The 144,179-nt window shown below is 42.0% G+C and overlaps 3 protein-coding genes across 5 annotated transcripts; 1 reads left to right on the top strand and 2 right to left on the bottom strand.

Moving 5' to 3' along the window:
* The first annotated feature begins 25,772 nt into the window (after nucleotides 1-25,772).
* Nucleotides 25,773-51,722, top strand: LHCGR (luteinizing hormone/choriogonadotropin receptor). Its single transcript, XM_033055439.1, has 11 exons — nucleotides 25,773-25,912; nucleotides 33,401-33,472; nucleotides 36,014-36,088; nucleotides 38,416-38,490; nucleotides 39,021-39,095; nucleotides 39,187-39,264; nucleotides 41,797-41,865; nucleotides 42,494-42,568; nucleotides 43,773-43,958; nucleotides 46,337-46,417; nucleotides 48,623-51,722. Exons 1-11 carry the CDS (start codon nucleotides 25,773-25,775, stop codon nucleotides 49,863-49,865), a joined length of 2,169 nt encoding a protein of 722 aa, XP_032911330.1. The 3' UTR covers nucleotides 49,866-51,722.
* A 1,605-nt stretch (nucleotides 51,723-53,327) lies between these two features.
* Nucleotides 53,328-96,395, bottom strand: STON1 (stonin 1). Of its 3 annotated transcripts, XM_033055939.1 has the most exons (11): nucleotides 96,327-96,395; nucleotides 83,765-85,744; nucleotides 76,964-77,166; nucleotides 63,391-63,492; nucleotides 62,995-63,118; nucleotides 61,566-61,621; nucleotides 60,484-60,577; nucleotides 58,743-59,338; nucleotides 56,963-57,235; nucleotides 56,066-56,155; nucleotides 53,328-54,297 (listed from the first exon to the last, which is right to left on the bottom strand). In XM_033055939.1, exons 2-11 carry the CDS (start codon nucleotides 85,728-85,730, stop codon nucleotides 54,190-54,192), a joined length of 3,612 nt encoding a protein of 1,203 aa, XP_032911830.1. In that variant the 5' UTR covers nucleotides 85,731-85,744; nucleotides 96,327-96,395; the 3' UTR covers nucleotides 53,328-54,189. The 3 variants fall into 3 exon arrangements, with proteins under 3 accessions (XP_032911830.1, XP_032911828.1, XP_032911829.1); XM_033055937.2 differs by lacking the exons at nucleotides 53,328-54,297; nucleotides 56,066-56,155; nucleotides 56,963-57,235; ... (3 more) ...; nucleotides 62,995-63,118; nucleotides 63,391-63,492 and adding an exon at nucleotides 72,458-76,595; XM_033055938.2 differs by lacking the exons at nucleotides 53,328-54,297; nucleotides 56,066-56,155; nucleotides 56,963-57,235; ... (4 more) ...; nucleotides 63,391-63,492; nucleotides 96,327-96,395 and adding exons at nucleotides 72,458-76,595; nucleotides 96,156-96,312.
* A 6,049-nt stretch (nucleotides 96,396-102,444) lies between these two features.
* PPP1R21 (protein phosphatase 1 regulatory subunit 21) lies at nucleotides 102,445-133,957 on the bottom strand. The gene is made up of 22 exons (XM_033055128.2): nucleotides 133,825-133,957; nucleotides 131,081-131,149; nucleotides 130,544-130,690; nucleotides 129,244-129,345; nucleotides 128,404-128,568; nucleotides 128,245-128,303; nucleotides 125,807-125,901; nucleotides 123,518-123,570; nucleotides 121,366-121,515; nucleotides 117,542-117,643; nucleotides 117,368-117,456; nucleotides 116,368-116,504; nucleotides 115,616-115,708; nucleotides 114,639-114,766; nucleotides 114,127-114,279; nucleotides 112,459-112,551; nucleotides 111,437-111,670; nucleotides 109,971-110,006; nucleotides 108,697-108,813; nucleotides 107,692-107,790; nucleotides 105,500-105,628; nucleotides 102,445-103,722 (listed from the first exon to the last, which is right to left on the bottom strand). Exons 1-22 carry the CDS (start codon nucleotides 133,882-133,884, stop codon nucleotides 103,693-103,695), a joined length of 2,340 nt encoding a protein of 779 aa, XP_032911019.1. The 5' UTR covers nucleotides 133,885-133,957; the 3' UTR covers nucleotides 102,445-103,692.
* Between the last annotated feature and the right edge of the window lie 10,222 nt (nucleotides 133,958-144,179).

Genomic DNA, 144,179 nt, shown 5'->3' on the forward strand with positions numbered 1-144,179 from the left:
CAAAATTTGCCACAGTGAATATGGGCAGTAAGATACTGAAACCTTCTCTGGAGACTCTGCTCTGGGCACAAAGGGAGCTGCACACCAGGCACAGCCACAGCTGCTGGTGCAAATCAGAGTTATCACTGAAGAAACCACTGCCACAGAATTAATGCAAATCACCAGAGGCCTGTCATTTAAATGGCAACATGGGAGCAAATAAAGGCTGTGACAAGTGACTAGTTAGAATTAGATCTGGGAGGATTAAAGGAGAAGCCCTGCTGAAGAAGACAATTTCTGAGTTTCTCTTTGTTCAGCCTTTACCCATCTAATCTGAAATACTCAAGCCTATTTCAAAGCATTCAATTTTGGTTTTATTAAAAAAAAAAAAAAAACATAAATGAATCACTCTTTTGGTTGTGACAGTCAGCTCTCCAGCTAGTACGAAAATTTCAGAAGTTTTTGTAGTAAATAGCTTCCAGCAGAGAATGATTAGCATGAAGATTGATTGTGTGATTTGCTGTAGTATATGGTAAATGTTTTCTGCAACTAAATAAGAAGAGCATGATCCTACACTGTGGGAGGGCTGGCTTTAACTGCTCAGAACATCCCAAGAAAAAATAGGTACTCTTAAAAAACGATAAAAGAAGTACTAAATCGTGTTTTCTCTTTCCACCGCGGAAGGTCAGGATGACCTAGCACAGTTGCGGTAACATTTTTAACTTAGAGGATGATAATTACAGGTACATTTCCACCTCCAGCGCTGAGAGAAAATGTCACACTTGGTATGAATCACACCTTCAGTACCAAGCAGTTGTGTGTATGGCCCCCAGTGTCTTTCACTGGGACCAGCAGACCTGTGGCAGTGGCGAAGGCAACCCAAGCCTGAGCGCTCAGGGTTGTGCTTCCACCTTCACCAGAGCTACAAGAGGGCTAGATTGATAAAAAAGCAGATATCCTCAAATGCACAATGAACTCTTAACAATGCCCTAGATCATATTCTTCACCTCTTTTCACCAAAATGATAAAAAGCCTGCTTTCTACCTACCAAATACACAATTAGACACCCCCATCATGTGTCTGCTCAGCCTATTTTCTTTAATGAAGATATATTGTAGAGAAAAGGCTCCCACATTGTCACTCAGAACAAATATGCAAAATTAATAGTGTATTTCAAGATCTTTGCAGACACAATCCCATTTTCTTTGATGGAAAGAGCCTATTTTGGAGGAAAGTAAGCAGTGCACTTGCCTGGGGCGCCAGGAAAATGTGCAAACCCTCCAGAGTATCCTTGAGAGGAGAAAAGGACCCATCTGTCTCAGGTCCCCATTTCACACAGTGCACAAATAACACTTCTAGAAGCAGCCTTGAATCATCAGAGCTGCTTTACTGCATCACTCATACTGCAACACTGCTGAGGAGAGAAGTGAGGCAAGGCAGAATCTCCATAACTGAGCATCTTCTGAGCAGGGGAAAAAAGTTGCAACACAAGAGTACAGTAATTTCACTATTATAAGCCGCACCATTTTGACTGAAATTTTGGTCCAAACCCAAAGTGTGGCTTATAATCAGGTGCGGCTTATATATGGACAAAGAACAAAAAGTTGCTGTTTTAGTTTGGAGGACAGGTGTCTGCTGAGAAAGGCAGGAACTCCTCTTTGAAATGGAGAATGTAAACCCCCTCCCTCCAAATTATTATAATTTTGAAATCAAGGGGCTTTCAGGCAAAGATATGGGCATTAGGAATAACAGTTCTTTACAGGGAAATTAAAATAGAAATACAGTACTACAAAGAAACAAACTCCAAACCCTGACAAAGTCAGAGTACAACCTGACACCCCGTCAGGCAGGGTGTTGGCAGCAGTCCCATTAAATGGTGGCTGCATCCTCCTGCAGTGACAGATGTGGCTCAGTTGAAGCAGTGCTCCTGTACAAGGTGCAGTTTCCCTCTAAAGGTCCAGTGGTGATGTGGAGAAATCCGGTTTTCCTCTGGAGTCCAGTGGAGAAAGGGGTTCCCTTAGTGTCCCAAAACCTCTGTTTTTATTTTGGTAAGAAATGTTGGGCTCTTCCCCCTGGCTGGAGCAACTCCCAATGGGATGCAGTAATTTTATCAGTCCCACAGTGGGACTCAATGGCCATTAGCAGAAAATGACTGGCTGGAGGAAGGACGGGTTGTGAAAAGATAAAGAACAATGCCCTGCCTGGTTTCAATGGATGGCCCATTAGCAGATTATCTGCCATTGAGATAAGGATCACTGTCCCCACCCTCAACAGATGGTGATAGAATAGATACCTTTTATCACACTCTGTACTGTAACGTGCGGCTTATAATCAGGTGTGGCTTATGTATGGACAAAGAACGAAAAGTTGCCGACAACTGGAAGTGCGGCTTATTATCAGGTGTGGCTTATAATTGTGAAATTACTGTACTTTAATTTCTCCTCCATCTCTCTCACGTTCAAAAGAGAAGGGAAGGGGGAGTGCTCAGATTTGGGAGAGGAGATAGGATGTGGGCAGATGCTGGAATTTACAACAGTTGTTTGCCAGCAGGTAGCTTTTTTAAAATGCTCTATGACTCAGTCTCATCTGAGGTTTTGAAAGCAGAGAAGAGACTCAAGAATACTTCAGTGATTACTTCGGATTCCCTGACTTTCAGACAGATTCACGTGCTCAAAAATGCAACAAAAACATTGTAATCTGTGCTGCAGAGACACTATGGCAGATACTAAGGATGATTTCCCTGTCTGGTTTTCATTTCACTTACCCTTCTATAGCTGGTAATGTCTGTACATTAACATTATTCTCCTTTCTGCTTTAATTTGGGCTTGAAGTTGCCTTAAACTGATTTTATGCTTACTTAAGAAGCTGTGTTACTTCCAGCAAGAGATGGTTTTTACTGAGAGCATTTTCCCCAATGACTTTTTAATCTTGCTACCCTTGACCTTTTTGTTCAAAATATTAAATAAATCATAAGCTATATTACTTGTATTTATTAGGCCATTAAAAGCCAAACCTCTTCTGTGCACTGTGCCCACTATAAGGCATCACACAGAGAAATGCAACAGGTCAAAGATCTAGAAAGAATTTTTTGTGAAACATATTTTCAGAAAAGAAGTAAACAAACAAACAAGTAAAAGCCACCAAAAAAAACCTACACAAGGTTCCAGGAGCAAGAGGTTTAAGAACAGCTGAGGACAGTTTACAGCAATAGATATCACAGTGGTTTCCTTCTCTTTCTTCCAGTGACCACATTTCAGACAAGATTCTATTAATTTACTCTGCCATCATATTTTTTTAAGTTCAAGTGGTCTGTGGAAAATGTGAAAGGACATCGTATATCAGTGTACTATGACGAATACTCCATGTCCGACACTGCCAAATAGCAGCATTTATTCACCTGCTTCTGCTCAACCCAACACTTACATGAGAAGCTGCAGCACATTAACTTGAAATGCTGAATTTTGAGCTACTGTCCAAAAGGGCAAGAAACTCAGATCAGTGAGGGAGATGCTCAGGTGCAAGCCAATATATGTTCAAGAGCATGACTTCCAAGTGCAGAATCTAAGAAGGTGGGAATAGAAAGCATATTTGAGGGAAGTCTTTTCTAGCATTTTAATTTGCAATGGAGGAACCACAGACTTTCTCAGAGCTACTGCAACTGCCCAAGGTGACCAGGAGCAGGTGCCTGGGTGTTTCACTCTTCCCTTGCAGAGGAAGGTCAGCTTGTGTCCTGCTAAGGCTTCTATTACATCAAGACAGTGGAAGGCATAGTTCTCAGCCCAGAGAAAGATTTATGAGGTTTGGTGTTCAAAGGCATTAACAGACAAGGAAAGGGCTGGAATGCTCACAGGCAGGGAGACTCCAAGTGGCACTTGAGTGTCTGTAACCCTTCTTAGCAGACCTATTCACACTTAGAGGTTACCAAGTTTTACAGCCAGCCCCCAGTAACAAGATGAGGGTGATGAACATTCTGCTTCTAAAGCAGCAAACTCGATGTGGTACTTTCACACCACTCAGCTGAGCACACATTACAGTGCGGTTTTGGTCTCTGTTAACAATCATAAAGAGATATCAGACATTTCCTAAGAATCAGGTTACAAAAATGTAGCTGAGAGACATGCAAGGACATAAAAATTCCAATGAGATAAAAGCATCCCTGTTTACATAGCAATTCTGCTTCATTAGACTCAATGTTGCTTCATTATATTCAATGCCATTTAGTTTTTATGTTCATTTCAAGGCTGCTTGTTTATACTGAGGCAGAGATGGGGAAACACACTAAAAACTCTGGGCTGAATGCAAAGTTGAAATGGATTTTAAGATGCAATAAAATGTATATTACATGTTCTAGTTAAGACAGTATCACTATTTGCTTACATATGTTACTGTACAAATTATAGTCTAAAAATTAAGTTTCCTTCACCAAATCCCATAAGCAGAGAAACTCTTGATTGAAGCAGCTTGGAAACTATTCAGAACGCAGATATCTTTTTCACCTATTTATGCATACTTTCTGCTAGATGACATCGACTCCTATTCAGGGCTTCAAAGAAACATTTTTTTCTCAGGGATTAATTTCACTTGTTAGTATTGGTGCATAAGTCCATCTGGAGTCTTTTGCCAGTGGCAAAAATTCAAGGGACGTGGGCTGGTACCTTTGAGGCAGAACAGACTACTTGCCACCCTGTAAAATTGCCTTCTTTCTTAAAATGCTTTTTATCAAATTTCTAATATGCAGCAGCTCAAACCCACTAAGGGCTTAATTTTTCATTTTATTGTATGCTATTTTGCACATCTTGCTATAGGGTTTCCCTGAAAGTGCATAAACTCATTTTAATTGTTCCCAGTGCTGACTCCCATTTAATTAAATGGTAGTACTCCAGCAAGATTTATTATACAGAAGCTAAGACTTTTTTAAAGCTGTAACAGAACATATAATAGATGTGTCACATTTTAAAAGCCTAATTAAATCTATTGTTTCTCTATGTCCTCAGCATGTCTCTCTCAAGTGCAAGATATAATTTTAAATGGCTGAGATGTTTATTTCCACGATCATATGATATGGATCCACTTCTTGGGTGGTTGCTCCTGGCCAAGTGACTGGAGCAGTCAGTAAGAGTGTGTGTGGTGTGGGGCACTGAATATAACCTAGATAAGTGAAAGGAGTGAGGACCAGAGGACACGTTTTGCCCTTTGTGGGTTTTATCTGATGTCCCTGGATGGGAAAGGGTGCTGAGGGAGGCTTAGGGGGGCAGGTGGAAACCCAGTCCCATTCCCTCCCAGGCATGGAGTGCTTTCCTTCAGTGATGCCTCCCAGGACAGGCTGTTCTGAACTGCCCCATCCTCAGGGATGTGCCTCATAAAAGGCATTTGTCTGGCTGGGATGGCAGCTTTGCATGAGCTTCCCCCTCCCACCTCGGGGGGTTCTGAAATTTGGTTTCCTTAACCACTATATGTGCCAGCTCTTGGATGCTAAAAGGAAAAAAATTACAGTGATTATTAGGACAGAGCCAGGCAGGATTTTTTCCAAAGCGCCCAGCATTAAGCGGACTCTGGTCCCAAAATGGAAGCTGCCAGCACTTACGGGGGTAATTAGGCTACAGCCAGTCTTTCTAAGAGAAATTCCCCCTTATCAGTAATCTCGGAACAGAAGGGATGTGCAGCATTTCAGAGACAAGCTGAGCTCCAGCCGAGGGGGGATGTGAGCCCGTGAGCCAAGCTCAGCTGCCCCAGCGGTGTTTGAGCAGCACAGCAGAACCCAGGGCTCTCCTCAGAGCGTGGTCAGAACCACTGCACCCCATGCCTTCTGCACAGTTAATACAATCTCAGCTCATTTTAAAGGCCATCAAACAGCCAGTCCCTAAAAATGAGAATAATAACAGGCACCAAGGGAGGCAAATTCCCTTAGAGATCATTGGAGATTATTTTAAGAGAAGAAAATTCAGTACAAGCTTGACATAAGATGTAATAACTCCTGAGAAACACCCTTTTATGGAGAATCAGAAGCACAGTGGTTATTTAGTCTTTGGCATCTATAACCTCTTATAGTGAAGAATACATTGTAATTATTTAGTCTTAAATAAGTAATCACTTTTTTCCTGCTTTAATATTCTGAAAATAATTATATTACTTGAGGTTCATTAACTGTTTCCAGCAGAATAACCAGCTTTATTTAATTAGCTGGATGAAGCTTTTTAGTTACTTATTTTCTTTCCATCACTGATTAAACATTAGTTTCAGAAGATTAGCAGCCATTTTCTTCCAGTCAGTATGCTCTCTAGTTTATAATCTTTCCATGAGAGAAAAAAAATTGCAGTAAATCAAACTGAAATGCTGTGCTTACTTAGAAGAGACATCAGTGAGAAATAAGGTTTCCTGGACTCTTTCATCTGCTATCCCTTCCTTTGCAGTGGAAATGGTGAAATGTTCAAAAGCAAAATGCATACTACTTGTAAGGGACCAGATTCTCTTGCTACACCTTTTTTATTGAGCAAGAACTGTGCTCTGGTTATCCTCAAAGGGACACCGGCATGACATTATGCAAAACCTGATTTAATACCCGAGCCGTGAATTCTACTCACCTAGATTTGGTACCAAAGCACATCACTTCCCACACTGAAATATGAACTGCTGCTCTCCCAATCCAATTCCAGCACATTATGGGCATCAAACATTCAGGATTTATTCTGCTCCTTAAATCTGACTTTAGGCAATTCCTACAACAGTCAGTTCTATTTGTTTTCTGTAGAAGTGGTGAGTCAAACATGCCCCTGCATGCTTCAGCTGACCGAAAAACACAAAATAAATAAGTGTGCACTTTTTGGCAAAGTACAGCTCCCTGTAAGCTACCCTGGAACAAAAGGGGTGTGGATGGGAGGGGAATGGTGAAAGTAAGGAAGAGAATGTCTTGGAAACAGGCACTGTCTGTGTCTTTACCAAAAGCACCATCCAGGCAGCAAACAGCCCTGCCATCCTCCAGCCTGCCATGGGCAGGGAGAGGAGGGTGGCAGGCTGTGGTTCTTGGGCAGGACCCTGGGCCATTGGGAATCCAGCACAGGCTCAGCAGGTAAAGAATATATCTACAATTTACATTCCTATGCAAAGGAGCAGTCACTGCAGAAATCATCACCTTCTCTGGTTGAACACCATCTAAACTCCACAGTGACAAAGATCTGGACCACCAAAAACCAATGATCATGAGATGGTTGCGTAACTTCTACTGCTTTAAGAGAATCAACAGCTTTGTAGAAATGAGATCCAACCACATCAGCTGTCTGCTACTGTCTTATCTTTTGTAAACTTTAGCAAACAGAACCTCCACATCTACAAAGCCTACAAATACAAGCATGAAATTTTACATCTCTCCCTTCAGTAGGCAAAGAAATACTGTCTCAGCTTGCTTAGCCAGTTAATTTTTGTGCCCTGCACAAAGTCTGCAGAAGCAAAGCCAGAGCTTTCCCACTGTCCCTGCAGCACATTCCCTTGGAAGTAAGCACAGCCAAGCAAATGAATGACTGCAGACTTCCAAAAGATGCACTGCTTTGATGTGCCATGGGTTTCAAGTAGTGGGTGTTAGCAGGGGCATCAGGATTGGTGTATGGGTCCTTAGTGAGGGCATAAATCTATTTCATCATCAATAACAGACATTTGAAATGAAAATGCAATTTAACAGAAAATTGCAAAGTTCTACAGATTTTAATATTTAAGTCACTGTTACCTTTCCTGTGCTCAAGGCCTTTTTTTGCAAGTATCACACAAGCACAGACCTAAACTCACAGATCTCTTTACAAAGATCTCTCTACATTTGCCATCCTAAAACAACTGTACTGAAAATTGTGGCTTCAGGAGGAATTCAGTCTAAATATTCCTGCATGGCATGTGCAAAGGATATCCAGGTAAGGACTCCTGCAGCAGAGGCAATGGTGCACTATAAATGACTGACAGGAATATTTGGGGAAGAGCCTTCTGTTTATTTACACTGAGTCAACACCCAGGCAGCCAACAGTCAGAATTCAGACACCATTTAACACCTATTGCCAGTATAGTTGTTTACATGATCTTTTTGAGCATTATATGCATTTTCACAGTGGGTAAAATCTGCCCAGAACTCAACAAAACATGCCCATCTATTGTCTGGGTGTTGCAGAAGAAAGATGAAAGTTCGCTAGAGAAATGGTTTGCTTTCTTTTCAGGAAAGTGATGGGGTCACAAAGCAAAAAAATATTTCAGCTCCTCATTTCCTCCCTGCATAAGCAGTTACTAAATTAGAGGAAGTCTCTTTACAAAAGGATTTGATACCTGCTTCTATAAAGCATGAGGGAAAACTGATAGTAGGTGGCACTTTGGTTCCCATATTCCCAGAGCAAGATTGATGTAGGAGGATCATAAATTAAGCAAAGCGAAGTTTCTCCTTTAAACATAGTACAACTTGGCAGGCTATTAAAATTCTCTTAAATTAAAAGAGCAAATGCATTGGGGTAATTTAATTCTTTATTAGTAAAATTCTTCAGTGCCAGATAGCAAAACCAGAAATTCTTCAGGATTAAAGGACAAAACTATTTTCTTTTTTTTCCCCCTAAACCTTATTATGTTAAGCATGTTATTCCATTTCCCTGTCCTTCAAAATCTGGCTTGCAACAAAACTGGAGGATGAAGCCAACATCTCTGAATCTGACACAGCACTGATTTCAGACACCAACTTCATTGACTCCAACAAGTCACTCTGGGCCACTACAACAAATTTGCACCAAGAGCAAGTTCACTGCTGCAGTTTAGTCTGTGAGGAGAGCTCCTTATTAAGCAAAGGGACTCCTATTTAAGGAGGACAACAAAGATCCAGCATTAACTGGCAAAGCTTTACTAATTGTAGCTCTACAGATTTCAAAAAATTTCAGACTTGTGGCTTTGACAGCCATTTCACAGATGCTCCTTCCCTCCAGCTCTGAGCCTCTCTGCTGGCTCTGTCTCACTTTTCTGTACTTTGCTGGCACCTCACAGCTCTGAAAGCTATCACTTGCTCTAAATTCTCTTGTCCATGCTTATAGCCAGCAACTGTGGTTGTTGTTGCTCCTTTTCAACTTAGTGTTGTCACCTTGATTGACTAAATGGCAAATCTTTCAATAGCTGATAGGTTTTTCAACTCACCATCTACAAAATAAACATCTGACGCTCAAGGTCACAGAGAGAAGTTGGGAGAGCAGGAAAAAAGCAACCCCTATAAGCCAAACAATAGGAAACAAACTTTAAAATCCTGAAATTTACTCTCTTACATGGTGGACTGGTTTGCATGAAAGCTACATTTGAGTTTTAACTGCTGGGGACTACTCAGTCTGTAGATGGGTGGAAGGTTTTGGCAGCACAAAAAGTCATTACAATAAGTTCGCCTTCACTGTCCACCCAACATAACCCCCCACTGGGGACAGGTCATCTGGAAATTTATAAAATAGCTTGCCACCAAGATCCGCTTTCGTCTTCTCTTTTAAATAATCAATAAAAATTGTTTTCCAACAATTTGCTCCCTGCGAGAGGATTTCATTGCATCTTGATAATTTAGGATTTTCTTTCCCTGCTGTCTGCAGTTAAGGACTTTTTTTTATCTGTTCCATCTGTGAAGTGCAATGAATTTCTGATAGACTTTATAGTGACTGTCCTTACAGTTTAAATCTTCCCAGGGAACTTGTTTACCTGTGCTTACTAACCAGGCTGTGGTGTACTAAATCACTTAAATGGACTTACAATTTGGTTGTAAAACATCAAGGGATGCTGACCAAGAACACTATTACATTATAAGTAGAAAACTTGTGTTATAAACATTGTTCTCATGCATTATACACCGTGCAAGTTAGATCTTTCATGCAGTAACAGAGGCAATAGAGGTGTTTTTTTCCAATAACATTGTCATATTCAGGACAGTTCTGTACAGTGATAATGTCTTGAACCTCACAATGGGTCTGATTCTGCCCTCAATTAATTGGTTTTCACCATGATTCCTTTCAATTTTTGCTGTAACAAGAAAATCTGGGCACCCCTGGGGAGCTATATACATGTGTGTACACGTGGGTTATATTTTAGCAGGATTTGGACATTACAAACCTGATACCTTTCCATGGAGCAAGGTTACCACACATGGTACCCCTCCAGGGCTCCCTGGACATAGAGAAGCTGGTGGGACTTGTAGATGATTTGTGAAAGTCATATCCTTTTATTGAAGCAGGACCTAGAACATCCAGCCTGAGGCCAGGGCGTCATCGTGGCAGCTATTTTAAAATCATAACATAAAACCCCTGAAGTCGATGGCACAGAGGAAATGGTATTACCATCTGATCTGATGGAGAGGAAGAATCCAGCTGACAGACTCAAAGATGACCTTGCAGAAGCATATGGCACAGCCACACAATGTGCCTGCACAATCTGGGTCATCTACCCTCACACCAGGATGCGTCTCCCTGTCCTTATTCAGCTCAAAGTCACTCTTCACTTACACCAAATGCCACAGCAAACACAAATATCAGTTCCTGAAATATCCCATGAATGCACTCACATTACCCAGGAGGATAGAGCTGTCACCTCCAAAGGGTGATTTAGGGAGCAAGAAGTGGATCTGTATGATGTGAATGCGACCAGACCCCTGCCAAGCCACAGAGATGACAGAGTTGCACAACATTACTGCTCAGCCTAGAAAACTCATGTTTATGCTGTTCAACTACTGACAGCCTGAGATCCTAGAGAATTTTGTGGAATTAGGGATGATAGGGAAGGTCCCCTGAGACACCAGAATGAGTGGCAGCACGCTGTGATACTGTGCAGGAAGGGTTTCTCAGCTTAGTTAAATTTAGCCTTTTTCTTGTGGCTATCAAGACTTCACCAGCCATAACAGAGATAGGATTATAAGCCACAGGCATTGCAAAACTTCGTCTTAAGGAGTCAAAGGAGAGAATTAGGTCAAAATGATCTGAACCAAAATCTAGCGGTATGAAGGAAGGAGAGCAAAATAGAAAGGAAAACAAAAAATTCATACCACACACTTCTTCAGACATTGAGAAGGAGACAGTCATGGAGGGATGGAGCCTCTGAATTGTGTAGGAGACATGATGAGGAGATACAATGTGAACAGGTAGTTTTGCACTTTCTATTTGTTTCTCTGCAGCTGACAGCCACCATGTGTGCATCACCACATGCTTGCTGTTACTCTTCTGCTGCAAGTTTCCACAGTATCTTCTGAAACAAAAATGGTCATACAACCATTAGTTTTACTTTGGACATGTAAATAAAGCTTACTACAGACTTCACAGTGAAGTGGATGAGGAAAGTTCACATAATCTTTTACACTGACCCCAGCACCGTGGCCTCAACAATCAGCTGGCTCAAACTGGCATGTTCATCAGACCCAGAAGAGGATATTTGCCATCCCCCAACATTGTCTTTGTTCTTTATAAGCTCTGTGGACACTCCAGCCTGAGAAAGAATCTGAGAGAACTCAAACAGAATAGCAGCTCTTCTTCTGGATGAGCAAAAGTTGATTTGATTTATAGTTCTTCCACCTAATTTATAGACAAAATTGTAAAAGTGTGCTAATGTGGGGTCAAAGGATGATTCTCTGGGTCAAATTCTGCTCACAGCTGTATGAAAACAAATTTGTACATCCATTTAATTGGTATTTACATCAGCGTAACCAAGTGAAGAAATTGTCTAGTCAACTCTGTTCTGACTTTTACACCATGAAAATTCAAAGCACAGAAAAAAAACTCCTATTTAAATAGCCAATTTTATGCAAAGGGACTGGCAACTTCTGCATCCTTACAAGTCAGCAGTACCACCTATTAGACACCCACCACTTCATTTTTAAGCATGTAATTCCATTCTTTGTCCAACACACACCTTCTCTTAAAGGAGGATTTTCCTGTAAATCTCTGAAAGCCTCTACATTGTCCTCCTTACAACCCCATCCCAAAACTTTCCTACAAAGCTGGCAAAACTAAGGAAAATAAAATCACAGCTGCAATGAAGCTTCTGGCAAACCAAGGTCCCTGCTGTCCATGCACACAAACCATCTCCTCCACCCTTTGGTTCCTGCCCACACTTCCCTGAGTTCACCGAGATCTGTTTGTACAGCACTCGGGTACGTCAGGTCCATGGCCCATACTGAGTGTTCCCGGGCACAAGTGTAACACAGACCACAAAGAAATCATTATCAACTCACAGAGAAGCAAAAAAAAGCAGCTTTTCACCCACTTCCAGCAAACAAGGGGGAACTGAGGCTTTCTGAACTTCTGCTTGTACAATTAACACTGCTTCGTTTCACTTCATCATCATGGGGCATTTTCCTATTTCAAATTGTTTATTAACCTGAACCAAATTTTTTACTATGTATTTACATTTAATCATCCAGCAAGCCTGATTATCTTGAGTACTAATAATAATCAACACATTACTAACATCACTTTAGTTTTAAGCCTTATGACTAAATATTGCAAATTAATTCCAAGTTAATCAGTTTCATTAGCTATGCAAATATGTCTTTGGCTTAAAGCATTAAATCAGATTTAATTTGCTAAGACAATATTCACTGGGAGTTTATGCAATCCATTCTTGCTTTCCATTAATTAAGGCACATTACACTGTGGGGTCTCTATGCAAAAAAACAATCTGAAAAGACAAAACTGTAAAACTTGTGCTTTCATTTGCAACTTTTGTATTATAACAAGATCTGGGAAAAAAAGGAAAAAAATCAAGTCAAGGAGACAAAAAAAAATTACAATTTCCTTGTAGCAGAAAATATAATGGATTTCGATGCATTTAATCTTATATACATCATAAATGCTTTCTCAAGATCGCTGTATTAGGTTTCTCTTACTGCAAGAGTTGTAACACAACATCACAGCATATAGGAGTGATCTCATTTGTGCTTTAACTCCAAAGCATTTCAGTGGAAGGCATGAAGAAAACTCACTGAGGATTCTGAGGTGCAGAATTAATCCTTACAGAATATTCAGATGTACAGACACAGAGTTTGTGAGCAGCTAGCACTGCAGACAAACAGAGTTGGTTGATCCTTTAATTTATTTGGGTAAGTTTCCTTTGCATCAGTGGACATTTCTCCTGTGCAGAAACACAAATACCAATGTTTTTGGGTAGGGATTTAAGTAGCTGGTCTATTGGGCAGGAAATTATTAGAGATATCTAAACACCAGGTTCTTAATACTAAAAACAGTCTGGGAAATCGAAGATGTGAGAACCAGATGAATCAATGGGCTACTCTGGAGACTTGCATGGGCTGCAACAGATCCAGCTGTGGATCTCCTTGTTGCATCACATGTGAGCCTGCAGGAGCAGAGCTGAGCACCCAAAGTACCAGCTCACACAGAAATCACTATTTACCTCTGTGAAATAAGGAAGGGCCTGGAATTAAAATATTACTTGAACTCCCCATATGCCATTGATGAGTGAGTTGGCATCCAGATGCCTTAGCTCTTAACTTTCAGTAACACTGGCCTGTGAAGAGGGATGCTTGAAGGACTGGAAATTGCTAAATATAAAAGCACTATGTAAAAATTTGATATTGTTTTCCCATCTATTTAGGTATTGATGATGTTGTATTTATCCCAATAGCATTGTGGAAATAGTAGATTCACACTGGGAAGTTCTGTTTTCAGGAGCTTTGGAAATTTTCAAGCTATGGAAATCAAATTCCTACTCAGTCTTGTGAGTGCTGATTTGAATGGCAGCAGGGTGACAGGGAATGGTGCAAGTTATTGGCAGTTATTGGCATTTTACATCACATCTTCACGTTTCTGCCCTGTGCATTTCTCACTCTTTGCAATGTTAGACATATCTAAAGGCTGGCCTCAAGCCACACAGAGTATGTACATTTGTGTACAGCTTTGGTGTTAATGAGCAAAGAAAGAGCAGGGCTAATTAAGGATTGAACTTAGAGCTAATTTTCATTTGGATGGACTAAAACTGTTAGGGGATTTCAAAAGACTTTTCCATTTCAGATACATCTTGGCCTGATACCAAGTGCTTTTGATTTCAGTGACACTGGGCTGTGCCTCTCAACTCTCATCACTCAGCCAGACCATGACTGGATGCCTGAGGAGTTCCACACTGCAGTCACGGATCTGGCCATGCTCTGCAATGACTCTCACCCACACTAACAGTGCCCTTCCATGAAAAGGTCCTTAGGGAAATGGATCAGGTTGGGTCTGCCTAATTTGAGAGGTGACAGAGGCATCTTCCCTTTGCACTTTTGGTATGTGGAACAAGTGAAATAATGGCACATTTGATCCCCTGTGCTGAGGTGCAGCTCTCCCATGACATCCCAAGCCAGAGGCAGAGGCAACAGGAGAGCCTCAGACTTATCTTCATCTCCCAACCAGCTTGTGCTTTTCTTCTAGAACACAATTTCTGAATCAAGACTGAGCCTTTCCAAACCAGTGAAACATTCCTGCTGTTCTTTTCCATTCTGCAAGCCATTTCTCACAAGCCATCTGCCTCAACTTTGTCATGAGGACAGTCTGGTTAGATCTGGGATGGCACCAAGCCAGTTCATTAAATCAGCACTCTCTCAAAAATGTGTCTGCCCAAAAGGCAGACCTGGACCATCATAATTTCCTGGACCATCCATAATTCAGGTTTCTTTTGTGCAGCTAAATTGCAACAGTTACTATATAGAAGTAAAGTCACATCTAAAGACTGATGTATGACTACACCATGGAACAAATTCCACCCTGTCACAACTACGTGAACTTGAATTAACTGAATGTAGACAAATGGACTGGGTTATAAAAGCTGGGTTTCACAGTTTCATCTGGGGAGATGGAGGATGGGATGTACACCTGCCTCCCATGGCAGCTTCAGCAAGGATTCACCTCTTTAGTAGACCTTTTCAGGACAAAAGGATCCACAAGTAGCTGTACCTTCACCATTCATCCCCTTAAACTCCGTGGGATTAATGCATGCAGCAAACTTCAGTCCTATGAATGTGCACGAGATTGCTCACATCATGCAGTTTCAATAACTGAAAGGCATCCCAGACATCAGTGACAAATTTTTAGAAAAGCAAATAACTTCTTGTTGGTACAAGTGCTTCCCTCTTCACACATGCTCACAGATTTAAAATGCATAGAATCAAAAATCGCTCATCTGCTTTTTTTTTTATTTATCACAAATTTAAATGCTTTCTTTTATTTTCATTCTGAGCCACTTACTCCCCTTAGCAGAATACAAATCTGTACAAAGGTTTCATGGACACATAAGGAGCATTGAAGCTCCCTCCATCTTTTCGGATTTGGTAATCAATTAAATATTTCTTTAATAAAGAGCAAAGTAACAAAACTTCTTTTTTTAAAGCGAACATTTGCTTATCTTTTTTAAGTCACTCAGTTGTTCATCTACACAACACGTACGTCGAAAAGTAATGAGGAAAGGTGTGAAAAGGGACTATCTTGACCTCTACATTTTTCACAACTGAGAGGTGTTCTGCACCAATTTCATCCGTGGAGCTGCAGCAATTACATATGAACTCACAAGAAGTGCACCCTGTTCCCATTTATCTGACCCCAAAGCAGCTGAAGTGGAGGCTTAAAGCAGCTGACATCCCACACTGATACAACCTGGCCCCATTCTCACAGCCACACCAAGGAGTGCCCTCATGACAGGATCCTGTGGCCAGCCTGCCCTTGGAAAAGGCACATAGTATACTGAGAAAGAAGAGAAAAAGGAAAGCAGTGGCAGATCCATGAAACATCTTTCTGAAATTTATCCCACCCATATTCTTCTGCTTCATTTTATCTGGAAAACACTCTCCTCTGGCAGCCATGCATACAATCCCACGCTCCCTCTGAGCCAACAGGAATGAGGTGGAGACAGGAGGGTTGAGCCCAAGGGTGCTCGCTGTGTGATCTGTGCTGGTGCCCAAGGCAGAGCTCTTTCCAGTTGCCCTGCACACATGGGCTCCACCCGTGCTCGGGGCAGTCAGCAGGAGAACGGCAGGGCAGCACCAAACCTACAGCTGGCATTGCCTTTGGCTTCTGGGGCTGCTGTGCAGAGTTAGGAGAATGAGAACAGAGCAAACCGCACTGAAAGGAGTGGGGAATGATGTAGTGTGGAAGCTGGAAATAGGAAGTATCTCAGGGTAGCAGTGAAATGCCACAGGGTAACAGTGCCTGAACATACAGGGAGAGCTCCAGGATCTGAGGCACACTAGGGAATACTCAGCTGAGAAGTTGTAGCTCAAGATGGGCAGTGGAATATCCCAAATTTACATATAAAAGTAGACAATTACTCCAAATCCAAACAAGTAAATAATCAGAAGCACTGCCCTGAGATGTCATTTGTGACCCTTCCCCACTTCACTAGGCTTTGGTGATGTGAGAAACCATCTGAGGACTTGATTTTAGTCTCCTTTGGCTGGTATTCAAACAAGACTGGCCCTGGAGAGCCTGACAAAACTCCTCCTTTCATCCACAGTAGGCTGAGTTCAGTGGGAGAACAAGAGGGTATCCTGATGAGAAAACAAGTCAAGAAGTGTTCCAGAGACAGCTGGTAGAGCACACATCTCAGAAGGACATCAGCAATTACTGTACATAACAGAGAAACAAAATAAAGCCACAGCAGCTAAGATCTCTCAGCTGAATCTGAATCAGAAATTGTAGAAAAAAAAGAAAAGCGAGCAAATGTTATAGCAAGCTATAAAACACAAGAAAAACTACCTCTTACCTTCCTTCACTCCAGGCAGCAGCTTGCAGGTGCTCAAGCTCCAGCCAAGAGCAGCACCACTCATCTGGAAGGTGGGAGGCACAAATCCAAGTCCCCTTTGAGCAGGAAAGGCACCAAACCCAGGCTCTCTTTCCTTTACAGGCAGCAGCGTTTCTGCCCTTTGTGGAAGCTCTTTAAAAAGCCAAGGATGAGTTTGCAAGGATTTCCTCCTCCCAAATGATAGGTGTAGTGCTTTGCAGTTCTGCATCCTGAATGGATGCAGCTGTTGGCTTCCAGGAACCCAGCTCCAGGGTGAGCTGGACTTCATATTCATGCCTCTGCCCAGAGCTCCCTGGCTGACTCTGGATGGCTCTTTACACAGTTTGCATGACTTGGGATGGCTTTTTTGGAGGGGTCTTATTCTTTCCAGAAGCTTAAAAAGAAACTTACTGATGAAACCTTGGAGATGGCTGCTGCTGCAGTGGTTGGATAGGTAATAGGTAGGTAGAGAATTTTGTTATCAGCTCCAACTCTTCAGCCTCAGGTGATACTATTGACTTCTGCAAAAACACATCACAGCTAAGCCCTGGTACGAAAAGAAAGAATTGGGGTCAGTCACCTCCTGAGGCTGCTTCCAAGCATTACACTAACTCCTTACCCACACCAGTGAAACATTACTGAAAAGAAAAGAAAGAAAGAAATGAATAGGAAAAAAGAGGCATGTGAGGCTAATCACAAGTAAACCAAAAGTGCCTATCATTTAAATCTTGATTCCAATCTCACTTCATGTTGGTGTAAATCAAAATGTCTTTTTCTTGAATTTTTGCCAATAATCATTAAAAGGTTTTACAAAATATTCTTTCTTTAGAGCTACTGGGCACTCCATATTCAGAGAGATAATCTGGTTGTCAGGATGGTTGAAAGCATTAATCTTTCTGGATTCTGGCCTGACAATGCAACACACACACATCTCCTCCAAAAACATAATATCTACTGTAGCTCATTACCTAAACAGCTGACAGACTCTATTCATTTGACATTGATTTGGGGAAAAAAGAGCTGTATGCTTTGTAAATTATATAAGGGCAAGCAGAAATAATTCCTACATGCTTTATCATTATTAATTCATTTTCTGACTGATGGCAAATAACACAAGGTCCTGCACCCTCGGAGAGGATCACTCTTGGAAATATTGACTTTGAAATAATGTAAATCTCTTGGATGTCAGTGGAAGAGGTAGGAAAGTGAACAAGCTGAAGATGGATAACACAACTACTTTTTGAAATGAACACCAAGACTTGGAATTATTCTGCCTTCTAAGTCTACATATATTTGTCTAACTCAAGAACTTCTACTTTAATGAAATCAGAAGTATTAGCTGCTTTCCCAACCATTTCATATTACCAAAAAAAAAAAATAAGAAAGAAAATTAAATCAATATATCACATTTCTGCATTTCTGATTTTTTATCAACAGTTTCTGAGCTAATATTTTTATCTAATGAACTTGTATTGACTATTAAACCAATATTTAATTATTGAAATCATTGCAGTCTTTTTAGACTGTCCTCTATCCATCTCTGCACTTTCAGAGCCTCACAAGCTGTCCTGCCTTATGTAGCAATTGAAACTCGATGTAATTGCAGCCCTTTTGAACCTGAAAGTCCATGAAATACTTGAACCAAAATCTCAGGATCTAGGCAGCATGCCATTATTTTTTTCACTCGGTATCCAAATATCAGGGGAATGGCAAAGTGTAACTCAGTGGAATTTTACCAATCTGACATCTACTGATAGAATAAAAAATACCCATTCTGACACAGACCATTCAAAAGAGATCAAATGTGCCACACATTTTTGTCCACGGTGGCATCCCACAGGACACAGCATACATATCTAAGATTAACAAGGTTGGGTGCAAAACTCCTTCTTACCTCATGAACTTTGGAAGTTGCATTTTGGTCTCATTTGCAGCAATGTTAATCCAGAGTTCAATCAAATTCAAATTTATGCCATTACAAACATGAGCAGAATTTGGCTCTTAAATTACAGCAGCTAAGCACAACAGATTTTGTTCCCCTTGCAGTGTTTTTAAGCTCCTGATATAGAGACAGCTTTTATGTGTCTAATAACACCTTCCTCCTGAATTCAACAAGGTAAGCATCAACCACAACCCAGAAGAGTAGGGCTCCTTTCATTTCTCACAATGGCTTTAATTTATTTTAAAATACTCCTTAAATCAGTGCATAATATGTGCTAAAAGTGACAGAGGAATCAGGCTCCAACCTCATTGCCTAAATGAAGCAGAATGGCTCAGACCTCTTTGCAAAAGGCTGTACCACCCTCTTTTGACATTTTGAGATAACAGATTAAAAAAATAAATAAAAAGGTGAAAGAAAGTCTTAGGAAGATGGACTGCAAGACCACGTTGTACTTAATTATTGGATTTATCACCCAACTGACACATGGATTACTGGATCAAAGACCAAGGATTTGTCATCTAGTGAATAAAACTTACAACTCATCCTACTTCAAAGCTCACCCAGACTTTAGGTTTTGCTGTGTAGCTGTACCTGTATGAATTCACAGCCTGCCTTTTCTGTTCAGTGCCCCTTTCAGGCACTCAGACGTTGGTGCAGACAAGGAGCTCCTCTGGCCACATTCAGCACCTGTAAGTGTACCTCACACACAGTTACAGATAAGCCAGACTTAACTGATAGGTCTGGCAGAGAACTAGTACCAGGGCTCAAGTAGGAAAAATACCCCTCCCCTGACTCTGTTAGTTTACCTGCACTGCAGAGTTGGTCCCACTGCAGAGAGCCCAGGATTAACTCCCAGGGCACTCACAGCCTTCACATAAGGATGCAGAACACCCACAAAATGGTCACAGTCCTTTAATTCATAAAGACACAAGCACTAATCCTGTCTTCATGTTCATGAAGAACTGACAGCTCTGGCATTACACTGAAAGCACGTACAGTGAAGTCCTGAGGCACAGTAACAATTGTACAGAGACCTGACCGGATTCAGATTATTTTCCAACTGCTTACAGATGAGCCACAAGCTTCTTTCTCAGCATCCTTCCTCTGGCCTTTACTGGAGGTAAATCACTGATTTATATACCCTAGCCAAAGCCCTTCCCAAAAGTTTAATATACTTTTTTGGTCAGAAATTGCCACAAATCATGGCTCAATGCTGCCAGACAAACTAGGAAGAAAGCCAATCATTAAGTAATTGGCTAAATAACAGAGACACACGTTCTGTAAACAAGCTCTCCTATTAATCAGCTCTCAGGAGGATGGATGTGATCCAAAGTTACTTACTACTTGCTTCTGTGTGACTGCAGTGACATAATTTTAACAGCATCTTTACAAACACATTTCTTTTTGTAGTTTCTGTAGCACTGATGGTTTGCCTTAAATTTGAGGCAGTACTTGACTAAGCTGGCTCAATCGTTGTCAGCTCTAATTCAACAGTAATTAACACAGCTCAGCACATTGAGAGGCATATTAGTAGGGCTATATCAACTATTCTGGCCAAGTTAATCTATAGGATAGAAAATAATGAGCCACTTTAGGTTTAGTTCACTAAACAGTACACAGAAAAGCACTTCATCTTTCCAGCATCACAGTGGGAAAAAAAGCCTCTCACAGAAAGCAGTGAGCACAAACTCCTGTGATGTGCCATGCTGCCTGTTACCTCTGTGCTGCTCTTGGTGTGATACCTGCCCTTAGGATGAAGTGTGCACTCAGGAATGATGGGATCTGAACCACCATTGCATCTTTATAAGTCAGTCTGCATGTAGGAGGCTAAAGCCAAACAAAACCCAACATAATTCCTCCTGACAGATGTACTCAGCATCAGAGGTCTCTAACAGAGGCTGGGTAGAAGAAATACTGGAGCATCTGCGGGCTGCTCTGCTTTTCAGGCAGAAAGCACAGTCTATGCTCATGCTACATGCTCACTGTTATCTTCTAGAATCTAGGAAAGCATATGTTACAGCAGATGCTGCACTGTGATTTCCCCCCTTGGACTCTGTTAAGGGCATTCAGCTAATTGTAGCACTGTAATTAGCTGTGTTCTGTGTCTCAAAACCAATTTTTTCTGCACAGGAGTATTCCACTGGCACCACTTCTCTGAAGAACTGCAAAAAGGCATGTTAAGGTTAATAAATGGGGAAAGACAAGGAAAGATAGTAAATTAGAATAACTGGCCTAAACTGGGTCTAAAATAACTGCGAGTTCTGGGTTGCTCCTGAACAAAGTGGGCTGACAGGTTGCAGCCCTGAGTGAAAAACTTTGTACCAGCCCCTCCAAGCCAGATGTGCCAGTCCTTACTCCATCAACCCCACATTTCAGGTCAGTGGCGGAGCCAAAGGAGTAAGGACTGGAGGCTTTTCCTGTTGGCATTTTTTTGCCTGTACAGAGCAAACCTACAGCCTACAGCTGCAGCTCTGGCAGCTGTTATCACTCCTGCAATTCCTCTGTGCAGAAGGGTTCACGTACACTTCTGCACAGTAGCCTTGAGGCAAGGATTCAGGAGAGCACTCCAACATGTGTAAAGCAATCCCTGCCTCTGCCAGCACTTGAGCAGAAGAGTAACACCAGGCATATCTGTAATTCCCTGTAACTCCAGTGAATATTCAACCCTCGAACTCAAGCTCCCACTTAAGTACTGGCAGAATAAAGATGGCTTCTTGAAGCACAAAATATATATATTGTCATTCATTATGATCATGTAGCCATGTAAGGATGTAGGTGTGAAACTCTTTGTAGTAGTTTTGCAGTAGTTACAGAGCTGTAGAAGGTTCCTCCATGTATAAACTGCTGTTACTCCTGCATCTCTCAGTGTAGGTTAAACACCTACACAGGAATATCTCTCTGTACTACAGATAATTACTGTTTCATCTCGAATAGATATTAACTCAGAAACAGATCTGCACACAGCATGATTAAGGATCATGTCTTTCCATCAGAAATGAATTTTTTTTGCTTACAGTTCTAATTTAGGTGTGTTTAAAAAAACTGGCATCAAAACATTTCTATATATATGGTTAGCATTTCTCAGTTTTGGGGGCACTTTCAGGGGGCTAAATGTAAACCAGTGGGCTGAATGCAACTGAGTATGTCTGTTACAGATTATTAAATGGCTTTTGCATTTGATCACAAGATATATACTCTTACACACCTGAGCATAATGACACATATTATAAATATAAGATTTATAATTACGCAGCTAGCTGTGATGCCAAACTTGCTGAATGGGCAGGAGGCGGCTCAGAGATCTGACATGTCTTGATAGCAGCACTAACCCAGCCCTCAGTGAGCCTTAAGTTACAAAAAACCCCACAGCCACTGGTACTTTACTTGGAGGCCAAAATGATGAAGTCAAAAGAGAAGAAAGGTAAGGACAGAGAAATTCCCCTGCAGCCTGTGCTATGTCGGCATTGTTGGCCAAAGACAAGAGTGCAGCTCATACCCAAACCAGCTGGAGCTCTCATACAGCTGCAAACAAAAGCTCATACAAAACAGCCTTTGCCCAAAATGGTTACATCTCAGTGAGGCCAGCCTGTCCCTACAATTCCTCGTCACAACCTGGCAGCAAGCCCTGAAGGTCACAGAAGGCACTCACGGTGCCTTGTCTGCCAGGCATGACACAGGCAGAGCAGTACCACCTCTCCTGGCAGGGACCCTGCTGGGGAAACAAACACCACACACTGTTCTAACATCCTCATTTAAAACATCCTCAAAGGCATCTCAGCATCAGTGAAATTCTGCAAACCATCAAATGTTGTGGATAATGAAAGCAACCCATGAGACCAGTCAGGCAAAGAGTGACAGCAGGTGTCACTCAGCCATGCTGCTGCCCCATGGTCTTCCAGGATGGAAACAAATTTCCTTTTTAATTTTGTTGGGTTTGGGGTGTTTTTTATGATGATACACTACCTTGCCTGACTTGGGGAGTATAGGCACTTTTGTGCGCAGGCAAACTGCCCAGCAGAAGGGAGTTTGCTCCTTCACACCAAGTGCACACGCAGTCAATCAGTAACCAAGCTCCTCCTTGGGACCCAGTGACTTGGCAGAAGAAGGAGTCTGGATATGGGACTTTCTTGCTTGTCCTTTGACTGTCTCCTCCTCAAATCAATCTATGTGGGCACATGTAAATAATGCAAGAGTATAACCAGATTTTTCCTCACTGATTATTCCTCCCGTGGGAAATCAAACTGCAGGAACCCAGAAACCTATTAGCAGCTGAGTGTCAGGAAAAGGTCAGCAGTGGCACACAGACAGATCTCAAGGAAATTGCAGGTCCGCACAAGGGCACAGTGTTATCTTAGATTTGCCAGTTGGCACAGTTCAGCTGATCCCTTGATTTTACAACCCCATCACTTTCCTGGATTTCAAAGATGATAGGGGGTGGGGGGAGGAGGAGGCGAGATCAATACAAAGGCACATGCTAGCTGGAATTAGGCAGACCATCCATCAGAACCACCCAGCTGCAGTGTTGGATAAAAGATAAAAGGGTGTGCCAAGCACACCAGAATAAAGTGACAGAGCACATCCCATAACCACTGCAAGGTCAGGATAAAAACTAACATCACTATCAGCTAGCATGGAGCAGATGACACTGAAGGAAGAAGGCTGAGTGGATGGGAGGGCTCCTGAAGGGACAGCAAAGCAGGGCTTTGCCACCCTACCCTGCTGTGCAAGATTTGGTTCCAGCTGCTGGTCCAGATGGACGCAGGTCATGCTGTTGAGGGCCAGCCCAGGGAGGTTCCTAGCAGTTGCTAACTATTCCCCACGACTCAGTCCCTGCTGAGAACACAGGGATGCCCTGAACCACACATCTCATGCCTCCTTCTTGTCTCACATTTTATTCCCGAAATGTATAAGGCCTTATTATTTGATTCCATGATTTTAAAGTTGGAAGAATTGTTGTCAGGTAAATCCCATGTGGTGCTGGGTCATTCCCTCCTTGACTGACTTTTCCTGGATACACTTGAAGAGAGGGATAGGATGATGTACCCATACCCTTATACAGTAATTTCACGAATACAAGCCGCACCAATTTGACCAAAATTTTGGTGGAAACCCGGAAGTGCGGCTAATATTCCGGGGCGGCTAATCTATTAACAAAATTCTAAAAGCTGCCAACACGGAAGTGAGAGCCCGCGGCAGCCCCAAGCCAAGCTGGAGCCCGGCCGGCCCCGGCAGAGGTGGGAAAGCCTGGCAGAGGCGGGGCCAGCAGTGTCGGGGGCGGGCGGCAGAGCCTGAGCCAGCAGGGCGGGGCAGGGAGGGCGGCAGAGCCTGAGCCAGCATGGCGGGGGAGCCCGGGAGAACTGGGGCTAGCAGTGCAGGGGAGCATGGCAGAAGCAGGAAGGCCGGCGGGTGGGGCTGCCTGGCAGCGGGGGAAGCCCAGCAGAATTGGGGCCAGCAGCGTGGGGGAGCCCGGCGGTGCGGGGGCCTGCAGTGTCGGCCAGGGCGAGGAAACGCGGCGGCGGTGCAGACGGGAGGGGGCGGCCGGCGAGCCTGGTGGCGGCGGCGGCAGCCCTGCCGGCGGGGCGAGCGAAAGCGCCGCTCGCAAGCGCCGCCGCTCGCGGCTCGCCGAAGCGCCGCCGCTCGCCGAAGCGCCGCCGCTCGCGAAAGCGCCGCCGCTCGCGGCTCGCCGAAGCGCCGCCGCTTGCGAAAGCGCCGCCGCTCGCCGAAGCGCCGCCGCTCGCGGCTCGCCGAAGCGCCGCCGCTCGCCGAAGCGCCGCCGCTCGCGGCTCGCCAAAGCGCCGCCGCTCGCGGCACGCGAAAGCGCCGCCGCTCGCGGCTCGCCGAAGCGCCGCCGCTCGCCGAAGCGCCGCCGCTCGCGGCACGCGAAAGCGCCGCCGCTCGCCGAAGCGCCGCCGCTCGCGGCTCGCCGAAGCGCCGCCGCTCGCCGAAGCGCCGCCGCTCGCGGCTCGCCGAAGCGCCGCGGGGCCGGGCGGGCGCGGCGCTCGCGAGGCGCGGCGCAGGGCGAGCGAAAGCGGCAGCGGGGCGAGCGAAAGCGGCAGCGGGGCGGGCGGCGAGCCCGGCGGCGGCAGTCCTGCCAGCCGGGCGAGCGAACGCGGCAGTGGGGCGGTGCTGACGGGAGAGGGGGGCCAGCGAGCCCGGCGGCGGCGGCGGCAGCACCACCCGGCCAGCCCCGCTGAGCCGTGGCGCTGAGCTGGGCCACCCGGCCCCGTCGGCAACCATGAGCGGGCCGAGCCTTCCTGGCCCCGCCCCGAGCCAGTAAAGCCCGCTATGCCGCGATCCTGTTACTAATTGGCCAATTTGTGAAAGCTGCGCACGGATTCTCGCGACGAACGAAAGTGCGGCTAATATTCGGGGTGCGGCTTATCTATTGACAAAGACAGCAACATTGTCGAGGCACCGGGGGTGCGGCTTATAATCCGTGCGGCTTGTATTCGTGAAACTACTGTACTTATTTTACAAAGCCTGCTCTTGTGAACAATTATCTTTTTGGTGGCTTGCTCCATCACTCACCACAAATAAGATCCTGACTTCTAACTAGCTTCTAACTAGCTTCTTTCTAGATTCTTGAAGCTACAGTTGTAGCAATACACAATAACAACAGCAGCAATAATGACAGTTTGACATGGACTTTTGTATCCCAAACACTTCCATCTTGTAACAAGGCTGCTGTATCCACACAATGAGCATTTACCCCGTTAAGAGAAACGCGGTGTATTTTCCCTCAGGCACGAGCTCTCAAAGACGTTCACAGACAGATAAACTGGTGCTTGCACAGCTTTCCCAGTAGGAAGAGGAGGCACTGGGAAGCTTTCCGCTAGGAACGGGCAGCATCGCTCCTAGGTAGAACTGCGGGGACCAGAACTTCTGAAAACCCGTGGAAACCTCCTGCCAGCCACCTGTAGAGGCTTTGCAGCTCCAACTTTCCCAGTCAGAGCAAGGAGGAAGGAGGCTCCCGGGGGCCGGAGCGCAGCATCCCCGCGGCGATCCCGCCCCGGGGCGGGGGGAGGCGGGCGGAGGAGGCGGGGGCGCGGGGCCGGTGCCGCGGGCTGCGGGCGAGCCGGGGCGAGCGAGAGGCGGCGGGAGGCGAGCGGGGCCGGCCATGGTGCCCTGGCCGCTGGTGCTGGCGCTGGCGCTGGCGGGGCCGGCGGGCGCGGGCGGGCGCTGCCCGAGGCGCTGCTCCTGCACGCACGGAGCGCTGCGCTGCCCGCCGCACGGAGCGCTGCCCGCGCCCGCCCGAGCGTGAGTACCGCGGGTATCGGCATGGGATGGGATGGGAGATGGGCCGGGATGGGAGCCGGGATGGGGAGCCGAGCCGGGAGGGACTGCCGTGCCTTGGAGCATCCCCGGCCGCGCGGAGGTGCGGGACGCGGGGCTGAAGTTTTCAAACTTTCAAAGTTCCAGCAAGCCCGGACGCGGAGTTTTCCCCTTGGGAAGGAGACGCGCATCCTTTCGGGACTTTTTCTCAAGGGCAAAGTGTCTCTCTCTGCAGTAGCCTCAGTGACAGAGGAACGGGGTGCAGATGTCGGGACTTTCTTGCTGTGCCTTTTCTGTTCCAAAACCAACGCCTTGTAGTGAGTGGGATGGTTAGATTTAAAAAAAACTTGATTGAAATCTTGAGAAGTCACCTTAAGCCTTCTGTTAGTTCCAGGGTTTGTTTTTTTCTTTCATAACTCTGTTAGACTTTTTGTAACCTCTTCTCCCAAAGTTTGTGCGATTAATTTTCCCTCTATCCTGAAGCATCAAAATCCTCTTCACTGTGCTCATTGCATCTTCTTGAGGTTCAGCTCATTGAAAAGTTATTGACTAATTTCTTTTCCCCCTCTCTTAGTAAAAAAGCTGCTGAGTTTTGACAGCTGTTTAGATCTCTGCAGGATGGTCCATCATAACGTTCTGCTTAATACTTTGCTAGGAATTGGGATTAAGTTAAAATAACAAGGCATCATGGGCATTCCATTTCCCTAATCACACACCATAGTCCAAGCTCATGATCTAGGAGACCAGACCAAATAATTTATACATGTAGGTATTCAAGTTTTGTGTTGTTTATGGGCTCAGTTACAGCCCTGATCTAAACAATAACGGCGTCAAAATATGGGATTAGAGGAGCAGCTGATAGGATGGTTGCCATTTCCAGGATCCCTTGGTTATCTCTGCGTGAATTAAACTGAGGTTTTCATATTATGACCTTTTGGTAACAAAGCCTGTGTTTTCCATTTTCATCTGACCTGTTTGTAAACTTAACTTGCTCTTGAAATTCCCTAGGGGTGATACTAACCCTGATCTCGCCTTCCCTTTCTCCCTAGCTCGAGAATGGATAGGAGCAAGAAAACTTAATTTGTATTAATCTAGAGCCATGTGAAACATTCCTCCAAAGTCAGACATTCTAGCAAAATCTGTGTCCTGGATTTGTTCCCTCATTGTTCCCCTGTGTTACTTCAGTATCAGAGAAAGCAGAGCCTATGGGAGCAGGAGACTCTCCCATCGCATTTCTTCCCCAGTATTCACAGCACACGCAGAGCAGGCAGTGGATTATGCATGTGTATTAGGACAATGCCCATCACATCCCGGAGAGGTTATCAAGAGCCCTAAATGTACGTGATTTTATTCTTTCTCTGTTTTTGTTCCATATTTTATTTCCCAAGAAGAAACCACATCTCAACCTCAGTGATCACATTAGGAGAGATAATGGGTTTATATGACTGCTGCCAGTTCTGCCTCACTGAGAGCAACAGGGCTAGGTAATGGACCTGAAGAGACAATGTGAGAAACAATTTTCCTTTCTACATTCAACATTACATTTAATCCTGATGATTGTACACAAAGTCCCGCTATTAGGCTGGCTGTAGAAACCAAATTTACAGTCAGAAAAGAGTTCAACCAAGATTTACCTCGATACTCCTACAGAGAAAATATTTACACTTCTGCTTCCAACCTGATTTCTATTGAACCTGAACCTATGCTATTAACATTTCCACTTCTTTGTAATTTTTTAATAGAAAGCCTGCATTCATCATACATTTGCAAAAATACATTACAATTACATATGAATGTAGTCGCTAACCCTACAGGTATAAATGTGTTCTCACTCTTTTGTTTAGTTGTTATTCAACTTCTTTTCCTTGTCTTTCATATCTTCCTTTGGTTTTCATAACAGTTTCTTCTTTTCCATTTAGCTGTTGTCTTCCCCTCTCTCTTACTCTTTCCCTTCTCTTTTCTTATTAAGGCAGTTTTTGGAGCTTTGTTAGTGCTTACTGCCTCTCCTCCCATACTCTCCCAGTCCTCCTAGCTCTCTTCTTCCCCTGTATGAGAGAGAAAGCAAGAGAATGTTAATTTTGTCCCGTCATAGCCACATCTGTACCCACGTGCACCAGAGGAATCACAGCGTGGTGCTTGCAGGCGCGTTAATAATTTGGGGGAAAAAATGCTGGTTTAGGTTGTTCTAGCACAGCCTGGTTCCTGGGGTGCCCATGCCCTTCCATCAGTGCCACTGTAACACAGAACCAGACCTCAGAAAAGTCCTTCTAAATTGTATGGTCAGTCGAGAAAATAAGCTCCAATATGTAACTCCAGCTATATCTGAGTAAAATCTGATGCTGTAAGGATCTGTGCTTTCAAATGTATTTTTTATACTTTGTTACATCCATAGTATATATATCCCATAGGGAAATTTCTGCTATTTTTCTTTTCCCAAGTTATTCTTGCCATGTGACATTATTGCTTAAAAACTTTTTCAAAATTACTAGGTTTCTGTCAGGTTGCAGAATTATGGGGTTCATACAGTCCTGAATTGACCATATTTTTCTCCAGTTCCTGTTTTTAGTTTGGACCTTACACAAACACTTTAGAACCTGCATTATTCAGACACCTTTGAATGCCCTTTGGCTACAGCAGCTATATGTCCTCTTAGTCTCAGCAAAAAAATAATCTTTAATACACCATTATATTTTGAAACTAAACATAATTTTCCTTCTTTTGAGATCTCTTATGTACTTTTGGGGCTTTAAGCAAAGTCTAGTTGGATAAGCACCCAAATCCAGCTGTGCAGAAATGGGCATTGGATAACTTAAGGCCTTTTTGCCCTGTCCAAAACTTCATTTCATGGTGAGGTTCACTTTGCTGTACCTGTATGTGTGCCCCTGTGTGCAGAGCTTCTGCAGTTGGGTGAGTGACATGTGATTAGGCACCAAATTGCAAAATATCAAATGCAAAACTTCGTGGCAAAAGCCTGAAGAAATAGACAGTTGTACCATGTCTTCATTTGTCTCTTTGGGATTGTCAAAAGAATTCCATTTCAGGGACAAAGTGTCTTCCATAGGAGATTATATCACCCCTCATCACCTGGTGAAAAAGGCTGTTTGGGTGCTTGCGTGATATCACAGTTCACATTTCAGGTAGGTAATGCCCAGTATGCAAGGCTTTAAAGATCAATGCCAGCTCTTTACTCTGCCCCCCAGAAGCTGATAAAAATCCTAGGAAAACTGGGTTTTCAGCCATAGTTTCAATCAATATTCCCAATCCTCCCAAGTTTAAGGCCGCTACAGATTAAAAAGCATGCCAACAAGAGTCTACCTTATGCATTCACCTTTTGGGCATTAAAAATAACCCTATAAAATAGATATATTCAAATATAACAACCAATTCAGCTTCAGTAACTCATTCATACCTATTGCTATTGGTCCTGTGCTTTCTATTTTGTTATTCAGTTCAACTAAACACTTTTGGCAAAAGGTCAATTCCAGGATACAGCAATTTCCTCCAGAGGTGTGAGTGGGCTTGGACTTTGACTCCTCCTCAGCAGGACTGCAAGTGATCCTGAGCTCTTGGGGCATCCAGAGCTCTCAAAAGCTTTTCTTGGAGCTCGAGTCTGTATGCTGGAGTTCCTGTCTTTCCCAATGCTCCTGGAGAGCCTTAAATGCATTTAGCTTGGCCATTTCAAACCTTATTGCCTAGAATTATGTACCTTGAAAACCAATCTTGATGACATAGAAATGCCAAGGGCTACTGAATGTCAGGAAGTCTGGCTGGCTCTCCATTTCTTTCTGTATTTTTCCAAGGATGAGAATTCCTGCAGTTCTGTAGAACCACAGCATTGTCAGCACCGAATGACAGCAATGAGTACAAGCATAAAAGTTATGATACACTAGATAAGAAAGAAACTTTACAGGTTTTCTTGAAAGTGCAAACATTTATCCTTTAACAATAGTCTTCCAAACAGTGCAGGCAACTTGTTTAAAGATGAGTGCATCCCTCCTTTCATGAGCTACAAAAGTCAGGCCAGCAGTGTGGGCAAGTCAGATGTATAAAAGCTTTGTAGCTTTGTAGAAACATTTTTTTGTCAAAAGCTTCCTCAGCTGCAAGGCCACATCCGAGCTTCACAATCTGAGTGCTGTCAGAAAGAAATCTGAACAGACCACCCCTCTGGGAAGACTGAGCAGATGAGACACCTTACAGACAGAGGGGAACAGCCTCACATCCACAGTTCCTGATCCTCAGGGGGCACTTCAACCGCAGCAGGACATAAGCAATCCAAGAGGTTCCTGGAAGCCTTTGATGATCACTTCTGTCTCCAAGTGACAGAGGACCCAAGGAGGAGAGGTGCAGTGGGTTCTCACCAACAAGCAGGGGCAGGTGGGGAACGTGAAGCCCAAGGGCAGCCTGGGCTGCCAGGACCATAAACAGTGGAGTTTGAGGATCTCAGGACAGCAAGGAGGGCGCACAGCAAGCTCATTACCTCATATTTTCAGGCACCTGCTTGGCAGAGTCCCACGGGATAAAGCCCTAGAGGGAAGAGGGGCCCAAGAAAGCTGGGTGATACTCAAAGATCAGCTCCAGGCTCAGGAGTGGTACATCCCAACAAAGAGGAAGTCAGGCAAATCACCAGGAGACCTGCAGGGATGAACAAGGAGCTCCTGGACAAGCTCAAACACAAAAAGGACTAGAGGGTGGAAGAAGGTACAGGTAGCCTGGGAGGAACACACAAAAATTAAGTAGACTGGATCAGGTTAGGAAACCTAACACCCTTATGGAATTAAGAAAAGGGGAAATATAACCTCAGTTTTTACAGAGGGAAATAAGGGATATCCAAAGAAATGCATGCCATGCAGTCTCATCTTCATGCCAGGCAAGATCCTGGAGCAGATCCTCCTGGAAACCATGCAAAGGCCTATGGAACTAAGGAGATGACTGGGGACAGCCAATGTGGCTTCATTAAGGGCAAATCTTATGCCTGACAAATTGGGTGGCCTTCTAGGACAGGGTTACAGCAGTGGTGGATGATAAAAAGCCAGTGACATCATCTACCTGGACTTGTGCAAAGAATTTGACACTGGCCTGCATGACATCCTTGTGTTAAAATTGGAGAGAGATGGGTTTGATGGGTGGATAAGGAGTTGTCTGGGTGGCTGCACTCAGAGTTGCACACTTCAGTGGCTCAATGTCTGAGTGGAGAGCAGTGACAAGTGACATTCCCCAGGGGTCACACTGCGACCCACTCTGATTTACACCTTTGGGAGCAGCATGGTTGGTGGGACAGAGCGCATTCCAGCAGGTTTGGGGGTGGCACTGAGCTGTGTGGCGGGGTCAGCATGCTGGAGGGAAGGGACCTTGAGAGGTGGGAGAGACTGGAGGCCTTGAGACTGTGCAAACCTCATGGAGTCCAGCCAGACCGAGTGCAAGGTCCTGCATGTGGGCCAGGACAATCCCCAGCACAAACACAGGCTGGGTAGAGAATGGAGTGAGAACAGCTCTGAGAGGGACTTGGGGTGCTGGTGAATGAGAGGTTGGACATGAGCCATCAAAAGCCAGTGGTATTCTGGGCTGCATCCAAAGCAGCATGGGCAGCAGGGCAAGGGAGGGATTCTCCCCTTCTGTTCTGCTCTTGTGAGAACCCACCTGGAGAGCTGCATCCAGCTGCAGGGCTTCCAGCATAAAAAGGATGTAGCCCCACTGGAGCAAGTCCAGAGGAGGGCACAAAAATGCTCAGTGGGCTGGAGCACCTCTGCTAAAGAAACAGGTTGGGAATGCTAGGGTTGTTCAGTAAATATTCACAGAGTCATGGAATGGTTTGGGTTGAAAAGGACCTTGAAGATCATCATCTGTCACTCCAAGCCATCATCATTACAACCAGCACACTGCTCACCCACTAGCATGTCACAGGGCTCATGGTCTGATGCAATTGAAAGCCAAGATCTGGGTTTCTTTTTTGCACCTTCAGTCACATTTCTATTTCCTTTGTTTTCGCAAGCAGTTTCACAAAAGGTATGCTTTGTTTTCCAAGCAGCCTGAGCTGACGGTGCAGTTATAGGATTATAGAGCAGGAATTTCTAGTTTCTACTTTTTGCTTCTTCCTGAAGTTCTTTTCCTTTTGTCTCAGTGTTAAATAGCAGATTACTTCTACTGGTCTCTACCCTTCAAGCTGCATGACTTAGTTTCATTTCTGAATTAACCAAACCTCACACACAGCAAAACATGCCAGCATCAATCTAGAGACAGATATGGCCCAATCACAATGGCATGACAAACATGTACATCCATATATCACCCTCGTTAGGTAGGGAAGCATTGTTATTCCCAGTTTACTGACAAGGAGACGAGGTCCAAGGGAACTAAATGGTTTGCCCCAAATCATACAGACTGTTTGCACATAGCTAAGAAGTGACTTCCAGGCTCCTTGGTACATCCAGATTTGTAACCCCTAGACACAGCATGTATGACAGCCTGCCTTTATAATGGGTAGGTATTGCATATTTTTAAATATGTAAAAATACATACATATATATAAAAACATTATGAACATTTAACATAAGTATTGACAATAATAAACATATTTCTGCATATAAAGGATTATGATAACAGTGAAAAAAAGTAGGTTATGTGAATAGCATGGAAACATTTCAGTCGAGAAGCCTTGAGGGGGTGAGTTTAAGGATGGGAAACAAATGTCTGACTAGATATTTGTCATTCTAAAGCAAAATGGAGCAATTATCTGTTTTCACAGAGATAGCATTTTGAAATATGTTAAATATTTTCCTATGGCCGTTATCGGGGAGAGTGTGGTCGTGGATAGATAAATTGACTGGTGAAAGTACTGTGGTTCAGATGTGGAGAATGGTAAAATGTGGCTCTGGCTCCCACATCATTGTTAATTTATCAATCAGAGAAACTAAAAAATTTAAAATTCCATACTGGCTTTGAATCAACTAACCACACTGATGCAATTTATTAAAAAAAATAATGCAATTATACCAGCCTGATCTGAAATTCTTCTACACTTTGTGCACAGCCACATTCATGATGCTACGCTGCAACATTACAGGGGTATTGCTGGGAAGAGAAAAAGCTGCAGAGAACACAGATACTGTTTTAATATAGAAAGCTTTCTATGAAAGCCACTTCTTCTCAGGATCTAACTTTAAATAGCCCGTAGCTTCCTTTAACTGTGAATGTAGCAGCCTACTTTCATCAGGCTATAAATTTACTTAATAGGTTATGATTATTATTGATTTGATGGTGATTACTCTCATATTTATACTGTTGAGGAACTGACCCAATATCTTTTGAACTCCATTTAACTGAGATCAATGACAAATGGATCAGGCCCCAGAGGTACAGAGAACTGAGGGAAAAATAAGGTGGCATTGTACTTTATTGGTTTTCTCCTTGCCATAATAGTACAATTATAAACAAGGAAACCTTACAACCCTTCCCTCCCTCTCTTCTTTTTTTCAGATCATTTACTCACCTCCCTGTAAAAGTAATCCCATCACATGCATTTGAAGGACTTCAAGATACCTTTATCATGTAAGTTGTCAATATTTTCCATAGGCTTTTGCTTAATTTCTTACAGAAATCATCCTTTTATAATAATATAAAAATGTATGGCTAATACACTCTTGATGAAAAAAAAAACACAGAGGAAGGATAAACATAGCATTCCTTTTCATGTAAACGATATGCAAAAGATCCTTTGAAAATGTGTGATTTTTAACAGCTGTTTAAAGATCAAATGATGAAATATTAATCATGTCAGAGAGAACCGGATACAGCTTAGTAACTGATGAGAGGAGCATTTGATTAGCAGAGGAGATAGATTTCTATCATCAAACATTACCTCTGCAATGACAGCCATGCCACTCTGTGGTTACACATTTATAGAAGACCCAAATAAAACATTTCTTCAGCATTTTGCAGTGAGAAATAAGCTTGGCAGAGGATCAGTAGGATTGAGCCCCTTCTTTGATCTTTCAGCTTGCAAGTGCTGTAATTTTGCACTCTGGGTCTGCACTGCTTCTTTACCCTGAGCATTGTACCTTTTTTCCATCAAGGATTCAGACCATAAGGCTCTTCTCACCCCTCTTGCCCTCATTTCTGCTGTCATTCCAGATGAAATGGCATGCTTGAGTCTCCATTATTTATTATTTTTTACTTTTTATTTTGTCTGCATTGAGTGGCCTCTAAAGGACAAACCTGATGACAGAGCAGTGCAGTGAAGAGCAGGGGAATGACCTCCCCCAGAACCTAAGTAGCAGCACAGAAGATGCTGCTTTCTTTTCAAGGTGCACTTTTTTACTTCTCTGCTGCACATATCCAACTGCAATACAGTATTAAAGCAAAATCCAGTGCTACTGTATTCTTGCATTCATTGGCCCCTGAATGTTTAATGAGAACTTAATAATTTTTACACTGGAGACCAACTTAAATCTACAAAATTTCTCCTACCTCTATGACTTGAGGCTACACTTTCTCACACTGTACACATGTCATATTCTCAATAAAGAATGTTTTTTTCTTGGACATTTTCCCTTCCATAACAAGAATTTAATTGATCTTTTTTTTGTGCTTTTAATGAGTCTCTCCAAATTAACTGTGTGGGAATCAATGTATTTTTCTGAAGTTAGTTTGTAGAACACTTCATCATTTTATGGCAATTTAGTGCTACTTTGAAAAATACATATTTTATAATTACAAATCTCTGAGTCAGCTATTTAGCAACACATCACTCTCTGAAAGATGATAAATTATTCTCATGCCATAAGTCATTCCAACATATGTAAATGGAAAAAATGCGGCTGACATGGAAGAACCATGTTTCAGACCCCAAAAAACTTCTGTGAGCAGGCACTGATGCCTCCCAGCCTGTGAATCTCTGAGGATTAAGCGCCCAGCAGGCCACTTACTGTACATCCATCTTTCATTCATAAGTGCAATTCATCAGTGCAATACTAGAACAACATTCTCATTGAATTATGATGAAAAAAAATCTTTACTAATTGTTTAAGACACACACATTAACTGTGTGATTTCTAGTGTGCATCTCCCTTTGCCACTACAAATGAAATACAGAATTCATTCTGTATTGTCTAAGGGATTTCATATCACCAATACAGTTGTCTTCTCATAATTGTGATTGAATTAAGCTAACACTAAGCACGGTGACAATACTGACTCTGACAGTGTAGACACATTCCAGTTGTTTGGAAAATATTTTTTTCTTGAGACTGTATAATCTTAGGTTTATTTTGTGTGCCATTCTAGTCAATTCTGCTGAGAAATTTTGAAGATATTTCCCTTATATATGCATCAATGCATACTATTTACTTTCAGGACTGAGTTTTGCATAGCCTCTTAGATCTTAATCTAACAAGCATTTAACAAGTATCTAATAAGTCAATTTTGTTTTTCTGTGTAAATATTGATTAATCTTGAGCACACATATAGAATAGGAGCAGCTGTACATCACAATCTGAGAGTGTCATCAAATGCAGTCATGTTGGTCTGTCATGATGAAAATAGCCACTTCCTTTCAGTTTGCATACATGTAATGAAAATGGCATTTAAATCCAAAAATTGTTCATAAAGGATGCTGAATCCATATCTGCATATTTCTATATCTGTGGATTAGATGACCATAGTTCTGACTTGAGAATATCATATGAAGCACCACGAACATTATCCATGTCCTCACCCCACAAATAAATTCACTAAGCAGAACCAGCAATGGAGGGGATAAAAAGGCTCTCAAGGCTTGGATTTGCTCTGTTGCCATTATTTCTGGTCCTTAGTCTCTAGCTTACCTGCAATTTACTGAGGGAATGGAGATTGGCTGTTAAAGCAGTGCTTGTTCCTAAGGGTTGGCTTTCCCTCTTGCCAAGACAGAAAAAGGCTGGTCCTCTCTCAAACGCCACTGGCACAGCCTGCCAGGATGTCTGAGGTGAGGCTCAGACAAGACTGATAGGAGGGGTTGAACAAGTGTGCATAAAAGGAGGAAATACAAAGTGGAAAGCCAATTGCTGGGGTCTTTTCTGCTAATGTATTGCTTTGTGTCTGATGTTTTCATTGTAGTGAAATCTCTCAGAGTGACTCCCTGGAGAGAATAGAAGCGAGTGCCTTTGACAGCCTTCCCACCTTGTCTGAAATGTGAGCACCAGTTTAAAAAAGGCATCCATGTTGTGGTTTTGGATCACTGAGGAGTAAACAGTCTGCAGAGAAGTATTCCTGGACCAAATCTGTCTCTGTTACTTTGATTGGCTTTGATTGAGACCTGTGATGAGAAACATTTCTCTCCAAAGTACTGTATAAAATAGTGAGCACTCTGTAAGGCCTGGGCTTGGAGATCTCACTCATGCAGAGACTTCCCTGCACAGAGTCCCACTGCTTTCAGTGAGCTCGGTGGCAGAAGTGGAGCTCTGGCACTGTCAGGTTTTCTAAGCAGGGAAATAATTCGGGATGACAACAGATGAGAAAAATCTTTCTTTTTGAAGATGCCATTTTCAAAGCCTTACATTATTTAAATACAGCTGCTTAGTATGCATAGCTCTTCTGTGGAGCACTAAAATATTACTCAAACAGAACGCATACTGATTTTAAACTTGACCTCCATAGCACAGCATCTGAGAAAGAGAGTTAAAAGCAATGACTAGGAGAATGCTCTGAAATATTTAGTGGAATTGGGAACTCTAAATCTGATTCGATAGCTCATTACTGCCTATTTTGCACAGCATGAAAAGTGAGTGGTTGAAAATTGTGTAACTGAGTGAGGACAAATTAATCTCTTTTTTTTTTTTTTTAATGTAAACATCGCTGAAGCCAGTTAGTCACAAAAGCAAGGAATACAGATTAGACAACATCTGATTGAGACCAACTTCCACCAGAATCAGTGGTGTGTTTAGGGAAGGAATCAAAGATTTGACCCATGCATTCACCTATAGTTTGTGGATGGCTTGTCTTATGCCTGTCTTCCAAAACCCAAAAGGTAAGCAAGGCCATTAAGAGCTACAGGAAGCTGGCAAGAAAACCTCCTTGAATCTTGAGTGCTGTGCAGGACTCACATTGCAAGGGCTTGATGTATCAAGCTGTGCTCAAGCCCACATTCAATGGATGATCAGGGTAGTGAGTTCGATGGCATCCTTGAATTTCAACTTCTCTTACCATTTCACATGCTAAAACCTTTGTATTTTGTTAAGTCATGCACTAGGAGGGAACTGGGCTACTGTTATTGGCCTTTAGGGCAAACAGAGCTTCACCAGATAGTTCAGCTGCAGAAAAGTGCTCCTTGGTTTAGAGATCTGCCTGTTTTTCAAGTGACCAGTAGGAAACAGGACTTCTCACACATTTCTCTCCCAGTTTCTGCTGATCCTCTCCTACCAACCACTGCTCTAAGGAAGTCCATGGTGCTCCTAAGAGGTTAAACTATCTGAGGAACTGCCTCTCCTGGCTAGGAAGAGCATCAGAAAATTAATGGAGATGAGAGATGATTTGAAGGGATCTGACTGTGGAGCAAGGATGTCTTGGTTTGAGAAACAGGTGTTTGTTAAGAAAGGCAGAAGCCTCTCTTGAAATGGACAACGTAAACCCCTTCCCTCCAAATTATTATAATTTTGAAATTAAGGAGCTCTCAGGCAAAGATACGGGAATAGGAGTAACAGTTCTTTACTAGGAAAAAATAAAAATACAGTAACACAAAAAAAACCAAACCCAAATCACTGGTAGAGTCAGAGCACAACCTGACACCCCATCAGGCAGGGTGTTGGTAGCAGTCCCATTAAATGGTGGTTGCATCCTCCTGCAGTGACAGATGTGGTTCAGCTGAAGCAGTGCTCCTGTACAAGGTGCAGTTTTTCCTCCAAAGGTCCAGTGATGATGAAGAAGGGTCTGGTTTTCCTCTGGAATCCAGTGGAAAAAGGGTGATCTGATGTTCCAAATCTCAGATTTCATCTAGGTAGGAAATGCTTGGCTCCTCCCCCTGGCTGGAGCATCTCCCAATGGGATGGTGTAATTTTATCAGTCATGCAGTGGGACTCAATGGCCATTAACAGGAGATACCTCCCTGGAGGAAGGAAGGGCTGTGGAAAAGATAAAGATCACTGCCCCACCTGGTTTCGACAGATGTTGATAGAATACATACTTTTGGTCACACCCTGCTTTGCAAGCCAAGACAAAGGACCAGACACACACTCATACTCAGGTCCAGGTTTGGCCCCATGTCCAAGTCCAAAATGCTAACTCCCACCGGTGATCAGGATATCCAAACCAGACTAGCTCAGAGAACCATGAGAATTCAGGCAGTGTTATCTTTTGTTGGCTGCCTAAAAATTGCAGGCCATTTTTATTACCAACAGTGTTTCAAAATGCATCCAGCAGCATATTTGCAGGTTGTTTTCTGAGGAAGTAAATCACAAGCAAAATTCAGGGCTCTCCAAAACCTATAATGATTCTAATACTGAAATATTTTTCCCTCATTACAGATTAATCCTGAACACAAAAAATCTGTTACACATTGAGGACGGGGCGTTCAGAAATCTTCCAAGGCTAAAATACTTGTAAGAAAGAGTTCTATTCCATTTCTCTTTGCTTTATTTATTTGTCTCTCCAAAGCAGTAGACAGATCAGATTAAGGAGTATAAGGGAAAAGGTTTTCCATGCATTACTGTATCCTAGGTACATTGTTTACCATAGCTTTAACCTGGAGTTAGCCAATAGTGAGGTCTTTCAGTGTACAAGAGCAAGGCAGTGATGGACAAAACCGAAGTCTGAAAAGTAGTTCTGATAAGTGCTTATTTCCAGAATAAAGCTTTCAGACTAACAGGGTACTAAACAAAAGATGTAACTAAAATCTCTTCCTTGTGCTTAATGTAGTGAGAACATATGCTGCTCTTCCAGGACACTGCTTGAGACTTCTAAAAACTTTATTTTTACAGGCCTTACAAATACCTTTGGAGCCTGCTTAAAAAATTAGATTTGTCAATCGCTTTTTAAAGCACTGTTAAACTTAGACCTACCAAGTCAGCTTCTTGTTGCATCCACTCTGGTAATATTTTCTTCTATAAATGGGAATTATGCTTTTCTCTAGGAGCATTTGTAACACTGGAATAAGACAATTTCCAGACCTGACACAGATCTTCTCACTGGAAGCTCATTTTATTTTGTAAGTAGAAACTCATCCCAACCCAGCTATGATGTTTTCCATCTTGTTCTTGAGTCACTGACAAAAACATCTTTTTTCTTTTCTTCCAAAGGGAGCTCTGTGATAACTTGCGTATGACAATTATACCACAAAATGCTTTCCAAGGGATGAACAATGAATCACTGACACTGTGAGTAAAATAATCTGAGCTCCAGTTCCTTCTGCCAGGATAACACTTCTGCTTGAGGAAAGTGGGTTGACTTCATTAAAATCTTGACATTAAGCCCTATAATATATATGTATGTATTTTGTATTGAATTTTAAATGCCTAAGAAACATGGGGATGTTCTTCAAGATGAAGAGCAGAGTTTTATACAAAACATGACTTCATTTAGGAAAGAAAATAGGACCAGGGATCTAAATCTTCATCTTTCATGCAATGTTGTTTTTAAAAATATCATCAGCAGGATATTAACTACAAAAACTGCACTGGAGGCCAAAGCCTCTGTTCTTACCTCAGGGATGCAGTTTCTTGAAACAGTGCTTTCAGGGACCAAGAAGTCTGAGAGAGCTGAGCTTCAGCTGCACAGGGTCACTCTGAAGAGGAGGGATTGAGACACAGAAGAAATTGGAAGAAATCGGTACAAACTACAGATGCTGCTTTTTACTCTGATTTCATTTGCTTCAGCTTACTTTCTCATAAGATCCCTGTAAGTCTCCACACCCAAGACTTTCCTTTTAGCCAACAGTGGGTTCAAGGCTTCAGCCCCCTGTGAGGTGGGTGGGTTTCATGCTATGAGATGTGGAAAGCAGCAGAAAGCCAAGGTGAGGTGTCCTCTGCCAGCACAGCAAGAACTCTGTATGGATTTCACAGCTCACTTGTCTTTGGAAAAACTTCCACAAAGTAGTGCTGGAAGAGGAGAAATCACGAGCTGAGCATCTTGGCAGGATGTGGCCGAAATTTGGGTAGGAAGGACCCTCTGAGCCACAGAGAGCAGCAGCAGACAGCCTGGGTGTGGTAGCCACAGCCCCAGGGGAGCCCAGTGAGCCCAGCCTTTGGGGGCCAGGCTCCAGTACCCATCCTACAGAAGCCCTGCCCAAAACTCCATGGGTGTTTGCACCAGCCAAGGAGCTGTGCACTTGAGCAAGAACTGCAGCTGATGGGCTCTTCATCAGGCTGGTGTGCCAGCATGACAGTAATTTTAACCCAGATTTTATGTATTGACCAATACCTTCTGGGAATGAGAGAGGAACTGGGTATAAATGTGACTGAATGCTACTCCTACATGACGCTAAAGAGGAGCAATTGCTCGGATTAGTACATCATTTTATCTTATGTGCCTCTTTCCTCCCAACAAGCTCTCAAAATAACTTCAGCAAAATTATGATTCTGCTAATGGTGCAAGAAAATGAACATAAAAGAGATGGAGAAAGGTGCTTAAAGTCTTTACTGTAACCCTAAAGTGTATTAAATGGGAGGGAGTCTAAGTCAGGAAACAGCCAACAGTCATTTTTCTCCCATCCTTTTGTGACTGGGAGCTCACCACAAAAAGAAAAGAATTATCTTACCAGCAGCTTCCTAATTGTAGAGCTATGTGTTAACTCCACCCCATGTGGTTAGCTGTAATTAGGTGGAGTAATTCCTCTTGCTACAGCATGGTCTGGTGAAGCACGAGTAATCTATGGAGGTGTAAAGTCACCCTGCAGTCATACTTTGCACTGCAAATAGCTAATTTAGCCTTTCCAGCAGTTAATGTTTCTTGTGGATATTGTCGTGGTCTTTAAGGCTATCACTAATTTCTGCATTGTACTGAGGTAGACACCAGCCATCAAATGGAGCCAGGTGCTGCCTACAATTGAGCCGGTTTCATAGGCCCAGTTTGTGCTTCCCAAAAGCAAGTGGAAAAGCAACAGAAATGTTGTTTCAGTCATAAACAGTTCCAAGTTTTCTAGTGGGGCTTAATATTAAAGCAAAAATAATATATATAAGTGGCTACATTGAATTTCCATTAGATACATGAACTTAGTATCACAAAAGGGTACTAATAGATGCAGAGGTTACATTTCCTAATGAAGGAAAATGCTGGACCTGAGGTGTAGCTTTAGGTGTGTGGCCCAAGGGTGGGAATCAGGAAGCAGGATGTTATCCAGGCTTCCCCAGCACAGATCAAGCCTGGCAGCAGCACTTAGAAGAAGCTGGTAGCTCCCTGACTGCTGGATGATGCACAACTCACCCCTGCCTCTCTGCAAACCTGTCTCTTGGAAGATTTGTCCATCCCTAGAGGATCTGCAGTCCAGCAGCTCCCTCCAGGCTCCAAAGTTGCTTTCCCCCTGACACATCTCTAGCCTTGCAGTCTTCCATCTGCACCCCCTGACAGCACAAAATCCAGGTCTTCTGCCTCCAGGTTGTTGTCTGTGTGCCAGGAGCTTACCTGGACCCAGGTCTTGTTTGTGATCTCAGCCCCAGGTAGGCACAGGCAAGCCCCTCAGCACAGGGGGGATCAGCACCTCAGCAGAAGTTCTCTTCAGCAGCTGAACAGGAAGGAGCTTAGAGAATTTAAGCTGCACCTTTCTTAATTTAAGATCTATAGTTACCTTCATTCTTTATAACAAGAGCCTCTAATCATTAAAATGAATGCGGCACTGAGGTTTGAAACTTGTAGTACGCAACGTAACCTCACCTTTTCCAAATCTTTTTCCCTTCTGTTTATTCACTCTCCAGCAAATTGTATAAAAATGGATTTGAAGACATCCACAGCCATGCCTTCAACGGGACAAAGCTGAATCAATTGTGAGTATGCTATCCCTCCTCAGTAATTTAAACAGTATATAACAATTTAAATAGAGTCAGAGGCTCTTCCTTCAGTTTAACTGGCTGTGTCTTGTGTTTCTCAATCCCATGAGAAAACTGCATCTTTCAGTGTCACTGTGACTCAGTCATTAATCCTGCAGCTCTTGCTGCTTTTCCTGAAACAACATGCCTTAAAATAGTACAGCTTTTGTGAGAAAAGCTCGTTAATTTTTTTAAAAAATTCATAAATTAGGGTAAAACTTGAAACAGCATCCCAGACTAAGGAATCTATAGTTTATGTTTGGAAACATCAATAGTTTTTTAATCCCTCTCACATGCTGGGGGACTAAGTTTCTTGGTTTGGGTAAAATGTATATTTGCTACCGTAGTGAAAGAACCAGCCTGGTTTTTCCCAGTTTAAGTCAGAAGAATTTGGAATTTATCAGATTTAAGTGTAGATGACAATGATCTGATGGCATCAGAGGAAGTAAAGGTCACATGGGAAATACAAGCACTCCCCAGTCAGGCAACAACCACTGCTGTGGTGGGAGAAAGAATCAAAATAGTTGTGAAGAAGAAACCAAAAAAAGTGATTTTTAAGAGACAGAGTTCATTTTTGGTTCCACAGAATCCTGAAGGACAACAAGAACCTCAGGCGAATTCACAATGATGCGCTGAGAGGGGCCACAGGGCCAGATGTCCTGTAAGTATCCACTGCCACTCCATGACCTGAGTGTCCTGTGGGAGCTGCACTGTGCCACCAGAGCTGTGTCACCACAGCAAACACAACTTTTAAATCTGGAAGGAGATTTGATCTCTTACCCTCTGTGTACAAAGTCAATGAGATGCCATGAAATTGCAGAGTGAAAGGAGTTTGCACCCTGGAAAACACATATCATTTCTGGTGTTGGCACTGATCTCCACCTCTTAGACGTTTTGGTTTTGGCTTTATTTGTGTCAGGTCCTCCTGATTCTGTTCCTGGATCTTATATTCTGATACTGTAAGCTAACTTGTCCTTTGGTAGGATGGATATGTTTTGGCAATATATATTGGTTCCAAATTTGTTTATAAAAGTGAACCAGCTGATTGCACACTGTTAGCTGAATAAAGTTCGTTATTATCATCCTCACAATTTATTAATCAAGGTCTTTCTGGAGGGCTGCCCTGGCTCTAACTCCATGCAATAAAATACAGTGTGGTTCTGTAAACAGCACTCTGTGCTGCACATGTCTTTTCTGTATCTTTTATTGGTGCTTTATGGAACATGGCATTACTGATATCACTTTCAGAATTGTGGGCCTTGTTTTCCTTTGTTTAATCAAACAAAGTTTCAGAGACTGACTCTGAAAATCCTTAGTCACTTAAGGACTTTCTTCACACAAACAGCCCCTCTGAAGTTACTGTAAGCCAAACTGCGTAAGTTTGTGTTGGCAAGAATGGCAGATTCTCTGGGTGTTTAAATTAATAGCCATTTAATTAAAGCACCTAGAACAGCCCTTCAGAGCCAAGCAGAGAGCAAGGAGGGTGTCCTGCCTGTTAGCTGGCTGGAGAGTCGCTTTTCTATGCCCACCTTCTCTCCCTGTCTCTGCTTAAAGAGGCATCCCTCACTCCATGCATGAATTTCAAATGGAAAGGCCAGGACACAGACCCTGGAGTGGTGGGTTTCAGTTTACCCAGGACCAAGGGAGCTCCTTGCCTGGCTGGAGCTGCTGAGCCACAGGGATGCTCTTACCCTGCTCTTCTGTAGTTTCACAGACCATGTCTCTGAGCTGGATATCAGGTGCTGAAGCAGCTTTGTAGATCTGAACCTTTGTGAAAAAAAAACAGTTGCTGTTTCCTACCATCTTTCTTTGGTGGTATTTTTATAGGGATGGAAAGAAAAGTGAATGCTTTCTTTGTTCCGCAGGGATATTTCTTCAACAGCACTGGAGTCCCTGCCCAGTTATGGGCTTGAGGCCATTCAGGTCTTAAATGCAACATCATCTTACTCCTTAAAGAGGCTGCCACCACTGGATAAATTCAGCAGTCTTCTGGAAGCTGTCCTAACATATCCCAGCCACTGCTGTGCTTTTCGAAATCTAAGGACAGAAAAGTAAGTCCAAATAGCACATTATTGTCCTGTGGTGCTTCAGAAGCTCCAAAATGGCAATTCTGCTTTATTCAGCTCATAAGGTTTGATTATTCCAGTGACAGGGAAGCTGTGGTACCTTGCAAGGCCTTGCAGGAAACAGCAAATCTCTGCTAAGGCCAGGAAAATTATGTCAATTTATTTTAGATGGATCCCATCCTGTGCCCAGGATCTGCCAGTAGAAACATTATTCTAAGTCTGCTTAAAGCTTGTATTTTTCTTGGTATCTCAATTAAAAGCCTACTGGCACACAGAAGACAGACCTTTATCAATAGCACATTGCCCTAATTAAAAAAAATAAACCCCCTGTAGCCTTTAGTTTAATTAATACAGGTGATATGATGGCATAGTAGAAAGGGCAAGCTTTCAATTACCCACCAGAATTAGGGCCTGCCTCAAGCCTGCAGAGAGAGGTTACACAGTTTAGTTCCAACTATCTCAAGTAATAGGCAGTATTGCTCTCCCCACAACTGGAAACCGTGGCACAGGGAGAGCTTTGCATCGACAAACTTGGGGCAGTTAATCCAAGACAACTGGAGCTCATTTTTCAGCATTTATGTTTCAAAGAAACCAGCCCCCAGTTGGCTTTAGGCAGCCAAAGCAAACCCAAATTAGTTTAGTTTGAGCCACAAAGGTGCACAGAAATGACGTACTGAGCAGGTAGTTGTGAGAGGCCTGATTGCTGTCACTCCCTTCACTTCAGGGATGTCCTGGAAAGGCAGGAGTAGATTCCAATTCTTTAGGGTAAAATTAGGGGTTCATCTATGCTTTCTCTGCCTACATCATTTTACTAAGGAGTTCTTGATTCTGCAAGAACAGAACAAAGTTTCTGCTGTCAAGTATTTCCATTGCTAATGAACTTAGTCACAGATCACATCTCCGAGTGTATTAAATGCAGGAGCGATTCTGGTAGAGAGAAAAAAAGATAAAGATAACTACATTTCTGATACTGTATTCTTTTTTGGGTGCTTGACTTTGCAGCATCAGCATGGTCTATAAAAACAGGCATGCCTTAGTAAGTAATTTTCTTACATTAAGTACCTGTGTTCTTAGTAAATGGCAGGGGAGAAAATCCCATGCAAATCTGGAAATGACTGCTCCCCTACCAGGGGCATCAGCAATGAGGTGAAAAAAGCCATTTCCATTCATACTGGTAGAGTACCTGGCTGCCACTTTCAAAGCCACAAAACCAGAGATTTTGCCACATCTAACTTGTACTATTCAAACTGCTTTACTTCAAGCATGCAGAGTCTACCTCCGGATACCAGACAGTTTTTAAAATAGGGTCACCTGGGGAAGATTCACCCCATGCACCAGTATGGGCTTGGGCAGTCCCAAGTCCCTGGAGAACAGCTCAGGAGAGGACCTGGGGACCTGTCCCTGAGCCAGCAGTGTGTCCTTGTGGCCAAGAATGGGATCCTGGGGTGCATTGGGAAGAGCACTTCCAGCAGGACAAGGGAGGTGATCCTGCCCCTCTACTCAGCCCTGGTGAGGCACCTCCAGAGTGCTGTATCCAGTTCTGGGCTCCTCAGGACAAGAGAGACAAGGAGCTGCTGGAGCTGGTGCAGTGGAGGGCTGCAGAGATGATCAAGGAGCATCTCCTTCCAAGGAAAGGCTGAGGGAGCTGGGCCTGCCCAGCCTGGAGAGGGAACCTCATCAATGTCTGTATCTGAAGGGATGGTCAGAGTTTGGACCAGGCTCTGCTCAGCAGTGCTGAGCAATGGGACAAGAGGCAACAAGCAGGAACTGATGCACAGGAGTTCCATCTGAATATGAGGAAGAGCTTCCTTCTGTGCAGGTACCCGAGCACTGGAAGAGGTTGCACGGAGAGGGCGTGGAGTCTCCCTCACTGAGGATATTCCAGAACTGTCTGGAATGTTCTCCTGGAGGACACAGGGAGGTTGGACCAGTTGACCCACCATGGTCCCTTCCAACCTGACCCATTCTGTGGTTCTGTATCAGGCCAGTTTCCCAGCAGCTGTTAACAGGCACTTTTCCAAAAGCCAGCCCAACTGCTTCCGTTCATCCTGGTGGAGAATTTGGTCTACTTCAGTACAATATTTCACAACACTAACTTTTTAATTCCAGTTCAAGTTATTCCACTATAAAAAACATCCAAGCTGAAAGACCATCTTTACACACCTTAGACATCCTTACACTGCCTATTTTCACGGGATTTGAAGTCTTGTCCTTCCCACTTCCAGATGTCTGCAGAAAGGTTTGTGCTGCCTTGAGGCCAGTGCTGGCTTACCTTACATGCCTGTAAAGATCACTTGCAGAGAAGACAAGGCTTTGGCCAAAATCCAGCCTGAAACTTAACTTTCTTCTCATCTTTCTTGCAGACAGAATTTGTTGCTTTCCATTTTTGACAACTTCTCCAAAGAGTGTGAAAGTACCATGAGGAAACCGACTCACGAAATGCTGTAAGTACCTCTCTGCACAGAGATGATGGAAGTGGCAAATACAGACCTCCTCCCTTTTCTGCTCTTCACATGTTCTTTCACTAAGCAGGTCTTTGCCTGCCAATTCAGTCACCCCTGCAAGTTGCACAGTGGTAATTTTACTATCATTAAACCAAGATTTGGATGTTCGAAAGGAAAGGGAAATTAAATACCCTCATGATTTCACAAGCTTTTCTCCTTCCAGTTTGTCTTCTGAATTCTGAAAGGATTTCAAAACAATGATTAAATATTTACAGAAGTTAGTGGCCTACATGGAGACTTCCCATTCTCTAAAATAAATGCAGTTGTTGGTGCGATTCAAAGAAGAACTGTGATTGTTAACTTTTTTTTTTTTGTCTATAGAAAGGATAATTAGACCTCTGCATATCAGTAGTTTTCCATGGTAGAATGGAGTCCCTGAGCTAGAAGTGCTATGACCCCGTGCCAGTGTTTTACTCCGTCTAAACATGTCTTTTCATATCATCACATAACAATATTCAGTGTGACAATGAGAAAGGCTCAAATCAAAACTGTTGTGTTGGCTGTGCTGGATGACACAGGCTCTAGCCCAGCTTTTAAGGGAGAAGTTTAAAGATTTACTATTCTTCATCCCTCTGCAGCTATAAATGGGAGACCTTGGGACTTCTTAGCAGCCCTGACATGGCGTCAAAGCATTCTAAAGTCTAGAAGAAACAAGGTTATGGTCACAAAATTCCAATGGCTAAATACAGCTGAAATATGATTGATTCATTGGGATAATTACTTTCTTGGACATTATCTTGTTTGCTGGTTAGTGAGGCCTCCTACACTTGCCATTTGGTTTTATCTGTCTGCTTGTTTTGGATTAGCATCTGTTGCACTCCTGCTGTGCATTAAATAGTCTGCCTAGCCTGCTGGCTCCTGAAGAGTTTTGCTTTGGCAAATGCCAATCCCAGCAATTCTCTGAGCAGTCATAATAAGCAAGTGAAAATAATATTATGATTCATGGGCTGCAGAACCACAGCAGAAATAATCTGAAAGTCCTGAATTCTTATTAGTAAAAAGAAAAAAATCCACAAAAATCCAGCTTTCACATTCACATAGCAGCACATTCACACAGCCTCTCAGAAAAATCACAATCATTTCTAAAAGTAAATAGAGTAAAATGTATTCCCTGCTCTTCCAGTTTGAGCCTGGCAAGTAAATGCAAGACATTGGGCAGTTTTCTATATGTAGAGAGAAGAGCATGGATAATAAGTTTGGGATGTTATTTACCCCACAGGAATAGGTGAAAAGCAGCTCAGTTTCATTTGCCAGTAAAGACCCTGCTCCAGAAATATCATTTAATGGACATGCTTCAGTAGATGTGGAAGTTTAAGCATATATTTAAATTATGCTAAAGCTACCAGTTTTCTCAAGAGTTGCCCTCAATAGAGATGTTTTCACACTGCAGACTGAGTGTTTGCCCACCAAACACTCACAGTTGCAATGATTGGGAAGTTGGGAAATAGGCACCTGTTATGGCAGGGAAGTTCTTCTTTGGTAGACTTATCGCCACAGTCTTCATGACCAAGGGATTTTAGCAGTCTAATTTAAAAACCTACAAGATTTTTATTAGGAACTGGGTGCAGCCTAAATTTAATAAATTCCTAGCTATCAATGTGATTTAGTGAACCCCATGCTTTTCCTCCTTGCCCTATAATACAGCAAATTCCTCAGCATCTCCCAAGCCATACATAGTCTCAGGAATTAGTTTGCTAAGTGCCTTTCCTGAGGGGAGCAATGGTGCACAGCTAAAATCCATAGGTTATTTTAGTGTGGCCTCCACAACTGCCTGTGAAACCTCTGTGCATCAAACCTGTAATCCATCAGCCCAAGTGCTACTGTAGCTTGGACTGCAGCCAGCCAGCAGCAGGAGAACGATGGCTCCTTCACAGACCGCTAAAAGCAAAGTACTTACAAATAAGCAAGTTGTGTAAGAGAGAATTTCTGTGGATGGGACTGTGACCCCTGCTGCTCTCCAAGGCTGCTTCCCAAACACAAAGCATCCTTGCAAGGCTTCGTTGTTTGTAAACACCCTGTAGAAACACATGGAGGAAGTCACTGTTTTAAAACAACGGTTATCTGCTGTCTTTTGCAAAAGAATGCGAGTAGCATGTAACAAATAATTCACTTCTGTTTGGGGGGGTGGTTTTTTCATGGTTACAGAGATGACTCCAACAACACATTGCTGTGGTCAGTGGAGAGGAACACACATCCCTTTGCAACAGACGATGAAAGTTCTCCCTACAGCTACTCAACCATTTTCGATGACAGCGAAATGGCCGGCTTTGACTTTGAGTATGACTTTTGTCAGCCTAAAGTCCTCACGTGCACTCCGGAACCAGATGCCTTCAATCCCTGCGAAGACATCCTGGGATACAGCTTCCTCAGAGTGCTGATCTGGTTTATAAACATCCTCGCCATTGTTGGCAATTTCACCGTGCTCCTCGTTCTCCTGACCAGCCACTACAAGCTCACGGTTCCTCGCTTCCTCATGTGCAACCTCTCCTTTGCCGATTTCTGCATGGGGCTGTACCTCCTGCTCATCGCCTCCGTGGACGCCCAGACCAGCGGTCAGTACTACAACCACGCCATCGACTGGCAGACGGGCAGTGGCTGCAGCACTGCCGGCTTCTTCACGGTGTTTGCCAGCGAGCTGTCGGTGTACACGCTGACGGTGATCACCCTGGAGCGCTGGCACACCATCACCTACGCCATGCAGCTGGACCGCAAGCTGCGGCTGCGGCACGCCGTGCCCATCATGCTCGGGGGCTGGCTCTTCTCCATCGGGATAGCCGTGCTGCCTCTCTTTGGGGTCAGCAGCTACATGAAGGTCAGCATCTGTTTGCCCATGGATATCGAAACGGGCCTGTCCCAAGCCTACATCCTGCTGATCTTGGTGCTGAATGTTGTCGCCTTCTTTGTCATTTGTGCTTGCTACATCAAGATTTACATCGCTGTGCAGAACCCAGAGCTGGTAGCTGCCAATAAAGACACCAAGGTCGCCAAGAGAATGGCAGTACTGATCTTCACGGATTTCACCTGCATGGCCCCCATCTCCTTTTTTGCCATATCTGCTGCCTTCAAAGTTCCTCTCATCACGGTGACCAACTCCAAGATCCTGCTGGTCTTATTTTACCCCGTCAACTCCTGCGCAAACCCCTTTCTCTACGCGATTTTCACCAAAGCGTTTCGGAGGGATTTCTTTCTGCTATTGAGCAAGCTTGGTTGCTGCAAGAGCCGAGCAGAGCTCTACAGGATGAACTATTTCTCTGCTTATAACTCCAACTGCAAGAATGGCGGCACAGCCACAGCCCCCAGCAAAGCCTCCCAAGCATTCCTGCTCTTGTCAGCCTTGGAGAAGCCCTATCCTGCACCACAGGACAAGACATCTCACAAGGAAAATTAACCCGGAGTGCCAAGAGATGCAGCACTTTGCAAGGCCAGTTGTGATTATCTTAGTGACTAGGGATTGTTTTACAATATTTTGAACATTTCATAATAAATAAAAATGCCAGTGAGTAATTCTTATGCAACATAACTGTTCTGATGTTCAAAGTGGTGTTTTCCCTTCTCTTCCTTTGTGGTGATAGATGTGGAAGGTGGCTGTTAGGCAAAACTTTTCTGTTTGGAGAACCAGAAGAGTCCAGGAGTCAAGTTGCTCTTGAAGCTAACAGCTACTGCAGTGACTGCAGCCTGGCTTCTTTTTCTCTAGATCTGCTTCCCTGGAGTATTTAAAGCCTGTTTGCTACCTTTCATGGCTTCTTTTTTCATTCCTATCAGCTGTGCTGGCATTGTTGGTTTAATGAAAGAGGCACTAAATGAGACGCTTCCATTTCATCAACAGAAGCTTCCAATTACACAGCCACCTACACACAGTTAAAGAAAAGCGTTCAAGCAATAGGCTGTAAAGATGTCACCATGGAGGAAAGTTGATCTATTGAGCCTTTTTCACTGGCAATCTTGCAGTTTACACTAGATCTTAGTCTGAGCTGGTGGGTAGTTTACTTAAATTATTAACCCCCACACAGCTATGTGTGACCTGGAAATCACAAGAGATGCAAACCACCCCCCTTGCTGCACACAGGCTCAATTCAGGTATCACATGTGCGCACACACAAATCAGGTAATCAGGCTCCCTCTTGGCAGCAAGAGACCTGCTTCCTGCACAGGCAAGGAAGTGCTGCCTTGTTTTCCCTCCTGGGACAGTCTCAGAAATTATTTCCACCTGTCCGCTCTGACATCACCAGTGCCAGTGGCATTGAGGAATGCACCAGGGCCTCTTCAGCACACACAATCCAACTCCATTCCCAGGCAATGAAGCAGAGTAGCAGAGTAGTTACCTTTTCATGCCAATGTTTTGCCATTAAAATCTCTCTTTTCTTTCACTGTGCATTGCTCCATGCTATGGAGCATGCTAAATGCCTGCTCCAGATTTGTGACTGCACTGCTAATTTAAGTAAGCACAGAGTTTGATACATAAAAGAACAATGCTATTGCAATACTTTAATCCTTTTACATTCTCCTTTTCAGCTGAGTCCTTTGCTTTCATGTCTGTGACAACAACTAAGTTCCAAAGCGTTCCTCTTGTTGCCAAAACACTGTGCTGCAAGCTAAATTTGCTTCATGTTAATGAAAGCAATTCTTTGTACTAGTGATTGGTCTATCATTAGTTCATTATTGTGATAATTAGAAATAACATCTCTGACCCACTCTTACCTTCAGTGTAATGCCATGATTTCAATCAGTACAAAAGCTTTGGATGTAAGCACAGCTGTGCTCATGAGCAGCTCCCACAGGTAGGGAATGAAGCAGGATTGAGAACAGAGGGGACTCTTAAAACTCTGTGGTTTAGCAATCAGTACAAATTCCATCTGATGTACCTCTTTACTCACACCAGCTCCTGAGCTTAGCCAGTGATCAAATAGGACTATGATAGGATATTTAACTATAATACAAACCAAAGAACCAGTACTGGGCCTACAACTTCTCTGTCACCTATCTCAAAACTGATTTTTGAGATTCATTTCTTGTGACATCCCATAGAATAGTCCTGCACATGATTAAGGACATGACAGCACAGTATCTGAAGTGGGCAATAAGTAATTTACCTGCATTATGCTCCAACAGGACAAGGCTTGCCAGCACACCCTCCATGCCACATAACATGGTCAAGAAACTATAGGCAAGGGAGAGGAGTTAGAATTAACAACTGGTAGCACCTGCCCTACAGAGCTGCAGAGGGAACAGCCAAGCAGCAAAATAATCTCTGTGGGCATTTTTCTTTTTGTAACTGCTGAAAGTGGAGTGGAATCCACCATTTACAACATTTCTGTTAAAAAAAAATAAAAACCACTGACAAAACATTAAATGTGACTTATAGACTTAAAATTTGTCTACACACAAAAGTAAGCAAATAAGTACAACTTTAATTAGAGATTTAGATTCATGCCAGAGCTTCTCATGCAAGTTACACTTGTTATTCTATCTCATTATTTTTACTTTACCTTCTTCCTAGTGTAAAGTTTTAGGACAGCCATTTACTGAAATCTCTTTGAAGGGCATAACTGGTATTACGCACCTCCATCCTGTCACATCTTCAGCAATATGTTTGCTAAACTGCAAGTAGCAGCAGTCAAAAACATTAAGTCATAAACTATTCAGATCAAAAGCACTGATTACTGCTCAAGTCACTGGCTAGAGCTTACATTTTAATAAGAAGCATTTCTTTTTCAGTATAAAAAACTCCTGACTTCAGGTGTATTTATTTGTAAATGTCCTGTTCAAAGCTGTAATTCTTTACTAATGCTGTCTTTAAAACTAGCTAAAACTAAGTGCTCTTTAGCCACTTTATTTTATAGTGACCAAGAAAAACAGGTCAAATTCAGAAGTATCATTCAGAGTCTTTTTGGTGCTAAGTGAATGGTGCATATCCAATTGTGTCCCATGGATTCCTGTGCCACACTTCCTCTGCTACCAGTCTTTTCTGACATTAAAAATGGTCCCACAGTTACTAATGTTCACATTTACAGAGCATGAGCACCTCAGAGCCTGTGAGATAATGCTGAAAACTAAAAGTATCTATCATGTGGTACGAGCTGCATTTCTTGTGCATTTATGGGTCTGAAGTGTAGCAGCAGTGCAGTTACAAGTCATCCAAATGGGGGAAAAAGAAATTATACATTGGAATATTTTAATTGCCTCTGAATACACAATTCCTCACATTCCAGCAGCAGCATCGATGAAAGACAAAAGAAATGTAACACCTGGTTCAAGTGCTCTAGTTCAGTGTCCTGTCTTTGATACTGGAGAGTAACAGATGCATCAACAAAGCACACAAGAACCACAGTAGTTGCTAACAAACTGCTTCCTGCCTTATGGCATCAGCACAGGGATTTGCACCGTTATGAACAAGGACTGGGGTGTTTCCCTTCATTTCTTCCCTACATTCATTCTCTCCCACTTTCCCTTTTCCCAGCCTCTGCACCCTTCTCGGGGACTGGAGATAACCAAAATGCCTCACAGTGTCTCGTTCCAGCAGGCAGGGGGAAGCATGCCTTAGTGAGCACTGCCCTTCCAGCAGGATGATCCTGTTCTGAGGCAGCCCAGCTGCAGCTTTACCATGGAGTTGCCCATCTTGCCCCGCAAGGAACAAAAGCCAGCCAGGGAAAAGCTGCAGCTCAGAAAGACAAGGGCTCAAAGTTTCTTTTGGACCTTTATTTCTAGAAGAATTAACAAAAAGTTGATGCAGAGGGCTGGGAGGAATGCAGTTCTCATGGTAGGGTGAGCTACTGCCATGTGCACGGCTTGTACTCATTTCTCTAAGCAGAGTTTATAGTGAGGGAACACAAAACCAACTCTGCCCTAGAAATAGATATGAGATGACACTTTTATTATAATGCACAATTTGTACCATTCACAGCTTACTGGTCTGTAGTCCTAGAACAAAGTGGAAATGTACAGTAGCAAACTTAAATAACTTTGCATTGACAGTGAAAATAAATCACATTTTAATGTTACATCACACTACTCATTGCATCTCAGTAGACAAAGCTAGTATAGAATAAACAGTAATAATTCTCATATATTAAGAGTTCCAGGATCTTTCCCAGACATTACCTTTATTGCATCTAGAGTGCATGCCTTTAAACTCAAATCCAAAAAAAACCACAAAGAAACTGGAAAAAAAATCAAGAGAAATGTGCAGCTTCAGAAATAGCCACAGGTTTCAGACATGCACAGATATTGCTTTCTTCTGAACTCAAAAGTCTTTGAAAAGAATAACAAAACATTATCTTTCAAGTCATACCTCAGTTAAAAACAACAGAACTAAAATTTATTCAATTATAATCAATAAGTATTTCTTTACTAATTACCAAGTATTTCTCTAATTTCTTGAATTACAAACAGATATAACAACATTTCAAACTTGAAAGTCATTAATACCAAAGATGCTTCTTCATTGGAAAAAATGAAATAATCAGAAAAAAAACAGCAAAGGCAACTAAGTAGCCAACAATAAAGTGGCTTAGTTTGCAAAGTAAACAGATTAACAACATAATTTAACAACACAGATTTTGCATATTTTTTATCACAGCTTTGTTGGGGTTTTTTTGCAGGTTTTTTTTGGTTTGTTTTTTTTTAATGGCCCAACAACAGAAAGTCCAGTTGTTTGACAGAAAGCTTATAAGGAAATAATGCCACAGTCTTCAAGGATATACTGGAGCGAGGTTTCACCACTCTGCATCTCCAGTGGCTTTTGCAAAAACGTGGTCTTTGCCCTCAATGGACATCACTCCATCTTTTAAGTAGAACTTCCATTTGTTCTTAGTTCGATGAATCTGATCAAAAATAATAATCAAAATTAATGCAACCACAAATATACATTAGACCATTCATTTAAAAAACAAACAAACAAAAACCCCCAAGATTTAAGCACAACCTGTTTTACACACCAGGTTTTTATTTTAAAATCCTTATGGCCCAAAATATCCAAAGGAAGTATTATACTTCAGTTGTTTATAAAGGACTCCCTGCCCTCTCAAGAGGGAAACCCCCTGAATCTTATCCCATCCTGTCCCACTCTCCCATCCCACAACTTCACCCCAAAAAAGTGTTAGCTGTAGCAGTTAAACACCAGCAGAACAAGACAAAAGTAATGAGGCAATCCCAAAACACAGCACACCTTGCAAACCAGTTTAACTAAAATGCATTTTCTTTTTCACATGGCAAAGCAATATTGCATGCACAGAAGTGTTAGGAACAGGCTAAAAGCATCAAAATTTGGCTTAAAAGCAAACACAGATAATTTAAAAAAACAAAAAAGAAAGAATTTGCATATTCTTTTTAAAGGCCTGCAAGGAAACCCATTCTGCAGAAAGTTTTGTTTAATATTAAAAGAGGGAATTTTAAATATCTCTAGAAAATTCCTTGAATTGTCTGTATCAGTCTATTTTCAATCTCAGAAAAAAAAGAAAGAGGACAGCAATTTTACCAACAATATTGTCTTAAAGGTAGCAAGGTAATACAAGATAATTGGTTTTATCTACTTTCTATTGGGTCTACATGTTTTATTAAATCTGTATTGTAAAGGGGAAAGTTGCCAACATCTTTCCCTAGCTTCTGTAACTCCCAATTTCTAATAACATCTGATATTAAATTTCCTATAAGACATGCCCAACACTGACCTGCCTAGTAGTTTCTTCTAGATTTTCAAGCAATTTTTCAGCTTGTTTCAGACAGAATTTGCTCTAGACAACAGTATTCATTACCTACAGCAACTGTAACATCTGAGTTCTGAAGCTGCAAAGTTTGGTGAACCTTTCAATACAACAGATACCAATGGCTTCATTTCAGAGGCATTTTCTACACATACCCCTATGACTTTGCAAAATAACCTCTCTGTTTCCTAAAACACAGACAACCTTTCAGATAGGCCTAGTTAGACACACAAAAAATTATAACTAGTCACTTTTGAAAGAATATTGAAAAAAAAAGTGAAGGCATACTCTTAAGCTACAGCCACATTTTTCCGTATTTGCTTTAAAATTACTGACATGTAAGCATCCAAAACCCTGCAATAGCTAAAAGGACTTAATTTGATCTTCAGGAGTTCAAAATAAGGTTGAATTTTAAACATTAAAATGAAGGAGGACAAAAAGGCACTTAGCAACTTTGTTTTCCAGACACAACAAAATTCTGGTAGGAAAATCTCTCACTAAGCACTGCAAAGAAAAAGTTAAAGAAAGTACACACACCTCTCTGTTATCCATTTTATAAGCCTTAATTCACAGCTGAATATGCCTACATACATCCAGAGATGTTGATCTTACTTAAAAGTTAAGGAAATAAACAAGTTTTTGCACCTTTAAAGATCATAGTTTTGCCAGACTTGTTGTTCCCTTTTCCTCTAATGGGCCAGTATGATTATCCTCTTCTCAGAGAACAGTAGGAAAGTCTTCAGACTATTGTCAGCTAAACACATCATTTAAACACTCTATTACAGCATTAGAGTTTCTTCAGAAGGCACTCTCAGGAGAGCAGACATGGATTTGCTGAAGATATTATTTAGGATGATTAAAGAACAAAGATAAAAGTGTATTACTGTACCTTTTCATACTGACAAACTATCACATTGTCGGTGTCAAACAAGTCTGCAATGTCCTGTTCACTGACATCATCACCAGAGTTTAGGGGGTCCTAGAGATTAAAATTCTGTTTTATACATTCTTTCAGAATAGCAATGAATATATTTGGAATTAAACATACCCAGAACAATAAAGCTACCATTGCAAAAATCAAGACCTGGAGGCTGTGAAGACCACATTGCACTCCCTCATTTACACATTCACATTCTAAAAACCCAAAACACCCTAAACAAAAACATAAATCAAAAAACCAAAAAACTGCTAACTTACAAAGCAGATCCCAGTAACTGAAACACTCATCAACTTGTATTTATGTGAAGTACACATGTTACAAGTTGATTCCCTTGTGAATAAACCCATAAAATACAAAATTGCATGTCTTTAGGAAAAAGGAAAACCTAGGAAAGACAGGGCATTAACCAGAGAACAGGGCTCTTAAATTACACTGTTCTCTGTCTAATCCCCTGTGGTCCTTTAGAAGGAAAGACGAAACTAGATTTTTATTCTGATCTTATTTAAATAAATCTCATTTAAATCTAATTCTTTAAATAGCTTACTTAAGTAAAAAGCAGAACTCCACTGCAGCCAGGGTTTTACAATAGAACTGTAATTCTGATAGCTAAGTATCTTAATTCATCCAATAAACAAGTTACTTTCTAACAGTTCTTTCATTTGGCCACACTCTTCATAATGAGCTTTCAAGTAATTTCTCTGCAGTACCTCCTATCTCCAGAGGTTTGTAACCTCACTGTGCATGCCCCACATTAAACGAACCAGGAACTGTTCCAGGTCCAACAATTCAACAGTCAAGAGATATCTAATATTGTTATGTGCTTCTAAAGGCTTAAAAGTAAATTACCTCCTCAACTATATCTATCTGGAGGTCTTCATTGTCCCCATCACTGCAGCTGGACTCAATGTTTGAAGAACTGTCACAATCTTCATCATAGTCTTCCTCATCATCCAGAACTCTCAGATCCTCTGAATCAATAAAGCCAACTAATTCATTCTCTTCTTTATCTTTTGTATGTGGTATTTGTTCATTGGAAGACACATCCCCAGTGCCATCAAGCTGACTTATGCCTTCAATGTCACTGCAGAGATCCTTCTCCAGGGGTAAATCAGATTCTGTCTGCTCCATGGGTTCCATGGGACAGGAATGAAAGAGACCAGGGACAGCTTGTGAATCATCACCACAATGGAAGTTCAGCACAAAGGCTGACATTTTTGTTTAATAAATCAATGAGCCTGGGGCACTAATATGGAGTTTCAGGTCCTACTGCTTGTAAAACCTGAGTACATTGGCAAACACTGTTTGCATCTAACTTAAATGGAACCCAGGTCAAATATTCCTCAGCAACACAGAAAAAAAATTCCTTTCTTACACCCTTGTACTCAACTTGAAAACAAAGGCAATCAAGTGGACACTTAGAATTACTATGGTAAAAAAAAAAAAAAAAAAAACAACCCCCCATAAAAACAAAAACGCAAGCTACTCCTCCACCTCCAAAAATAGCATTTTCCATTTTTGAAATAAAAAGTCAAGATGAACTGATCCCTCTCCTTCAACTCACTCAAAATGCTTTGTTTAAACAAAGATATAAAAAGCTGGGTGAGACAGTAAATATTTCAGTAGTTCAAGTTACTGTTCATAAAAGTGCTGGAATTCCTAAACAGAGCATTCATAGGAGTGTAGAAGGGCTTTAAGGTTTCAGCCATCTTCAGTTTCTCATTAAATCTTTATTGTAGCACTTAATTCCCATCCACATACACTCTCTAGTTCAAGAAAATAACACTTTGTTTTGACCTCCCATTCTCACTACAGACAGTCTACATCATGCTGCCATCAGAGTTCAGATGAGAACAGAACTTGCTTTCTATTTACAGGCATTTGGCATTACTGTTGTTAAATTTGCATTTAATAAATTTGCCTCAATCACATATGAGCACTACAACTCAAAGCCAGCCTGAACTTCAAACATCTGCAAATAATTTCTGGAACTAAAATTAGATGAGGTCAGGAAAGTGGCTTGTTAATTAAAACCATTCAAGTTTCCCACACAGCTCTAGCTGAGTTCTAGCTTGTCCAGGACTTTTTCCCCAAGGAAATACATTTTCTTCAAGGAGATTTTCACTTATCAAATTTGACTTTTCATCCTGAATGGATTCTCAATACAACTTTAATGCTCTTCACACATTACAAGTTAAAATTAATCCCAGCGGATCCTGCAAAAGCTCTCTGCCCACAACTGACCAGTATCCATATGCAGAATGTGCATATCAGAATGATATGGAAGTTCTCAAGGAGTCTTTCATGTCTGCTTAGTTACAAAAAATCCCCTATGATTCTCAAAAGTAATCAGTAAGCATAATACATTCTAGCTCTCCATTACATTTTTTCACTGTTTTTAAATTGATCTTCTCATCAATCACAGTATTTTAGCAGTAGTTTTGACAAATTCTTAATGTAAAAACAAGCAGTCAGCTACTGCTATTCTAAACAAGCTTAAGAATGAAGCATAAAATGAAAATAACTTTTGTTCATCTCATTTAGAGGCGCTGGTTGTCACTTAGAAATGTATTCAAACAACCATCTCTAACAGATGTATTTTCATTAGCTGAGAAACAAAAGGTCTTACCTTGTCAGAGGAAGCAATGCTGCCCTGATCCTTGAGAAATGCATTTTCATCCAAGCTTTCCCCTGCAATAATCAGGTCAATGATATCATCAGACACCTGCTGCTGCAGCAGCTCCGGATGCTCCACATCCAGCTGCCCCTCCACATCCAGCAGGACACTGCTTGAGCTGCTGGCCAAGGATTCATCAACAAAAAGTCCTTCAGAGCATTCTGGAGTAAACACAGCTGTGTGAAGATTGTCATGCTGGAATTTTTCTGTGGATTCACTGCACTGATTCAACTCTGCATTAATTTCAAATTCCTGCAGATTCACAGTTGGCTGCTGGACCAAGGTAGCAGAGCTCTCCAGGTGTTGTTTTTCCACATAACTTGGTTTGAACAGCACAGCCTGTTGGACAGCAGTCTCCTGGGGCTGCAGTGTTTCACCAGCTGCATGGGCAGCAGATGCATTCACCTGTGCAGCACTGGCAAGGCTGGTCTGCAGAACTGAAGCTTGTCCCAGGGGATGAAACATCTGCTGCACAGGGTAATGGAGAATGTTTCCATCTCCTGAGGCCTGGGTGACCACAACAGGCATATTCACCTTGTAAAGTTGTCCTACAGAGAGGAGAGTAAGAACTGCTTCAGCAGGTGAAACTACAGCTTCATCCAGGCCACTGACCTGTCACCACTAAAAATAAGAACAGACACTCAGGCAAACTATGAGAAAAAGGACCTCTGTAAAGTAAAACTTTCCTCAAGCACAATTCCAGGTCTTGAAAATCAGGCATTCAGCAGCTTTCTGAATGAAGGCTTCCATCCAGTCCATCATGTTAAATACCTTTTTTTGGGTTTGGCCTACGCAGTACCATGACAGTAAGGTCAATAATTTAACTACATACTAGAATTAAAATAAAAAGATATATGAATAAAATCCCTGTTTTAAATTTTTGCCATGTAATTTCAGAAACTAAGAAATAGAAGACGAAACAGTAAACTAGCCCAGACACAGGGAGAGTTCATTCCTTTAAAGGCCTTTAGGTATCCTCTCTAAAAAACCTGCCTATTTTAGTTCTGTATATATCATTTCTTAAGAAATCACTCCAAATACTGAATGCTTAAAGTTGTTATTATCAGTATTAGAACTGAGATGCCAGAGCCAAGTTCCACATTTCATTTGATTTTTCTTCTCCCCACACACATGCTCACACAGACACAGTCACTGGTAACAGTCTATAGGTCTCATGACATCAGGAATTATACCTGAAACAGATAACTAGAGACATCAGTTTTCATCAAAGAACAATGGGAAGAGTCAATGACCGAACTAAGCCTTCCACTGATCACACCTAAGCAGTACAAGCAGCTTTTGTACAAGCAGTACAGGCAGTTTTATTGCCGAAAGAGTGGGATCAAAAAGGTTAATGGATAGTTGGATTTTATCTGAATAAGAAATCAATTTGTCTCTGAAGCACCACAGTGCCTTTAGCTTTTCGAAAACACAGAAAATTGTCCCAGAGACACAGGGAGGAGGAGATACCTGTGTCCGGGCTGACAAGGGAAAACAAGTTACAAGTTGTAACACTGACACACCAACTAATCAATGCAGTTACTTCCCCCATGCAGCCACTACAAACACCAAGTACAAAGAGGAGGCTCTACTCCACACTTGAACTTCTCCTCTGTTTCATCTACTGTCCCTGGGACTGTCTTTCAACATCCCCAGGGGACTACTGCAGGGTTTGACATCTCATTACCCTTACCTGGTGCTGGCTGCAGCATCACTCCAGCTGGCATCTGTAAAGGATAAGCAACACATGACGGGAGAGCAAGAGTCACGCCCACTCGTGGGGGCCCCTGCAACGCAAGAGCTGTGTTTAGGCAGGAAAGGGCACTGAGTGCCACACCTAAAACATCCAGGGGAAACAGGAGTGAAGGCCTCTCTGTGGTCATCTTCACTGGAAAGCTGCATCATGCTTTTGAGATGTAAACAGATGAAGAATATTCTGCACTGACAGAGGAATAGCTTGCCCCAAATGTATCCTGCTGTCCAGCTATCACCCTTTTTGTTGAGGTAACATTTTCCATATCCCCTCAATGTAGCCACCACCCAGAAAGGTATTTTTCTACTCAAAGTCACTTTTGCCTAGGTTTAAGCATTACTCCACACAGCACAGGTTTCTTGCCTAGGCCTATGAAGTCACTTCATACTCTCTTTTCCTCCTGGGAAACAAAAAGCTGGATATGCAGCTCCCTTTCAATCTAGCCATGCTGAGGAAATCCAACTTTTAAATCAGAAACTCACATATTGCACAAACATCTTCCCAATATTATATTTCAACTTGACAAGCTACTTAGCTTGAGGCTCAGGAGGCACTCGGTAAATTCATCAAGCTCTGGCAATTAGTGGCTGCTCCCCAAAGAAATTTTGCTATGCCCAGAGTTCTGAACTTGTCAACTATAAAAACACTCATTTTCCTTCTGGATGATTTCTACACCTCACAGACAATGCTGCTCCCAGCTTCACTGGTGGTAATATTTCCCAGACATGCACTATTTTAACAACCAGTAATAATTTTTGGGTTTTTTAAAGTATATGTAGCTGTGCATTTCCACTACACTTTCATCCCATATACTAAATGCATGCAGCTGTGTCTTTCCAACACTTCTGGCTTTACTTCTTGCAGAACCAGCTGGTACATCCCATCCTTTTTCACTGCTCCAACAGAAGCAGTAGTGTTACAATTCTCCCTCCTGAAGCCAATTAATAATTGGCAAGCAATTTTAAAAATTTAGGAGTTCAACATAATCAAAACTGAAGTAAAACATCACTACAGCTACATACCAGTTTTGCTGCTGTGAACTGCTGAAAACCTCTGCCAGTTTGGATGACAAAAGAAGCTATATTAGAAAAAAAAAAAAAAAAACATTAATTTCTTGGATACAGTTATCTTTCAATAATTTACAGCGAACACGGGTGAAACTAAAGCAATCTAACTTCAGTTCATCCTCATTAGTGAGCACAAGTATTGCCTTGTCAACTTGAGGAAAATGTGCAAGCATTTTCTTTCACAGCAGAGCAAATCCAATGATGCTAAAAGTAGGAACAGTAGGATAAGATTTTCAAAAGGACCCCATTCTGACTTCTATGGGAGAGAAAAGGGCAAAGGGAAAACTTTCTTTCGTCAGGATTTTGGAAGCAAACAATTCAGGTAGCCCTAAGTACTTTGAAAATCTCTATCCACGGGGTAATTCAAGCCCCCTTTTTACAAACAGACAGATTTACTTGACTCAACAGATTGCTTTGCCTTAGCATTGCCCTTTAAAAACTTAAGGGTGAGAAGGTAATGCTCATTAAATATAAAACCTCCAATAGCCTGAAAACACAAAAGTGTATTCCCTTTAGTTACATGGAACAAATAAAACACCTGCCTCCAAAAACAGTTGATTCAACTAGGAAGACTGTGAAAAATCCAAACAAACACAAAAAAGAAGGGGGGAAAAAAGAAAAAAAAAGAAAAGAATCCCACAGATTCACAGATAAAGAATGCCTGCCCAAGCTTCAAATACACTACAACACAGATTTTCATTAAATCATCTCATATGGGGTTTGTCCTTCATGGGCAAAGGTCCTAACAGCCTCTCACGTTGGGATAAGTCTCAGCTGAGTACTTACTACACTCTACCACAACAATACCACAGTGGTCAGCTGGACTTCATTGAGAAGAACAGGTCCTGATGTCAGAGACTGTGTGAAAGCCAAGTGCTCCTCTGCAACAGGAACGCTGCTTTTAGAAAAACTAAGTGAAAGAAAAACTAAAAAGCTTCCTCTGTTCTGTTTGAGCAAGAGATTACATTTTAACAAATTGAGAACCAGATTAAACCCCAACCTGACAGCAGAACTGCATGGCACAAACGAGCCAAAAACCTCTGCACACATCAAGACACACATCAAAAGGAGAAGCAGGTTAACCTTGCAGGTTAATTTGCAACTGAAGGGCTACAGTATTGGACTGCAGACAAGAAGGCTAAAACACTGCATGTTTTGCTACTGGAAATGAGCAGCTGATCAAGAGCATGTAGACAGAATCCTATTAGTTTATTAAGTTTAATTCATCATTCACTGGCCAAATTCTGCTTTCAAATAATTACTGTTCCACATCAAGCTAGATACAGTCACAAGATATATACACAAACCAAGATTATTCCAAGTCTTCCAAAAATATCACTGAGATATTCTTAAATTGCATGCATTGTGTCCAACAACATCTGACCTGCTGAAGTCTGCAAAATGCTGCGAGACCTGTGTGGCAACTGCAGACTGAACCGTGGAGAACAGTGGCTATGTTTGAAGAAGCCTTCTGTTGCTTTAGACTGTGTCACCTTCGTTTCCCAAAGCTGCAGTTAGGAAGGTCAACAAATATCAGCTTTAAAAAACAAACTGCATCAAAAAAGATAATCAGGTATTCCCAGCTCTTCCAAGAATAAATTGACTGATTCTATCCAAGTAACCAATTTCAACTCCCAGCAGCCCCCACACCACTCGCAGGATACTTGTAACTCTAAGTAAGGGCAAAAGTTTGCATGTTTTGGAGGGCAAAGAAATGGACAGGTTCATCATCTCGAAAGAAAAACACAAACTGCTATTAATGCAAGGGAACCCAACAAACCTGCTTCAAGTCTTTCAGAACCTGCTCCTCTACACCCTCCTCTGCAAAGAGCTCCCGCACACCTTCAATCACATCTTCGATAATGGACTTGTATAGTTCAGGCTACAGTAGAAAAAAATAAGTATTTTCAAGCTAAGATGAGCATTAAGGCATTTGAAAAGACAGCACAAAGCCTAATCTTACTTCATAAACTGCTGTTACAAACTGAACAGCATGAATAGATCAGTTTAATAAACTGAATGTCAGATGCAAAGGTCTTCAAGTCCACTCATTCTTTTAAGTCTAACATCCCTAAAATAGTAGTGGATTTGAGCCTCAAAGTATTGCTTAGGCTACCAATAATTTGGTACATGTTTAGGAAAGTCCTAGAAACATTAAAAAAACATTGCTGTGCTGTATTTTCAAAGAAGCTTGTCTAACCCCATTGTATTAGACTAGAATCATAGCTCCTAACCTAAGGGCCAACCACTAATACAAGCTATTAAAAATTAACTGTTGACTGATGGAACTGCCAGTTCCATCAGAAGCAGAATGTAAGGAACCCACAAAAAATAAAAGATTCTTTTTCTTTGTGGAAACAGTCTGGTGCTGTATAGCAACCTAGCTGTGGAAATTTGAACACTACTTTCATCAACACAGATCATTCATCTTACATTACAATAGGACTCCAACAGAACATTTTATTTCTTCTTCTGCCCATGTCAGTGATTAAATCCTAATCCTCCAGTCCTGGACAGCAGATACACATGAGCTTCAAGATTCCTACACTCCAATACAAATGTAAGATAATGAGTTTTTAGCAATTTAAAGCTTATTAATCTTGACTATCATTATCACCAGACTAGCACAAGGTGAAAAATGAAGCTGAGATATTTTAGGAAACCTTACAAGATTGTGGATTAATAATTTAATTTTTTTTAAATATCAAATTAATATTTTACTTATCTAAAGTGCAGGTGACAAACAACTTCTTTTCAAAGAAAAGAAGATATTAAGAAGAAATATGTTACACTTTCTGGAAAAAGCAAACAACACAACCACTTTAAACAACCATACTCGATCAGGGGTGATCAACCTCCAAAGATCTTCCCAGCACTTTTTCAGGATATTAGAAAGTTGAAGAGGGAAAAAAAACTTCCTTTTGTACCTCTACACTAAAAGCTGCTGATCAGCCCGTATGCCAAATGCTCTGCCTCCACTGCTAATCCAGAAAAGAATCTGAATGCAAATCTTTCAACGTGCCTATTCCTCTCCCCAGGATTGCCAAGCTACAGTGAGCACAAATATTTATTGTGCTATATAAAAACTGCACACAGCAACTGTAAAATTCAAGCACCACATGCTTCCAAATTAAAGAATGGTTATGGCATAGACACTATTGTATTCCAGTTTAATGCACACAGGCCAGAATTTCACCAGAACCAGGCCATGGACAGGGGTAACACTCAAACTCGGCTTTGTGAAGGAAAGGAGGCCTTATCCACATCCCGTTCCAGCAAAGCCTCCAAGGCTCCCCTGTGATTCCCGTCCTTCGAGGGCGCACCGGGAGCCCCAGGCAGGGAGAGGCGGCAGCGGCCAAATACCGCTGGGGTCACGGCCGCCGGTCCATCCCTGCACTGCCGAGCTGCAGCCACCGGGTGCCACCCCGCGCCACCACACTGCTGCCCACTGACGGTCATTTACAGCAGAAAAATTTAAATAATTTTAAATAACTCAATAAATGGATTTCGATGTCGTCCTTGGGCTTCCCGCGCCAGCCAACGGGCGGCGGTTCCTGGCTGGGCGGCGACTTCAAGGAGGAGCGACCAGACCCCCTAAGCTTAGCCTAGCCTAGTCCAGCCTAACCCAGCTCAGCTCCTCACCACGGGGCTGCTGTGAGCCATGGCAGCGGCATCCGCCCCCTCAGCCCCCGCCCGCCTTTAAGGCGCCGTTGCCAGGGGGACGCGGCCCCGCCCGGGCCCTGCCCCGCCTTGAGCGCTCCGAGCCCTGCCCCGCCTGGGCCCTGCCCCGCCCGGGCCGTGAGGGCTCCGGGCCCTGCCCTGCTCTTAGGGCTCCTGCCCCTGCCCGCCCGGGCCCTGAGAGCTCCGGGCCCTGCCCTGCCCTGCCCTGCCCTGCCCTGCCCTGCCCTGCCCTGCCCTGCCCTGCCCTGCCCTGCTCTTAGGGCTCCGGCCCCTGCCCGCCCGGGCCCTGAGAGCTCCGGGCCCTGCCCTGCCCTGCCCTGCCCTGCCCTGCCCTGCCCTGCCCTGCCCTGCTCTTAGGGCTCCGGCCCCTGCCCGCCCGGGCCCTGAGAGCTCCGGGCCCTGCCCTGCCCTGCCCTGCCCTGCCCTGCCCTGCCCTGCCCTGCCCTGCCCTGCCCTGTGGGCTCCAAGCCCTGCCCCGCCCGGGTCCTGAGAGCTCCGGGCTCTGAGGGCTCCGGGCCCTGCCCCGCCTTGAGAGCTCCGGGCCCTGCCCTGCCCTGCCCTGCCCTGCGGGCTCCGAGCCCTGTCCCGCCCGCCCTGAGGGCTCCGGGCCCCCCGCACCCCAAGACCCGGGCGGCTCTGCGGCACACGATGCTAAAGGCAGACCCGAAAACTCCGAGTGACCCGCCACTGCCCGGTGTGGGCTCCGAGCGCCAGCCTGAAAAATCACCTTGTGAGCACAGGATTTATCTGGAGAGCCGCAGTGGTTCCCGCGGTGTGGGAATGCACCTAGGGAAGCTGGCTACAAAAGCGTATCATTTTTGCTCTAATAAAGCCTGAAGTCGTGATTACCTCCTAAACGGGGGTAGCTGAAGCTAAGTGTTGCAGTTAAGCAGCAGCAATCTGGTACAACTACTCAATTATTGCTTACATTTGCAGCAGTCTGTTCATATGTTAATGCAGAGATCTACTAATTTAGCAGTTACTAATCTGGAAAAATGTTCATTAATCTCATATGTGTAGAAGAGTATATACTTATGTCTTTATGCACCTTCGGTTGGTGTTGCCCTGAGGGTTCTGAGAACCTAGAAACATAATCTCTTTTTCCTTTCTTTTTCCTTTGTTTTACAGTTTTTAGGTAGCTGTATTGTTACAGTGTTGTTTGGCTTGTGAAAAGGAGACTCACCCATTAAGCTTTAATTTTTAAGGCTTACACATCTTGAAAAATGAAAATATTTTAATGAAAATACTGTCAGACCCTTAATTAAACAGCCAGACTAACACCTACAAAATAGAAGAAGCAACATCCTTAATAAGCTGTGTTTTTACAAGTGAGACAAATGCAATTTGCTATTGAAGTAATTTTTCTCTGCAAGAAAATATGTTTAATGACGCTGCTTAAGTCTTGAATTAAACAGCAGTTGCATATTCAGCTGTTCTGTATGCCCTCCATCATTGTGAGGAAAAGCCATGTTGCTTTGCTTACCGAACAATTTAAATAATAAACCATATTCTTTCTTAAAGCACAGCGCTCATTTGAAACTGTCTGGGCTAGTGCATACCAAAAGTGTCCTTATTCTTCTCCTGGCTGTTTTTTTTTTTTCCTGTCGTGTTAGCAGAGCTAGAGGAGGGAGCTGCAGCCTTGAGGATCTCGCTGGGCCCCGAAGGTCACAGATGGGGATCCTGCAGCTGGCTGCCATGTCCTCATCGGGCACAGAGCCATCGTCCTGCCCAGCTTCTGGAAAGGTGCAACTGCAGAAAAAAGATTCATGAATGAGCTCCCTGCTTTCTGTTTATCTAGGGGTTACAAAGTGCCTTAGAATCAGAGCAGTTTGTAGGCTTAACTTCAAAAGGAAGGAGAGCTGGGGAGCCTGATATGAAAGGGTCGCTCAGCTGTCTCAGATAGTGATCCGGTGACTTTGCCTGTGTCCACAGGAAAATTTGTACACCAAAGCAAATGATCCTTACCTGCACTTGAGGTGCACAGCATGTCTCTGTATTTGCATTCCCACAAGGCACTGTGGGCATCCCCCATCTGTTCTGAATTATACCCTGTGTATTGTGAGTAACTAAGGGCCTGTCACCAGGACATGTCAGCCCCCTTCATGCTGGGACAGCAGATATACCTGCTTATAGTACACAGATATCCCTGGGGATAAAGTAGAAATTGGAATTGGAATACGACTTTCCAAGTTGCACAGGGAGGTTGCAGAGGGCACTTCCTGCTAACCAAGACACTTCCATTTTCGTCTGCGGTCTAGCAACACACCTGATACAATTTCTTTTACAAATTCCTGGGGAAGGTGTCTTTTCATCCAAGCACTCTCAGCTGAACAGCATAAGAAAGCCTGGTATGCACAGAAAAAAATCAGTCATTCTGAACAAGGGGAAAAATATAAAAATATCTGTGACTAGCATTACTCATACTGACTGGCTGGCTTTGATATGGTGAGCTTAACCTACTATCTGTGTCCTGACAGCACTGTTGTCATTTCCATGCTTATGGAAGTTTTTAACATTTAATTCCACTTCTAAGAGAAGAAACTGAGGCACAGACCCTTCCAATATCTTGTCCAAGCTCACAAATGGCAGCCAGGGACAGCATGGAGGTTTCATCAGTCTTGGTTCAGCTTCCAGTACAGCTCTCCCCATTGTAGTCTCTTAAAGAGCTCCCAAGAGTTTTGGAGAAGAGGCTGTGGAAAAGATTAGCATCCTGTTCAAACCCTCCTGATTTTTCAGGGGTTTTGTCTGTATTTGGGATAGTGCTGCTTAAGGGCACCTCAAATACTCGTTTACTAGACAGGTTTTAATTTGTAATTATTTATACTCCTTTTGGTACATGATGTCTAGAGAAGATTTATTTTTGGATGATAAGCCTTTATTAATCATTTAAAAAAAATTACCATTTTCAAATGTCTTCCCTCTAAGAAACAGAGAACCCTCAGCACACTCATATGCTTGGTCATGAATGCCCTCTCCTGTTTAAATGCAGCATTGCTGCTGGAGAGGAACATGGCCACACAACTGCAGGGCTGCAAAATTCTTTCTCAAGGCATTTTATACAAACACCATCTTGCCTTTTCTTTCCAAGTAAAGGCAATCATTCTTAGGAGGAGCTGGTTGCAGAATCCAGGCAGTCCTCATGGAGATAACATGACATGAGCAGAGGTGTAATTTCATTTTAAAGACATCCTCTAACATGTTTCCTTTGTTTTCAGCTGTTAACTCATAGATATATAGCACTCCAGTCTCATAATGAATTTTATTAACAGCATGATTTTGTTACAAGCTCTGTCATTTCCCTCGGAGTTCTGAGACAGATAATACTGGGACCTGTGATTTGTTCCTTTTTCATTTATCATGTATGACTCCTGTTTCTTCAAGAGGCTCTCTTTTTTTTTAATTTAATCCACTTTATCAGAACTATAGAAAGAGCTCTCCCTTAATTCAATTTAATGACAAATTTTCAGGACATTGGGGGGTTTACGAAGGGCTTTGACCTGTACAAACTGCTGTATAAAAATGGCAGTCTGATGGATTGAATATACCGAATAGTACTGTATATCTCAGCTCCTCAATAAGCCCAAAGACTTGTGTAGTATCAGTAAGCCTAACAGAGGATGAAACAAGCCTTGCCTCTCCTAAATACTCACCCTGATACATATGCCTTGTGTGGACAGAAGGCCCCAAAAGGAAACAGCAGCCACCTGAGGTGGGGAGGGGCCATTTCACTGTGCTTATTCTGTGCCTTTCTGTCACATTCCAGCCACTGTCAGGGTCAGTGCTCAGCCTCTGTTCCCTCACCTCCTTTGCTGTCTACCTTCTTTCCTTGGATATGACGTACAGATGTTTATACTACCCTTTTTTTTCCCAGAGAGACCCCAATCTCCTGACCTGTATCCTAAGCCACAGCTCCCTCCTCTTTTGTCCATTGTCTTTGCCTTCATGGCTCTTTAAATCCTTTTCCTGCCATCTGGTTTTACCCTTCTTCACCAGTGGATGAAATCTCACCCCTTCTTCACCCGTTTACAATTGCCACTCATCTGCTTCTGGCTCCCTGGCTCCTGTGGAGAGGGATTAGCTTCAGGGGGGCAGAACCACAAAGAGGCAGGGTGCAGTAGGAGAATAAATGCCAGAAATATAATTTCTTCTTATTTGAATTAGCTGTTGGAAGTTCATTTTTGAGCAGATGATTGCAGAAGTCCAGCAGTTTTAGTGTGAAGTTTATTAAGAGCAGAGCAGCAAGTTTTGGTCAAAGCCAGTTTGCTCTGCCTAACTTTGCATTTGTAATTTCAAGAGGAATAAAGCTGAGTGACTGCATCAGGCCTTTGCACCAACAGTGGAATTTGCAGCACCAAGCAACCATTAAAATCACCCAGCAAGTGACTTTGGGAGACAGGCTGAAGCACAGCTAAGCAGTCAGGCTGTCCTTCTTACTGCCTCATTAATACCAATTTAGCTCTGCTAAAGAATAATTCAGATGTATGGAGAGTAACCTTCATTGCCATATTGGCTGTGGGAAGCATTTATATGAGGACCCCAATATCTGCTAAAGGTCATATTCCTGAGCTTCCTTTTCTGAGAAAAACAGATGTTGTCCTAATACACAACTGTACACACCTTTCCATTTTTCTTTGTTTTTTACATTTCTTTTTACCTCCAGCCCCACTTTTGTGTAGTCCTACCCTGAGCAGATTTTTGGCACTTTCATTCTGATATTATAATCACATAATTAGCATCAAAGATATTCAGTAATGGATTTATGGATGGGGGCAGGGGGTAAAATGGCCTGTTCCCTTTTCTGTTCAGGCAGCAGTTGGCTCCCTCCACTTCAGATGAAGTCTCACCTAAATCCCGGTGTCATTACTTACATTTAGACAGTAACACCTGCTCCATGCTGCAGATGAGAGATGAAGGTCCCTTCCTAGATGGCAGTCCAGGAAGGTTACAGTGGTAGCTCACCTCTGGGTATCACCATTCTTGCTTTAAATCCTCCCTGTTTCACTGCTGGGTTTGGTTTGATATTTTCATTGCATTCCTTACAGCACTGACCTTGTCATTTGCCTGGCATTAGCAAGATTGTCCTGAGGACAGGTCACCACTGCCGAGAGCAGTGCAGATGTGAAACAGGGATGCTCCAGCCCGGCAAGTTCAGCTTGGTGCACGATTGGCAGGATGTGGTGTATGAGAGCAGGGCCCTCTGCCTGGCCAGGCAGTGCCCTGCTCGGGTGGGGAATCTTCGCTGTGTCCCCCATCAGTCTCACAGCCACCTGCAGTCGCTCTGCCCATATTCCCCCTGCTCCTTTTCCAGCTGTTTCAGCTCCTCCTCCCCACCCCAGGAGATCATTCACTTCCTTTCCTCACCCAGCCACCCGCAGTTATTCCCAGCTTTGTTCTCAATACATTCCCTTGAAGGCACTTCTCTGCACGGGTTCCCCCCACTTTTCTGTTTCAGTCCCTTTCCTCAGTAAACTTTTCAACTTAACTTGGAGAGGCATCAGTTCCCCTTAGAGACAACTCCGTGGAAACACGCTCTGCTTGCTGCCCTCTCCTGCCCGCTCCCGGTTCACTTCCTGTTTCCTCTCTTACCCCCACTGCTGGTCACTTCACAGATCTCCTACTCCCAGCACATGCCCACTTCAGACTTTTTCCCGTGGACTTTTATTGCTGGGAATGGAAATTAATTCTCAGTTTAAACCAAAAAGGCCATCATGATGCAAAGCAATACTGGATTGTATCCATCCACAACCAGAAATACCTAATCACACTGGGATTTGGGATAGCAGTGCAGAATTTTTGAGCCAATGCTTTTATTTTTATTAGTGAGGCTTCAGCAGGGAGCATGAGCACAACTTACAACATGTTATGCTCAGTATTGTAAAAAGTTACAGGTTGTTTTTGCTAAGAACAGTGCTATAAAATAGTACATACAAGGCATTGCAAGTACTGGGAAGCTGTCCCAAAATAAATGTTTTCATGTTTTTACTTATATTCCAGCAATTTGCCATCTCATTTTTTCATGTCCCTGAATCATGTTTTTCACTTACCTTTAAACATTGCACAGTGTTTAAGCTCTGTAAGGAAACTATGCTTTTGCTAGATACCTACTTTCCATTTGGAGGTGCTCTTAAGGATAGCACACCACTGAAGTGAAAATGGATGTTAACTCTATTCCCCAGTGCTTCCCAGAATGGCTGATTGCTCCACTACAGACACCACAGCACAGGACAAGTGGCACAGTTATTTTATTCTTTAAGCCCACTCTTTGAATGCTGCCTCATAAACCTCTTGCTTCATTCCCATTTTTCCCCACAGAGGTCTCACTGTTTCCCTAGTAACAGAACAGGCTTTGATATTTGTGAAAGTCTTAAACAGTTGTCGCTACATTATATTCAAATATCCCAGAGAGACCAGAGGGAGCACTAAACAGGAAAAGCCCCAGCATTCTTTGGGTTGGTAGGGCTATGAAATAAGGTAGAAAAGGGTCTGCCGTGAATCACTGCGAGAACCCTCCAGAGTGCTGCATCCAGCTCTGGGGCCCCCAACCCAAGATGGATATGGACCTGCTGGAGTGAGTTCAGAATGTGGCCACGGAGATGCTCAGAGGGTTGGAGCACCTCTCCTGTGACGACAGACTGAGTTGGGGCTGTTCAACCTGGAGAAGAGAAAGATTCCAGGGAGACCTTACAGCACCTTCCCATGCCTAAAGGGGGCTATAAAAAGCTGCTACAAGAGCAGTTAGTGATAGGACAAGAATGGTTTTAAGTTGAAAGAGGGCAGGTTTGGATTAGATGTTAGGAAGAAATTCTTTACTGTGAGGGTGGTGAGGCACTGGCACAGGTTGCCCAGAGAAGCTGTGGATGCCTCACCCCTGGAAGTGTTCATGGTTGGCTGGGACTTTGCACAACCTGGTCTAGGGAAAATTGTCCCTGTGCATGGCAGGGAACTAGATAATCTTCAGGGTCCCTTCCACCCCAACCATTCTATGATAAATGTAATATAGTCACTGAGCTTTCTGCAACCAGCTTTATCTGAGAGATATTCCCTACGCACAGACTAGAACTGTTCTTTCTAATGAGCTGCAATACCTGATGATCAAGATCAACAAGTTAATTATAGTAAATTCAAAACTAGCTTGATAAATTTCTAGTGAGGAGACAAGAAACTGCTAGTTTGAAATACAACTTTATTTTTTTAATCAATATGCAATCTACAAAATGTTATTACAACATTATCAGCATGATCCCTTTGCACTAATACTGACAAAAGACTCAAATAAAATTATAGTTTCCATTAGGAGTAACAGCACTGCTTCAGAGTTATCAAAATTATTGCTAAGAACTACTAACTGCAGCAGTTAGTTACCGTGTTAAGTATCAAAAAGACAAATGAATGCAAAATAGAAGTATGGACACCAAGACCTCAGCAAATAAGTCTGCCAGGTAAAATAAACACAACCACGAGTGACATATGAAAACATGTAAAATTCTTTTGGACGATTGATACAAAATCTGTAGGAAAACAAAGCAAGGAGCATAAGGATGACAGTGGCTTGGTATCAAGTTCAATGGAGTGCATCATCATCATCATCCTCATTTCTCAAGACTTTCTACCCAGGGGCAGCAGAACCATTGTTCTCTTTTCCTACCCTTTGTGCTTTCTTCTGGTTGGAATAAGCAGGCTTTGCAGGTTTCTTACTGACATAAAAAATAATCTACAGACTATTAGCACTATTCCTTTCTTCTTCTTTTTTTTTTGCCTCTCTTTTATTCTTAGAGACTTTGATGCAGATCCCATTTTGTCAGTTAAAAGACTTCCACTGACTCCAATGGGTGTTTGAATCCAAAATTACATCAAGTACCATTTACCTGGAGTAATACAATTAGTATGAGAAAGATGAATGCAAAGATAAACTTCATAAAGTTTGTTGGTTTCAGCAAATACAACACTTTGTAAGGCTGTTTAAACACACTATAAAAATAGTTGTTCTCATTGATTTGTTTTAAATATAAAATCTCTCAAACCCTGCTGGTCCTTTGTGAAGGAAACACAGATAACATCTAAACACAGCTCTGAGGTAAATGCTAGCAAAATGTCAGCATCTTAAGTGACCCAGACAGTTGGAAGCATTTCAGTGACTGCAGGTGCTCGCTGCAGGAAGCAGAGATCAGACACGTGTGAAACCTGGCTCCTCACATGATGCCAATACCTCATAGGTTATTTAAAGCTCCAGTCCTTCTGCTAGCTGGACACTGCTTCTGCCTCACAACAGCTTATAGCAATTGTTCCTCATCTCCATTCCCCTTCCCAAAATTACAATTAGACTATTGGTAGCCCAGATTTCTAAAGAATTCGGAGCCCATATGTTTACTCAGTATCAGCTGCTATAACATTCATGGAAAATGTTAGCAATGAGTTTTAAAGTTAAGAATATTTTTTCAGTAAGTTCAGTTGCTCAAGACAACACAGAAGAAAGGAGAAGCCTGGTTATTTCTGGTTTGGCATGTTGCAATATACCAGGAAGTTAGAATTTGATGGCAGGGAAAAAAGTCAGACAACCCAAATTTTCTTTCATTAAACTGCAGCCTACTTCTAAATATTCTGACATAAAGGCATATAAACATCAACATGAGACTGAACAGGGCAATTATTCAACCTTAGGCTGCACTAATTTCAGTTTAAACTGAAAGCCATGTATTAAACAGAGTAGCTTTCTTTCAGTGTAGAGGTATTTCTGTGGGAAAAATTCCCTGTTACCCTGATCTAAAGTTAATCATGAGTCTTGCAAACCTCAGATGAAAATCCAGGGGTTTGCAACACAGATAAAGCTGTAGCTTGACCTTTTTATGCTACTGGGTTCAGTAAGTCTGAATTATCATTTGCACCATAACACTTTAATACAACTCTCTAGCAGGAATGGTGACTTGTAAGGTGGTCATTCCTTGTTTAAGCCACCCATTGCAAACAATAGCTTGTATCTTGAAGGGCCAACTCTACATAGGCTCCTGAGACACAGCAGACACCTGAGAGCAGAAAAGCAGCCACAGCTTCTGCAGGACCTGTAACACCACCAGTTACCTAATGCCCAGGAGGTGAGTGCTGGGAATGGAGATCCTAAGAGGCAAGAGATGGAATGGAGATATTTAGCTTCCTCCTTCTTCAAATAGAAAAATAGGGACCAGCTGGGCAAGTCAGGCTTTAGAGAGCAACTACTGCTAATAAGTTTACTGAATTAGCTGTTTAATGCCAATCAAAACAAGTCAGCCTTAGACAAAGTAAGTGCAGGTAATTGCAATGCATATTTTGCTTCCTCTACGTCACTGAGCAAAGAGGTTAATAAATATTGTAGCTGTAGTACAGCCATGGACTTCAGCAAACTGTAGAGCTTGCCACGTTGCTAAGTATAAACACTTTGCCCTGGTGGCAGTGCTGTGCCCCTTAGTTCAGCTGAGCAGAATATAAACTAAAATTAAATATGAATAAAACACACCAAACATGACATGAAGGTGCTAATAGCTTCTCAAGTCAAAACACAGACGGAGAATTGCAACAGCTGAGACATATTTGGATCACTACTGTAGTCCAATGCTTGCCTAGATTTATAACAATATAATCTGCTAATAAAAAGGGATATATAGAGAAGCCCAAATACCATTATAGTCTATTTGGGGCTTTGGCAATACAATACCCATAAAAAACCTGCCCTCAGGACTTACTATAGAATCTATTACCCATTTCATTCTCAGCTTCTGGATGGGGGGAAAAGTTTATTGTGATGAACTAGGTTCATATTATGGTCTTCTGTTTCCTCAGACTGGTAATTTTCTCTGTGTATATCCCACATATTTCTACTTTTGGGGAATGCCATTTATGTGTATTTTTACACAGTGTTCATATAAACAGTTACAAACTGTACAAAATATAAAGATATAAAGTGAGGCAGTGCATTACTATATTTTTGTTCTCCACTTATTTTAATTTGAAATAAGGCTAATGTTAAAAAACTGCAGGGAAAAAAAAAGGGTATAATGAGCATTTTTTTAATTGATCATATTTTTTCAGACCTGGAATTACAGCCTGCAGAAAATGACAAAGGGGATTATGGCTGAAGGGAAGTATTAGAACCTTTCCCTAAAGGCCAATTGCTTGTTGAAAACACAGTTACACACTAACATTAGTGATTAGTAGCTCAGGCTGCCTGATGAAGCATCACAGCTTCATGTCTTTTGTGACAGTCCATTCCTGCACTATTTCCCCATGGAAAACGCCTTTAGAGCCAGGAGCATGAAAACATCTCGCTTTCCTTGCATGTCTTAAAAGTTGCTCAAAGCCACAGCTCCTGCTGTTTCCATACCAACATCTGGAACTTGCATCCTAAGGGAGATACAGAGCAAACAGCAGCAACCAGGTTTTTCTCCTGCTTGGGAAGCCTCCTCTGGTGTAAATTCTCCAAGACTCATCACATGAAATGACTGATTTACACTCACTGAGAATCCACCCCTTATCTCACTTGCTACAGTAGTGAAAAAAAACTGCCTAATGCTGGCACAAAAACTTAAGTCACATCTGACATATAGTTTCTTGCCCAAGAGATTATAGAGTGAACCTATAAAGTGCTGAGGAGGAGACTGTTGTAGCCACAGAAGAATAAAGAGTATTATTGCAGAGGACATTTTTTCCCAATTAAATCACCCAATTTCCAACTCATTAATTAAAGCTCTGGTCAAGAATATTATTTGGACTTGTTCTGCTCACATACATCAAGGGGAGCCAAAACATCAGGAACTTTAGTTTTCAAGCACTAAAAAATGTAATTGGTCCTTCTGGACCTTACACAGGTGCTGATAGATCATAAGCACTCTGAAAGTTTTTATTACCAAACATATGTCCAAGTGACGTGAACCCTTTGATTAGTGCCATTTTCAGTCCCAGGTCAGAGATAGACAACAGGAAAACAATACACTAGAATCAGTCAATGAAGTGCTCACATCCTGCCACCCTGACAAGGAGACCTTACCCATACCAGGACTCCCATGACAGGAAGTTTACTTGAACACAGGCCAGCCAAATGAGTACTGATTTGCAGACTCAAACCCATAAGCACTAAAAAAATGTCAATGACTGTGTTTACCCTAAACTAGGTCACTGCGCTTCTTCTAACAATAGAATTTCCTATGTAAATTGATTCCTACTAATATCCTGTGACGGTGCCTCCTGTCCTCTTTTCCTCTTTCATTGCATTAGGCAGTTGCCAGCCTTATCTGGGTCTTCTCCATCAAGCCTAATCCACTTCTTTTCAATTTCAACCTGTAGGCAGAAAACAAAAACAGCAGGTAGAATCAGCAAATAATTGGACACTGAAAGTGTGAACTGCAACAACGAAATGGAAAAAAGCTTTGACGCAAAATCAAAATATTTCCAGACCCAACAGATTTCAAAACCACTACTCCCAAAAATAGCTCAAGTGAGGAAAAAAGAAGCTGCATTCACAGTTCTGTTTTTCAGTCTCGTCTTTGATCAGATAAGGAATTTAATGATTCTTTTGCTCAAAGTCATTACCAAAGTACGTGCAAGATATGTTTAGAATACAACGCAAATTTGCTTTTCAAATACTATATGGTGGAGCAGGGAGGCAGAAGAGGAGGAAAACATGGAAAGCATAGTCCCGAGAATACCTGGCAATTGTAAAAAGCTTTCTGAACCACGTGTTTCTGGGGCTGCAGATCACTCTCTATGCCCAGGGACTTCACTTCTGTTCCAGAGGCACAGGTGTCATGAACAACAAACTGGACAGTAGCAAATGGGTACCAGTCAGATGGTATCTCCTGGTCTGATCCCAGTTCCAGTTTGTAAGACAGGCTGTGTGGATGATCCAAACCTTGGAAAAGAAAAAGAAAACCACCACAGCATTAGAGAATCATCTTTTCTTTGTTTAGGTTCATCTCCCAGCAAGAGAGCACAGCTTCACCTTTTATAAGCACAGAGCTGTTGTTATGATACAAGATTATTCTAGCTTTTGCTACTTGGTATAAGGTAGCCCCTTGTTCATTTTCTCTCTGCTTCACCACACTTGTCACAGTCATTGCAATTTTACAAATTAATTTACACAAGATTTACCAGATCCTTTCAGCTTCTAATTGAGAGAATATTACAAATGTAGGGCTTTGTTGCTAAATTCAAACTATTTGATGGAATCTCAGTTTTCCCTTGAAAATGCATTTCTTACTCTCACAAAAAAAAAAAAAAAAAAAAAAAAAAAAAAAAAAAAAAAGCACTGGAAGGTCCCGGTGTAGCCAAGGCAGAGATGCTGCCCTGTGTCCAATAATCCCTTTCCAGAGCTCTCTGCTGTCGAAATTTTACTGCAATGCTTATTTCAAGTACTACAGCTATCTTGTGTACCATCATTTATTACAGTATGTCCATGGCAGGAAGATAAAGGTGCAGCTCAGAGTGCTGTTCAAACAAGATTCATCCCACCTGCCAGGATAAAGGCTACCTGGAGTCCCTATCTAGTTTGGAAAAGAACATAGCCCAATTCTTAAAAAAAAAAAAAAAAAAAAAGGTACTGCTAAAACAACTGTGATGTTATGAACCAGAGTCATTAAGGATTTGTGGAGCATATTCTGAATTACTTTAATCATCCTAGAGATGATCCTAAGGATCGCTTGCTTCAGCATTTCTTATGTATGGCAATAATAAGGGCAAGTACTTCTCCTGGCACACAGGAATGCCAAGGTGAAAGCTTGCTTCCCAAAGTACCTGGAGTCAGCAGACTATGTGTGTGAAAGCAGGATAATACAATTTAGTATAATGAAAAGAATCCTCTCTAAATTCTTCAGGGCAAAACGTAGCAATTCTGCATTTCTCCTTCTCTCCAGGATTTTAATCATCAGCGTAGACAACTAACTATGCTTTGGCTGCAGGCAGGAAAAAAAAAATAAAATAAGAGAAAGGATTGCCTGTATTTTGTCAAAGGCAAGCCTGGCAGTGTGTATTTGGTTTTCATCCATTACATTGAGTGGAATCTTGAAGTTCAGGAAAAAACGTCCCATTCTTTATGCACTGGCTTACTTCAATGACAGGAATCAATTTCGTATCACAATGAAGGAAATACTGAAGATGGAGTTAACATAAACTGAGCTTTATCTATCCCATGGGAAAAATCATGCTAATATTCCACATCCACAGGCTCACAGGCATTTTGTAAGAAAAAAAAAAAAAAAAAAAAAAAAAAAAGGCTGCATCTCCATTGCTCCTAGGAGCCTTGTGCTGGGTGCCAGTCCGTGCTGCAAGTTTTCCCTGTAATATCACACAGACCTCTGGGCACACCTCAGGAGAGGGTCCTGAAAGACACTGGAGCACAGGATCCCCAGTTTGCAAGGAGTGCCATGCCAGGGGCATGCAGCATGTGTCTGGAGTCTCAGGACAATAACACAAAACACAGAGACAAGTAAAACTGAAACATTAGGAATTTTATTATGGAAATAGAGGAAGGAACAAAGTCAGAAATAAGGATTACAGCCACCTTGAGAAAGAAACTGGAGCACAGAACAAGTGTGAGGAAGAGATGGTGTTTCATCACTCATGTACCCAGGGACAGGCAGGTCTCTGCACCTCTGTGATGTGAACCTTGTCCGTGATGTGCTGCTGGTCACCTCTTGCTTCTGTCCAAGCCCATTTCTCCTGCACTAACACTCTCTTGGTCCGCAGTCCCTCTTCCAGACTGCCTGGACATGGTGGAATGAGCCTGTGTTGGTGTGGGCTTCTCCATCCTTGCATCCTCCATTATCCCAGCAATAGGACACTATGAGGAACATCTTGTTCCAGAGCCACACTGCAAGCTGTCATCCCACCTGAACTGTGCTCCTTTTGGCTCCCAGTACCTGCTCCCCTCTCCCATGGTGGTGCCAGGATGCAGCTTGGCAACAGGCTTACTTGACCTGTTCTTTGTGCTGTTTGCTGGGCTGGGCTGCACAGAATGCACAGTGCCAGCCACAAGTGAAGCATCCTGGGGAGGACAGCAGGAATTGCAGCACCGAGGTTTGGCATGTCTTGGCCAGGGAAAAGGCACTCTGCCTCTGGGGCTGTGGTTAAACAAGGATCTGAGGAAAACGCCTGTTGCTTGTAGTTAATTTGTGGTAGAAGGCAACCAGCAGAGATCTAAGGGCTTTTGGAGCAAATTCAGAATCTTCCTGGGGTTTCCAGAGGGGAGGCCTGTGAAGAAACAAATAGCCATGGGAATTGTCTAGCAAATTATTTTGTCTTCTGAGAAATGGAATCCAGAAATAATCACTGCTTGGAATTTTCCTGGGCAGATATTGCACGGTAAATGTTGGATAACAGATGTCCACTCGAGTCCAGGCTAGATGAGCCATACCTCTTGGGCTGTTGCTGAAGGTTTCCCTGCTTGACAGGTCCTGTGATTCAGGACCATCCAAAGAAACCTCTGGGTTTATATCCCAGCTGACCTATTGCCATGAGGTGGTCTTGGTGTTGGGATGCAGTGAATTCTCGGGTTCTTCCTTTTTCTTAGGTGGTAACCTGCAAAGGAAAAGACAACAGCTTTGGGATTTGGATAAGGATACTGCCTTGGGTCCTCTGGAGCTGCCTCCATTGGACCTTTCTGCCTACTCCAAAAACACAGGGCTTCCCCCAGCCCATCTGTCTCTTGTACCAACACCAATATCAGAGGGAAGTACTCACCCCTTCACTTGTGCATAAGTTCTTCTGCCACTGCTGGGCTCTGCTGGGAGTGTAGAGCAACTTCTTCCCCTTGGCTGTCAGACAACAAATTGACTGACCAGCATCTTGGAAGACTGTGAACATCCCCCTAGTTTTCACCTAAAACTGAGCAGTTCTTGTCATCTCTGCTCCATTAAACCACTGCTTCCCAGGCCTTGTGTTACACTGGAGTTAGAAGAAAGAGAGACTGTGTGTAGAAGATCCTTTTGCAAAAGAAACTGTAATGCTGAAAAAGCCAGATGTTGGCTAGAAGAAGATAAAAGGTGGTGCTGTGGAAAGACAGGTGGTTGGAGCAGGGACGGTGTGCTAAGGTGACATATTCAGAGTCCTGATATATTTAAGATGACATATTCAAGCCCAGCTATCCAAAATGTGGCACATCAGGCACTATCAAGACATGACCACCTAGACTGATGAAATCAAACCACTCCTGAGAGACAACCAGAAAAATGTGGGGAGATTACTGAGCTTTTACTATCTAACTTATGAGACAGAAACCCTGCAGTTTAGGTGTCTATGCAAGTTGTTAAGACTTCTGTGAATTGGGAGATTTTAGCCTGCCCTAATCTGAAAATCTGGCTCTTGTTTCCTAAAAGTATTCCATTCTTGCTCTCTGTCTCCAAAGAATACCAACAAAAAAGCCAAAACAAATAAACAAAAGATGGTTAAAACTATGAAACTAGTTTCCAAATATCATTTAGCACTCATACAGCATTTCAAAAGCAATTAATAAACTAACTTTTCACTTATTGACACTGTTTAGCCCTTTTTCACCTGTGTAAGTAGCATTCATGCAACCTTGGTCTGAGAAAGGCTCATGATGCAAAGCAATTAAGGCCAAAATAATGTACTGGTTATCTTAGTTATGTAATAATTCTATTTTTGCCAAAAGAGGTCCAGTTCTAAAACTCTTTGAACATGAAAGCACAAACAATTACTAAGAACAGATTTACATACATTAGGGTTGTTAGAAGGGTCTAAAGGGTTGCATTTATCCATCCTGCTGGGAGAAGTGCATAGGGCATGGAGGAGTGGGACAGTACCACCACCAACCACCAGTTCACAGTGGTGCCAGTGCCAGAAGGAGGTGGAGCCCATCTGGCAAAGCCATGACTTTGAGCTTCCACCTGGGCAGCTTAGAAAATAAGAAAAGCAGCACTTGGTGGTTCCTGGGAACCACATCACCTCTCAGAGCAGAGTCCATGCAGAGATGCTAAAGGCAGTAACAAGGCTGCCAGCAGCTACAACGCCCTCAAGCTCCAATTTGCTGTGTTGTTCAATCCCTGCTTCCTCAGTGGCTCCATGATGAGGAATGAAAGAAGAAATAATCAGCTGCAGAACTGTTGCTTTACACAACGGCTCGAGGACAGAGGCTAGAGGCAATATCACAGAGCTCAAATTTACACAGCAAGTGATTAAAGCACAGAGCTTTGCAGTTTAGTCTCTCCCTTGCTCCCTGGGAACTCCCTGGGAAGCAGCTGACACAGCTTCTCCACTGTGCAGTCTGGCTAAAATCATAACATGTTCTGCATTTCCTTACACAAAGCCCTGATTTCACAAACATACACCAAATTTGCAGAAATTTCACTTGATCAGCCCTTCAAAGCCTACTGCTTTTTTCTGGTTTTTTTTTTCTTTTTTTAAAAATAATGCTAAAATTCTGACTTTAAACACAACATAGATACATCTGAATAGGCACAGACAGCTTTCAAAAGTCTGGTATTTCTTGCAGCTGCTACTGACTTCACTTGGCCAGCACTTTTCCAAGAAAACATTTTAGTAGAATCCAGTGGATATTAACATATTTCAGTGTCTATAAATGGATCCACAATATAACTGTAGGCAACCTTTCATTTTCCCTTCCTTTTTTTTTTTTTTAAGAAATCTTGGACAAAGGCTTTTTGAAAGCAAAATCCTCAGCATATTTTTCCGCCTGCGGTAAACACATTATGAAAGTTTACATATTTCTGTTAGTTTGACTGTCTCCAGACTTTTGGCACGCCTTGGGACAACTCTATTTTTAAACTCTTAACTGTGTACAGAGCACTTGATATAGAGGTTTAAAATTTGACTGGGCAGTATTACTACCAAAATGTTTTTTCAAACACACGAACATTTCACAGAGACAAATGATTCTGCAGATCTCAGCTAGAGGAATTATTCAAATGTCAGAAGTTTAAGCTACTGGTAGAAAATAATGTAAAGCTGTGGAATGCCTCAAAAAAACTCGAGTTCTTCCTTTCAAATAACTTCAAACTTAAATCTGAAGTTAATTGTGCACATCAAATCTTCAGGTGAAAGAACTGCAGGGAATTCAGGATACTTATAATCGTCTTTAAAATTGCCTAAACTGCTGACTTGATTTTACAGAACCAAATCTACATTAAATAGCAAAGACTACTAAAAGCTACCCAAACAGTCCTGGGTCATAGCATCATGGTGCAAATCTCTGAAACCTGGAGCATAGGACAGGGATTTTGAAAACCTTCTCATTGTACATCTGTCCATCAACACCTCTGCCCTCCCTGTCCATTTTCCAGTCTCCCCAGTCCATGCCCTTCACTTCCTTCTCTCTGTCATTGCTCTTCCTCCACCATTAGTCCTGGCTTAGTAGTAGAATGCCTGAAACCAGAACTTAAGAAGGTAAAATCTTTTCTGGACATTTTAAAGAGGCAGTTATCCCATACAGGATAATACAAGACTAGGACACTCCATATGTTATGGATATGGATTGTCCTAGTCTATAGGTACATAACACTTAGCACCATTTTAAAAGTACAGATTTTACAGATATTTTACATGAAATGCTTTAACAGGTGCCCTTGTCTTACAGAGATCCCCAAAGTCTCAAGGTACACATAATGCAAAGGATCAAGTAAAGGATCAAATGCCTTCACTCTACAGAACTTGAAGCAGGATACTGTATTCCTCAAGAATTTTTATGTCTTTAGAAAATTGCTATGAAAGGTGCTGGTAACATGACTAAAAATTGGAATTTTAAAGCCAAATATTTATATTTTCTTCTCCAAAAAAGTCATATTCTCTCCTTGAAATAAATTAACTACTTCCACATGTGCAATTAAAAACTGTAGCTGCTTTTACTGCTAGAAGTTTTCAGTGAGGTACCACCACCAGAAAGAAATGGGAATAAAGTGGGAGGCATTTTTTGTCAGTGCAGTTATTGCCATGAATGTACAATCTCAATGCACAAACCCATGAAAGAGGTAACAGAAACCAGCCTTTGCAGAAACACAGTTGCCTTCCTACAGCAAGTTTAACCTCAGCACCTTCTAGTTCTGCATCATACCTACCATTTCTTAAATGATGCTAGAAAGCCAAGACCCAGAAGGGACAATATCACCTTGTATATTAGCTGTGTGATATTGGGTGAACAAATCATTTTACCAACTTCTGCTTCCCGTCTCACCCATTGCCCAGCTGGTACACGGGAAACATAAACCCTCCCCTCAGCCTTACTATTACAGACTTGAGATTTACTCAGAATGATCAGCTCTGCTTCCTTGATACCACACACTTGAAATGACTGACAGTACATTTGCCTCTATCAAATAAATTACGAAAATAGGTCTGTATTCTCTTTTTCCTAAAAGATGACTCTGGCTTCTACCAACAGCATCCCACAGATGAAAACCCAAACCACGACAGCTGATAGAGGTGCACAAGCATAAACCCAGTGAAGACACACACCCAAGCCCATAGCACAAATTATTTACTTGAATTTTTATCTGGAAGCCTGTCAATCTTCCACACCACGGCCCTGTAGGCACTCTCATATTTTGCTGTTCCAACCGAGACTTGGATTATGGGATCAGATTCAACCTCATGCAAAGCCCCAAGGCATGCTCTCCTATTCATTTTCGCTTTTAGGGACTTCTGCCTTTGGAGGTTCATGGTCCAAAATGTTTTGATCCACTGTGTGGGAACAGGAAAGCGTATCATAACATCTTCACAGTATTTCACAGAGGGTACACGTGTCAGGATCTGAGCAGTTGAAGACATGTTTATGAAAGCCTGAAGTTCAATGTAAGCCCCCTGAACCACCACTGCAGCCTTCAGAGAAAAGGGAAGGTCTTGCCCATTGTAGTGTGTCCTGAAACGCATCAGCTCCAGCCTGCAGGCGTCTGGAGGTGTAAACTTAATAATCCGTGACTGCTCAAATTCCTGCGCTTTGACACAGCTATGGAAATGGCAGTCGAGAATATTGATCCACTTCTTCTCCTGCTCCTTGTCAAAGTAACGCTCGTCCCTCTTCTGGAGCTCCAGGTCATTCAGGGTGAGGAAACACTCGGCACCCCCGTTCACAAAACACAGGCAGTAAATGTGTGTGATGATAGCACTTTCCACGATTTTTCCTTCTGCCTTAGTGACTTTCCCCCAAAAGTTATCCACTATTTCCAGAGTCATTTCTTGCTCCTCATAATTCCTCTTTTGTCTGGAAACAGCAGGAAGTTTCATGAGCTCGTCCTCGACTGTCGTGAGGAAATCAGTGAAGTCATTATAATCCGTGGTGCCCAGCTTTAACATCTGCTCCACCTCTGGCTCATGGATCACCTCTGCTTTGGGGTGGTACCTCCTCTTCTCCAGGTAAGACACACACTCGATCTTCACAGTGTGGATTTTTCCTGAGACATTGTAGCTCTCCAGTTTGGGTTCGGACAGCTTGCACTGCGGCTGCAGCTGGAATTCCTTGAAAGGTTTCTCCAGGCCCTTCTCGTAATACATCTGCAACACCCCTCCAGCCAGGACACTCAGGTAAATGGGGCCCCACTGCCGAGACGACATCATGTTCTTCTTCTCAGGAATCCTCAGCATGAATGGCCACCCATCTGACTTCTGGCTCCTGAAAAGGCTGCGTGGGATGGTGAGGGAGAGCTTGTGCCACGCGTGGGTGCTGGAGATGGGGGGGCTGTCCACGGCCTCAGAGCTGTCAGCTTGCAGGTGTTCAAGCCTCTCACAGATGTAACTGAAGGAGCCCTGGTTAAGGCTTTTCTGATCATGACATGTTTCTTTGTCTCTAGGATGACACCCGCTCCTGTCAAGCACTTTGTCCTTCCTGTGCGTGCTAACATTAGCTGGCGACGTGCTGAGGGAGCACCCTTCCTTCCAAAAAGGACTGGAAAAAGCACAGTCACTGTGAAAGTATGGGAACTGTCCTGGAGCCAGCTCCTCACAGCTTCCTGGTGGGTTAGGGCTTCCTTCATCTGCTGATTTGGAGACTAAAGTCTTACCTGGATGGTCATTAGGTGAGGGGTTCAAAGGAAGGCTGCTCAGTTTCTGCGAGGCTAAGGATGAGCAAATCCTGGGGGATGCAGGAGGATTAACACTTGATGGCCATTCAGGGATGGGATAAAGCATATGAATCCCAGACTTTGGAATGCAAGGGTTTCCCGGGTAGTCTCTGGTAGGTGTAGTAAGTGGAGAGTTGCTCGGGGGTCCAGGACTTAGGTAGAAATCAACCACAGGAGATGAGAGAGGAGTGCTGCCTGTAGAGGATGACCTACTTGAAGACTCATGGACACTGGACAGGTTGAGCTTAAGGCCATTTGGTTTGCAGCTACTCTGACTATCAACCAGTTTCTGAGGCGACTGGAAGAGAGGCTCGTCATCAAAGGTGACCCAGTTTGCTGGATTTGGGGAACACATCTTGTAGGACAAACTTGAGGTACTTGCACAATGCATCACCCGCAAGCCATCTGTGAAGAAACAACAAACATGATTCAAATCAAACTCAAACCACACAAAGCTCAAATTTGCGAGCAGTTTGCAAATTCAGTGTATTTTGTTTCACATGTGTAATCTGAGATAGCTGTGTAGGAACAGACAAACTGCCCATGAATCCCCACTGCTCTCCCAGGTTGGGGATTAAAGGGAACTCTAAGCTCTACAAGCTGTTCAGAGCATCTGATGTTCAGAGTCTCTCAATCAGAGAGAGTAGAGTGCCCCACAAGTAGAACAGGACTGCTTAAAATAATATTTTCAGCTGCATTATATACTATATATATTACAACATAATGCTATACAGCTTATGCATAATTTTGAATATGGACAGAGATATTCCATACTGCACATCTCCTCCGGGTAAGGCGTCCCCTCCTTCCCCCACCAAAAACATCATTTTACTAAGAATGGTGTAGCTGTTTCCCAAAATAGAATCAGGAGGGAGAGAGGGGATTATTTTATTGATGAAAAGCTGTAGCAACTCACTGCTGATGGCAAAAGTACGTTGCTGCCATCAGGGCAAAAACCTGGATGCCTGCCAGACCAGGGCAGGAATCTCTGTACATCAGTTCCTTCAGCCCAAGCTTGTGCTCTTGGAGACTGGACATGTTATAAGGAAGCACTGGAAAGGCACCAAACTTTTAAACAAGAAATTAGCCCTAAGGATGAGCAGTACATTCCTGCTGAGGAGTAGACTGCAAGCCTCCACTGCAGACAAAACGCTGATGAAACACAAATCAAGGCCAAGTAACAACACTCACATCTGCCAAGCACTGAATTGGCCGGTGGCCTGGAAAAAGGACAGGTCTTTAAACCAATTAATAAACTGCACTTCATCAAACAAAGTGTCTTTGGTTAAGGGCTCAGCTGGATGTCCTCAGAGCAGGACTGCAAGCACTAAATCATGAATCCTTCATGGTTCTAAAGTGTGTGCTGAAATTTAAATGCTCGTTGCATCCTTAGGCAGGGCATGTTGTCCCCCAGGTTCTTCCTCCCTACTGCTCCTGCCTGATGAGGGAGCAAGCAAAAAATTGCCAGTGCCTGAGGAGGGATGGAGTACAATGAAACACCAGGGGGGCACATATAAACATCACTCATTTGATAGGAACTTACTCTTGTTCTGTCAGAACACATTCACGTTTGCCTGAAAGCACAAGGAAGGCAGAGTTCATGCAGACAACAACCACCTGCATGTACATTACTGCATTAATTAAGGTCAGCTAATGATGACTTGGAGCTGTTGCCCTTCATGCACAGACAGCCACAGCCTGGCTGTTTAATTGCACAGCACTACAGAATCACATAACCATAAAAGCCATTCTTTATCTGCAACATTCAGAGAACTGCTCACTTCCAGGCATGCTACAGTTCAGCCAAGTGAAACTCGTGCTACAAGTCTTTGTTTTTATCATTATTCCATTATTTCTGGAGCAGTTTGTAGCCAGTAAGCAAGTGCCATAAACTGTGGCACAGTCTGCTTGCTCTGAGGCTGAGCATCAGAGAGCTCTCAACAGAGGAGGACTCTGGTCCTTCATTAGTTTTTGAACTCTCGACCTTTTTGTTCAGAAAAATATTTCCACTATGCTAGTTATTTTATAAGCACTCTAATCACCACTTACAGAAAGAGAGAGAGAAAAGGAGCAAACAAGTACAAATTACTATCATAGCTCAGACACACACAACTACCAGTGTATCCTTCACCCACACAATCACTTCATCATGAAGTGCAGCAATGGAAAGAAAAATCACAGCTATTTGGTCTCTGACTTGGTCATCATTTTTTCCTCCCATATCACACCCTTCTCCTCCTCTCCCTCTGGTCTCACCATGGCTCTTTCAGCGTTAATTATTTCTAGAGATGAAGTTTCAGAGTTTTCAGCCCTTTTTTCAAAGCTTCATTTGTTAAGAGCAGCTAATGCAATGCTAACTCGGGGTGTGGCTTTTTCCTGGAACAGCTGGGACACTGGGGCAGCCTGGTAGACAAAACATAAGGAAACAGCTTCAAAGGCTGCCATTAAAAACTCCTCTGGCATTTACAAGAGATAAGGGATGGCCAGAGAGAGAAAAAAATACGGTGTGGATGGGAGAGAAGCTTTTCTGTGCAGAGGGGCTCTGGGGATGCTGCTACAACCCTCCAGTGTGACCACAGCCATGCTCAAGGGGCAGATCACACAACACTGAGATGCACCAATGGAAAAGAAATCATAAAATCGGGTGCTTACAATAAAGAACACGTTTGCAGACTGTTTCCCTTTCTTGTTAGAGATGGAGATTTTCAGTGTCCTTTATTATTCCCAGATGTTTGGGGGTTCCCCCCCCCCCCCAATGTCTGCTCCTATTCACTTTTTAAAACGCTATGTTGCAGATTATTTGGCAAGGGTTTTTTTTTTTCCCATTACAAAACAAAAAGATGTTTGAACTCCACCTGCCAAACATTTAACTTCAGTCAGTAAGTGTCAATGAAGAAAACCACTTTCCCAGATGGAAAAAAGTGGAAAAAACACTTTCCTCTGCAGTCACAATATCCTCAGTGAACCTGTCAGAGGGCTACACCTTTCACCTCTTGCTGCTGTTGCAGTTACATGGGAGTTTTTTAAAAGAAAAAAAGATGCTGATGATAACAAAAACACATAAGGAAAGTGTTGAAATAGATAGTGGTTCTCCTATTGTTGCTCACAGGTCCCCAAAAATTACTACTAGGAATGGAGGAAAGAAGCCCAAATGGATTTTAACAAGCTGATTGGATAATGTAATGCTAATAAAAGGAAATGCATCCTCTTGTATGTTAAGGATAGCACCACTCATCCAGTATTTAAAAAAAAAATCAGTCTTATGCTGCTTTACATCACTTGTTCTCTGATTCTTTTACATCTGCACAATGCAATTAAGTAATGCTTTCAATTTCTGTTTTGTCCTAAACCATGCACAAAATTCCTTCCTATGAACTGGGACATTCTTCCCTGAAATCAAAATAAAATTCAGGCTTCGGGATGGATGTGTTTTGCCTCCAAAAAGCAAAGGTCCCCCATGGGACCCACATAAATGTAACCCAAATGCTTTGGGTAAAAGGAAAATTATACAAGATACCATTGATCATACACATGTTATGTGGCCTGTGACATTTAAATTACAAGCACATGTGGTATCTTGTTCAGATATGAGGCAGGAAATACAGTTTTAGAATACTGAAACTGCCAATAAAAAAGCTGGCTGAAATAACAGTTGGTCCTAGGTGCATTAATTCTAGTCAACCCAAAAGTTTCAACTCATTTCAATTCATCCTCTTCTACCTGAAAACAATCTTCCCATTTATCTGATTAACACAGTCCCTCAGCATTTAATGAGCAGTCGTTGCAGCTTAATTTCTTCATTTTAATACCTTGAGGATGGAAGGAAGAGAAATCCTATCCTATTATTGAGAGATTTCATAGGCTGTAGCTGTCACTGGGTCTTTTGTTGCTTCAGAAATCCCTGTTCAAATCTGCAGCAAAAATACAGCTCAGCTTTCCTGCCTTGCTGGGGATGTTGTTACCTCTTCCTACAATGAGCACTAACAATAACTCCCCACTCACTCTAAGGTGTAACTCCAGGTTTTGGCTTTGGCACTTTTGATCCAGATGCACCTGGGTCCTCAACGAGCTGAGGATGCTGACGTGCCATCAGCAATGTCCCCACCAGGCTGACAGCACGGCTTTCTGTCACCTCCTGCACAGCAGCAGCACTGAACCAGCACAGTGCACGACTGGAGCCCCTCCACATCTCACTCTCAGGGGTCTTCCCTAAAATTTGGCACCAATTGAAATCCTCAAGTACGTCCCCTGCTGTTCTTCTTTAAAAATATTGGAGGAGCATGTGGTCAGCTAATGAGGAACCCCAGGGAAACACCTCCCTTTTGCAAAGCATAAAGCAATAAATGCAGTGTTTAACAGACAGTACTCACACTCCCAACACACAGAAAAGCATAATTTTATAAATACAATTCTTATTGCCCCTCTAGCTCCAGAGGCCATTGCAGCTCCAGAACTACACATCCTCTAAACAAATTCTCTTTGTAACACCCAAGCAGGTACCTTATGTGTGCCACTTGTTCAGTGAGGTTTTACTGGGTAAACATCAAGCTCAAACCCCCCCCCCAGATTTATCTACATACAGTGTGACAAAAGAGTTAAATAATCCCTTCCAAATAAGCTGAGCTCTTCACATGAGTTGCTCTGTTTGTGGACAGTGCCTGGTCGATTTATTTCCACCCTTCCAGAAAAACTATGGACCCCATATGCTTCTACACATCAATTTTATTTCCAGGAGCAAGGTTGGCTGTTGCATAAAGGCCATATAGAAATTTAATGCAAAGCTCTGCATCCTGTGCATGCTGTGGTGAAGCTGTCCCATAACCACACCGTGAGCTGTTGATGTTCCTTGTACAAACACCCATACAATTCTTCAAGCTTTTTGCCACAGAGCAAAATACTCTCACAGGGAAGTTAAAATTCTCTGCAGTTTAAGCAATAAAGTACATATGGCATATAAAACTCCCTAAATGTTTCTAAGCCCTTGTGATATCCAAGTAAAACATGGCAGATTTATCTCTGTGTTTTACAGCCATATTCTTTGTGTCACTGTTTTGGTTATTACTAAGCCCTGCAAAAAAAAAAACAAAAACTTGAAGCACAACTTCTACATAAAATACTGCTTGATTTATGATGATTTGCCTCAAATTTTACTTTGATACTACATGTGGCTGCACTTCCATTTAACTTTGTTTTTTCTATCCTAGATACACATTAAAAAATTATCCAGCCTATACTTCTGAAATAGAATGTAAGCAAAAGCCATAGCTGATGGGATATAGGCATTTCTTGGCATTTTCTTGTATTTGGGATATGGATTAAGCCTCCCACCGCATTACTCATTTTAGAAAATAAGGAACTGGTGTAATAGTCAAAAATACACTGACTTCAAAGTGCAATGTGACCTTTTATTTACACTGCTCACTCTCTGGGGCATAGGCACAGCTGGGAGAAGTTCAGAGCTTGCAGCTAATCTGTTTAATTTGGAATTCCTTGCTCTTGGCCTCAAGAGCTGGAGGAATTAAAGCTTTCAGCTTTTGACAGTGTGCACCTCCCCAGAGCTAAGGCAGGCCCAGCTCTTGCAAACACCTCTCACTGTTGGATGTTCCTGCCTCGGTCACAGGCGGGGTTACAAATCAGGTGGTTGGTATTTGAAGACACAAGCTTGAAACAAATGACATTTTTAAGGGTATCAACACAACCCATCGCAATTCCCAAGCAGAGACAGCCATTCCTTGATAGGGAAGAGGCTTGGGCAGAGGCTGAGATGCTCTCTAGTAAGGATGATCTCTCAGGGTTTGGGGTGTGGGGGACCAATGGTGACAGCACTGCTGGTCCCTGCACACCGGGAGAGCATCCCAAATCCAGCCAGGGAGGGATCCTACAGGCACTGCACCATGGGGGCCTGAGGAAATTCCAACTCCTCTGCCTCTCAGGGTCAAGGCTGTGAGCTGATATGAGATTCACAGCAGACAGAAAAACCCATGGGAAGCTCCCAAAAGGAAAATGAAAGAAAAGCAGCCAGAGTCACATCTCTGTTAACCATTCAAGCCTGCTCAGCTGTGGCTGAAGCGGATGCTCCCCAAAGAAGCAGCTCTTCTTGCTGGAAGGGGAGGAGGATGGATGGTGAGGATCTTCCACTGTGTGTGAAAATTGCCACGGATAATCACTCAAACCTCAGCTGTTGTGCACTGTAAAATAGCTCCTTTTTATGTGCAGACCCTTTCTGGGAGTCCTTCCCTAACACTCAGATGTGAAATCATTCCAAAGCCGCCTTGAAAAGACAACAAAACATCATGCATGACTGGTCTTGTGTGTAACACCATCAGCTTCAGCCACTCTTCCCATAGCAGTGAGCCGTGATTCCCACACCCTGCCTCACCCCACTCAAGCAGTCACATCACCACGGGTGAGTCACATCAGCTTTGTCCTTCGCTGTTTTCTTACTGGGGAATAGGAATCAAGGCAGAAAAGCCTGGAGACATTTTACTGGAAGTGTCTATGATTTTACAGAAACAAACCAAAGGTATTTCTTGAGGAAACTGAGAGATTTTTACAAATCATGGATGCACAGCCACATGGGGTCTGCACCATCATTCCTCTCCTGGATTTCTTTGCAGAGCTTGCTTTGAGGAACATAACTTTTAGAATGAGATAACATAAACTAAATGGAATTAACTAAAAATAATAATGTTTAATTTTTTTTACAAGGAAACTAAAATAGAGATCCAATATATGTGCCATTGAGAAAAGATACTGGAATACCTGAAGCTGCAAAAAGCAGCAGAGGTCTCTTACCCCACAGTCCACCTCTCCCACCTAAGGGGTACTATGAGGTTTATTCAGCAGGTCCTGCACTGCCTGCTGTGACTCAGCCCATATCCAGACACCTTAGAGAACACATGAACCAGTGAATTTAACAGGATGGAGAGAGAAGCCAGGCAAAAATCAGCTTCCAGCTATGAAACATCCAAGCATCACAGGCTTGCAACAAGCACTTTCTAACATAAAAACCAGTTTTTTTCCCAAGTCACAGCTACATGTAACTATATTGTTTCAGGAAAACAAACAGCATCACATCACAAACTGCATAATTCTGGTACATAAAGAAGAGCCATATACAGGTACACCTAGAACCTGTTTGTCTTTCCTTTTAATGTATAATTATATATACATTATATATATAATTATATATAATAATTATATAATATATATTATATATTATCTATTATATATATAATAAAAAAACATATTTATCTCTGGCATATCTGTAAGAACAGCTAACAGCAGTACTCAACACGAGTCTGAGCACCTTTCTTGCATACATCAGTTCTAATTTCTCAGTCTGTTTGTGCAGATGACAGCCAGATGACGGATGTCCAGCATTTTCCTGTTTACTGTGCAGATTCCCATCTCAGAAGGTGACTGGCTGCCCCAGGTCTCACTAACACACATCTAGGGGCCTGTGGCTCTGTGCATCTTTGGGCTCCAGGCTGGGAATGGAGAAGGCAGGGCAGGATGGAGCCCCACTCATGCCCCATTTGCTGGCAAGTGGGATGGCCAGGAAAACCCAGTCCATTATCAAAGACAGTAGGAACAGTTTTAGCAGCTCAAATTAGAACTGGATTAAATCCTGAGAACCACAAAAGAATTCTCTATGTTTTAGTGAATATATTTAACAGAAAATAGCTTGTTTTTCCTAGAAGAAATAACAAAAAGCCTGATGAAATCAATATTAACTACTCAGTGGTTTTATTCCTTCCTTCCTGGATATCACAGTGCCTTCTCACACATATCACTTGTGTGCAAGAGGTGATGCAAGACATGATTGCATCTTCTCAAAGCAAAAGAATGTTACACATACCAGTGTATTGTGAAAACTTCTTTGTTTTTCTAATGCTAGAAAGTGCTCACTGCAAACCCATGACCCTTAAAAGTTTTTTAGCTGGAGGTTGGATTTTGATCTATGCTGTTACAGTTAATTTCTCCCCATTATCTGCACAGACAAGGTAGGTAAATAATATTTAATTCACTTCATCTTCCTGCCATGTGTACAACACACCTCCCATAGGGCCCACTCACATTCAGTTCCCTGGGCTAGTCCTGCTTCATCCTCCTCCTCAGCATCACCCCAGTGATGACAGAGCTCATACTCCATAGGCAGATTTCAGAGAGCCAAGGGACAGTAGGGATTCATGTAAACTGTTAAACTGTTTATTGACACCAGCTGACATTTTACCATACAGAGCTGGCCTAGAGGAGACAGGAAAATAAATCTGTTTTTATTTGCAGTACTTCTGCAGGTCACTCAGTAAATGGAATGTTACTGCATCTACTGAAGCAATTTTTAACTGTGTTTAGGAAACATGTTATTATTAGGAACGCACGCACATCCCGCAGAAGTGCTCTGGCCACAGCAGCTCTGCACAGGGCTCTGGCAAGTACTTCAACATCCCAGACCTCTCCCTCTCTTCTCCCCCTGGGCACAGACAGAGATTTATAATGGACTAAGAAGCAGCAGGAATGCAGTTGTGGGTGGTTGTCCCACTTCTGTAATAGTAACAGCCTTTTTTTTTTTTTTAGGATTAAGCAGCTCTCTGGATTTTAAAAAAAAAAAAAAGCCTGAGTACTTTGGCACACAGATCACATATCAAAATATTAAGCAGGCTGTTGTCAGAAAGAAGTTTAAGTCTGGTCCTCTGCTAGTGTTTGCAGTGTCCAAGGGAAGGGAGGGATGAAATGCCACGAAGAATACACAGTACAGAAAAACACTTCAAAACTCTTGCCACTAATCTCAGAGTGAATAATAAAAGGCAGGGAAGCGAACAGAAGTACTGTATTTAGGAAAATCACTGAACAGCATAATAGTCCTTTTTTTAAAACTTTGTTTTAGTTCATAGTCAGTTTTTATATCTGCCCTTAAAAATGCCTCATGCTTTAGTGCCCAACAAACACATGGCAATACCTCCCTGGAGTACAACCCATGACATAAGATTTGCAGAGGTCTTATAAACATGAAAAGTAGTGTCTGACAGCTGTCAGGAACATTTTCCGACAGAACAGCTCTCACCTCAGCTGTGGAATACTCCCCTTCTCCATGCTTTAAGGAACACTAGCACTAAGGAGATGTGCCAATTAAATCCTTGTTCATTTGGATACAAGTATTTTTAATAGCAACTGATGACAGTCATCTCAGAAAGTGTAATTCATGACACAGACACCAAAAAAGCCTCATTTGGGTTACTCTCCAAAAGCCTTTTAAGACAGACACATGGACAGGCTGCTTTTCTGAAGCAGAAGGCAACAGCTTATATTTACACCAATCAAAAACAGAAGAAGAGGGGTGGTGGACTAGAGGGATATTGTTTACAAAGTCAAACTGCGCTGCCCAGGATAGTGCCTCCCTGTTTTCATGTTGGCGTTAATGTCCACACAGATGAATTTACAAACCTACATTAACTTGCTATTCAGAGATCATCAACAAGTTGGGCCCTTAAATTTGCAAATCCCAATAACTTTGAAGTGATACCAAAACAACACTTGCTACATATTCATGAGGGCGAAGGAAAACAACCAAAGCCGAGCATGAAGCAAGGAGCTGTACCTGCCTTGGGGCAGGCTTTCCCAGGGGTGTGATTTACAACTCCAGCACCAGGTAAATTCCATCTCTGGCTCCCTGTTACACAAATTACTCCTAAGCTCAGCCACAGCCCAGTGCAGTGCTCAGTTCTCCACTCCCACACAGAGGCAAGAAGGCAGCTAATTCTTCCTCACAGCATTTTCTCCCGTTGCACAAACCAGGCAACACAAAGTGTTGTCTTCAGCTACTGCCTTTTCTTCTTCCACAGCTACAGAAGAGTCAGTCCCCAGACAGGGCACAGCAAGTTAACACCAAAGTGAACAGTTCATGTTTAAAAGCCTCAGGCTCCAAAACTTCTGTTCCCTCCTCCCCAGTCAGTCATTACCACTCTCCCCGAAAAAAGTAAGTCCTGTTTGCAGATAAATCGGTCAGGGTTTCTCCACGTCACAGAAAACAAACACTGGGGATGTATAGAATTGTGTGACTTTCACTGAGGTCCGTAAAAGAGCTTAGTCAGCAGTTTTATCAGCACACTTGCTTGCCACAAGTATCAGCACAGCTGCACATTTTGAAAAACCTTGCAACAAAGCCCCGCTTTGGTGAGCACTCACCTAAAGCCAGAAAGGGGATATTTTCTACTTTTTTTTTTTCATTTACACTATCCTTGAAAGTCCATGCCCGGGATCGGCCCTAGGGGGACACCGGGTCAGTGCAGTTTAAACATCCCAGTGCGGTGCAGCACCTCCTCTGCATCCGCTCCGAGTGTTTTCCCAAAGCCCGGCTGGATTTATGGGAGAGATTTCTGCAGCAACGCTTTCAAACACCGTGACCCTACGTGCATACTTTAACATCATCGCCCGAACCACTAGGAAACATGAGAAAGGCTCCAGGAATTCAATTCACTTCGAGTATTAAATAAAAACACTCCTCGCTTGCCCCAGCCTCCTCCCTAACAAGGCAAAAGTCATGGGAATGTGATCCCGCAGGATGCCCGGCACACAAACCCTCCCGATTTCCGCCGGGATTCAAAGCCCCGGCTAAAAACACCCCGGGAAAGGAAAGAAGAGGAAAGGAAAGAAGAGGAAAGGAAAGAAGAGGAAAGGAAAGGAAAGGTGAAAAAGGAAGGCAAAAAGGAAAAGAGAAGGAAAAGGGAAAGACCCCAAGATGGGGGGGGGGGAAGGGAGGAAGAAATTAAGAAAAAGGATCCAAATATTTTTGTTAAAAGTATGATGTTCTTACACCAAAACAAAAGAGCCCCATCCACCGGCCCGTTTCAAGACAGAACTTCGTGGCTGCGCCTCAGCTCCCGGCAAAATTCCGCTCCGGACGGAGTCACCGCCGTGCCCCGCTCCCCCGGCCCGGCTCCCCGGGGCAGACCCGCTCCGGTACCGCTCCGGTGCCGCTCCTTACCCGCTCGGTGCCGCTCGGTGCCGCCAGGGCCCGCCCGCCGGGAGCGCAGCAGCTCCGGGACGGGGGCGGCGGCCAGGACAGGCCCCGCCCGGCGCATCCCGCGGGAGCATCCCGGGAAAGGCAACGCAGCCCCGGGAAAGGCAGCGCATCCCGGGGAAAGGCAGCGCATCCCCAACGCATCCCCGGGAAAGGCAGCGCATCCTCAGCGCATCCCGGGAAAGGCAGCGCATCCCGGGAAAGGCAGCACATCCCCAGCTCCTCCGGGGACAGGAGATCCTCCGGGGACATGCAGCGCGAGGCTGGGAAAATATAGGGACAACCAACAGGACTGCACGGTTGTGTCTCCTTAAATAGAAAGTCCTTCTCGTCCATTCCCCTCTGCACGCACCCACCATGACACGGTACCGCGCAGAAGGACTGCTCCCAAAAGGCCGGAACACACAGAATGTGGAGGATGGAGAGGGGGAAACCACCTATAAAACTCTCCAGAGTATTCCCAGGGACACGGAGCAGAGCTGCCAAGCATTGCAGACACCCAAATTGCCCCTCTGAAAGGCTTTCAAGTAGCAGGGACAGCCCACTTAGAGCTCCGGTTTCTTGTGTAATCCATGCAAAATTCCTTGTCAAGCATTACACATCCATTTCAGTTCCACTGCTTTCTAGTGGCTGAAATTTCCCTTGTATTTTAATAAGGAAGGACCTCCTGCAAACTGCTTTCTTTTGTCCCAGTTATGCCCCCTGTTAAGTTTTCTTGTTTTCTGTGAAAAAGCAGCAATCCCACCTCTTTGTTTAATGCCTGGGAAGTACTATTCAGGCTGTCTGCATTTGCAGTAGAAGTGGTCAGCACCGTTTTCCCTACAAATAAATTCATCCATAAGCTTAACATCATTACGCAAAAGGATGAACATTAGCCATTCGTGGTTTAAAAAATGTTCTGTGTTTGTTACCTTGATTTTTAAAAAATCCAGTGCCAAAAATTTAGCAGGAATTTTTCCACCATAATTTATCCAGTCAGTGAATTGTTACATTCTTCTCTCCTTGAAGGCTGACGCCTCCAGGCTCAGAGCACAGGGTTAGGCAGCTCCACCTGCCCTGGAAGTGCCAGAACATCATCCCAACCTCCTCCCTTGGGATCTCCATCCCAAGCTTCTGCCCCTGAAATCCAGGGCTGGTGTCAAAATTGTATCTCCATTAAAAATTGTATCTTCCATATACAATACAGTTTTCTGCCTTCTCCCAGGACACACCCAGTCCCTTAGCAGAGGGAATCAGTGGATCAACGCCTCCTACTCTGCCAAAATGCTAGGAAACTTGAAATAATTTTTAATATTTTTATATATAGCCCAAAATGAGTCCTTCAAACTCTCATGTACTCCTGCACAATATTCACTGAAACTTTTTTCCCTGTTTAGCTTCCACATTAGCTCTTCCCAATAGTTTTCAAGTGGGAAGGGCATTAATTTCTCATATCTCCTTGTCAAAGCATGCATATCTAAAAATAGATCAGCTTTTCCTTTGCTGAAAAAAGTGTGTATGTTTTCAAGACAAGATTATTCTCCAGTAAATTCTGCTCTCCTTTTCTCTTCCAAAATAATTCAGTGCAATATGAACTTGAGCATCAGAGGGAAAAAAACCTGATACTAAGATTTAAAATTCCTTAATATAATTTGACTTAGATGAACAGTATATACAGAAAAATTAGAATTATTAGTTATTTCTATTGTAAATACAATTTGAAGAGCATTTCACATAAATATACAATATTATATGTTGCTAGAGGCAGTTGTAAAACTCATTCAACATTTTATAACACTAACAAATTCAGGTTACATTGCTGACTATATTTAAACTGATCTTAATATATATTGCGTTGCCTGTTTATAAAATACTCAGCATCTATGACTATTTTGTCAAAAGGGAAACCTGTAAGTTCATATCTAGGTAGAACCAAATATTTGTAAATAGAGACAGAAAACACTTGTTCCTAGACTTATTTTCTCTAGACTCTTTCCTCTACTGCTTTGCTTTTATTTTAGCAAGAAATTTCTACAGAAGTTCATCTTAACTAAGATGTATTTTGCTTTGAAAAATCAAATTCTCGCATTAAACGAATCCATCTTTCTCTGAGTACAATTGCTATTAAAAGCTTACAGGTTTAGTATATTCACTATATAAATTATGTATATTTATTACATATCAATTGGTTATAGAAATTTAGCACATTAATGTCCTTTTTGTGAGAAATTGAGTCCTTGTTAGCTTCAAACGTTCCTGCTCTCATGGGCTAGATCAGTAGTCTAAGAGAAACTTGTTCTTGCCTGCTTATTTGGACTAAAAATAAACCAGACTTTCCAGACTTCAAAAGAGAGTTTTGGTCAAGTTGATTGTGCCCTCTCCAGGTCTGCATTTTCTGTCCAGCCCTGCACATGCTACTGACCATTTGAAAGTCACTAATTATAAGGCACACAAGAGGTGCAGCACCAGTGCCAGGATTACAGCTGTTCCCTATGCCAAAGGCTGCAGTTTATGAACTGCACTGAAATTCTCCATTCAGACCTTTTCAAGCTCATAACTTCATTAAAATAATCTTTCCCGGATACAGTGTTCTGCATTCACCATTCAAGCACAAACTGAAGACTTTTAAATCCAAGAAAAAATAAACTTGAAGCTTTAGGGGAGAGCAGGCAAGGATGAAGGCTCTGTCTGAGGCAGAAAGAGTGATGCAAGGTGTTCTCACACTCATTTCAGAAGCAAAGGACTTTATGCAGACAGAGCCTGCAGAAAGCTACATGCCACCACTGACTAGATGCCAAGTCAAGTCATGAAAGAATCCCTAGTGCCTAAAATAACTGGGAATTACCTGAACTCTTCAACTTTGTGGGTTTAACTCTTCACAGAACAAAGCCATGTTGTTTATGGGACACCATAACTACAGTTTTGACACCAGGCCTGGGGTTCAAAGGCTTCTTCATTAGTTAAGACCTCATCAACTCAGAAAGTTTTGGACTCACAGGGTCAATCAGTGCTAAAACAGATAAATTATGTCTTATGCTATCTCTGCAATTTCCATGGAAGAAGTTCATAACCAGAGTTCTTTTAGGGCTGTTAGTGGGGTGTCCTGCCCTGCAAACCAAGCCCAAGGAGAATCACACACTTGTTTTTTTGCAGCTCAGCATTGCAGCAGTGCGAGGATTTGCCTCTGTAAGGAGCTGGGTGATTGTGAATGAGCCCTAAAGCTGCCTACACACACAGCAGAGGCAGACAATGAGTGCCCCAGGCAAGTTTCCATGTGCTGCAGTTCACAGCCCTGCTTTACAAGGGTCCCCCAAAACTCTTCTCTGTCCCCCTCTGTAACCAAGCTGGCAGTGCTGCAGGCACAAATGCACTTAAAGTTTTAAACTTTGTGATTAAAAGAAATATTCAGGAATTTGGGCCAAAATGGACTCTTCTGAAGAAATGTGGTTTGAATTCACAGCTGAGCAATACTGCAGGTAGTGACAGAGGCAGAAAATGCCGAGTAACACAGAACAAGCATTCTTAGAGCAGCATCCAGCCTTCATGGGAGAAAGTAATCAGACCTCTGGCAGCAATTACAATTTTTTACTGTACTAAGCTTTGTTTTTATTATGACCCTGCTGTTGCTAAGATAGTACTCTCAAATTACCTTGCATACAGACTGTATTAAACAACAGGTTTGCCCAATTTACAGGGCCAGATGGTTTAATATATCATTGGCTTTACACTAATAAAAAAAACCCCACAGCCTGCTCAGCCAAGTCAGTAAATAACTTCTCCCTTCCCCTGATAGGCACTATGTGGATACAAAGTTAATTTCCTTTCCTGTTTGCAATCGATGCGTTGCATGTCAGAACAAATCTGCTTTTTGGAGTCGTAGGAAGCAGTGCTGAACAGTGAATACAGCATCCAGGAAACATGCTGGGCCAAAGACCTTCACACCAAAACTTCATCTGCCACCAAGGGAAGGCAGGGCAGGTGGAACAGGAGGATTATAAATACAAATTAGAAATTACAGTGGCTTGGGGAAAAGGGAAAATAACCATGTAAACAGCCAAAGTTATGAAAACAAACTGTTCCAGCCTGAATATTTTACATCCATTGAGAAGATCCTGGCACCATCATGTCATGAAATGTTGAACTGGTTCAGAACGAAGCTGAAGGGATTAACAAGAGACATGACAAACACCACCAACTTTAAACCAACACTTCAGCTGATTGCTGTTTAAATTGTAGATGCACCAATTAAAAAGAGTAATTGTTCAAACAGCAATGAGATGCACCCTTGCACGGCTTATGACGACAGCCTAAGATTCCTGTTTTAGAAGTTAGGCTTTCAGGCAGGAAAACCTCTGACCTCCAGGAGTTTAAGGCCCTTTAAAATAGACAATAGCATTGGTGCTCCTTAGGCAGTTTCAAACTGATGAAGTAGTGGTTCTTAATAAGGCAACATTGAAGTTTAATTAATACCTGATTGCAACAAATATTTATTTTGAACACACAGAATAGTTACTGGGGATGTGCTTTCAGAAATCTAGGACAGCTGAACATTTTGAAAGCCTTGAACGTGTTAGTATAACTTTTAAACAAAGCTCAGCAAGATTATTTTTTTGAAAATCCAATTAAAACCATTAAAATAGTGCTGTTTTCTGAATTAGCCACTTAAGCCAGAGAGTGAGAGATCATTCAAGAGGCACCCAACATTATGGAGAAATTAATTAAGCACTAAAAAATGCTTTAAAAACTTGTGTGTCATAGTGAACTGTCTTTAAAATGGTAACTGACATTGGGCTTTTCTTTAACCCTGGTTTTACACTGTACTGTGCTAAAGGTTTTTACACTTTACAACATTTTCTCACTGGTTTCCCCAATTAACCACCTAGAGAAAGCAAACATTCACACTGTACATTTTTGAAGATTAATTCTATTAGTAAAATTTCCTTGCCCAGATTTTGCACATTCCATGATACTCTGCATATACCATTGCAAACAAAGTAGTTCAAAATTATTTTTCTGGAAAACTTTGCCTCAAAGATTTTTGGCTGCAGTGTTGAAACAAGTCTTCAGTATTTTAATAGCAAAGCCTTGTGCAGACATTTAATAGCACTTGAGATATTGAGAAAGATTCAGCAGCACCTGGTTAGCAGAAAATAAGCACAAGGAGTTGGTATTTCCACTTGATCCAATTTCTAATGCCACTGAGTTAAATGCAATATCCTGTGTCCCCTTACAACACTACTACAGCAGTATCCAAAACACTGATTCAAATTTCTTTTGCCAGATTTTGTTTTTGGGTATTGAGAGTTTACAGTTGTCTAGAACTTGCTCAAAACATTTCCTTGAAAAACTGAAAGCAGTTTAAATGATCAGAATTGTCTCTTCTTGAGCATGGTTACTGCTTGGTGAGGGGGACACCCAGATACGTTCCCAAATAACACTGCAAAGAAAAAAGCCGATAAAATTATGTACATTAGAATTGCACATAAACGCCTATACATTCTACATGAATTTCAGCTTGGATATTGAGGTGTACTTTGGACATGCATTTGATTTTTTAATGCAAATTCTAAACACACACTATTTTTATTCAGACGTGTAAAAAATGGCCTAAGCAAAATCCTTTTCTAAATGTAGCAACCTATGAAAAGTAGTATCAGCAAAAGTAGTATCAGTTCAGCAATTTGATCCAGAGAATTAAAATAAATAGATGAGTACCTTCAGTACAAGATGAAAGTTCTCAGAAAAGGCAGCTTCAAAGAACTGGAAGAAAGCAATTAGCTTCCCCAACCCTAAATGAAATAGTTGAAGCTGTATCTGTTTCCATAAAATGGCTTGAGAGAAAATCAACACTTCCCAACCCTCATTAGCACCAGCACATAGTTCTTAATGCAACATCAATAAGAAACCCTGCAGGCTCTCCCCATTTCCTCTCCCTTTCACAACCAGTTCTATTTTGCATTTCTGAAAGGAAAAACTATCAGAACAAAGAGAAGCACTGAGAGCACCTAGACTGGTGTAACAACATCAGCAACAGCTGGAACACCCCACCACAATGGCACACTCTGCAGCCTGGGTACAGCCAGAAATAAGGAAAAAGTCAAGCTGGCTTCATGTGGTTGATTTTATTATTACATACTGATAATACATTTCAACACATCTGATATCAGAGTAAACCCCTGTGGGACAAATAAGTGCCATAATGGAAATTATGGAACGGAAGATTGGTGTGGAAAGTGTGAAGCAGCACAGCATCTGATTAAAAAAAAAAAACCAAACCCAACCAAACAAAATCCAACTCAAAACCAACGAACCCTACCCACCCAACAACAAATCAGTGCCGTGAAAACTTGTGATAATAAGCTTCACTTGAAAAAATAATAAAAAAAAATATCTTAGGAGAGGTCTAAAGTTTACAAACTTCTGAACACAGGAAAAGCCATGTGTGTCCCCACAGTGTATCCATCACAACTTAATTCCATGAAGACCTTTTGCAAATTCAGTGTTTAAATCTTCTACATATTTCATATTCTTCTTTACTGTAACAGAGCACAGTAAGCTGATCTATTCTACACACATTGTTTCACTCTTTTGGGGCAAATGACAATCACAGTTTCTTCTAGCCTTAAATAGCTATTTCAACCAATATATATACATACATGTGTAAACAAAATGTTATAGAAATGGTTTAAAGCAATTTCATTGAAGTAGCCCAGTTCAGCTATTTGTGCTCTTTACCTCAAAATCCAAAGTGCCAAATACAAGCACGAAAGGTTTCCCCTATTGCAGTCTAACAATGATCCCATTTACTCGGTGAATTTGTAAAAATCATTTCAAGCCACAATTCCAATTAATTCTAGAGGGCTGAGAACAAGAGTAATAGATTTACAGTAACTGCACAGCTTGCATGGCCAAAAAAAGTCTCCAAACTCATTTTTAAACTGTTATTAACAAGTAATGGAATGTACATGTGCTGACCATTAAATGCAGAACTCAAAAACAGACACCTACTGCACCAATCCAAATTTGTTAATGCAGAAACATATTTGAAAATATACAAAATCTGAAGTTGTTACATGAAATCAAAACCTGGTTTTAAAAAGTGCACAGTAAAAACTGAAGGTAATTACTATATAAATTATCCACAGAATGTGTATTTCCTGGTTTAGAGCCAACATTAAGTTCTGTTTTATCTGTTACAAGTTCTAAATATTTTAAAGCCATTTACAGCACCAATTCAGTTTTTACTAGACCCAATACCAGCCTCTGCTTCCTGGAACAAACAGGAACTGGATAATGAATGGTCACTATCTGTATCCTGTGCAGCAGCAGCTTCCAAAGGCTCAGCTGTAAACTATCGATTTTTGTTCTTTTTAGAATTTCCCTGCAAGAAGAAACAAGAAAGAGAATGTTATCATTCAGGTAAGGAAATCTAGACAGGTAACATACAAAATCTGATGTCTGATCATTTATGCCTACAGCAAGTAAGGTAAGTCAGACTGAAAAAACACAGTTCACAGACTTCTAATTTTTGACAGATTGTAACCATTTGCTCTATTTGTATAAGCACAGCAGAGGCAAGTACCACATATCTCAACCACAACAGTTCCTTGCTACAACTGAAACCTGTGAAAGACATTTAAGGGACATCCCAAGACACTCAAATGTATTAATTACCACTAATATTGTAAGGGCAGTGAAGGTAAGTCAAATTATAATCCACCTTCAGGTAGCACTCCAAATAACTTCTTATACAATAAATGCATCAAATTAAAAATCAATCCCCCACCATACTGTTTTTTTAAATAAAATAAATTTTATTTTAATTTAGGTTGTACAGATTATTCCTAGTTCAAAATAGAGTTTGTTCCACAGCTAGCCAACTCCCATTTGACCTGCAGTAATTCCACAAAGGAATTGTGGAGTTTAAAATAAAGCTTTGTGTAATAGTTACTTGCTGGCAATTCTCAGTCTTCCTATTTCCTGAAGATAACATTTGTTTTGAATCTAACCAACAACTCTCTCCAAGTGATAAGGGCTTTAAGATTTAGATTTCATTTAGATTTCAACTGCATCCCCTTCTACATTTGGTAACATTTGAAAACCTGTGTGGCTTCTGCTGTGAAATTCTGAGGTCCTTACAGACAGAGTACCACTTCAAGTCTTGGAAGTATAGCAAGTGAGAAATTCCAGACAACATTTTATGAAAACATTAAGTGCTATGGTCAGTATGGAGCCAAGAGCTTCCTTCTGGAAACACAAGGCTTATACACCACAAAGCAATTTTAAAGAATACAATGCCAAATTAAAACACTCAAATCTGAAGAAAGGCAGGGGGAAGAGTTTATAAAATAAAAATCACCATCATGGGATCTTTAATCAGAACAGGGATCTTTTTTTTATTCTTTTTATTTTTTAATCCTTCAGTGACACGTGCTTCCATGCATCCCACAATTAAGAAGAATAATGATAATTTATTTGTTACAGTCAGACGAGCAAAGGGCAAAGGCTTTCACATCTGTTCCTCCCTAGAAGCATCAGAATAGGATATATCATGGTTTAATCACTGCTCAGAAAAGCACACTTCTGTATTTTTCAGCATTAGGTAAGTTAAAAATCTGTTTCTGACAAGTGGGTAGACTCCTTTCCTGGTAAAGAATTTAAGTGTGCATTTCAAGCTCACAGAAGAATACAAGTGGCAAATTTTTCATTCCTACACTAGGGACAGACGAGCTACAATATGGAAATAAAACAGAGAAAGAGACCAGTTGCCAAGGACAGAGTATGCTGCAACCAAAAGCAGTGCAGAAGGGACACTTCTACCCAGAACTTAATCATAACCACCCAGCCTCACCAGCTGGATTTACAAATTGTTCCATTTTCACCACATTGAAACAAAAAAATTGTGCGATCTGCCATCAGAGGATACAATTTGAGAACCTAATGTGATGCAGTGACATGAAGAGCTTCTTCTTTCCCACATGTATGTTTTGCAAGAATTTTTTCATCACTGAAACTTGAAGGAGCAAGTTTGGAGTTTTCTTTCCAAGTAAGAATGACACTTGTGAGGTGATTTGTCCAAGGACAGTACTGCAGGACACCAGATGTGACCCTCACACCCCAGTTGCAGCCAGGGCCCTGTGCCAGCACTGCCAGCTCACCTTACTGGTCATCTTTAGTGTATCAATCTCTTCCCTTTGCTTAGTCAAGGTTTCATTCATACTGCACAGGTGGTCACTCATCATGCTTAACTGGTCCTCGTAGCTCCTCTTTGTTGTCATCAATTCATCCTAAGGGAAAAATAAAATAACCAGAGGGCCTGGCTCATTATTAGTGATAAATGGCCAAGCAGCACGCTCCCACCTCCACTTAGTAAAGTCCCACTTTTGATGTTGAGTGTGTGCAATTCAGCTAAAAACAAAACCTTATGAAAGGAAGTCCACAGCTACTTTTCTTTTACCTCAAGTCTCATGCATGGTTTGTTCCCTTTATTTTTGCGTTGTTTCCTTTAGATTTCTCCCCCACTTTTTATGGCTTACATAAAAGAGTAACAGCTAAGTATTCCACCATTGCTTCCAGCCAGGAAACAAATAGCATTTATAGGGTTAAAGCCTGGCCTGCACAAGAACACATATGGCATCCAAACCTAAAGGAATCCCCACTCCTCATGCAACTGGAGAGAGCTATGATCTCTCTGAGATTACAGAGACATGGGGGATCATGTACATGACTAGAACACGGCAGTGAAGGGATACACACACTTTAGGAAGGACAGAAGGCAAGAAATCATGCTCTGTGTGAAGAAGTGGCTTGAAGATTATTGCATCTCATAAGTAGGAGAACAATAGGGTGATATGACAGGCATCTGCTGCAAGCAGATAAAAATCTCCTATCCACAGACCCTGATCCTCATATGGGATTTCAACTAATCTGACATGTCCTTGAAGGGCAGCAAGGTGGAACATAAGCAACTGAGGAGTTGTCTTGAGTATGGCAAAGGATTTCTTGACTTAATGGGATCAAGAGATGTTCTCTGCTGGACCTGTTACTCACAAGTAAGGAAAAGCTGGTCAGGGATGTGCAAGCTAATAGCAGCCTTGGCTGCAGCTACTGTAAGTTAGTGGAATTCAGGATCCTGAGGGAAGCAAGATGAATAGTAGAATTACAGCAACCCAAGAAGAGTGGATTCTGGCTTCTTTCAAGGTCTATTTGGAAAGGTCCCAGGTCAAACTGCCCTAAAAGTTACAGGGACCCAGGAAAGCTGAATGATCAAGGACAGAAGGAGGAACAATCCAATGCTTAAGACATGGAGTGACTGTGGCAGAAGAGCAGCATGGCTATACAGGAAATATCCAGTTCCACAGCTTGATCTGAACTCTCTGCTCTGACCAGAGGTAGGGAACAAATCACCTTCAGAGGATCCTTCCAACCTAAACAAGTCTATTATTCAGTCTTATGCAGACTACTAAACATACAAATGGTGTGTGCCTGCTATCTTTTCCTAGGAACTTTAATATGGAAATGTTGGAAATGAACAGTTGGAAATGAACACCTCATGCCGAGTTCAACATCAACTGTGGAATTTCTTCAAGGGACAAATCAAAAAAAGTGTTTAAAAAGAATTGTTCATAGGCACATAGGTTCATAGGTTCAAAGCTTCTAACATTTTATTCATGGCCTGTATGGAGCAATTTTGCAATTGAGCTCCTGTATGGAACATCACAGACAGATGAGCAATAATGATATGAACTAAGTGTGAAGACAATATAAAGGCATTTATGAATTGTGTATTTATTTATTCTTTATTGTACTACTGGCTCCTTTCTCAGCTGTGTGGAAGAGAAGGACGAACGGACAGGACACTCACAGGATGGCATAAGAGTTGATTTTTGCTAACAACAGCTTCTTAAAGATTACCCCAAAACTATCTTTGCTTAGTGTTAAGGTATCTATATTAAAAAAATTCAAATCAACCTGGCATTTTTTAAATCCAGGTGCAAGAAAGGACTAAGAATTCCTTGTATCATCTGAAATCAGTCACACAACCACCCCTTTTGACATTACAACTCTCTCATTTTCATGAAAATCCTTGACATCAAATGTGCTAAAACACACAGGTTTGGTCACTATAACTTTTTCTTGGAAGCATGTTCCACTTCAACCTTATACCTGGAATTTAAAGTGTATTCTTTAAGGTTATTCTCTACATACCACTAGACTTTTTATATTCCACAACTCAGGACATAGTAATGGCATGACCAGGCTAGACTGTAAATTGTAATTTTTCTGCTCCAACTTCCCCTTACACATGATTACAAAATGCATCTATTACATTACAGAACAATTTACTTGCCTGCAATCTAGTGATGTTTTGACTGGAAAGCTTCAACTCTTCTGTGAGGGATTCCTTGGACTTCTCTGCCAGAGAAAGTCTTTTGGCAAGGGCTCGACACTACCAAGAACAGGACAGAGAGAGTACAAGGGATCAAAGTCAGTTCCATGGTATTGCCTTGTGGCATCCTTAAGTGGTTGCTTTGGACTTTTCCATCTTTCTGTGATACTTGGATTTCAAGAAACTCAGAGCTTGTGCACATTTTTAAATGCAGAGGTAATGGAATAGTTAGCATTAAATGTTTCATTTTACAGAGCTACCATATTGCCAATCCTCTAAATATTGTATTTTTCACATAACTGCTACAAAAACTTTTCATAAGCAAAAACCAATAGAAACAACTCACTCCACACAAGGCTCAAATACCACTGAAAATATGGTTCCCCCATATTATGTCATCTTCCATTAAAAAAAAAAATTTAAGAGGCTTTTCTCTGTTAACCTGGAGCTTTGGTGTATTCCACATCATTTATTACACAAACCAAAACAGACATACTTTCAAGAAAAGTTCCCTCATGACTTGAAACGAAAAGGAAACCATAGATACAATGAATCATCTTGTTCATTCTTGCAGCACAACTTATGTCTAAGAGCCAATTTTCTCAGGAGAGTTGTTTCCACCACTTCATAATACACTCAAATATTTTTGAATGACATCAGCATCACTATAAAATTAAGTCAAAACTTCCTTGGTAACTAAAGCCAGCTGCTTCAGCTTATGTGAACAAACCTATACATGACACACATTATACTTCTTAGTACAGCCAAGACAAGGCTACCAAAGGATTTATTAAACATAAAAAGTTCTTTTACAGTATCTGCTTTTATACATGCTAGAGCACAGTCAAAAAATATTCCAGAACAGATTTCATAAAACATTATGCTCAATACATTGAAACTCACTATCATAACACTTGCCTGTGGGAAGTTCAAAAAGAGATTTACTGTCATTGCCTGTATGCTCACCTCAGCATGGAAGTGCACTGATTTGCTGTCAGCAAGCTGCAGGTGAGAGGTCAGCTCTGCTATCCTGGCCATGTAGTGAGTTTTTATCAGGTCTTCACGAGACTCAGCATCTGGAGCCTGGTAAAGAAAAATTTAAGCGACAACATTTATGTTCAGCAGACTGAATACCTGAATCACAACATTGACTCTATACAGACTTTTTTCTTCTTTCCTTCTAAACCCTGGCTGCTCTATCAAAAAGTATCAGATTCCCCAAACACAACAGACAAATTACAGCAGGCCACACTACAATTTGTCACCATGATGGGGACTCTTAATGTCAGATTTCCTTACAGGACAAAGAACTGATTGACTTGCTTTAATGTATCAAGTGTCTGATGAAGATGAAAATCCATTGCAGAGGTGAACAGGTTTCACCTCCATGATAACTTACTGTCTCTTCCCAAAAAGGAAGAATTCCTTCACCTAATTGTATTTCAGAAGCATACCAAAGTCATAACTATTACTAATGCTGCATGTTTCAGAAGACATTAGAAATTTCAAACAAAATAAAAAATAAAAAAGCACAACTCCGTAGTTTACACACTAACTCAGTGGAGTCAGCTTTCACATGATTTGTCATTACCTTCCAGTTCAGCACTATGCAGAAGCCATTAAGAACTTTTATCAGTTATCATCTAGCCCCCTACCCCTTTTTAATCACACTTTCAGAAGACAAGGAGTGAACTAAACTATGCATCAGTTCCCTGTGATATCAGAAAAGGGAAAGCAGTAAATCTTACTCTCTGAAGTTCCTGCTGGAGCAAGTGTTACATCATAGCAGGGCTAAATAAAGAGTTGACATTTAGTCCTAGGGCTGGCCCAAGGCTTGTTTCAGTGTGACCTCTGCTTTGTACCCCAGGCACTGCAGCCAGAGTGTTTTACGCAGCTTGAGCCCTTCCTCAAAGGTTAAGAATTGAGGCTTGGAATGCAGTTTGGGCTAGTGAGGCACAGACAGACCAATGCCTTCTTCAAATTACAGAGAGTAGACCCTGACTCCAGTTCACACTGCTCCAAAATGCTTACACGGGCCAAATAACAGTTCATTAACAGAAGAAGAAAATTCAGGAACACATGATTTCAGAAATTTGACCATTTACTATATAAAGACTACATGGTCAACTTGTGCCATTATACAGGAGTATTCTTAGTAATTAGACCTGTGGAATAAGTTTAGCACAATCAGAATGGAAGTATTTAACAGATGGACTTTAATAATGTTTAAAACAGATTACCTTTTCGTTATCAGTAGTTACAGTCAACATTCCAATCTAGAACAAGGAAGAAAATACACTTAATGAGAACTGCAAAAAATCGGTACCATAGCTGTATTTTGGTTTCAGTCATAGAAGGACTTTGAATTTAAACAATCTTGAAACCATTCAAAACTGAAATCAAATTTAAATACTTCCACCTGTAACATAAACAAGAGTGGTTACATGAATGCCTTGAGCAGAATTAAACCTGACATCAACTCTCAAAAATATATCTCCTGTCTTATGAGGTACACAGGGAAAAGGCAGTAAAAGCAACAAGATGCAGCTGGGCTTGTGCAGTTATGCAACTGCTTGAGCATATGAAACCAATTCAGAGCCACATTAGCACACTGAAACATTACTTATCATGTTTAAGAGGAAGGAAAGTCAACCTGGATTTCCTGAATACCTTCCAAATTCCTTCCTCTCCCCTCTGACTAGTAAGCACTGACAAAACTCTACAGGAGCAGTGTAAGCCAATACCTGGTTTCATGAAAGGATATCTTCACAGAGAATCAAAGGGGTTTTTTCCCCCTTGATCTCAACTAGAAATTTATGTTTATGGGAAACATTCATACAATATGTTGACCTGTGAGTAACATTCTCCTCAAATTCCTAAGGATTCAAATAGAGGATCAAAAACTTAAGATGCCAGTTTACTTCAAAACTGGGGATTTCAAAACAATCCACTGGTTATTTTTATTTTGGAGCAGGAAAGTGGAAAAAAACCCAAAAACCAAGAAACAACAACAACAAAAACAAACAAAAAACTCACAACAAAAAAAACCTAAAAACTAGCAAAAAAAACCCCCAAAACCAAACCAAATGAGAAAAGAGAATGCTATTGAACGCTGAATAGTTTATTATTTCTTACAGATGACATTCCTGTTAATACCACTATGCCACTTCAGAAGTGGAATTCAGGGGAAAGGCCAATCAATTTTAAATATGTGTAGTAAACAGGAAAAAGCCATTTACCAACACAGAAGAGCAAGGAAAGAATGCATGCTACATCCAAAAGCAATTGCTTAACCCAAACTGGCCCTAAAAAGTCTTCAAACCCATTTACAAATACTACCTACCTACTTCCATTTGCTTTAACATACCTACAAAAGTATTGGAAACACAGGGAGATACACACCACTTGCAAGGTTTCCTAACTACAGACAATCAGGAGGTTAAGCACCTATTATTTCCTCAGTTCCACAAGTACAGAGCTACAAAAATATCTTCACAATACTAAAGACAGCAAACAAAGTCTCAAAATCCAAGAAGTGCCAAATTCTGCAGAAAGAATTTGCAAGCAGCTTTGCAAATACAAGGACCCCAAGAGTGAATGCTTTTCAATACAGTCAAAAGGCTTTCATTTCCAGTGTTCAACTGATCAAACAGCACTGATACTAAAGAAAGTGGATTTTTCTCTATTGAAGGGAAAGGTCACTTACCAGACTAGTGCTCTTAATAGGTTCCCTCAGACTCTTTTCTGTGGTTTCCTTCTTTTGTTCTGCTATATTTGGCAAAACTGAACGCTCCTGGATAGTTTCAGTTAAATGTCCACTAAGAGAGTTCTTCAGTTTTTGGTTTTCTTTCTCTAGTTTTATTTTAGCTAGCTGGGCCTCCAACATCCAGTGTTCTTTTTCTTGTTCAAGTTTTGCAATTTTCTCCAAACTCTGCTGGACCTTCAGGAGGGAAAGTTTACAGTCCAGGTTATTGAACCCAGGGTGGAAAAAAGCCACACACAGGAAATGTTTGAGGACAGTATTATTTCGAACCCTTACATAAGTGAGTTAACAAAGTGCAGTAGGTAAACAACCACTGTTTTGAGCTGTATATTTAGCTGTGGTTCTTTGTCCAAAATGGTCATGTTATTTAATTAGTCTGAAGCATGAACAGCTCATAAAAACAGCAACATCGGACTAGGTGAAAAACCAAAGTAGGGAAGAATTTTATAAAAACTTGAAAGATGTGTACTTGACACTATCACTATCTTTTCCTACACTAGAAAGACAAACTGTCCCCTTCCAGCTGTCCCACCTCACACAGACAGAACCACCCACTTTGTCCAGGTAAGAAAACAACTACAGAACAGAACACATCCAGTCACTGCACATTTCTGCTGAAATTCACTTTACTCCTACTAATACACTTAGAATATTGGCAACTACCAAAAAAAAAATCAAAGTACTTGCTTCTGTAACAGTTCAATAACAATAAGTCAAGCACTTATTTTGCATTTACATTAATTATTAAAGATAACCTGACATAATCCTGGCTCCTGTATCTATCTACATATACATTCTGCAGACACCCAGCCTGACAAGGGTTTCACTTTCAAAACTCTGCAAGACATCTACAGTCTAATTTTAAGGTTCAGCATATTCATATAGATCTATAAATGACCACAGACACAAGTTTGCCTTTACAAACTACACTAACATATATGTTAGTACAATTTATACCAGAATACCTGTTGTGCCAGACCTTCCCTGCTTTCTGTAGAACTCAGGAGAACTCTGCGATTGGCTAAAGCCTCTTCATAAGGCACTGAATCTGCACAAGGCTGCAGAAGAATGAAAAAAACCTCTTAAAACATGCTACACACCAGATCAGAACATGTATTCTACTTCTATTTTCTTACTATTTTCCTTACTTTAGTGTTGGAGTGTGTAAAACAGAAGCCTCTCTCAGTCCCTCAGAGAGAGATCAGAATGTAGGGACTGAATTAAAACCTTTAGAGAAATTAGAGTATATTAAGCCACAAAGACATGAAGTAGAAGTGTAAGTTTTAGTTTTAAGTGAGTAGAAATACTATTAAGTCACATAAATATGAAGTAGAAGTCTAAGGTAAGTAAGAATATACTTTAAGTGCCTTAAGAGAATAAAAAGCACTAGTGTAAAGTTTAGGCCTCAGTAAAAGTTAAAACACTTAGCCCCAGACATAAAACATAGTAAGAATATTGCTTACATTTTTTAGATAGAATAGATAGAACTATTTGCATTGACAGAGCTATTATTTGCATTAACAGACAGAGTAATACACATAAATTATGTGTAAGAATTAACACCACTTTCATGCTACAGAATTGGAATTCCAATAGGTTTAGAAGGAATGTTCTATTCGTGTTTTTAGTTCATTGGATAATTTACGAATAAAAATCCCCTGTACTAGGGTGGAAAAGGCATCCTCCACCACGATCATCATCACTACCACCAAACCTGGAAGAAGAACCAGAAGAGAAGAACAGAAGAAGAAACACCAGGGAGCTGCTGCCTCTGCTCAGGACTCTGTACCAGAGAGCTGCTGCTGCTCCTGCCTCTGCTCAGGACTCTATGCTAGAAAGCTTTAACATGAACTTTGATAATCTGGACTCTTTGCCTTTCTGACTGATGTGCTTCTACAATAAACATGCTTTACAGCAACCAACAACTGCATTTTAAACCTATGAAAATCTCGACACTTTAGTTAAGGGCAAAAAAACCCATGTTCCAAGTGCTTACTGGGCAGTAGGAAAAAACAGTTTGAGTTCTCAAGAAATACTGCCCCAAAAGATACAGTTGAATAAAAAGTGCTCAGAAAACTCCAAGTGTTAATTAATAATCAAAGGCATCTTAAGATCCTCTTTACAGACACTGCAGTAAAGTGATTTAGTAACAACTGCTAAGCACATCATGACTTAATTTTTAATTTTAATGGTAACAACAAGGAGATCCGATAGCATTCAATCCTTTGGTTCAGCCCATTTTCTCCAGGGTACCTCCTTTTCTTTCCCTATGTCTTCCAATGAATTAAAAGGTAAGAATGTTTTCATTTGCTCCATATTCCTGGTGAATACAGGAGAAAATGTAAATAAGCAGCCACCCTCCTCTCCTTGGATTCTTGGCACAGAAATAATTAGTGGAAATGGAAATGGGTAATGGCAGAATTGGCAGATACCCTCAGTTGTGAGGGTAACTACACTGTCTGAAGTTTTCAGCACCATTACTGCACTGAGGGGTCCATTTCCTCAGTCAAAACCTGTCATTCAGAGTCTCTTCCATCCCAAACACTGCAAATCCTTAGTTTGTATTCTCCTTGGCACAAGCAACTATCAACAGAACTGCGCTCTGTCTGTGCAAGCATGCTGGCTGAACAAACCTTCTTCAAGGACTTGATGTAAGCAGCTGCTTTCTTCTTGTACTGCAGCATGCACTCAGCTGAGAGAGGGCTGATGAACTCTGCTCCTCCCTTAGGGCCATAGCTCAACGAGGTGGTGAAGTGATCCAAGTTGTTGCTAAAGAACGAGGCCATCTAGACACATCAAGAGAAATGGCTTTTTGAATTTAGTTGACCAAAAGAGTCATTGGAGCAATTAGTCTTTCAAAAGGCAAGTGTTTAGTGAAACTGGACTTCTTAACAAGACTTTGAAACAAGCTACAGGCTCCATGTAACTTAGAACTTCCTAACACAAAGCATTCTCTTCACAGTATCTCACTCATTCACAGTTTTTAACTCATAGTCTGAAGACAACTCAAGAATCAGCTCAACAATATAGATTATTAATATCAAAGGCACACAGAGACCTTCTAAACCATTCAGCTAAGTTTAGGGTTTTTTTCTTAAAAATCTGCATAAGTTAAGGTACTGCTTGAAACAAAAATATCCATTACCTTGCCTGCTCCATTTGTTAAAGCAGCAACAGAGGATAAAATACAGTCATTTGTAGTTATGAGTTTCTGTGTGGCAGTTGGAACTTCCTGTTCTAAAGTAGCTTTCTGACTATAGTGCTTGGAAATATCTGGAAAATGAAAAGCACATTTATGGCAAATTCAGAATACAAAACTTTTTGAAAGTCACTCACAAAAGCATCTCAGCCTAAATGTATTAATCTCAACAACACCAAAATTAAAAAAGAATCAAGTATTTATCATATAAGAACATTCTCAGTGTGGCCTAAAATAAAGGTAGTTGTCTGACAAGTGAACAACATGGACCTATTTTAAAAGAGAGTATTATTGCTACAGAATAGAAAAAATCCCAGCTCATCACCACCACAAATTGTAATCTGAAGTAATCTTAAGAACATCAAAATTAGTTGGGATTGAGAAAGAAGAGAGAAATCAAACATTCTGGAATATGGGAGTGTGAGATATCAAGAACAACATTTCTGTTGATAGCTAATGAATTTTACTGACAAGTTTCTTCACTTCTTCTATTTTCTGTATTTCCTTTAAAGTGTAAATTGGATTGACTTTATATTATAGTGACCATAGTAAGAGGTAGAAAGTATTTTAAATTTATCTATGCAGCAAAACTCTTGGTTTGTGTGTACAATCTTTAATATCTGCTTTTGTTTCTTTAAAACAAGGACTCTGCAAAATGGGCCCAGACTATTCATGCTATTTTGGGGGGGAAAAAAAACCAATTTTGCTAAAAATTATGAAAACTTAATGTTTAAACAGCTGACTAGTAAAAGTTCAGTTCATCTCTATGGATTATTTATTTATTTATTTATTAGTTTCTTAGCTTGTAAAGGTAAAACAAACCAGATTTATCACATTCAGCACTATCATAGAGAGAGTGCACGTGTGCTATGCTAAACAAGAAAGAAGCAAAGATGAAACAAGACAACATTCGCAACTCTCACCTTTTAAAATGTCATGGAATCCATGAAGACTTGCAGCAATGTTTGTAAACACAAAGTTGTAATTTGTCCTAAGGAGTCCTTCTGGTCTTATACCTAAGAGTAACACATAGGAAGGAAAAGAAAACCACAACACTAAGAGTTGACCATGAATGAAAAAATTAGCCTTGAAAATAATTCAGTTTCCACCTACTACAACCATTTGTATGAAGTATGAGTCATAATGGATTAATTTACTTCCATGTCTCTTTCAATATCAAATATACATATATCCAATTTTGGCAGAGCAGGAAGGTTAAAGACTTTCAAATTCCCTAATTTTTATTCAGATTTCATAAATATCAATTGTTCTGGTCTCAAAAATACACGAAATATCTTTGCATATCATACATATGATATGAAAATACAGATTAGACACACATACAGAAAGATATGTTCACAGCTGTAGCAAACACCACCTGGGCCTTTCTAAAGAGCAAAGGCTGAAATAACCTGAAGCTATACAATAAGCATTTCCTACTGCTATTTACAGGATGCATTTGGAGGTAGTTTCCCCATGCCCATACACACAAAGGCTTTACCTCATTTTATTCAGTAATTTCCATGACAGTTGTAATAACCTTATGAAGATGAAGGATTAGTAATAAAATGTAGTTTATTAACGACTTCATAATTAAGAGGTGACAAAAGGCACATTGTCAGTCACACTATAAAAACCCACAGAAAACCAGTCACAGAGTAACCAAGACACTTACTTGGTAAGGCCAGAAGACTGATGTACGTGTGTAGCTTCTCAAAGACTGCAGTCAACCTTTTCATGTCTCTGTGCAGCTCCATATTTCTAGCTCTTAAAGCAGCTGTGCAAAGAGAAGACTCACACTCTTCTTCCAAACTAGGAATATATGAATTATTTTTTTAAAAGCAAGCAATTATCTTAAAAAAAAAAAAGCAAGTTCACGAGTTTTGGAGCACATATGTGTTCTCTACCTCCCAGTCCAAAGCAACGGCAGACCAGGAATTTAATTTTGAAAGGCTATCATAGCAGAGGAGCTTAGCAATACATGAAAATTAGTGTGTGCATCTCCACTCCTAGGTGTTTCTGTCACAAGCCAGGAATGACTTATTCTCACAGCAAGGAACTGATTGCAGCAATTTAAGTTTGAAGACTTTTCCCTCTACTATATAAATTCTCTTTTGCTTCCTAAGGAGCATGTGAATAGGTATAAAGGAGGCATAAATCAAGGTTTTTCTTCTTCCTTAGACCAAGCCCTCTCTTAAAGTAGTTCTTTGCACCTATAATTCATCCCCTTTCAATCAACTCAGGAACAGATTTTCACAGCAGAAGGTATGTGCACCTGGCCAAGTTTTACTACATTGCTACATTTACTGAATGATTAATAACCCTCAGAGAGGCTCAAGGCATTAACAGTTCCAGTGTATCACACCTGAATAGCACTAATGCTATTGAATAACATTAAGAAATATTAATGAAAGCTTCATTATTTTAAAAGTCTCATCTGTGAGAGAGGGTGTGTGTGCAGGGGTTTTAAAATACGTGTTTTTAGTCCTAATGCCTCCAAAAGCAATGCCTAATCTCAAGGTTTAGAAAACAACATGCAAAAAAACAATAGTTCAGCCTTTTAAGACAGAGCAGAGGTCAGAGTGTTTTAAGGTTGGACTTAATATTTGAGGTGTAGGTGCTGACAGTGCTGCATGCCTGACACAGTACCTTTAAATTTGATCTATCAAATGTACCTTTTTAACTGATAAGGAAGAATCTTTCTTAAAAAGCCTAAGTAGGAAGCTAAATGTTCTGAGAAGGCCTTCAATTTCACAGTTGTTTCCTGAAAGGCAAAAAAAAAAAAAAAAACAGCTAAGTGTTTTTGCTCTGTAAAACTCTTTTTGGATACTAAAAGGAACAAATCTTACCAGCACTGTCACAGTATCCTCCGTGATGCTCTCGAACAAGTGCATCATTCCTTCCTCCAGAGGGCGAACGTAGGAAGCGTTTTCATGGAGATACTGTGAGAACTGAGACAGAGAGGTTTTGAAATGGCGCTTGCTGGCAGCTCGTGTGAACTCTGCCAAGGCAACAACTGAACGGGACATTCTGGCAAAGCCCAGGTTCCCTTTAACAATGCCTAAGATGTCATTAATGAAGTGCAACAGTCCAGTGATGTGCAGCAACCTCTTGCACAGGGCAAAAACACACCCTGAGGGAAAGTGGGAAGTACTGGAAGTCCAGGCAAAACCACACCTGGGGCTTTGCCACAGCATCCTGTCTCATTTTAACACCAAACCCTGGTCTTTTAGTTTTAAATATTCTTGCATTCCTTTCTCAAGTCCATCCAATTAAAGCTAGATCCATGTACCATTTATAGCCACCAAAACAAACTATCCCACCTTCCTCCCAGAAGTTGTTTACCTCCCAGCCTTCTCCATCAGCACAAATGCTTGCACAGCTATTGCTGCGCCAAGTACGGAAGAACTAAACCCAAGTCAATATGAAAGCAAGAGATGTGTCTGTATCTGTGTCCAGTCCAGTTTTCAACAAAGTCACAGTATGCTTATTCTAATGCAAAGCATGGAGCTCCAACGGATCACAGGAGAATTCTTACTTCCAAAACTATGGCGAGTTTCAGCAATAATGAAACTTCGGCCTCATGGACCTGCCTGACTTTGCTAAAAATTGCTTAATTAAATCTTATCGTTAATTTTGCCTTCAAAAAAGCAGACCTGAGAACATAAGGTGTACTCTTACATACAACCAAAATGTAGCAACGCCATCAGTTTTCCATTTTGGTACCTCAGTATCACAAAAAGCTTCTTCCACAAATTAATACAGAGAGTCAAAAGCGATCCTGGCTTTTATTTTACCCCACAGAAAGCTACCTTCACCTTTGATTATTTACACCACAAGAGCAGCTAAAGATCCCAGGCAAACAGAGTACAAGAGATTTTAACTATTCCTTGCATTATTACAGTGCTGTAACACAGTGTTTACAAGAAGAGTGAGATGCTAAGCTCTGATCCATGCATGCACAAACCTGGATGGAATTAGGTAAAATTCCTAAATCTAAGGAGGAGGAAATAACACATGCAGAATGCTCCTGGCTTGTGTTGCAAGAGAGAGGACTTGAATTATCCAGCATGATGCTCTAGACCCAGCAGAACCCAGCAATCCAACACTTAAAGAGAAAAGGAATACTTGAACCTGGCAGGGAATTGTCCACATCTACTTTGAGTGTTTGGTGGGGAAAATAGCTTGAAAGCACCAGACAAGACCTGGAGTTGGGGAAAAATAAATCAGTGCAAGTCTGCTAAGCCACTATCTTGACACTTGTTTCATTTTCTCTACCATACTAAGGGGAGGTTTTTGAACAACTAGAGTAGCTAAAAAATTTAAAAAAAAAAAATCACACTGAGAACACTTGCCAAGCAAAGAGAAAATAATCAAAAACACAGGAGCAACTACAGGTTCAGTAAGCAATAAAAGGTGCTTCAGTGCTGGAAAGTCACATAAAAAGCCCTGAGAAGTAGCATGCATTGAGGGAATTAGGTAATGAATACATAATGGGGCAGACTCCAAGAGACATAATTATGAAAACAAAGCCTGAACTGCTGAATCAGTCAATTATAAGAAAAGAAAAATGAAATTATGGCTCTGAGTAAGTTGCATGTTTCAGCTGTGTTGAAAAACGAAGACGTGAACTACGAGGTCAGGGGAAAAAAATCTGTGAGAAGAGATGTCTAGGAAATCTGATTTTATTGCTCCAGTGTAAACTGCAGTAGTAACTGTGAATGCAGTCATCACACTGGGTGTCCCAGCGTGACTTGATGATGCTTGTATCCCCAATCACCTGTTCTGTTTGTGCTGAATGTTAAGTTCTGCAGTTTTAAGACTGGTTCCAGGAATGAAGGGGGTGAGAAGAGGTGCAGAGTTTGTTATCAGAGACAGCACTTGCTCCTCCACATCCTTCACACAGACTGTGCAGTCTGCAGTGGACAGTAGGAGAGAGTTCTCCTTTGCTTTTAGTTAGTTTTTGACCAGTTGAGGCAGAGAAGTTCCCTGGACTGTTTTTTTCTTTTTCTTGGAACTGTTTGAGCCTGCTCTGGACTGAAAACCCAGAAGAGTACCAGGAGCTCACACATGTGGCCCACCAGGCCTGGGCTGTGACATTTCCCAGTGCCAGAGGACTGAGAACAGCCTGAGTGAGCCAGGCTGCACTCACTGAAGGGACTCTTCTGAATTTATCCTCTCTTGAGAGCGATGAGAGGTTCTGCTGTTCAGTATTGTTCATTTTTTTTATGCTGGGGAGAGCTCTCTCCCACTGTCCACTGCAGACAACACAGTCTGTGAGAAGAATGTAGGGGAGCAAGTGCAGTTTCTGATAAATTCTGCACCTCTTCTCTCCCACTTTGCTCCTGAAACCAGTCTTAAAGCTGCAGAACTTAACATTCAGCACAAACAGAACAGGTGATTGGGGATACAAGCGTCATCAAGTCACCCTAGGACACTGGGTCACATAAAAAACAAAAGAGCCACCACTTCTGCTCCAAAAAATCTGAAAGACGACAAAACTATATAATTTTCACAATAAGGACATGCCTTTCTGAGTGCATTTGGTGAGAGTAGCAAGAAAATGCTCTCAAACCATGCTGAATTTCTGCAGAAGAATACTCTTGATTAAAACAGTTGAAACAGCTGAGAAGGCAAACAGAAGGGGATTTCTCTAGTGGATAGCAACCTTCATAAGCATATTTTTTACCTGCAAAGAGATTATAGGAGGTTTTCCAAAGAACAGGAAAGTTTTGTGATAGTTAACATTGACACCACATGCACTGCAGCCACTTGATCAATGCAAACCACAATTCAACTCAGTACCTTAAGTCTGAGCCCTACCAACTACTAAACTGAAATTAAGAGACTGAATCACAAAATACTCTCTGCAACTTAAATACTCACACATCCCCCTAAACTATGAAGTCAACTCTGATCTTGATGTCATTTGTTCCAAAGCATAGACATCTGCATCCTCACACAAATCCTACTGCAGTTATTTTCTCTATTTCACAGCATATGAAAACAAAGTCAAAACATGCAGCTTAACAGCTCTGGATGATACTCTCAAAAATCCTTCCATGGAATTGTGTCAGAACAAATGAGTCAGATTTCTCATATTAACTTCAACATGCTTTACAAACTTGAAGCTTCAGAACACTTAGAGGAAACATCTTCACACAAGCATCCCAAAATCAGATTATAAAGCTGTCTTTTGACAGGGGAACAGAGTCCAGGTTATCTCCCTCATAAGCCTACCTTCTATCCTTTAATATTACAGCTAAACACTTTAAACACAAGACCAGATTCTGTCTCAACATCCACTATGCCTCAGTACATTAACTAAAATAAGCTCTATTTAGCAATGCAATATTTGTGCATTATCATTTTAAAACAAGTCCACTGAACATTCAACAAATGCATTTCAGTTTAGCAATTAAAAAAAGCAAAGCTTTGATTTGGTTATCATATTGCTCTTCTAGCAGAGGCATGAGGGAAAAGGATTCTCTGCACCTACACCTCACCCACATTCAGAGAATTCAGGGAGCAGAAAAGATGTCTCATGCAGGAGGGGCTGGCTCTCAGGAACACACTCACAGCATGCCAGTAAAGGTAGCACAAGTTTGCACAAAATCACACATTAAAGTCTAACTAATTGAACATATTTGCAGTTGAAGTGCATAAACTTTACCTTCTGATTTAAGGGTGATATTGTGTCTGTTGCAGAATCAATGGGGAAGATCTGTACCTTCTGTTCAGTGTATGTGTGGAAGTTTAGGAGTGCTGTTACAAGTTCTTGGACAAAGGCCATGGCCTGGCCAGCAAGGTCTCGCAGCTTCAGCTGTAAAGACAGTTATAAAGTTATTGCATTTGACATAGGTCTATTTAAATTTTTAAAAAACCCTGTTTGGATAGAAAGAAATCATTATCAGTAATTTCTTTCTTGTTATTATTTCAGCCTAAAATACATAACAGCAATTATGTTTATTTTTATTCATAAACTACAATGCCACTCAGAAGGGCACACTGTTCTTTGACAACAAAGTGTCTTTTCATTTCACACAACAGGTGATTGTTTGCCTCTGCTGCATTTTTCAAACTTGCAAGCCACAAAAACACTTAAGAGGTCAGCACAATTACAGAAACCATGTCTGAAATTTCCAAAGAACAACAGACTAATTGATGACAGCAGCTCAACACCAGTTAGCAAGGAAACTTCAATTTAATTAGTAAAAATCCAATGATGTTTTCTCCCAGAATTAAAAAGGTGACTGCTTCTGTAACCAAGAACACTCAATTCTTATTCTCCTGGACAGAACTGAGTTGCTGCCCATGAGTAAGGCTGTTCTGTGGCTTCAGCAAAGCAGGAAGGTGTCAAAGAAATTAATCCAGAATGGAACATAAATTGAAGAGAGAAGAAAACTATTCTCTGTTGGGATTTATGGGAAGCTAATAATGTTGTAGTGACATTTCAGCTAAGAATAACTTATCCTTCAGAGATATACTCTCAATGTTTCAATGGATTGTTAAATCAGGTCAATCTTGATTATGTGGATCTGGGATGGTGGCAAGTAATTAAAACAGTCATTATACTCAGTTTGTGTATGTTAATTAGCCATTCAAGGAAGGGAAACAGACACTATTAGTGTTTTGCTGTCCTTTACACAGCAGTCTGTGCTAATACACCAACATTTTGCCTCCACTGTCAAAGTCAGTCATAAAAATCTGTTCTGGAACATTTTCAAGACTGCAGATCTTGAAGTATGCGGCTAACTAACATAGTACTGGTAGAAAACAGTAAAAGGAGAAAATCTTCATTCAGTTATTCAGATTTTTCCTGGAACTCAGCAGCAGCAACCTGAAATTTAAGTCTATTTCCATCACAAAACTGAACAGCAGGTCACCTGATCTCACAGCAGCCATTAGGAAAAAGGTCTCTTTATAGGCACTTCTGAAGAATGGAGAAAGCAACTGCTTTAAACCTTCCTGCAGTAGCATCTAAATGCACTAACCTGACTGCTTGAGACACAGGAGGAAACAGAAAAACACCCACAGCGCTGTAGAGCCCATCCCCAGGGGTAGCAACACAGGAAAATTTTGACTGCATACAGGTTTCTGATTTGCTGTTGTAAAAACTCTTAAAATATTCAGCCATTCACAGAAAATCAGTGCTCATTTTTGAATACTGAATAAACAACATACACAAGGAATCTCATTAAATCACAGTAGTGAACAGAAACTGTTTTCTAAAAATGTTTAACTGTATAAGGGGTTATTTTGCTGGAAGTAAGAGGTGCTTCCACAGGAAGTATCCCACAAAACGTAAATGAACCATGCAGAGATCTCAAAGTGACATTATTTATTCTTTGAAAGGGTTGTGATTGGTGACAAGCAATGCTAACTAATATGGCATTTTAGTGCACACACCATGTGTAGTTTTACAAATGCATACATTCTCTGGAGCTCAAGTGATGTGACTGAAGAAGCTCAGTTTGAGAGAAAAGGAATTTAGGATACCAAACCTACTTTTTTTCAATGAAAGACCTCAGAACTACTGTGGCTTTAATCAACTTTAAAAATGAAATGTTCCAACTCCTAGCTTACTGAAGGTTGATCCAATAAAAGAATTATTTCATATAACTTTGATAAGACTCCTTGACATAACAGCAAGATACACAACTCCTTGAAAAGCACAGAGTCTCTGTGGGCAGAAATCCCCCCAGAATATCATGACAGTAGCAAGACAGAAGAACTTCTGCCATCTCAGGTACTAAAATGACTGGTTGAATTTCATTATCTGTGGAGAAAGTAGCACAGAGCCACATGAAACAAGAAGCACTTACCTGATTCCTTCTGTTGTGCAATGGTACATTCAGAGCATTGTATCGAGCAGACCCTACACGACAAAAATTGAGTTATATGCACTTGTTAAATTGTGGGGGGTTTTAAGATTTATACTTTGGTAAATACTGATTTTAAAAAATTGCAGGGATATTACAGGTTATGTAAGCAGATTAACTAGAGATACAAACAATTGACTCCAGCAAGGTAGGCCTAAATATCTTTGCTTAAGGGTTTCTGTAACTAAGTAGAGGAAAAGTAGTTCAATACTTGCCTCAGACTAAGTCAAATTTAATCATCTGAAGACCCTGAATTTGAAAGGTAAGACTCCTTGCCCAAAGAACAATATTCATCACAAACAAGAATAAAAAATTGTTTTAAAAGAAATCACACTTAAACAATTCAAGATTATCTTCAAATTTCAATTACATTACAAGAAGGGGCCAAGTAAGACTAATATATTTTTGAATGGTTTCAACATTTTCAAAGCTCCTGTATACACGAAATATGTTGATAATTTAGACTAAGATGTATACTCTCCATGTATTTCAGCATTCTTCTCCAGTTACAAAGTAACTAGAATGATTATTCAGCTACAAGTAGCCAAAATTAGAGGGTCAGAGGGCTATTTATACCTAGAGAACAGCTTACAAAGTCTTAGAGATTTAAAAGGGATCACATCCATTCTCAATTCAGTTGAACCACAACCAGATTAGTTGAAAACTTGCTCACAAAAGAAATGTACAGTTTCTTACTCCTTTTGTGTCATTCACATTTGGTTATTAACACATGGGAAGAGTACTTACATTTAGAGGAAAAAAACCTCGTCCAAAAATATTGGATCCTACTTCTAACTAAATGCTTCAGAAAACTTTTTCCACTCTGGAAATCAGGCTTAGGAGTCATTTGGTTGTTACTGAAATTAGCTGCTAGTTACACTTGAAGCCAACTACAGTGTCTACAGGAAGACAGTTGAACACAGCAAACAAACATCTCCTAATTTTCATTGATCTAGCACTACAGAGATGTTCTCTGTTTGCAATGTTTTGTACCACACAAGCGAAGGCTTTATGCTATGGTAGCTGAGTGAGTAGATAAATTATTTTAGCAAAGTTCTTGCTACAATGAAAACCACCTATAAAAAATGCAAATTAAAGAAGCCAGAGAAGTAGAAATAGGCAGCAGATGCCAGGCAAAGTGAGAGAAGTGAAAAGGATACCAATTCAAGGCACCAACAGCTAAGTATGATGTGCTGTATGGGAGTCAACATTTCCTAGAGAGATTATTATCTGGTGTTCCTGAGCCAAGACTCACTGGATTGCCAAACCAGTGGAGAGCTTGGAACACTCACCCCTGCAGCACCTGCCAGATCAGCTTTTAGAGGATCCAAGGCTACTTAAAACATTGTCATCAGGTTTTAAACTGAATGAAAAATGCAAAAGTCACCAATGAAATATACAGGAAAGCCTGTTTTCACTTCTCTGCTCCTTCTTTACTACTTTCAGCTTTTCACTATTCCAGCTCTCCTAGTCTTGAAGAGTCCAGAAGAGTCGAGGCAGTGCCTGCCCACCCTTGTGTTCAGCTACTTGGGAAAGCATAAAGTGCACAGCACTGACCCAGCACATACTAACCCATGCTTGTACCAAAGCCATGCAAAGGCTGAGCACTCCTAACTCCAGGGCATCCTCTGCACTTCAGCTGATCTAGCAGCAGTTGGAAAGGAAGCAGAAAAATATTTTTTTGGGTAAAAGTCCCCAGGTTCAAAAAGCTTTTTTCCGCATGAAGAGATGAACGTGTCTAACACAGTTTCAGGTAAGAACTACTCTGTTTTCTGATCAATGAGACACCCTGACAAATTCCCCACTAGTAGTAAGTGCAGACCATTATTGATAAAATATCTCTGCAGCCACCAGTTTTCTCCCCACCTTAACTTACTGCAGCTCTTGAATATTCCCTGCCAAAAATAATACTCCATGAGTAACCAATCAATTAAATCGACCATGTTCCTTCACTGTTTACAATAATCTGTCAACACCAAGCAAGGCAAGTGGTAAATCACTTAAAAGCCTGCAAAAGTTTCAATTTTCATTATGTATATAAAAACTTGCTTTTTTAGAACTGCAGAAGAAGACCATGACAAGTATCAGGAATACTTACTACAGTTACCTCCAAGTGTCTGTTCAGATGTCCAACATTTCTTACAGCTAATACATTTTAATTCATAATGAGTACTCCCTCCAGATGGACACCCAAAAAATCAAACAAGATACCCAAGACCAAAGCATACGTACTTGTGTCATTAAAAGGTACTTTTTCATTAATTATGCACAGAGATTCTTCCAGTCTACTGCCCAAAGCTGCTTGAAGATTCTTTAGTTGTTGCTGGCTAAATAACAAAGAGACAAACGAAAAACCACACACACACACATTGTAAACCTTTAAAATTTCATCTGTATCACCAACACCATATGTCACTATAAGCATCCCTTGAGTGTAGAGGTATCTGTCTCCTTCTAGAACTAGTGGGAGTAATTTGTCCTCTTTTATTTCATATTTAACACAACTAGTCACTAACAAAAGCAGTGAAAGTTACCATAAACTTGTAAATCCTAATTCCATTCCTGAGAAGCTCCATTTAACTCTAGACTTAAAGTTCACCTTGTTTTCCTATTGTACAACTATTACATAAGCTATAGGAAGGCACTGTTTTCTGCTAGAACTTGGATGGGAAGGCAAAAGGGCCTCCAAATTAGTTACTATGCATCCAAAGCAGTTTTCCAATAAGCAGGTAATGAGTTGTCAATAATTCGATTAACTATGTCACATCACTATTTGAGATACCTCAAAGGATTTTCAAAACCCCATATTTAAACACTGCTATGATACTGCCTGTTCTGACAAGACAATTATGTCTCTGATGCATTCTCAAGTGATTTTTCTCTAAATTTTCTTTGCTTGCATTTGACTATGCATGTACATGTGAACCAAAGTAATTAAGATTACTAATGTAATGAGAATAGATTCCTGAAATGAACAGTAATATATTCCAGCATTATATATATATGTCTACAAAGTACACTCCATTATTGATTCAGACCAAATTCCACACCTTACCCAACTTAGGCCCCCAAATTCTTCACTGTTTTGCTTCTCATTTGACATCTAGAGCTCCTGCACATATAGTGGAGGGTGGGAGGGTGTCAAAGTGACAGGTTTTTTTCCTTTCTTAAAACATTTGATGCACAGAAACTTATCGGAACTAACAAAGCAAAATAATCCAAAACAGACAAGACATGAAGAAACTGGCCAATAGGTAGCTCATGCACATTAACAAATATTTTTCTTGGAGAGCAGCTCCAAAATTGCATAGAAACTGTACAGCAGCTACAGCAATAGCATTGAGCATGATAGAAAATGAACTCCAAGCAAACTGCAAGTGTACTGATATTTCCTTTTCATACTGTAGAGAACTGACAAACAAGTAGTTTGACATGTTTTGCCTTACATTCCACCCTTTAATTTTCAAAGCATGCAGGCTGTCACATCTCTCATCCCCTGGCTTTTCTGAGTAAAGTGTGGGTGTCAGAGACAAATGGATCCCTTCCCCTGACAAAGCAGGGAAAACAGAAGGGCAGTATTCTCAGAGACACATCCTGCCATGTGTTCAACAGACAGTGATTCCAGTGTTAAAATGAAGTGTCAGCCTTTATTACTTTTAAAACCTTAATATAGTATAAGTGAAAATAGTAGGGACAACTTCTTACAATGACATCAATTACCCAGCCACCATAGAACATGATAGACAAAAGCCTGAACTGAAATAGCAGCAGATCAAGTCTACAGTTTTTCAAATACCACAAAGAAAGCAAACAGCAGCCAAACACAGTTTTCATCCTCTTTTGCATGTAATTTTTAGTGAAACCTTGACTTGTATTAGGGGAGTTGTTTGATTCAAGTATCTTCACATCTATCAACATAATTAAAACCACTTCAGGGTTACCATGAGAAAGAAGGAACTCTGCATCTGATCATTCACTACACATCTTAATCATTATAATAAAGACCTATACTGCACATGTATCTTCTAAAAAATGTAGCTTAAAAAACTTCAGAAAAATGCACCCTAATTTGATTTGGCCCACAGTCCTCAACTTCACATTTTCTACAACTTGCCTTCAAGATAATAAAAATATTCCAAAACTAACAATATAATTCTCTGATAAAAACTTTCAAATATTCTGGCTTAGAACATTATGCCTGAAGCAAAAACAATTGTTCAAGAAGCTTTTGCAGTGGAGGGGGATTTTTTGAAACTCTCTTCAGTCAGTTCTCTCAGCATGTTACTCAAACTTTGTTCTCAGAAGCAGTTTTTACAAACTCACGTATCTGTTTCATACAAGTTTCTGCTTTCTATGGTTTTCCATTATAAATAAATTCTTCAAGTTTTCATCAACATCACTGCTATTTAAAAAGCTTGGAGACAAAACTGTTTTTACTGAAAGCAGAAATTGTGGAATTGTCTAGTTCCATACATAGCAAAGGAAAAGGGGGCTTGACCTGTGCTGCTCACACTTGTCTTCATGATAATATAATTAGAGTTTGATAAAAGTCTCTTAATTAAACCCCTTTTTAAAAAGGTATTATTCGTTAAAAATAATCCAGTTAATGTTTCACAGCAATTATTTCTTTACATCATTAAATGTTCATTATATAAAATAAAGACACTTACCATTCTTCAGTTCGAAGCCTACAGTCCTTAGCTTCTCTTTCTAGTGTCTGAGACTTGATCTTTATGCAAGAAGATAATCTCACAATGTAAGTGCTGACACAGCAAAACATTGCATTTCAAAACTTTTCAAACTTGCAAGCAAGAAGAAAAACTCCTTACTTCTAATTTGGCTTTATCATTCTGCAGCTTTTCTATGGTCTCTGTGTATTTCTTCGTTAAGCTGTCCACCACAGCTTGGTGCTGGGCAGCATCCGTTTCCAAAACCTCCAGCCTACTCCTCAGCTCTGCTTCTAAACGTTTGTGCTGCTCATCTGCTTCAAAGAACTACAGGAAAAAAAGCAAAGCTCATAAAAAAAATTCATTTTACTATTGAAACCAGTCCTTTAAGTGACTCCAATTTCATTAGCCAGATCAGGTTAACAGCAATTACCAGTTCTCAGACAAACAGAAATTTTCTTTTATTTACAGAGAAAAGATTCAGGAACAAAGTACTTTAATAAAAACAGTTTTGCAGTACTAAGCATTCTTTAAATATATTGCTGACTAAAAGCAGACGTGAAAAACTGAACTTGAGCCAAAAGGTTTTTCTCAAGTTTTCTAAAGTGAAATGCATTCCAATTTGGTGGATTCCTGACCTAATTGTGGCAACTTGCAGAAAACATTTCAAATTTTAAAGCAATTCTGAAACAGTTAATGAACTAATAAGAAATTTCCATCCAGTACCAGGCTATTTTCAGTAGGGCAGCTATCACCAAAAGTTAAAAACCTGAATGAGAAAACACATTACGTGATTACACACACTGCCTTATGAATCTAAAGTCAAAATACTTTATTTCCCTAGTGAACATCTTTATAAACGAATCTGATCTAATCTACTGCTTTGCATACAACTAAGCTTCTAAACCCACCAGTTTTCAGACAGCACTTTACTTTCCATATCTTTGTTTGCATCACGAGTTTTCTGAACCAAAAATAAAGGCAAAACAAAACTTCACTCACAAGTATATGCAGTCGTTCGTTTTCTTCGATTTTCTTCTGAAGATCTTCATTGAAGACACTTTTCTGTTCTTGACTCAGCTGAGATGAGGGTTCTACACTTTTCTAAAAGAGACAAAATGCACTCATTATGTCCAAGTCCCAGGTTTGTGAGAACAGTTCCCATGGGTAATTCCCAGAAGGAGCACTCCAGCAGACATCCTATTGACACTGACTGATATATCAAAAGGTATGAGTATTGCACACAGCATCAGCCTCAAGGCAGCACTTTCCTTCACACCCTTGTGACCCTACAGGGGTGCAGCACTGCCAAGGGAAAGTCTCCACTCAGGTGTCTCATTCACACACACAGAATCAAGCACTTGGATGGGCAGCACCTGAATTCACTGGAATCTTACATGATCCCATGCAGTCAGTAATCCAAAACCCTCCACACACAGGCTCAGTTGGTTTGGTAGCTATGTGTAAGGCACCTCTGTCCCCAGTAAGGGTGCAGGTGTAAGCAAGGCTGCTCTCAGCAGGCTGTAGCACAAGGTGCCATGTAAACAGGATCTTCCCTGCCCATCAACCACACATATCTCTCTGCCCAGTTTCCTCATTTTTCACTCATTTAATCCAAAAGACTCAGACCACCAGTGAATCCCATACATCACAATGCTGAAGAAAGGTATTATCATCATCAAACACAGGGGAGACTCTTTGCATTTAAACTCAGTACCAAACTTGAAGAACTAGGGATACACTGGGCAGATAACATTCAGCTCAGCCCTTGACACAAAATACCTACTGCTAAAAATCAGGATAAGGCTGTCATTTTGAAATAACAGAAAGAACACAAGCTAAAAATTTGCATTTCAAAGCATTTGACAAGATTCACATAGAAAAGCTATGATCACGGGCTGAAGAGTTAACTACCAACATCAAAATTACAAAGCAAAGAGGTGGGGATGGGAAATGAGGAGCAATCAGCTTTCTGCACAGCAGCTGACTAATCACAGAGCTCCACAGTATTTCCCAGTTGTTTGAACACTTAATAAATATCCATAAAAGAAGACAGCAATTCAGCATCAATCAGGTGACAGACTAGAAGACTAGAGAACTACCCAGGATGTATTATATATATCAATACCTGTTTTATGGGTATTTTCACTAACATCAGGTAAAAAACCACAAGTTCTGACAAGAACATTCAGCCCAGCCCTTGACACAAAATACCTACTGCTAAAAATCAGGATAAGGCTTTGACAGGTGAGGAGTAGACATCTGCTAAGCAAGTATTTTTTTGCCTTCAGCACATACATACTTTGCTCTTTTTGCCTCGAGCTTCACTTAATGCAAGTTCATCTTGAAGTAGTTCCACCCGCTTGGCAAGTTGCTGATTTCGAAAGGTCAAGCTATCCATTTCTTGTTGCAGTTTCCTCAGTGATTGATCCTTCATCTTCAGTTGTTCCTGAATGACAAAAGTAATTAAATTTAAAATTTTCACTCATTTTTACACACTAAAAACAAGAACAGATTAGAAAATTCCTTCACTTTTTAAACATGGAAGAGACAAAAAATATCATTTCTAAACTAAAAAAAATCTATTTCACGTCCTTGAGCTGACCACAGATCATACCCAAGTAGCTATTTAACTCTATAGGACAATCAAGAAACAACCTTCCCCTTTTACAAAGTCAGCACTTACAGAGAACAGGCTAGCTGCAAAACAGAAATTATTTTATTAAAATCAAGTTCCTTCTTCATTCTTTTGTTGACATTACTTTTCACTAGAAAGTACCCCATATACTTATTTTGTCACAACTTAGTACACCTGACACGAGCAGTTTTTAGAGATTACCTTCAGTGAGGCAGAGTTTGCTTGTTCATCTACAACTCCTTTTTTCAGGACTTGGTTCTGAGCGCGAAGCTGAAAAACAAGAAATGCCAGTAACTATGCAAGACAACAGAATGAGTGAAAGCCATTCATGAGAAAGTGCAGAAAGCATCATATTCTCTCAGGAGAGCACCAGGTGGGAATGCTTTTTCAAGCATTCTCTTCAGGCAGACAGCAGTGGTATCAGCTTGAAAAAAAAGTATTCATTTCATAGCCTGACTTGGCAAGGAAAAAAAAGTAACTTTACCACCTCAACAATTCTTACTCAATAAATGCCCTTGAAGACCAGTTACATACATCTAGTCAAGATTTGAAGAAGTGGGAACAAATATGGAAAAAGATGCAACCTCTTCCCTGACTAATAAAGCTCTTGGTCATATTCAGGGCTATTTGTCTCTCCCCTCTTCTCCTCAAAACCGTTTATAACCGGTTCTAGAACACAAGTAGGACTCACAAAGTCAAAATCTGTATCAATTCAAGAGGAGTTTAATGCAAAATTACTTATTACCAGTGGCAGTATATGATTCAGAGAGAGAACAGACTGACACCAAAAGGCATAAAAAGCATAGAAGGAAAAGCCCTCTAAACCTTACTTATACGCTACCCAAAATCTGAGATAAATCACTGCAGTGAAAAGTAATATTCAAGAAATCTATTTCCCAGTCACTTCTCAGAGTACCTCTACCCTGCAGCAATGAGGATACTGACAGTTCCATCTTCCCATTCCTTGAAAATTGCTTGAATCCTGGTTTCTTCAAAGGCAGTTTGTATTCCTTTGACATGTGTGAGTCCAGCTGTTGCAGATATAAATTAAAAGGGTTTGTACAGTGCTTGAGAATACCGCTGGCAGCTGCATAAAAGGCAAGATTCAGTGTAAAACAGCAGTGGCTCATTGTTTCAGTGTGATGACTGAGTGTATTTGAAAGGTCAGAAGCCACTGCTAAGCACAGCTGTTTCCCCTGCAGTGCTCCCACTGTGCTGCTCAGGCATCACAAAGGCAAGACAAGAAACTTCCCAGTGCACCACAGAAAAACTTCCAAGCACAGGGCTTCCCTAGCAAGAAGAAGCAGTGCAGGAGTTTTACACACCTGTCTTTGTGCCACAGCTACTACTGCAGGAACACATCAGGCTCAGAGAATGGAGCAGCTCAGTCCTGCTGCACCCAGAGACCCCAGCTGAAGTCTGACCCACACAGGCTGTCACAAAGCTGCTTTGACTATTCCTTCATGAGAGAGCCAGAAGCTGCAACTTGTGTGTTTTCAGAGTCTCCTCTTCTCCTCATCCTTCTGGACTGGTCTGCGAACCGAGACGAAAAGCAATCCCTTGGCTGCGACTTGCCCCAGCACTGCCTGAGTCTGTCACACTCCTGTCCACCTCTCTCCATGGCTTTCACAGCACCATTAAGTGACAGGGCTACTCCAGGGCTACTCTCCATTTCCACCTGCACACAACAAGCAGCCAACAACAAAGAGGAGAGGGTTCTGCAAAGGGGAGTCCCACAATGAACTGCACCGCACGAGAAACAGGATGAGATGAAAAAAATAGTTCCCACGAAGGAGAAGGGAAATGCCACAGGCTGAGAAGTGCATGATGAAGCTCAAAGAAAGCTTCTGGACACCATGATACTAAAAGAAAGGATCCAGCAGATGGAACTCTTGGAAGCTACAGCTGGAAGTCCACATTTCCAATGCTCATTCAGTAATGAAGCACCAAAATCCCTCCATTATCTTACCCTCAGCCACTGTTTATCTCCAAGGAGTAACAGAGCCTCTGTATAAAACAAGACACGTGAACTCTCTGACCTACAAAACTGCAAAGTAAATTAAATTTTCTTAAAATTATTTTGTGGAAGCATTAAAAGGACATCTATCTATGAACAATTTAGATGCTACACATGGTGTTTTTATAACAGTTCCAAGGAGAAGAGTATTTAAAGACATTTAAGACTGCAAGCTGGGAGAAGTGTCAAATACAGACAAGCGTCAGTTGCTGATGTGGGGCTACACAAAACCGAAGTGCTGCCTTTCTTCCCCAAGGCTGCTGAAGGACCCTGCACTCAAGATCAAGAGTCTTCATTTCTTTTTAATGAAGAAGAAAGAATGAAGGGCTCTGTATCAAGCAAGGCTCCACTATTTCAGAAGTCATCTCAGGCACCTTGGAAAGGGAAGGCATTTTCCACTATGGGCTACACATCTTTGCAAACCCTGTGCCAAGCAGCACCAGAAACAGGATGCAAAGTCACCTAGGGTAGTAGGAGGGCGACAGACAGGAGGCAAGTGTGGAAGCAAGTGTCCTGCTCACTTCCAAGCACCACTGACACCGCCGAGTACCCACGGTTGAGATGCACGACCAAGACCTCGGCCAGTGCTCACGCCCAAGCGGACAAAACCAAGTCTCGCGCCCAACCAGGCAGAAGAGGACAAGGGAAAACACTGCCAGTTTCACTTCCCCGGCACAGCGGAGCCCGCTGTCCGTATTCCAGCATGTCCTGCAGACGAGGCCATTCTGCTCTCGCCGCTCTCCCCCGGTACCTGCAGACCCGCACCTCCCGTGCCCCCCGGGGCTGCCTCCGCCTCATCACCCGGAGGAAGCGCCCTGGGCCCCGGCACTTGGCGCTACCGCGGAAAGCTGCGCTGCAGCCCCGAGCGGCGCCAGGGATGCGGGCCCCGCGGGGGGCGGCAGCGGGGACGGGTGCTGGTGCCGGGTACCTTGGAGTACTCCTGAGCCAGCTTCTGGTACTTTCCCTGCAGCTCCGCCGCCGCCGCCATCTCCGCCCCGCCGGCTCGGCCAGACTCGTCTCGGCTGGGCTCCACCGGGCCGGGCTCGGCGCTCCCGCCTGCCCCGCACGCCCTCGAATGGGAAGACGCACTTCCGGGTTCAGGGCGGCGGGAACGCGATGACGTAACCGCGCCGTGCGCGAGGCGGGGGGCGGAGCTTTAGGCCGCCGGCGCCACCATCTTGACGCAATTTCCAAGATGGCGCCGGGAAGGGGGCGGGGCTGGGGACCGGCTGACGTGACGCTAGCCAGGCGCTCGCCGCCCGTTGCCATGGCAACGGCTGAGGGGCCGCGCGCGGCCTGCGGACTACGGAGCGCCACCCCGTCCAAAAAGTTTCGCCCGCGAGCGGGACTGGGGTTCATGTCGCGACAATCGCGATTGGGGAGGCGGCAAGCGATGCTCCGGTGCCCCGACGCCATCCCTGCCTGGGCACCGTGCCCCCGTCGGTCCCGCGGCTCCCCAGCCGGGCAGCGCTGTCGCCAGGGGGAGCCCCGGCACTCGCGACACGCTCAGAAACTGAGGCAGCCGCGGGTATTTGCAGGCCCATCGGGGACTCAATAAAAGAAAAGGTGGTTCCGTCGCTTCCCGTAACTCGCAGTGGGTGTCAGTGCCGTGCTTGCGTCTCCCTACAGCCTCCAGCCCTCGTGTCCTAACTGCAGGAGATACTAAGTGTCTCCATTATATCCTAATGAAGGAGAACATGGGTCGGTCCCGGTCGTGCAATGCCTTCTCAAGCTACAGAAACTCGAATTCCACAGTCTGGGGCATCATTGAGAGGGGATCTCATCAATGCATGTAAATATCTCAAAGGGCCAAGGGGACGGTGCCGGGCTCTTCTCAGTGGTGCCCAGTGGCAGGACAAGGAGCAGTGTCTGTACGCTAACACACAAGAGGTTCCACCGCAGCATGAGGAAGAATTTCTTTACATTGAGGGTGGCAGGGCACTGGCACAGCTGCCCAGGGAGGTTGTGCACTCTCCCTCCCTGGAGGCATTCAAACCCCACCTGGACACGTTCCGGTGTCACCTGCTCCAGGTGACCCTGCCCTGGCAGAGGGGTTGGACTGGATGATTTCCTGAGGTCCCTTCCAATCCTAAAAACTCTGATTTTGTAATTGTGGGTATCTGCACCCAGTGTTTCCCTGGGGCGCCCTTCTCTTCCCTCTTCCCTCCGGCATATAGCTGTTTCAGAGCCACTTTGAGCTTCTCCAGCATTGAGCCATCCTATAGAGACTGCTCTGCTACTTATCTCCTATTTGCTTCTTGGTCCTCAGACTGGCCAAACATTTAAACATGTATATACCTCCAACACACTTCAAGCAGAAACTGAAACCATCACAAACGTTGTATTTGGTCCTACCAGGTACTCAGCCAATGCAGAATTTTGTTTCTGAACATGACTGAAAACAGATGTGTAAGGAAAAGAGTAGTAAGGCAAAAATGTGATGAGACTTAACCAGTATATGCTGAGCATCTGGCAATTTGCAGGTTAAGGGCTTCCTGGTCTAGACAGAGATGTATCAGCAAATTACTATTTTTGTTCCATTTCCATGGCATCATTTTTTTCTACTTGATTTCAGCACAGTGTCTTCATAGCTGTTCCTCAGTTACCTCCTTTTGTCTTTGTTTTCCTTAAGTAGGAGTGGATAGAAGGTGCCCATAATGGAAGCTAATATTTTCCTTAGTCTTAAGGCTTTGATGGTGTGTGTGTGTGTGTGTGTGTGTGTGTGTGTGTGTGTGTGTGTGTGTGTGCGCGTGTGTGTGTGTGTGTGTGCTGTTCTTTTGCTCATCACAGTAGTGGAGTTGGCAAGCCCTAAATATGACACCAGGGCCAGATTAGTAAACATGTTTGTGTCTCCACAGGAAGTCTTAATGTTGGAGGACATGTTGCTGATCCCTATTGCCAACAACAGCACTGTGCATTTTTAGGAAGTATAAAAGGGGAGACAGGCAAAACACACACTGTCATCATTTATCCAAATGATCTTGCTGCTGTTCTGCTTGACCAGAAAAGCTTAAACAGCAATCCTGGGATAAGAAATAAGGAAGCTGTAGTTTTTAACTATTAGAGCAGATACGCTTCTCTTTCCACTCCATTTTGCATCCCCTACAGAAGTTCTCTAGTGAAGCAAATGTGGTTTGCAATTGCTGCACATCAGGGTGAAGAGCATCATGCCTTCCATGGTATATCCTTACATGTCACTGCAGTTAATTTTGTATAGGAAAATTATTTAAAGCCTTTACATTTGATTCCAACCTGTACTTCTAGGTTTGCATTTTTTAGGATGTGTCTTTCATTGAAATGTTGCACTGAAATGCTTTGAAGCCACTTTGCAAGTACTCCCAGGTTTGTGCTGCCTTCAGAGATGCTTTTGTGGTGCAGTTTTCCCCTTCTCTCTGGTGCAGTGAGTGCTGGCAGAGAGGTTTCACAGCTGAAAGCTGGGAAACAAGCTCAGGGAATTACAGTGCCTAGTTGTGGAAGAATGAATTGTTTCCCCACTGACAACAGCAGCGTTCCTGACTGGGCAGCAAGCACTCAGAGTGCAAGAAGAGCACAGAATTTATTCACCTCCATCCACCCAAAGTGGCAAGGCCCAAGTGTACATCGTATCATTTATTATAGGAGGCAACGCCAATTGCTTGAAGCAAGTGAAAGGAGCAAGTAAAAGCTGGGTGGTTTACTGCTTCAAGGCTGAGAGCTGGCTGCAGGATTTAGGCTCATCAGAACAGCCCTGCTTCAGTGTATTTAAGCATCAAGCCAGCCTGTTGTGTTTTAAAGTGGTACTGTCTCCTCCCCAGTTTCTCATGGATCCCAGAGTCCCTATAATGTCAGGAACCTACAACGTTGTAATTTATCAGTTATCCCATGGTGGTTCTTGGCAAACAGCTTCAGTAAATTTCAAAAAAACATGGGTGACAAAAGTTAGCTTGTTTGTTAATTGGGATTTTTTTCACTCTCTCACAGGGAATTCTCAGATTCATCCTTTTGATTTGCCATGGCAGCTGCAAGTGCTACTTCCCCAAACGTCAGCTGTGAAAAAAATGTCTTAATTGTTCTCTTTCCTCGCAAACACATCCTTAATTCTCACCTCTCCCTAGAGAGCAAGGCTGTCCCGGCATTGCAGCCCAGGGATGTGTCACCGCAGTGTGGTGTCATGAGGCTTCCACAGAACTGACTCAGTAATTGCAAGGGACTGTTCCTCTTGTCAGAAGTTTGGAGTGAGAGAGCTCATGGAAGTGGAATGCTAAGCAGTGTGGGGTGGTGGCCACAGGACCCCTAAAATACAGTAAATTCACGAATACAAGCCGCACTGAGTATAAGCCACATCTCTCGGTGTTGGCAAACATTTCGGTTTTTGTCCATAAATAAGCCGCACCCGAATATAAGCCGCTCTGTCGTTCGCAGTGAGGACCCGCGTGCAATTAGTAACAGAACCGTGGCAGGGCGGGGTTTACTGGCTGAGCTAAGGCTGTGCAGGCTCGGCCCGCTAGGGGCTGCTGACGGGGCCAGGTGGCCCAGCCCGGTGCTGCCGCTCGGGGCCGGCCGCCGCTGCCACTGGGCTCGGTCACCCCGGGTCGGCGCTGCCCCGCGGTGGCAGGCAGGGACGGAGCTTCCCCCGCTCCTACGGCAGCGGCGGCGGGCAGGGACGGAGCTTTCCCGCGCCCGTGGCGCCGGCGGCGGGCGCGGACAAAGCACCCCGCCTCCTCCCCGAGATGCGGCAATGGCGGCGCGCACTTCCCCCCCCTCCTCGGGCCGCGGCAATGGCTGCGCAGGGCTCCCGTCGGCTCCCGGAGCCGCGGCAATGGCGGCACCCCCCCCCCGTCGGCTCCCCGGGCCGCGGCAATGGTGGCGCCCCCCCCCCACCTCTCCTCCGCGGCAATGGCGGCGCCCCCCCCCCCCCTTTCCTCCCCTGGGCTGCAGCAGAGGAGGGAAGAAGAGAGCTCTCCCGCCTCTCTCCCCGCCCCCCGTGCTGCCTGCAGGGAGCCAGGGCAACACGGTAACACTGTAACAATTGCGGAATGCCGGCTTTTACTGGCCGGTGCTTGGCTCGGCACTCTGGCTGGCACGTCTGGGGTTGTAAATGTCAGAAAATTATTAATATATTAGCCGCACCCGACTATTAGCCGCACTTCCGGGTTTCCACCAAAATTTTTGTCAAATTGCTGCGGCTTGTATTCGTGAAATTACTGTACTGCCTTCTGTAACACACCCACGGGAATATAAGTACAGGTTATGGCAGCAGAGCTTCATGCAAGCTCAGACGTGACGTGTGGAGCAAAGGAATCCCTCCCAGCACTCATGACATTTTTGTTTCCATGGGGGGAGAACAGACAGCAAAGGATAGACAGTGTTACAGAGACTGTCATTCCCTTGTGTCTGTGCTCAGCAGCTGGGACAATGAGTGTTGAATTCTAGGTGCTGTCTCAAGACAACTAGTTTATTTAAGAATTACTGTGATTGTTTCAAAAACATCCTGTTTTCAAGCTTATTTGTCCTCTCTTCCTGCTCAAATCATGTCTTCCCTTTGGTCTGGTTGGTCAGGACTTATACTCACAGACCCCGAGAATAGGTGCAGGTAAAGAAATAAACAAAGAATATTATTTAAATTATCGAGGATATTTTCTGTGCTTTGGGAAAATAAACTTCATTGTCATCACATCTGTCCTCACAAGTACTCACAACAAAAGGGTTTCTAAGAGACAGACAAAATTCAAAAATTATTGGAAGAGAGCCATCTTCAGTCATCAGACTATCACAAGCAGCGCATAAACCACATCCTCGGAAGCTGCGAACACCCGTAACTGGTGTTTTGTTTCTGTTATCGTAGCAACGGCAAGTCTGAACAGCAGGATGTGTGCTCACAACGCACGCTCCTTATTCCTCATGGTGACTGTAAATAACCTTTCACCTCATGAAAACCTCTGATAAAAAAGGCAAGTAACAAAAAAAAATTAAAAATACATATATATATATGTATAGATAATGTGTCTCATGGACCAGTTTAATTATTATTTTATTCATTATCCTAATTTCAGTGTTCCCATAGCATTTAAAAATATAAATGAGAACAAGTCTCTCTCTCTCTCTCTCCCTCTCTCTCCCATGTCACTTCCCAGCCCATAGGTTAAATAGCTTGAGTCATCTATAGGGTGTGTGCATGGCCAGGGGAGCGGTGCCTTTGTGCAGAAAGGAATTGCTGAGGACAAGAAGCTGGAAAAACTGAGCAGGCAACTGCCTGTGATAAGTCAGAGTTGAACTTTGCAGCTCACGTTCTATGTGGGTACAACACAGAGCAGCCCTGGGTGCAACAGCAGAAACTGCTGTTGCTCCACAGAAAATCCTTACTGATACTCACTCCATAAAACAGGAGAACTTAGCTCAAAAAGTCTGGGGGTTACTTTTTTTTTTTTTTTAAATGTGGAATTCCCCCTCTTTAGAGAAATGAAACCTCTTCCCTAGCTTTGCTATCTATTGTTGAAGGTCTGTACTTCTTCTACAGCTTCGTTTCTTGCTTTTCTTCACACTTGCAGGGGCCATAGCTAAGAAACCTCAGCCTGGCTAGAACTGCCACACTGAGATTCCAGAGTCTTTCATGTTTGCTGGAGAAAGAGAAATAAAAGCAATATACATGAAATCTCGAGAGACAAATTGCCTGATTTCATAGAGAAAGAAATAATGGAGGAGGAGCATTGCGAAGATTATGGAATGAGAAGTGGATGCTTTCTCGTGTGCCCCTTGTGACACAGATCTGCAAGCCTTGGAAAGAAGTCCTGACTTAGCCCTGCAAGGAACATCCACAAACCTGCAGCTGTTACTGCAGCAAAGATGTAATGGGTTTGTCTTCTCTCCAGAGACAGACACATGAGCAGAGAAAGGAGAGAGCTGGGAGATCTACCAGGAGTTTACCAGGGAACATTTAATCAGAACTATTCTTGTTCATTATCTATTTTTCATTATTCATTTTAAAAGGATCGAGGTGCCTCTGGGAATGATTTGGACTTTTGGACTGAGCTAAAACCAGGTCTTTGATGTGTAAAGACCAGGATGGAAAAAGAAGAGGGATGGAGGAGATGTGGGGCATGGCTCCTCACTGACAACACACCATGCCAGGAGGAGAAAACCATACACATTTTTTTTGGGGCAACATGAGCCCAGCAATGGGAATGGGAATGGGAGTGGTGGAAGGGAGGATTAAAAGGCAACAGGGGAGTATCCTGATCAAATCAACTGCTGAAAAAAGTGCCTTGGCAGGGACAGTTTTGTCTTTGTGGATTGGTATGAACTGGGAAGAAGAGACAGCACGAGGAGCAACGTGGTGTCAATTTTAAACCCTAACAACAGGAGGAGGAAGAATCCTAAGTGGGATTATGAGGCTGAGATGAACAATGTTAGCATTTAAAATATTAATAATATATTTTTTGAAATTTTACTGCATTTGGTGGGAGGAAGGGCTTGTGCAGTTTTCTTTTGTTATGATACTTAGCAGTTACAGCAGCATTATCTCAGCTGAGACATCACATTAAGAAGGTAGCAGTGAACTTGAGTGCACTTACAGGGGCTTGTAGTAATTAATCAAAGAGTGACACAGCTAGTCAGAATTTTTTTCTTTTTTTGGTAAAATACCTGAGTAGCATTCCAGGCCTCTACATTTTAGAAAGAAAGAAAATGCAGATAACTACAAAAAAAAAGCCTCACCAAACAACCCCCAACCAACAAAAATTCTCTGTAGAGCTTCATCATTATCTGTAATGATTTAAAGGAATTAAAGTTTTCCACTATTAAAATCCCCATCAATTTAAAATTACATTTTTTTTTAATGCCTTTAGGTAAGACAACAAGCTTCTTAACTTAGCTGAAATACAGAAAAAAACAAGGACACATAATATTACTAAAAATTGAAGCTTAATTGTTATTGCCATCAGCACTCATTCACTTGAAATCCAGCATTCCTTAGAAGGAAAGCAGAGGTGAGCCACTTGCACAAGCCAGCAAAGAAAGGAAGATTCCCAGAACAATGCAGGATTTTCACCTCTAATTGTGTCCCATATTTGTGTATAGATCAGAGCTAACATGAAATTTGTTATCGAGCTTTACCTGGGGCATTTTTGCTTCTCCTTGTTCTGAGGCATCCACTGTGATAAATAAAACAGCACCGCTACAAGGAGCAGGGCATTTGTGAAGTTGGGCACCAACAAGTAGGGATTACCCAGCACACTGGAAATAATGAACCTTGACAGATCTAGGGTTAAATACTTTAAAATTAGATCCTGCTGAAAGCCGAATCTTGTCGCTTAGCAACGGCCGCACGGGATGCTGCTGTCACTCAGAGGATGCTTCTCTGGGGAGATCACATCACACTCACAGAAAATGGGCTGTGATTGGGGCAAGGTGACATCATATTTTAAGGTAGCAGCCAACACGATTGCACTGGAGTTAATACCCAGAGATTTAAGGAAACATCTTCTCTTTTGGAATAGCTCAGCTCTGCCCACACCTTACCTGACCTAGGGAAGAGCCTGCGCAGAACAGCGGGACCTGTCGGCCAGCACATCACAGCCAAACTCAACAGGTGGAGTTTTCATCTTTTAAATTACTCAGAGCCAAAAGAAAGGAAAAATGCCTGTTATTTGTGGAGCCCTGACCATATTCAGAGCATGGAAAGCTCCACTGGCAGTTTAGAAAACATGCACAAAGCCAGAGAGAATAAAATGTACCCTTACTGAAAATAACTGAAAATTCAGTTCACTGAGCTAATTTTAGCACTTGTAACAACTGGGAACCTACTGGATTTTAGTAAGGAACCAAGATACCAAGCCCCTGAGGGACAAAACCTGTTTTTCAAAGGGATGCTGTGTTAAGGTTGGTACAGGCACCTCCTGAGATTTTTCTGAACACCTGCCTGGGAACTCTAAAGCACATAAGCACATCAGAGCATCTGAGGTGAGTCTGATAGGAGCCATCCTGTGTTCTAAGTATGAAAACACCCAGATTCTGAACTGCTGTCAGCACCTCTGGATTGGATACAGAAATTTGGTATCCAGTCCAACCTAGTACGCTGCCCATTAGGGCCTGGATAGTCAAAATATCAAGGAAATGGAGATTATGGAAACCAGCATAAAAGCAACACCCAGATAGACATAACTGGATTTAGGACACTGGATGTCTTCTCTGAGCATTGAAAGAGCACAGACAGGTCCTTCTTTATTTTGGGAAGGCTGTGCCAAAAAGTTGCTCCTGGTGAGCAGGAAGGTCACCAGGAAGGATCACAACGATCACAGATCTCATTAAATCAACTGCCAGGTCATGAACTACCAAATTTCCTGTGGATAGGGACCTCACCATTTGGCACTGGTGGAGCAGAACAAAGATAGGGACATATTAGTTGATAATGGGATTAGTCAACTGCATGTGAGCAGGTGAAGGCCATGCAGGCATTTGCTGCAAAAGCAGGGAAATATTAAGGCCAGGTTTCAAAAAAAAAAGCACTCTAGAAGAGTGGTTTTCTCTCTTCTCATGCACGTGCCAGCAGGCTGACTTGTCTGGAACTGAGGTACAGAAAAGTGGTTAAGAGGAATGAAGATCATGTCTTCCAAACGGAAAACAAATAATTCTGGTTTGTTTAACAAGTCAAGAGTCTAAGGAGAGAAATGATTGCTTTTGTACTGATGCAATAGGAAAATAAACACGCCGCTGTTTAACAAAGAGCTGTTTAAATGAACCCTGGCAGAGGGTAGGGAGTAATTTTATGTCAGCTCTAAGGAGTTTACAATGGTAAGAGCAGGCAGCTTTCAGGGGAGCCTCCTGAAGGAAAGGGGAGAAAAAAACCACAACTGATCTGAAGACTGAAAATTCAAGCAGAGGTGATATTGCTTCACCTTCCCAGATGCAAGAACCATCCTCATGGATAAAAGCAGGGAAGACTTATATGGCTAAATATCCCAGTAAAGTTCACAGTAACAGCATTGCTGGACTACTATGTAATTATCTCTAAGCAACATGTATTCACTCAGACTACTCAAAACAAGAACACTTACAGGTACCTGTACCCTCAAAACCTGTGAAAGAATAACCATAGTCCACGTCAAATTTAGATAACCCTTTTTTCCAAATCTATCTAAGCTATTAGGTATTTCTTCAACTGTCCTTAAAATACAGCTGCTGTTAGTGCATAATTGCTTCAGTTAGTGCTTTATTTTGAGAGTTGTGGGCTCCATACAGAGGATAATTTCCAGCAAAGTCATAAGAGGAAAACACTCCTGGGAAATTTAACAACAAGCTCAAGGTTCTTAGAATAATATAGTGAATAATAAATAAAAAGGTATCATTAACATATAATACATGGCTGTAATTTTGTCCAAACTAATTAGAGCACTTGTTCTCTTATTAGTCTATTAAGATGAACACTAAATCAAACATATTAATAGTGCACATATATTCTATAATGTGTTTTAAATTTTGTTAGATATGGCAATAAAACAAGTCTTTGTTAACACCGACTGTTACCACTTGAAGTACTGAGAAAGTTGTGTTGTCATCAGAATGTAGAGAGCAAGCTTAACTCAACAACACCAGTGGGTTAAACAAATAAAAATAAAAGAGATGGGCCAATGTCTGCTTTTAATGGAGATAAACATCATGGTGTCCCATCTTGTTTTCCTCCTCTGGTGCTTCTGCCTCTCAGGCACTGGGAGGGTCCACACCATGTGTGTGCATTTGAGAGAAAAGCTGACCCAGGAGCAGCAAGCTGAGGTGTAAAATGAGATGGGGAATACCATTCCTGCTAGGATTAAGAGGAGTTATTCCCACCTATGTGCTGTCCATAAGGCCCTATGTATAAAGAACCAACAGGCATCATAAGTCATTATCTAGAGAAAGCAAACATTGAAAAAAAACCCAAACAAGACCTCTGCTGCTTTATCCAGGGGTGCATTTTTAAAATTACCTGTCCTGTCTAGGCAGTTGATCTTTGAGACTCATCCAAGCAACCTGGCCATAGCAGCACAGGCACAGAACAATTAATGATCACAGGTATTTCATTAGCAAAAGACTCAAGTTATTTCTGTTTAAACAAGTGCTGTGCTCAGGAGGGCAGGAGTTAGGCAGTAGTGTTTCAGCAATTTCCAAGATGTCAAAACATTCCTTAGTTTGCAGGTTAAAGGGTGAAACTGTGGCCTTAACTGGATGCTCTTCAAACATTAGGGGCCAGCTATGGATCAAGGTGACTGTAAGCAAATCCTGCTATGGGCTGGTAAGTATTTCACACATGACTTCCACATGCATACAAAC

Source organism: Catharus ustulatus, chromosome 3 (assembly GCF_009819885.2).
Source record: "Catharus ustulatus isolate bCatUst1 chromosome 3, bCatUst1.pri.v2, whole genome shotgun sequence".
NCBI classification, from domain to species: Eukaryota; Metazoa; Chordata; class Aves; order Passeriformes; family Turdidae; genus Catharus; species Catharus ustulatus.

Excerpts from the sequence above, each read along its gene's own strand:
- STON1 (XM_033055939.1), bottom strand. The coding sequence starts at position 85,730 with ATGCATTGTGCAAGTACCTCAAGTTTGTCCTACAAGATGTGTTCCCCA. Across the intron at positions 77,167-83,764 it reads GCTTCCAGATAAAAATTCAA|GTTTGGATCATCCACACAGC; the intron begins GTAAATAATTTG and ends TTCTTTTCCAAG. Across the intron at positions 56,156-56,962 it reads AGATAGATATAGTTGAGGAG|GACCCCCTAAACTCTGGTGA; the intron begins GTAATTTACTTT and ends TTTAATCTCTAG.
- LHCGR (XM_033055439.1), top strand. The coding sequence starts at position 25,773 with ATGGTGCCCTGGCCGCTGGTGCTGGCGCTGGCGCTGGCGGGGCCGGCG. Across the intron at positions 39,096-39,186 it reads CTGGAAGCTCATTTTATTTT|GGAGCTCTGTGATAACTTGC; the intron begins GTAAGTAGAAAC and ends TTTCTTCCAAAG. Across the intron at positions 39,265-41,796 it reads AACAATGAATCACTGACACT|CAAATTGTATAAAAATGGAT; the intron begins GTGAGTAAAATA and ends TTCACTCTCCAG.
- PPP1R21 (XM_033055128.2), bottom strand. The coding sequence starts at position 133,884 with ATGGCGGCGGCGGCGGAGCTGCAGGGAAAGTACCAGAAGCTGGCTCAG. Across the intron at positions 128,304-128,403 it reads ATGATAAAGCCAAATTAGAA|ATCAAGTCTCAGACACTAGA; the intron begins GTAAGGAGTTTT and ends TCTTGCATAAAG. Across the intron at positions 115,709-116,367 it reads CAGTCTTCTGGCCTTACCAA|GTATAAGACCAGAAGGACTC; the intron begins GTAAGTGTCTTG and ends TGTTACTCTTAG.